The sequence below is a fragment of the Mustela erminea genome, chromosome 2 (genome assembly GCF_009829155.1).
Source record: "Mustela erminea isolate mMusErm1 chromosome 2, mMusErm1.Pri, whole genome shotgun sequence".
NCBI classification, from domain to species: domain Eukaryota; kingdom Metazoa; phylum Chordata; class Mammalia; order Carnivora; family Mustelidae; genus Mustela; species Mustela erminea.
Genome location: NC_045615.1, coordinates 153,997,232 through 154,117,295, shown reverse-complemented (window position 1 = coordinate 154,117,295; position 120,064 = coordinate 153,997,232). Strand labels below are relative to the sequence as shown.

Here is a 120,064-nt window from a genome sequence, read left to right as displayed (position 1 = left end):
GTTCCCCAATTTTTGGCATTAGAATGACTTTATTTTTGCAGTTTGTTTCAATATTTCAAAGTGTAATAGAATTGAAGAGGTGAATGTCTGAGAGAATGTAATAAGAGAATATAAATAATCTTTCCTTCACTGTGTTAAAACACTTTCACTTAACATGTAAACTTAAAGTGCCCATGTTAGGGAAATTTGTGAACTATGTTTACTCTGCTTTCTTTTAAAAAAAAATTATTTGTCAGAGAGAGAGAGATCACAGGAGACCACAAATAGAGTGAGTGGCAGGCAGAGGGAGAAGTAGGCTCCCCATTAAGTAAGGAGCCTGATGCAGGACTTGATCTCAGGACTCTGGGATCATTACCTGAGCTGAAGGCAGATGCTTAACCTACTGAACCCCCTAGGTGTCCCTCTAAATACTTTTTCAATTGCAGGTGACCATGCAGTGAGGAAATATAGATAATTCCCATTAAGCATACTTGCTTTTATTAATTGTATATAGTTTTATATTATACATTTTTGCATTTATTAATTTTATACTGGTTTATTTACCACTTTTATGTATTCATTTCTATTACACCACATGCCAGAACAAATGGCAAATCTAGCTCTGAAGAAGTGTAGCTGTGAGAAATCATCAGTATATTTGAGAAAAAAATGCAAAAAAAAAAAAAGTTTTAAAAGCAATCCTAGAATGGTGAAGAGAGCACCAAACTTGGAATCTGGAGATTTAGGTTTAACTTCTAGTTCTGTCATTTTATTTCTGTGGAACTCTGGTAAATTTATTTGCAAATGCCATTTTCACATCTATAAGATGAGAATCAATCCCGTTCTATTTACCTGCGTGTGTTGCTATTACAATTAAATTAGAATATTCATTTACTTTGTAAGTTCTATAGCACTCTATGACAATATTGATTGTAATCTAACTTATTTGTATATAGAATTTTTATAACTTATTATTTATAGATGTATTTAATATAACTTTAAATCTCTGCATTACTGGATTTGAAATGGCAATTTTTAATTACTTGTTCATTCAACAGATACTTACTGGACATCCGTCTATAGAAGGCATTGTGGATTCAATAGGAAGAAGAGAGACCTAGTTTCTGCCCTGAGGGGCTAGGGACTTACTGGAAAGAAATGTTAACACAAACAAAAAAGAGTGACTTTGATCCATTGATATCTGGTTAATAGAGAAGGCACACTTCCACTTAGCCATTTCTTTTGGACAAATTTTCTTCATTCAGTACCTTTTCTTCAAGAATCTTAGGAAGGTCAGAAGTCAGGGTTTGGCTGCTCTTGAATAGTTGGGCGCCTGCGTGGTAATTGATATCATAATAAGGGCTGTGCAATAACAATGCACAATATTGTCTTTTCTGAGAATTGAGGTAATCACTTTACAGTTAATAAAATTATATATACATAATACTGATACACTGATTTGACTCGTAATAAGGTTGGCTTCCTTCTCTCTTATGTTTGTCATTACTTTGGAACATTAAACATAATACTCTCCTTTATGACGTCAGTATTATAGGTGTTCCAATTTATGGTTATTATTTTGATTGAATATTGGAATATGGTAGAAAGGACATTGGAAGCTAAGAACTTTGGTCTGCCTATTCCCTAAATTTGAGTTCATACTTAATTTTGTAAGGACAGTTCTTATATGGAAATCGCAACAAATAGCATAAACTCTGTGTTTATTTAAAATTATTCATGCCTTCTTCAGGGTGAACTCAAAGATATTCAAGAAGTTTTAGAAAAGTAGACCAAGCTTCTTCCAGTCATGAATAAGATAAATTGCACAGTTATTAACATGTTATTGATATAGAAGAAAAAGATTATTAATTATTTTACATTTAAACACCAATCAAGATTAAATAAATATAAAGTATCTGCAAATATTCTTATGAGGTTCTTGGGTATTAGCATGATCTTAGACATTTTCCTATCAGATTGTCTTGAAAAAGTAGGAGAATAATTACATGTGGTTCATATTCAGTCGTTAGAGAAGGGAGTTTCAGATCAACTCGCCCATCTGATCAAAAATATAATGTTTAAAAAAGATCAAGACAATGTAACCTTTTAGAAATTTTTTTTGTTTGTTTTTTTTTTTTAGATTTTATTTTTATTTATTTGACAGAGAGAGATCACAAGTAGGCAGAGAGGCAGGCAGAGAGAGAGGAGGAAGCAGCCTCCCCACTGAGCAGAGAGCCCGATGCAGGACTCGAGCCTAGGACCCTGAGATCATGACCTGAGCCAAAGGCAGCGGCCCAACCCACTGAGCCACCCAGGCGCCCCACCTTTTAGAAAATTTGAAAGGAAAATAAACATACATGTTTTTGAAGAAAGGATAAAAGTGATTGGATAAATAGAAGCGATAGATTAATTACAAATAGTGGGTAGCCATTGAGAAATAGGTGAAATTTGCAGGTATAGTGTCATTTGAGGAACTAAAGTCTAATAAGTAGAGGTATCTTTATTCTGATATATATATATGTGCATATACATAGTCTACAAAATAGAATTTTTATTTCAGTTAATTTCAGTGTGAAATGTTTATGTTTTGTGTTTGTAATGATCTGATAATGCTCATCATTCTTCGCTTACAGTCATCATCATTCAACTCAGCATTATTACCGTGAACAACCTCAAAATATGACCTTTTCAAGGATTGCTCAAGCATGATTTCACGCCATAGTTTATAATTTAAGGAAGTAAATGTTTGTTGAAGGAATAAGTAAGTCAGAATTTAATATTTTAACACTTGATATGGTACTTGTTCTGTTGAAAAATCATATTTGAAACACCATACTTCAGTTAGAGTTTGGGAACTATTTGGGCTCTTAATTCAACAGTGTTGAAGAAAATTTACTTACAGTAAAGTAAAATTCACTTGTTGTAAAATAAGAAAAATCCATTATCTTGCCCCCAATCCCTAGGACCTTATAATGTATAATGGCTTTATGCTATTTTCTTTTAAGAGAAATTTAGAGTTCATTTTTTGTGTTAATATGGTAATTTGTAATTACAGTTACAATATCATATTTCCCTTGACAGAAGAATTGTGTAGCTGCCCTTGGTTCTATATTAATATGCCCTTCATACCTAAATATTCACCTGTTCTTCCATTCTTATTTCATCTTGAGACTCGTGAGATAATCAGAGAATGTCTTTCTCCTTTCCTTCCATGCTAGTACTTGCGAGTCAGCTGAATCTAGCAAGAAGTACGCAGGTCAGGAGCTTGGTGAGTCTCTTCACACAGGTGAGCCTCCTGGGGCAGAGAGGAGGAGGTGGAGGTGGAGCTGGAAGTAGCGGGAGGAGATTCAGCACAGTCATGAAGTCATGCACGGGCCCTGCAATTTCCAGGTCATTCTGAGATGCGTACCATTCCATGTCACACAGAATGATGGTTTTCCTCCTTTTACTTGAATAAATAGCAGTTTACCAAGAGCCAAAGTGACCATGGGTCCTTTGTTGCTGAGGGGAACCAGCCCTTGCTCTTAACACTTGTTTGGAGAACCCAAACAGGAAATCCTTCGAGTATCCAATAATCAGCCAATCCACAGCTCAGGCAGACAAAAAAACATGGCTGATTTTAAAATAGGAGGAACTTGATATCTAGATGAATTTGAATTAGAAGACACATCTAATTGACATCACAAACAAATTAGGCATTTGGTTTTGATGTTTTCTAAAAATAGGCCCAAGCACATTTCATAAAGAATAATTTTGTAAGGAGTGATGTTTTCTAGAGGTGCTACTTTGTAAATGTATAGAGGAAGGATGGTTAGGTCAACTAAAATTTCATAATTATTTAGGCATATCTCTCTATCCCATCTCAGGCATTAATGAACTGGCTTTCTTGTCCACCCGCCTCTCTGGGACTATGAACTTAAAATTAAACTGCAGACAGTAATGGTTAGTTAAGGTAGTTGCTCTGCATTGTCCATTTTCAGTTGAACTATTGTTCTATACTTCAGTCCAAGCTAGCAGTGTTTTGCTACGATTCTTAAAAACTTGGAGTCTCTCGTCAATCTATCAATTCACTTTTATATAACAGAATCTTCCACAAATTTCTTTAAGATAAGCTGACCCTAGTTTGATTTCCTGCTAAGACTGCTGAAGAACAATACCCTTAAGCTTTCTAGAGGCTTTATGGCTTGATTAGATCTGTAAGGCATACACCTAATCTTTTTTTTTTTTTTTAAATTTAAGTATGGTTGACGCACAATGTTATATTAGTTTCAGGTGTACAACATAGTGATTCAACTTCTCTGTATGTTATGCTGGGCTCACAAGTGTAGCTACCATCTGTCACCATACAATGCTACTATAAGACCATTCATTAGGCTGTGCATTTCATTCCTGTGACTTATTCATTCCCTAGCTAGAAGCCTGTTTCTCTCACTCGCTTTCACCCATTTTGTTCATTCCCCGCACCCCTTCCCTCTGGCAACCATCACTTTGTTCTCTCTATTTGTACGTCTGATTGTTTTTGTTTATTCATTTGTTTTGTTTTTTAGATTCCACATGTGATTGAAATCATATATGTTTGGCTTTCTTAGTCTGATATATTTCACTTAGCATAATACCCTCTAAGTCTATCCATGTTGTGCAAACGGCAGTATGTCACACGCTTAATCTTTTAAAGGTCTCTCTGTGTGACCAAATAGTACTTGGAAGTACATTTTGCTTTCTGAAATTTTAATAAAACTTTGAAAAAATTACATCCTTGGTTCACAACCGTATTTTCCTGACCATGCCTTGGACTTGAACATTGTTGCATTTCTATACATCCTCAACAAAGAGAATATAAAATTTAAAAATGATTACCATTTACAATAATGTAAGAAATGAAATAAATATTAAATCTAATGATATGTTCAAGTTCTACACTGAAAATCATAAAATCTTATTTTATTAGTTTTCCTTTTTGGGGGTGGGGATGAGGGGCCAAAGGAAAGTGAGAGAGAGAATCTTAAATAGGCTCTGTGCTGACAGAGCCCTATGCAGGGCTCGACCTCACAACCTTGGCCTCCCAAAATAATGACCTCCTGAAATCAAGAGTTGGACACTTAACTGACTGAGCCACAAAGGGACCCGCCCAAAACATTAATTTCTTACATAACAGTTCTTAAAATCAGAAATCTGGTACACGTATCACTAGACTACAACCACAATGTTGGTAGGCTACATTCCTTTTTGAAATTCTAGGGGAAAATCCGTTTCCTGCTCATTTTGGTTTGTGACAGAATTTAGTTCCTTGAAATTATAGGATTAGAGGACCATTTTCTTTTGGCTGTGTCTGAGCACCATTGCTAGCTTTTCTGGTCTGATACATTTCTTGGCTCATGACCCCCTCCCTCCGTCCTCAAAGCGATGCAGTCCTTCTGGTGTCATATACCTCTTACCCACTGTTCTTTCTTTTCTACTTGTAGATTTATGTGATTAAATTGGGCTCACCTGGATAATCTGTGATAATCTCACCATTTTAAAGTCCTTAATCATATATGCAGAGTCCCTTTTGCTGTGGAGGGTAATTCATGAGTTCTAGGGATTCAGGGATAGTCATCTTTGGGGCCATTATTCTGCCTATCATAGTTATTAAACAGAATTAAAAATAACCTAATAAAATGAAGCAATCTAACCATATTCATGAATTGGAAGATGATAGTCTAAAAATGTGGGGATCCTTGGTGGTTCAGTTAGTTAATCATCTGCCTTTGGCTCAGGTCATGATCCCAGGGTCCTGGGATTCAGCCCCACATCAGGCTCCCGGCGAAGTGGGGAGTCTGGTGCTCCCTCTTTCTCTGCCCCTCCTCACCGCTTGTGCTCTCTCTCTCTCTTTCTCTCAAATAAATAAATAAATAAAATCTTTAAAAGATTACTCTAAAAATGTGAATTCATTTCTATCGTGAATCAAAGCCTGTGTGAGGCCTAAAATATTGTGGAAAAATTGATAAGAAATGAAGGAAAAGAAGAGAAGAACCTTGGAAAAATGGAGAGTTGTTTGAATGAATTTACACATGTTGTCAAAAGAGAAATCTATAGGAATTGTGAAAACAATGTCATTTTACCAAAAAAAAAGATATGAAACTAGTAAATAATAATTAAGCTGGAAAAGCATAAGAAAGGCATTTGATGAGTCTTCCAAGAGATATTAAAGAAAAAATAGTGCTTTAAATGAAGGGACCCAGTCTCAGAAAAGCAAATAATATTGTTATATAATCTGTGTTTCTGATTAGTCTTGTTTGGGAAACTGGGTACTTGATGTGTGAGTAGAAGGTCTTTATTGGTCTTGGTTTTTAAGAGAGAATCATAGGAGCAATTCACTGAAAGCAAACAAGTCTGAGATATAATCCCTCTCCTGACTTAGTCTTTCGAGGACACTATGTCCGTACATGTGTTCTGGATGGAAGATACGGAAATGGAAGGGAAGTGCAGGCCTTATTAATCTCACAGATTTAATTCCTCCTTACCTGCTGAAGAGAATTTCCCAAATCCTTCTGTGCTTTCTGCCCTGCTTTTCCTTTGAATTCTCTGCTTACTGTCCTCTTCCCCCCCTCCACCCACTTTTAATCCAAACAGGTAGTAACTAAGTGTATTCACTTCCAGTGTACAGAATCTTTACAGAGAAACAAGTGGCAGTGGCCAGAATGAACCTAATCAGTGTTAAAGCTGTCATTTTGTCCTGTTAGCCTATATAGGTTTCTAAGAAAGAGAATTCTAGTTATTATTTCTATATCTCTTATCTAGTTAGTTATTTATGTTCTGATCCCTCTCAGAATTACTTTGTGAGGAAACCCTTCACTTTCTCACTTTCTCACTCTTTGCTCTTTTAGTACTTGTGATGATTCTTCATAATGATTATCAAATTCATACGTGACTGTATGTAATTGTATGTTTAGAAGCTAATTTCTGTCCTAGATTTTAAATTCTACAAGGGCAGAGATTGTGTTTATTTTGGTTAACAATGCATCCCACTCAGTGCTTAGTGCACAGAAAGTCATACATAAATATTTGTGAAATGACACTTGTGATGTTTATCACTGCAGATATGCAGAAGCCCAGTTCTCTTTCCTCAAATTTCATCCATCATGATGCATAACTAAACTTCTTGTGGGTAATATTTTCAACTACCTCATCTCTGTTTCTTTCATGGATTTATATTGCTAGCATTTAAACGTAGATACAAACGTAGGAATCCAAAGGGGCACGTGCACCCGAATGTTTATAGCAGCAATGTCCACAATAGCCAAACTATGGAAAGAACCTAGATGTCCATCAACAGATGAATGGATAAAGAAGATGTGGTATATATACACAATGGAATACTATGCAGCCATCAAAAGAAATGAAATCTTGCCATTTGCGACGACGTGGATGGAACTAGAGTGTATCATGCTTAGCGAAGTAGGTCAAGCGGAGAAAGACAACTATCATGTGGTCTCCCTGATATGAGGAAGTGGTGATGCAACATGGGGGATTGAGTGGGTAGAAGAAGAATCAATGAAACAAAATGGAATTGGGAGGGAGACAAACCATAAGTGACTCTTAATCTCACAAAACAAACTGAGTGTTGCTGGGGGGAGGGGGGTTGGGAGAAGGGGGTGGGATTATGGACATTGGGGAGGGTATGTGCTCTGGTGAGTGCTGTGAAGTGTGTAAACCTGGTGATTCACAGACCTGTACCCCTGGGGATAAAAATATATGTTTATAAAAAATAAAAAATTAAACAAAACAAAACAAAACAAACAAACAAAAAAAACCTTCCCTGTCTCCATCCAACATTCAAGCTCTGTTTACTGTCTTCTCTCTCTCCTTTGCTTCACTGTCAGTCTCCTTAGAAGACATCAGGCAATAATCTCAATTTTAACTTCTTCTTTAACACTCTATAATCTGCTGTATTCCCCACTTCCCTGAAATTGCTTGTCAGGTTTGAAGTTACTTGTCAAATTTGCTTGTGACATTTTTGTTACTAATAACAATGGGTATTTTTTAGTTTATATTGTAGTTAACCATTTTTCAGTAGTTGATACTTTGACAAGATCGTCCCTTCCTTCTTGTCCTCTGTTGAATTACCCCTTCCTGGCTTTTCTCTTAATCCTCAACTTGCTTCTTGTTTCATTCCCCTAGAGACTGGTGCTCTATGAGATCTCACTGCATTTCTCCCACAGTCTCCTGTAGAATTCCTGCACGTAGTCACACATTTCCTTGGTATTAACACCATCTGTATCGGATTCCTTCCAGGTCTCTTGTGAAGGATTCAGTGGCTTAATGAACGGTTTCTGTTGTTTTTATCATCGCTCTTCAGACCCGCTGTGTGCCCCAGTTGACCTCCTAACTTTTCCAGGCCTCTTCTCTTCCCCTGAGGGATTGATTCAGATTTCTTATAAAGAAATCTGAACCAAGAATGTTCTAGAGCTGGGTTTATCTAACTAGAAATGCTGGTAGCTGTGCTCTCCCTGGATCCGGATCCAGAACTGTTCTTTTTCAAACCTAAACCAAATGTCTTAATGCCTTTAGATGATTATAAGGGACTGAGTCATTTTTTCCTTTGATAAAGTAATTCAGTTTTTTTCTCGTCCCTCTAAATTTTCTGGGGTAGGTGGATGGTACTGTTGAGGATAGAGGACAACAGTTCATGTAGATGAGATAGCTCCAGGTTCATCTTGAAACAACAGCAACCATATAAGGAGGCAATTCCCAAAAAGGAGGATTTTTTTCTTTGTATATTCTTTCTCAAAACCATATGAATCCTTGCATTTGTTTAGTATAGAATGTGATAATATTATTTTGTAATTTCTAGACTGTCATTCTTTTTAAAAAAATTTTATCAAGGAAAGACATTTAGTAACATAGTATTAATTATATAGTAATTAATATATATTCCTACAGTTTTAGTACTTCAATCAACTAATTTTGCATATTTTACTTCCATATATTTTTAGTAAAGCTGAATAATCAATGTATGAAAGTATTCAAGGAGAAAACTACAATCAAAATTCTTCCAGTTGCTTAAAATGTGTTGGAATATTTTCTTAAATAATTTTATTTGGAAAAATATAGAGAACATCTTTGTCATCAACATGATAGGATGAGCATATCAGAATTATTTTATTAGTAACTACTTTAGAGTTTTTTGAAAATATTTTTAATTTTATGAAGTTTACTTTGCCTAGGTATTTGTTATTTTATTCTCATTTACCGTTTTTTCACATGTAAATATAAAATCATAAGCCAGGACAGATGGCAAAAAATTCTGTGCCTGAGGAAATGCAGGTGTGAGAATTAATGGGTGTATCTGAAAATTCATTGAAGAAATAACTTGTAGTTCTTGGATGTAAATGAAGCTGTCCTTGGAAGGAGGAATTCTGTATTTTAATCTTGCTGCCACTTAGCAATTTGATGATAGGGAGATCATTTAACTCCATCTGTTAGAAAAGGATGATATTTTCCTAATTCACATTACAAAGTATTCTTAGATTTAAATGAGGATGTTTAGTAATGAATAAAATACATTGTAAAGTTGTTTGTAAATCTGGTTAACAACCCTATCCATTTACATATTGAACTGAATTAGTAGCTGTTCACCTTAATTGACTTGAATGTAAAAATATTGATTATAACTTTAAATCTCATACTTAAAGCATTTTTTATAATAAATCCCATTCATTCATTCAAAAATAGTAAATAACTTTTCTTTTATGCTGTGACTGGTACTGAGAGTACATCAAAGCCATGATTATGGCACTCATGAAAGATCAAGTGGAAGAGAATAGTCTCCTTTTTTCAAAAGGAATCACTTTTGGTAGACCCAGCATATTTCAACTGGGCAATTCCTCTGCTGTTAGAGGAACATGTCTTCTAATTCACCTTTGCTTCAGAAAGCCTCTTGATTTGAAAGTCGGCAGGATAATTAACAATGTAGTAAACATGTTAGTAACAGAACAATACATAATACTCTCTCTTCATGAGACTTGACATCATCAGTTCAAACTAGAAAGGTCACATACGCTTAAGAGTGTTACACTGATTTGACCCGTAATGTGATTTGCTTTTTTTCACTTATTAGTTTTCCATTTGCTCTAGAACACTAGTCACTATATATCCCTTTATGAAGTTCATAATTATAGTTTTGTTATTCAGATATTGTGACATAGCCAAAAGGATTGTTGGGTGAAAAGATTATTGTCAGACATCAGAAACACAAGTTGTTTTGTTTAATAACTTTCTAGAAAAGGTTCTTGATCTTTGCTTTAGCTGTTCCTCTGTGTAGCATGCTTTCTTTAACTTGGGGTCCAGTTGGCTAACAATATTTGCAGTGGGAAAAAATCCCTTGTTAACATTATATGTTTATCTTTGTTTAAATATTTTATTATTTCTTCCTTAATGTTAACACCTTCAGATATTTAATCAAAGATAACATATTTGATTTCTTATTAATAAAAATAATTAAAATGATAACTTAAGAGTTAATTTAGAAACTCCTTAATATTGAAGTGTCCCAGGGCTTGTTGTTTTGATGCTTCCATTTTCTATCTATAATAACTACCTTGCTAATCTCATCTAGTCTCACAGTTGTAAATGCCATTTCTATGGCATCAACTTCTAAATATATAATCTTGCTCTTCCTGACTTCCCTCCTATACGCCACACTTAAATATCCAACTCTGTCCTTGATAATGCTATTTAGATCACTGAGAAACATCTCTAAGTCTGATGCTTTCAAAATGGAACTCGTAATCTTCCTTAAACTATAATCAACACCTGCTATATTTTTAGCTTTCACCATCTTTTCAGCTTTTCAGACCAAAAATTTGGGTCATTGTGACCCTCTCTTTACCTCATACCTCATATCTAGTCAATCAGGAATTCCTTTAAAGATCTAGGATCTTTCTTCTTTTGCCTTCCTCATCCAAGCCACCATCATTGGCTTGGAGAATCTGGTTTATATTAATGGTCTTCTAATTGGTCTGTGCCAGACCAAGTTCTCATAGCAAGGATGTGATAGTTTTAGGTCAAACCATTTCACTGCTTATATTTGCCACTAGTTGTTTATAGCATTCCAAAATCAGAATATAAGATGTTTGTAAAATATCTATGACAAATGTCTTTATATAATGCTGTGTTGCTTTCATTCATTTCATGTCTAGGAATATATCCCATAGAAATGAATTTGGATCCCAGCAATGTGTGTCATACAGCTGTTTGTAAAAGAAAAAAGAGAAAATATATCTACCTAAAAATAAAATTGGTTACATAAATTATGATGCACTAATAATATAAAGCCTTTTATATATGATGCTGTTTAATGACACAGAACTTGTCCTTATATGTAGAGACCATATTTTATAGCAGTGTGAGATATACACGTTTGGATTAGAAGACCATTTTTCCTCCCTCTGGGAAGAAGGGTAATTGTGTTTTGTTTGTTTTTCCTATTTCCTAGAATTTCAAAATAAATGACTTCTCTTCAAATAATATTTAAAATTAAAATATAAATGACATAAAATACTAATTTTAGTTTAATCCAGTTATTTAAAATTCCTTTACTCTGGGATTCCTGGGTGGTTGTCAGTTAAGCATCCGCCTTTGGCTCAGGTCATGATCTCGGGTTTCTGGGATCAAGTTCCACATTAGGCTCTTGCTCAGCTGGGAGCCGCCTTCTGCTGCCTTCCACTCCCCCTGCTTTTGCTCTCTCTCTCTGATGAATAAATAAATAACTACTTTAAAAAATAGATAAAATTTCTTCACTCGAAGATTAACTTGCTTTCAGAAAGTTTTATTGAAGGTAATGAGTACTCTTGAGAAACTTGAAAGTACACTGACAAAATGCAGGGAAAAGTCTTATGGTCCTAAAAATATATCACATTTAAATTGAAGACCAGTGCTGCTGAATCACTGAGAACGTTTATCAATACCTAAAATGATAGGTTGAGCTTGAAGAAAACTTGGAAGAAAATATAGAAAAAAAATCATGCTTCAATAAACTTAGAACTATTTCTTTATGCTTTTCTATTACTTATGTAGGTTCTTTAAAGATTCCAATATTGATTATGATATTTTGTTTCTCCCCTCTTGTTATATAATATTAAGATACTTAGATAAAAATGACAAGATCTTTAAATGCATGTGTTATTATAGTATGTCTATAAATTAGAAGATACTAGTAATATTTCTTAATCTGACATTAATACAGATTTTTTAACTTCCACTCCTGGAAAACTGAACAATTTAGAGTATGCATTTCTTTTTATATCTTTTCGTCCTCACTACTATATCTTCTTCTGTCTCAAACTACAGTGTTTTAATATTACCTCAACATTTTACAGTTTTATTGAATAACTGCAAATTTCTAATGATAATAGATTTTTCTAATGCAGTATCACATCTTTCATTATATTTCCAGTATTAGCTACTGTTTTTATTTTTTTAAAGATATATGCACCCTATGTTTATTGCAACATTATTTATAATTGTCAAGAAATGGAAGTAACCTAAGTGTCCATCAGGAGAAGGATGGACAGAAACAATGAATTCTTGCCATTTGTAATGACCTGGATGTAACTAGAGGGCATTTTGCTAAGCAAAACCAGTCAAACAGAGAAAGATAATCATCACATGATCTCACTTATGTATGGAATTTGAGAAAAAAACAAGATCGTAGGGGAAGAGAGGAAAAAATAGAACAAGATGAAATCAGAAAGGGAGAAAAACCATAAGAGACTCTTGATCATAGGAAAAAAACAGGGTTGCTGGAGGGGAGGGAAGTGGGGGAATGGGGTAACTGCTGATGGACATTAAGGAGGGCATGTGATGCAATGAGCACTGGGTATTACACAAGACTGATGGATCACTGACCTCTAACTCAGAAACTAATAAGACATTATATATTGAATTTAAACTAAAAAAATGAAAAAAAATGAATAGGTAAGGAAAATGTGGTGTGTACATACAAACACACAAATGGAATATTATGCAGTCATAAAAAAGAGATAGTGCCATTTGAGACACCATGGATGGACCTAGAGGGTATTATGCTAAGTGAACTAAGTGAACTAAGTCAAAATGAGAAAGATGAATACCATATGAATCTACTCCATAAGTGGAATCTACCAAAGAAAAAGGAATAAACAAAAAGTACAATCAACAACTGATGGACGCCAGAAGGGAAGGGCGTGGGAGGTTTGGGCAAAATTGGCTACTGTGTTTAATTATTCAGTGTCATAGTTCTCAGAAGCATTCTCTGAGCTTCATAAAGAATCATGGAAAACTCAATTAATTATTTGCCAAGTAAGATAGTTCATGATAAAATTTCACTCAAGTAAAAAAAAAAAAAATATTTACAGATTATAAAATGAAAAGAGTATTGAGCATCTTAACTGACACCAGGAATGAATATTTTAAACTGGACATTCAGGTTGACTGGCTCTTCTGGTCGGTGGACAGGCACGCTGTGGAGCCAGACATACTTGAGTTCCATCCTAGCTGCCCTGTAGCAGTGTGAACTTGCAAAAACAGCTTCCTTCTCCATGTCTTAGTTTTTTCTGTAAAATGGGCATAGTGATAATTCTTATTCCATAGGATTGTTGTAAGGATTAAATGAATTAATATATGTGAAATACTGGGATGTCTGGGTGACTCAGTTGTTAAGCATCTGCCTTCCGTTCAGGTCATGATCCCAGGTTCTGGAATTGAGCCCCACATTGGGCTCCCTGTGCAGTGGGAAGCCTGATTCTCTCTCTCTCACTCCCCCTGCTTGTGTTCCCTCTCTCACTGTGTCTTTCTCTGTCAACTATATAAGATTAAAAAGATTATATATATATATGAAATACTTACTATAGTGCCTAGCCCATAGTAAGCACTGTGGAGGTGTTAGCTATTATTATTATTAGTAGTAGTAGTAGTAGTAACATGGTAGTAATGCAGCAGCAGCGTATGTTCATATGTTCTATTAATTGGGGTTTGGAGAACAACAGAACTTTGGAATAATGGCCCTCAAAATTGAAAAGTGTATTTGCAGATGAGATTGGAAAGCAAAGTAGATTTTATGAGATATTATAAATCAGTATATGCTTCCATATAGTCTTCCATAATTATCTCCCAAGCGATGCATCTGTCACGTATCTTTTTTTAATGGGGTTGCAAGTATTGCTCTGTATGGTAGTAGAAAATTACAGTAAATTATTTTGTGTGTCAGCAAATCAATGGAGGGTTTAAAATGAAAATTTATTAATTAACTGTTACAGTGCTACATATTTGGGTCTCTAGCTTGGTTCTTGATATATACTCTTGAACACACCTTTTTACAAGCTGTGATTATAGCATTATCCACTGCATGTATTATATTAAAATATAATCATCATTGGGTTATCACTATTTGGAGATGCAGCGATTGTTTCTTTTTCAAGAGTGCTGTCAGCTTTGAGGAAAATGTGAAAATCTATATGATCATCATCACCATTAGTGCTGAACCTATTAAAAATTTTTCTTTTAAGTAACTATCTGAGGTGATGGATGTGTTAATTAACTTGATTGTGGTAATTATGTCACAATGTAGGAATGTATCAAATTAACGCATCATAAATTTTAAATATATACAATCGTGTTTGTCGATTATACCCCAGTAAAACTGGAATAAAGATCTTTTTACATTCCCCCTACCCTATTTGGAATTCATTTGCTAAATAACAAGTATACCTTTTTGATAAATCTGATCTTCGAATCATAATAATACAGCATTTTACCTCTTCATATAACTTTGATTACATCCTATTAGCTTGATTATTTCACCTCATTTTTGTTTTTAATTCCTTATTAATATTGCTTAATTACAGTTTTGTCCCTTGGAAGAGTAATTGGACATTTTTGGCTAGACTTAAAATTAATTTTTGGTTTTGTTGTGTTCTAGCAAGAGATCTCCACTTGTAAGATTTCTCTGTTTTTAACATGTGGGGAAGTTATATCTGCGGCCAAATCTGTGCCCTGTGAGTACTTGAAATGATGCCATGCTCTCAGTTTTTAGGACCCAAAGGTGTACAATCTAGCTCAAAGGGTTAGAAGAAAGGAGATATGTGTAGAGTCTATTTCAGAGTAAGTTTTTCCCTGCAGACTGACTCTTCCAGTTTTGGTGTGTGGTGTTACCGTCCAACTAGGCATCCAAGCCAAAAAATGATAAGTTACTTCTTCACCACTATCTCACCAAATATACCAATTACCAAGTTCTACAGGTATTCATTACTTATTATCTCTCGAAGTTGTTCCTTCAGCTTCCCCACTAGGCCTTTAGCAGCTCTCACCCCAGGCCCAAATCACATCTAAGGGAATTCTGCTTCCCTTTTCAAACATTTTACGTGATCTCTCAAGAGCAAGTATTACAAATTTAAATGTCGGTAGGACCTAGTTAATAGTGAATCCGTGAAGCAGGCCTGGTGGAGACTGAAGGAGAGAGAGCCTGCCTCGTTTAGGAAAGCAAGGAAGAGCCATTTCTTACTTCAGTTCACTGATACTCAAAGGACGGGTCAGGGATTAGCTGAAGAGCTTTCATCACAATATATTGCTTTTGTCAGCAAGAAAATCTTACTGCTAAGTAAATGAATGAAAACACGAATAAATCAATTGATATAAAGGAAGCTGAAAAAAAAAACCAAAACTGTGCGCATTAACAACATTGACTTATGTCCTTTACCCTTGACTGGCCTGTAGCAGTTTGTGGATTCGCAGCTGGTTTGCAGACAACTCTGAGTAGCCCTGTTGTGGTTGGCAGTTGTCATGCAAGATTACATGGCCGCAACACCAACCAGATCATTCGTGTTTTGGAGGAAAATCTGGACTTTTACGAGTTCTCCTATTTTTTTTTCTAAATGTTTTACTTATTAGTAACTAATTCAATTGTTAAAAGCTCTCGTGAAATCAGAAAAATTGAGAAAGTGAAACTTCAACCTGTTCTTTAATGTCCAGTTCAAATAGCACCTTTTCCATACACTTTTCCTTTATTTTTTTCCCGTGATTGCTGCCCTGGTCTTCTCAGTGGGTAAGAAATCGCCTCTTCCACTTTGGATTGTGCCATCACTGAGCTCCCTTAGAGCACTGTTACTATTTGGTTTATTTTTTTAATTTTAATTTTTATTTTTTTAAGATTTTATTTATTTATTTGACAGAAACAGAGATCACAAGTAGGCAGAGAGGCAGGCAGAGAGAGGAAGGAAAGCAGGCTCCTTGCTGAGCAGAGAGCCCGATGTGGGGCTCGATTCCAAGACCCTGAGATCATGACCTGAGCTGAAGGCAGAGGCTTTAACCCACTGAGCCACCCAGGCACCCCCCCCACTGTTACTATTTGGAATCTTTTTGTATGTAGTGCTTAGCACAGAGCCTTGCTATTTGTGGATGCTCAAAATATGAGGTTGACTGTGTTAATTTCATATATGCAGTTTTCTGAAATTAACTGTTTACATAGTAAAGCGCCTTGGATAACACTTTAGATGTATAAAAGTTTATAAGTGCCTAAGAATGAGAAGATCACTTAGCAGGCATCTTGTAGATGTATGCATTCATGGAACTCTGGAGCAGAGTCAAATTTAAGCCTGGTCTTAGCAGATCCTTATGATATTTCTCACCTATATACAAATTGTCCTTGAAGTCTGTAAAAAGAAGGGACATCTTATCTACTAATTTGGTTTGCTTTTATAATACCCATCAGATAGCGAAGGTGTTCCCATCCAATATGAGTACACTGATTTAAAATTTGTCTGTGGGGTAGTCTTGAGAAAGGGATGGTTAAGATAAAAATTGATAAACCTAAAATAGATTCAACCTTAGGAGAAAAATAATCTTTTTTTTTTTTTTTCAATTCTAAATTGCTGTTACATATATGTCATGTGACACCACATCGTAGAAAGAAAGAAGGAATTTGTGGTGGGAAATGGAAATAATAAATGTGACTACAACCTTCCAGGCGAGCAGTAGATTGATAGGCCTCTCTCCCCCACCGCCATTTCCTTCTGTCTTTCTCCTCTTCTCTCACACAGGTACAGGCCCTAAGAAGATGATTAAGGGGCGCCTGGATGGCTCTTGGTTAAGCTCCTGCCTTCTGCTCAGTTCATGATCCCGGAGTGCTGGGACCGTGCCCTGCATTGGGCTCCCTGCTCCCCAGGAAGTCTGCTTCTTCCTCTGCCCTTCACCCTACTTGTGCTCTATGTCGCTTGCGCACTCTCTCTTTCAAATAAAATCTTAAAACAAAAAAAAGAAGATCAAGCTCTTACTTGCTTCTCAGAGGATATAGAGGTGGGGGAGGGGCTGGTCCCAAAGACATCAGTGACATTGTCCTTGCAAGACAGCATCTTACTGGATCTAAGAAGCTCTTTCTTGGTCTTCCAGTGCTGCTCCAGTACCATTCCAGCACAGAAATAACTTAGTCTTTTCTATATGAAGATGTATTTACAGACTTCTAGAACCCTCTTGGTATTTACCAGGGCCAACTTCTCATTTGGGGGAAGAAAGCATGTTTATTTTGCAGGTTCTCTGAATAGTATCTCTGCTGCCAGTTTTCTAGTATCCTAGACATTTCATATCCTGCGTAAGGGATTCCTATTATTCTACAGGTAACACCTGTGTTCATTACCTTTCATAAAAGTAAAACTCACCAAGTTAATAAATGATTATTTTGAAGTCCAAGAGACAGATTTTAGAGGGATAATAGAGTGAAAGTCAGTGAATGGGAGATTTCATTGCTTAAGAGGGGAATTAAGAGGATTTAGGGGTTCTTGGGGTGCCTGGCTGGCTCGGTGGGTAAAGCATGTGACTCTTGATCTAGGGGTTGTGAGTTTGGGCCCCATGTTGGGTGTAGAGATTACTTTCAAAAATATTTTTAAACAATGCAGTGACATTTCTTACAGTGTTTCAAATATGTGAAATGATATGTGGGCGATGGACAAAGAAGAAAAAAGTACAATGTAGTATGCTTAAAGAATTACATTGTATTTTCACTGCTCCAATCTTCAGTGTTTCACACCTTTTTAAAATTTAAATACAATTAGCCAACATACAGTACATCATTAGTTTTTGATGTAGTGGTCAGTGATTCATTAGTTGCGTGTAACACCCAGTGCTCATCACAACACGTGCCCTCCTTAATGCTTTGATTATCGATTGGGGTATTAAGTCAGTCTTTAGGGGTTATATGCAGTAGTTACCCTGTATGGGTTCTGGGTAGTGTTATTAGTTGTAGATTCTGAGGCCTTTTATTTAGGAGAAGTGGCTGCTGGAGTTGAAGGAGTAACAGGGCCTGTGGCATTCGATTCTGGAACGGCAGTGGGATCTTCATATTCATATTCATATTCAGAGGCTGAATCATAATCTTCAGTGCCATAGGGATACTCTTCAGTGGTGGGGACGTCTTCAGGCACAGTGTCAGCGGTTGTACTGGTAGCAGTGGTGGCATCGGGGGGAGCAGAGGTGATATCGGTCACAAGCAGAGCAGTGCCAGGGGTGGAGGTGTTCGCTCCTGGAGCAGCCGTGGTGGTTTTCAGAGCCTCTGCAGGGGCCGCAGTGTCAGTTCCAGTGCCACTGGCACTGTTGGTGCTCACTGCAGTGGCTGTGGGGCTGGTCACAGGAGCAGTCACAGCGGTCTCTTCCACGGTGGTACCACTATTGGTGGTGGTGCTGTCAATTGCAGAAGTGGTTGCTGTCGCCATAATGCCAGTCCCAGTGGTAGCTGCGTCCTCTTCAAGGATGGTGGTTTCTCGTCCGGTGGTGGTGGTATCAGCAAGTTGGGTGATGAGCTGAGATGCAGAGATGGCAGTAGAAGGTGAGAGGGTGGTAGTGAGAGCTTCTGCACTCGGTGCAATTTGAGTCGTAAGATCTTTTGCACTCGGTGCAATTTGAGTCGTGCTAGTAGTAATACCGGTAGGACCTCCAGTGGCTGTTGTGGTGATATCCGCAAAGACAGTAGTTGGTGCTATGTGTGATGCAGGAGTTGCCGCTACAGAATTCTCAGATGGCTGCTTTTTGGGTTGATTTTGACAAGGCCTATGAGGTTTAGATAGAGGAGTTTGAGGCTGAGATGGAGGAGGTTTTATTAGACAAGATACGGGTGGATGAGATTTGTGCACAGGGTGCTTGGGAGCACGTAGGACTGCTGGATCCGCTGGAGACCGGTTAACAGATTGCAAGGGTCTCTTCTTCCTTGGTTTGTTTTTGGAAGCTAGACGCTGGCTTCTGGCAGAGCTGCATCCTTGAGACTTGGCTGTGAACTTAGCAATTCTTTTTGAAGTGGACTTGGAGCCTGGTAAATTGTTTGATGGAGACCTCTTAGAAGAAGCTCTCTTTGTTTCACTCTTGGAAACTTTAGATGTTGGCGGTTTAGGCTTAGGAACCAGATGGCTCCTCACTGCACCTTGGGAAGATGACGGCTGTTTAAGCGCAAGTGCGGCAGCTGGAGCCTTTGGTTTTTTTGTCTTTACTGCTGATTTTCGTGTAGTTTTGGCAACTGAAGACTTTTTTCCTGTGGGGCTGGAAAATGATGTCTGCTTGGTAATTTTTGACTGTTCCTGCTTAAGCTTAGTAGTTTTCTTCTTTTTTATAGCAGTTTTGGTGGGAGATGGTTGTTTGGACTTAGACTTGTTAGCTGATAACCGCTTGTGTGCAGGCTTGTGGATTAAGTTCTGTGTTTTTGAAGTTGATTTTGATTGTGGCTGTTTTTGTCCAATCTTATTAGCTAAGAATTGCTTTTTGGTAGAGGGAGACCTTTTTGCGGCATCTTGGGAGGATAATGAATGTTTGGATGTAGACTTGGAAGGTGAAGATTTTTCAAATTTAGATGCTAGGGATTGGTTTGGTAAAACTGATGAAGGTGATTTTGGTTGAGTCTTAGTAAGTGAAGCCCGCCTTGATGGATGCTTTGATGTTTGGGCTTGGGCCTGTCTTAATGCAGCCTCGGCAGGTGAGGACTTGGGTTTTCTGGTTTTGGAAGATGAATTCAGCCTCAGTAGCTTTTGTCTTGACTGGTCATGAGTTTTAAGACTCTCGCTTGTCTGCAAATAAAAAAGTATATGAATTTTTAAAAATGTGTGGCTTTGGTCACAATCAAGTCACATTGATTGAATTTAAAAATATTCACTAGTAAAAATAAAAAAGCAACCATTTTTTTTTTTTTTTTTCAGATTTTATTTTTTAAGTCTACTTTTTGGAGCAGTTTTAGTTTTATAGCAAAATTGGGTAGAAGGTATTGAGAGTTTCTATATACTCCTGCCTCAATATATGCAGCCTCCTCTACTTCCAGGATCTCACATTAGAGCGGTATCTTTGTTACAGTTCATGAACTTACATATGCACATCACTATTTAAAGCCCATAGTTTACATTAGATTTCACTCTTACCGTTACCTTCTGTGGGTTTTGACAATGTGTAATGGCATGTGTTTTATAGAATGCTTTACTACCCTAAAAATTTTTTGTATTATGGTTGGACCTATACAGTATAAAGAAAGATTGGTTTCTTTCACTTAGTAATTTACATTTAAATTTTCTTCATGTTTTTTCATGTTCTGATGGCTCATTTTGTTTTTAAGTACTAAATAATATTATTATTTGGATGTACCACAGTTTATTCACTCATCACTGAAGGATATCTTGGTTGCTTTCAATTTTGGCAATTATGACTAGTACTACTATAAACATCTGTGTTCACATTTTTGTGGGTACATAAGTTTCTGATTATTTTATAATCCCACTACATGAATATATAGAAAGGGATAAAATAATCAGGGCTCATGGTAAATTTTTTAAAGCAATAAAACATGCCTTATCCTGGTTACAAACACAATGATGTTTTACTCTAAGATTTCTTTTTGGCATAAGATTGATATGAACCTCTTTATCTTTTTCTAAATGAGAAAAAAAATTACTTGTTAAAGATCACTAAAAACTTACCAAGAAGAATATAGTAAAGTGCAGGATGATTGTAGACAAGATGAGGATCTTCATCTTTTCTTCATAGACTCTAGCAAAGAAGGAAAGGAAAGGAAAGACAGGAAAATGGAAAGGAAAAAGGAAAGAAAAAAAAAGAGAAAGGAAAGAAAAACAAAGGAAGAAAGGAAAAAGAAATTAAGAATAAAGACAGTCCATATTTAATTGTGTAAATAGTATAAATTACTTTAGTAAATCATGATATTAAGACTTCTTGAGGAGCAATACTATCACTAAATAATCTACTGTTTACCCAAAACCTTTCTGCATCCTTTATAAAGTTCTAATAACATGAGAATAATTCAAGTAATTGGGGTTAACAGCATAGTGCTTCTTTAAATATAAGGAAAAGTTCATTATTCAATTAAAAATTATTTTAAAAAAGTTTTAGTTAAAAACATTGTAATTCATACTTTTAGGATGTTTAAGCCAATACTTCCACAGAGACCTGGAAGGGTTGAAACAAGCATTAAAGTTGGCACCCACTTTTTCAGCAGAATGTCTTAGGCAGAATGAAGCATTCCTACTAAAGCAGTTTTTACTTAACAAAGAGAAACTTCCTTTGTGATTTTTATTCCAATTACATTTTATCAAAGGTTGCTGTTTGGCCACAGAACTGGAGTAATTCATAGGTATAAGCTTTGATTAAACTGCAGATAAAGTGAAACTCTGTCTTTTGATGGTATATGAACAGTTTCCATAGTAATTAGTATAATAATGTTAGAAACAGTTCAGTTTGTCTTAAGTTAGAAGACCATTTCAATGATTAATTTAATTATACATTTGTGTCCAAACTGTGTAAAGCCCAGAGTCTAGTGAAAAATCAATCTCCCAAACTCTTATCCGTGTTAGATACCTTAGAAAATTCCCCTCTGTCTTCTCGTCAGATTTTATCTTCTCTTAACCAAGCTGACTTCTCCAGTAGACGTAGTCTCCAAATGAAAACTAGTAAGTGCCCTTTGAATAAATAAACTTTCCATCCCTGGATGTCCCTCCTACTTATTTCCTGTTGGGGAGAGAGGCTGAGAAAACTTTAATATCATTACTGTTGGCAAGGGTTAACACTGATTAAAAGAAAGTCAAATCTGTTGACAACATCCATTCTTTCGTGGATTCTTTTTGTGGAAATATGTTTCACTGATAAATTTTAGAAAAAATAATTTTAGTCCTTATAAAATTTTTATTATTTTTACTATTTATTTATTATTTTACTATTACTTGAAATTGTTAAGTTTAGGGGCTCCTGGATGGCTCAGAGGTTTAAACCTCTTTCTTCAGCTCGGGTCTTGGTCTCAGAGTCCAGGGATCTAGCCTCATCTGGCTCTCTGCTCAGCAGGGAGCCTACTTCCCCTGCTCTGCCTGCCTCTCTGCCTACTTGTGATCTCTCTCTCTCTCTCTCTCTCTGTGTCAAATAAATAAATAAAAACTTTGAAAAAAATCATTAGTTTAAAATTTATCATTTCTACAGCATGAAATATTTAAAGGCTTTATTCATTAAAGTTCTGTCTTAACATCCCAATGATGGTTGTAGGTGTTTTGTAGTGAATGATTCAAGAGAAAGATTTTTAAATTTGGAAAATAACTATGTTAATGCCAAATACTAATTTTAAAGGAATGTATAAGAGCTTAATCTTGCCTTAAGGAGTTTCTGGGATTTTTCAGTGTATTCCAATAAAATATGCACATAAAAGAATACATTAGATCTTTTTAAATCTGTTTTTGTTCATCAGCCTGACTTTATAATTATGATTTCAATAATATGGGCACTTGGCCACTACTCAAGTGTATTATATTAGGAGGGGAGCATGCCACCATCTCCTTCTTTTAAGTAGTCTGCTAAAGTTAAGATAATATGTAGTGTTGATACAGCAATTTAGTTATCATTCTGTTGACATTCAGCTTTCTTTCCTTGAAAACTGAGAGTAAGTTATAAAAACATTCTCTCTGTATACTTTTATATTGCTGTGATTGGTGATAATGATTTACAGTAATTCTCTTTTGAGTTTAAACTTGGTTTAATAATATATTGCTCACTGGCTTTGGTGTCTGATTCATGATCACTAATAAAGTGCTACGGTCAACATTTATTTTTCTTTTAGATTTTAGCAAGTAAAGTCTAGGTTATTTAATCCTCTTAAATGGGTATTTCAACTTCAGTCATTAACAGTCCACTTATTCCTTTATTTACTTATTTGTTTAACAAATGTTTGCTTAGTTCCTGCACTGTATCAGGCCCTACTTTGGAGAACGTAGTTGGTGGGCAGAATATGGTTCCTATGTTCCTAGGGCTTATAGACCAGCAGGAAAAGTAGACATGCAGGTGAAACAGAGTTTGATGAATACTAAAGGGGAAAGAAATGGCAGGGACAGGATGCTGTGATAGTACCTTAGTGGGTCATTTGATCTTGGAAGTTCAGGAAAGGTTTTCTTAAGAAGGTGATATCCAGTGGGTGGCTGGGTGGCTCAGTCGGTTAGTCATCCAACTCTTAATTTCAGCTCAGGTCCTGATCTCTCAGGATTGTGAGATAGAGCAGTGTGTCAGCCTTTGCACTGGGTGTGGAGCCTTCTTAAGAGTCTCTCTCCCTCTGCCTTTGTCCCTTCACCCTTCTCCCCCTCACCCCTCTTGTTTTCTCTCTCTCTTTAAAAATAAATAAATAAAGCAAAGCTATGTGGATTCAAATCCCAGCCCCACCTGGGGAAAATTACTTCATTTCTCTTGTGTAACAACAGCATCAGCAGCAACAACAATGACATGTAATCCAGGGGCCCATATTAAGTGAGTAAATATGTGTAAACGAATAGAAGATTGACTGGTCTACAATATATATTGTATAACTATTGATTGCACATTATGATTAAATATCATTGTTCTATACCCCACAATAATTCTTATAGTACCTTGTACCTAGTAGGTGATAAATGTTTTTTTTTAATTAATAAATAAATTCTACCTCCAATGACTTAGTTGCAAGTTTAAATGTTCCAGTGTCATCCTGGAGAAGATGTATTTAATCACTGTTTGTGGACCACTTTGAGAACTGGATAACATTATGAACTTTGCCCCCAGATAAACTTGTTTGCTCAAACTCACACTAAATTTGCCTTGAAATATATCCACAGACTCCTCAATTAAGAGATCCCCTTGCATTCAAATGGCTTTATTGTGCAAGAAACAAAAAATTAAATGTGACATGAACGTAAAATGTGAGGGGAGAAGAGAAAGGAGCCAAATCCATCAAAATCACATTCTTTCTTGAATGAAGGAAGATGAATGACCAAAGGAGAGTTTAGAATAATCATTTGGTTTCATCAAGACCTATAAAAAATAAAATAAAATAAAAAATGATGACAATTTAGAGATTTAGTTCATAGTATGTTAACAGTTTTCATGTGCATTTTATTTAAATTATTTGTCTCTTATGTCTGTATCCAAGCCATTTTCTCAAATTAAATATTTAATTTTAAATATTTAAAATTATCTTATAGTAACTGAAAATAATTGACTTCACCTAATATTGACATCAAGAAAATGTCCTTAACATGTTTCTTTATAAGTGATATTATACACTGGTTTTAACTTAGAAATCTGGGTTCATAAATTTTGAATAATTGTAACTATTAAAATAATGATCATTTCATTAAAAGCATAATCATGTAATATTTTAAATCAATGCAATATCTAACTGTTACTTTCTTTCATGTTGTCTCCATTAATTTTCTCATTAAATTTTAATAAGTTCCAAATTTTCCCAACATCTTATCTTTTTTTTCCCCTACCACATATGTCCTATTAAAGAGCAAAGAAATAGTACCCTGACCTAAGGAAAACATAGTGTGTTTTCTGTATATTAGACAGTCCATATAGAAGTAGATAGCATAGTAATTACACTTTATTATCCAAAACCAGACAAGTTTTATTTGGTTCCCAGTTTTGAACTTCTGGGCTGTGGTAATTTACTTAAGATCCATGGGACTACTATTTTTCTTTCGTAAATTGAAGATAGTAACATGATCCATATGGTTGCTATAGAAATATTCTGAGGTAACTATATAAGTTTTTATCATTTAGTAAGGACAGGATACTGTTTAAAAGTAAATTTTGGGGGTCGCCTGGGTGGCTCAGTGGGTTAAGCCGCTGCCTTCGGCTCAGGTCATGATCTCGGGGTCCCGGGATCGAGTCCTGCATTGAGCTCTCTGCTCAGCGGGGAGCCTGCTTCCTCCCCTCTGCCTCTTTGCCTACTTGTGATCTCTGTCTGTCAAATAAATAAATAAAACCTTTAAAAAAAAAGTAAATTTTGGCAATTATTGATTTTATGTTTTTCATACAGTTTGTGGGCTGATTAATTTTTACAGTCATTTCACAATATGCATTGTAGAAACCAAAATTAAGAGAAAATAGAAGTTCAGAAAGAGTAATGACTTACCTATAGTCACAAGATGGAAGAAACAGCCCTCTCTGGTCTAACGCTATTCCCCTGTATCACAGGTCAGTGTGTTGTATTTCAGATTATATAATAATAAAAACAATGTGATGCACTGAAAATATTTATTGCAAAGAAACTCAAAATTTTGTAACTTTCTCCCCAAATTATTGCACACTCCGGTCATTTTCTATTTTATTGAGCTTTCTTTTTAATTTCTTTCTGTAAGTTCAAGTTTTTAGACTTTGCCATTATTCATTGATCCAAATAATAAATGGAAATGTTGGCATCATGTTTAAGGTTCTGAAAGTATTTTTTAAAAAAGATTCTGAAAGTATTCTTTAAGTGTGTATGTGCTTTTTAAATTAAGAATTACAATTCTTCCATGGGCTCATCTTAGAATAGTAATTTTGAGTACTTAAACTTCATGGATCCTTTCAGAAATGATGTCTGAAATAAAGAAATGCATGGGAAACATTTCCTTTTGCTTGATTCAAGGCAAAATTAGAGTGCGAGAACATGGTTAAATGTTTAAAATGTATTTAAAGTCATATTCTATATAGATAGTCTCAGAAAATTTATTTTTGAGATAAGAAAAATCACAAATTTAGCATAGTATTTTACTCTGCTTTCTGTGTGTATGAATAGGAATGAACTAAAACTAGTAGATTCTAGGAGTGTTCCAGTGGTTGAAATAAGATTTGATTAAAAAAACTCTAATTTTTCTGCATTTTGGAAAATAAGATGTTTCATTTCTTATTGGAACAGAATCTAGTATATCAATGCTATGGTACCATCAAATTAAAATTATAATGAACCCATTTTACCTGCTCCTATAATTTATCTATTATACTAGTTCAGATATTATGATTGTACTGATAAGTCCATGAATCTTGTTTGCACTATTTACTTTTGTCTTTTGCTCACTTACCTGTGTTGTCTTCTTTGATGTTTCCTCAGAGTTTTTAGACCGTAGGTGAGGTAACTGGAATTGTGGTAGTCTCAGGTGTGCTTGTGATGGTGAATTCTGAGGAAGCATCTGAAGTGACTACAGTGTTCACTGTTGGTTCAGTGGTAGGAATAAATGTAGGCTCCACAGAAGCAATAGTGTTGATGGTAGGGATGCCTGTCTTATCCTGAATCTTCTTTGGGGTAATGGTATTAAGTGATGGATGTAGGTGTGGGGGACGTACCACAGTGGGGGGGAAGGCATTTGGCAGTACTTGCCATTGAGGAATTTGGGCATGAGGCCTAACTGCAACTGGTTTTGCATAAAATGGATAAGGCACATATTGATGATTAATTGGTACAACTGGTATGTGTGGGTAGTAAGTAGGCTCGTAGCGAGGATAGTTATTCAGCACATAATGAAATGGGATATACTTGGCAATTTTCTGATTGAACAGGCTTTCATCATTCTTGCGGCACTGTAAAAAGAATACATTATGCAGATGGTATTATTGTAGGCTAGAATATAGAGATATCTTAATGTATTTTAGTGTTTGACATTGAGTAACTACAATATTGGAAGTAGTGAACTCAGCAACCATATTATTTTTTTATAAGACACAGATTTGTACACTTCCCTTCTATTTTTTGATTTTCAACAAATACTAAAAATAGTATTAGTTTCAAACAAATTAGATGAGGTAATCCATGAGGTAAAACCTCGTTGCCTAGGTCTTGACATATATGAAAAGTGCTCAGTAAATGTTGGGCATTATAATAAGAACAACAGCTAGAATAATCTCATAGAGATTTTTGACCTATGGTGCACAAAAATAGCACAAAGACAGGAATATATGTGCATATATATATTTTCATATATTTGTGTGTAAGTATATATGTATTCTTACTACATATTTGTAAATATTTGCAAATTTTATTTATCTAGAGACTAGGCTGAGGGCCCATTTATTTTTTTTCTAAACGAATTATAGCAGAATAGTAAAATAATGTGATGTGAGAGGATTCCTGGATTTATGCTTTGGATTCTTTTCAGCTTATGTTATTCATTAAAGATCAGTTAGGGAGGGGCGCCTGGGTGGCTCAGTGGGTTAAGCCGTGGCCTTCGGCTCAGGTCATGATCTCAGGGTCCTGGGATAGAGCCCGGCGTCGGGCTCTCTGCTCAGCAGGGAGCCTGCTTCCCCCGCTCTCTCTGCCTGCCTCTCTGCCTGCTTGTGATCGCCATCTGTCAAATAAATAAATAAATAAAATCTTTAAAAGAAAAAAAAGATCAGTTAGGGAATTTACCATTTTTATTTGTCTCTGTTGGTTGTGTGCATTTATAAAAATATGTCATTAGGTCTTTCCAAAAGTAAAACAAATCAACAAAATTATACTGCAAAGCAAGTACTTCTCATGAAAGGAGACATATGTAAACGTGTTCTTTCAAACATATGTATGGAACAAGATGAGAAAGTAAATGTAAGTGTATGAGAAGTATTCAGAGACGGATCAGAGAGGGATCTTTCCCCAAGTCTTCAGTGAGGAGAGATACTAAACTTGACATTTGTTTTCCTTTATTCCCAATGTTAAACTCTGGGATAGTTTTCTCAGGCTGCAAAATATACATGAAAACCAAAAGCACATGATTTGGGTTAGAAGAATCCAAGATTTTCATATGAATATTGAGGTTGATTCATATGATTGGTTGTTAAAGTGGTATTTTTTTCAATGATTATTAAATTATTTTGTGGTTTTTAGTTTGGTTTATTAGTTTTTAGGCAGAAGGCACTTAAATATCATAGAACTTTGCATAATATTATACTTCAGAGTTCACATCTCTACTAGAAAGAATTAAAATAAACTTACAGTTGGTTGTTCCTGGTTTTGCACCTCTGCACCCTGCTGAGTTCACAGAAATAAGAAATAAGTTAAAAAAAAGCTTTGGGCAGAGTCCAGATTTTTTTTGTAGTTTTAAAAATCTTTTGTACAAAAGACAAAACATGATTTCTTTGTTTTTATTTTGATATTATAAAATATTATAATGCATTCTCCATGGTTATTTAATCTATAAGGCTTGTGAACCACTCAAGCAGTGACAGCAATAAACTAATTAAAATCTTTAAAATCACTACTGCGGAGAAGAAGAATTTAAGTTTGAATATAATATGTTCATCTGACTCCTATGCAAAAAATATACACGACATTTGCCTAAGTGAAAAATATGAACAACATATTTTGTGTTGAATGCACATTGGAATTTTTTTGTTTTTTGAGTATGTATTGTTAAAAAAAAGGTGCGTTGAGTATATTTTTTTCTGCTCTCCTAAGATGACATATGAGGTTTATCTAGATTTTTAAAAATTGCCTTTCACATAACATTAGTGTATAAATATTATATAGATAATAGTGTTTTTAAAATCATCTTTCATTTATTTTTACAATAATTCTGGATCACAACATGTATAGGGAATCGGGAGTGAGAAAACAATTTACGTAAGCATTTATATAAAGCTTTAAAAACTCACAAAGTCTTTGTAAAGTTTTGAGATGAGGTCATAATGATGTGGGAAACAAAAGCAAAAGAAAAATTATTAAATATTCTTACTACTTATAGCCCATTGACAAGTTCCTGAAACAGGCAGAGTGACATGCCTCTAGGGACTCAATTACCTCAATGCTGACACTTTGTTAAGGGCAAAAGGCAATCTTAGCCTAATCCCCAGGATCCTGTAAGTCTACTTTAGCATATAAAAATTCCTTTGGAATTTCTTTTGTCACTACTCCTCCAAGATTCATCCCCCAAGCATATAACCCACTGATATACATCTGTAGGGTCTTATGACTAAGGTTTTATTAGACAGTAATAAATTACCTTTTCCCAGCAATAGCTAGCCCCCTCAAAGTCCTGAAAACTTTGTTTCCAAAATTTCTTAGAGACGTACACTATCCCTAACCCCCTCTCAGCTTGAAAGTATATAATGGGCCACTCCTCATGACCCCCGTGCAGCTCTTTCTGCCAAGTCCTGTCCTGATGCTTTAATAAAACATCTTTTTGTACTAATTTGTCTCAAGAATTCTTTCTTGGCTTTTGACTTCAAACCCTAATGTCTTTACTACATCAATAACATTATTATTAGTTTTTTAAATGATCTAGTTTAGGGCTTTCACACATACTCTTTGGTATGAAAAGACTAGAAACCTTTTAGAAGATGTAGGTACAGAAAATCAGAAGTTTGATAAAATATTAAAATTCAGGGTATGGTGAGATAGAGATTTCTTTACTCCAAATGTATTATATTACTAGTTAAAAATTTAAAAAGTCGGGCACCTGGGTGGCTCAGTTGGTTAAGCCACTGCCTTTGGCCCAGGTCATGATCCCAGGGTCGTGGGATGGAGTCCCGGCATCGGGCTCCTTGCTCAGTGGGGAGTCTGCTTCTCTCTCTGCCTCTGCCTGCCTCTCTGCTTGCTTGTGTTCTCTCTCTTTCGCTCTCTCTCTCTGATAAATAAATACATAAAATCTTTAAAAAATTTTTTTAAAAAGTAATAGAAATATTATAGAAAGTTTGCCTACACTCAAAAATTTTGATAATCTAGACATTCATCTAGTATCAATTTGTACATATGTTCCTGGTATATGATCATTTTAGTGCAATTCAAAGAGCATGATCTCATATTATTGTCAATTTTCCTCCTGTTTTATTATAGTTGAAAAATGATTAATAATTATGTCATGAAATGTTTATTGCTAACCATTAAGCTTCTTTAAAAAAACTGTTCTATTATAAATACATGAATAACATCTTTATACCAGTGTCCTTTTTAATAGTTTTCATAGAGTCCTTAAGATAGTTTTTAAAAAATGTAACTTTAGTGGGGGGCGGTGGACAAAAATTATTTGATTGGGATTATCAGATTGCTCTACCGAAGAGCTGTGCTGACTTATAATGCCTCCCATAAGCTGTAAGGGTATGCAACTCATTCCATAATTGTTAATAATAAATATTGTCCTGACTATATTTAGAGAGAAGGAATAAATTAACACATAAGAGATACTATCACAAAATACACATAAATTTGACTACTCATAAGATTGAATGGCAAAATCTATAAACTTTCACTGTTTTTTTGAATTATGTGTTCATGTCCCTGGGGCTATGTGTTCGGGAGCTAGAGCAGGCTCAAGTTGCTCAGAAAGAAGTTGCCATAGAGCAGGCAGCTGTGGAACATGTGATACAGCGATTTATATTAAGAAATATATATTTGGTCTTTATTCTAGTTTCTAGAAAGTCCCAACCCTGATCCTCCAGGGACAGGAAAGGGACTGGAGGTTGAATGGTTCCCAGTGGTCAGTAAGTCATCTTTATGTAATGAAACCTCCTTAAAAGCCCAAAATGATGAGTTGGGAGAACTTCCAGTTTGGTGAACACATGGACATTCGGGGAGAGTGACTTTCCTGGAGAGGGCACGGGAGCTCTGCACCTCTTCCCACATACCTTACCCTACGCATCTCTCCCATCTGACTGTTCCTGACTTACATCCTTTTATGATAAACTGGTAATCTGGTAAGTAAAATACTTCCAGAGTTCTGTAAGCTACGTGGCTAATTAACCAAACCCATGGAGGAGGTTGTGGGAACTTCCCATCTATAGTCATTCTTCAGAACTACAGGTAACAGGCAGGGCTTGCAACTCATGTCTGAAGTGGGAGATGTCTTAGGTCTGAACCCTTAACCTGTGGAATTTGACAGTACCTCTGGGAAGATAGTGTCAGAATTGAGTTGAATTCTTTAGCACTCATGGTGTCCAAAAATTACTTGGTGTTGTATGAGAATCCACTGTCCCCAATACACATTGGAATTGTGTCCAGGAAAATAATTTTCTTATTTAAATTTTAATTCCTGCCTCTCAAAGAGAAAACCGAAGTTTGAAATGTGCTGGTGGCCACAATAAAATGGAATTTCAAAGAATAAATAAAATAAAATAAATTTGAAAGTCATAATCCAAATTTTTAAAAAGTTTGACTCTAAGAATTTACCTAAAGAATTACTTAATAGATTTTAAAAACAAGTGTAGATTATAGTAATAAATGAATTATGAAACAAGGGCTAGTGCATTTCTTATAATCTAAGAAATGGTCATACAGCTTCTTCTGTTTGTCTTCTTGCTCTTGCTATTGGCAAATAAGTGCCTGGGATCCCTGAATGAACATGAAAATGAAACAGAACAAAAGCCAAAACAACAATGAAAGCAAAAAAAAAAAAAAAAAAAAAAAAGTCCAAAACCTTTTCCTTAGTTTCATAGCTTTAACATACAGCATGTAATTAAAGAAAATACCTGAAAACCATAGAATTTTTTATGGATATTATCCCTGGGGAGGAGTCAGTTGCCGTTCATGGGAAGAATATAACAAAAGACATAATGTTTGAATGGTGAAGGCAGATGTGTCAAGGTCTTTGATATTGGTGGAAAATCTTTAACCAAGCTCCTTAAGTTTTAAGGATTTAGTCCCTAAAGAAAATGGATCTGTGTAAGATAGGAATTTAAAGGAATTTCTGATCCTGAACTATGATTTATATATTGATTCTTTAAGAATTATTTTAGAGCATTTTATAACTTAAAAATATTTCCACTATTTTTCCCCAAAATGTATTTTCTGTATAGTATGAGAATTTTTTTTAAGATTTTATTTATTTATTTGACAGAGAGAAATCACAAGTAGACAGAGAGGCAGACAGAGAGAGAGAGAGAGGGAAGCAGGCTCCCTGCTGAGCAGAGAGCCTGATGCGGAACTCGATCCCAGGACCCTGAGATCATGACCTGAGCTGAAGTCAGCGGCTTAACCCACTGAGCCACCCAGGTGCCCCTAGTATGAGAATTTTAAGGGTTTTTCATACAGAATAAAGTGTTATTTAATTCCTGAGAGCCAAAAGCATATGCAGAAGAATCTGACTTTAATTTTGTAATATAAAATAAATAAAGTTGCTTTGAGAAAAATATAGCTAGAATGCATTTTTTTTGTTCTATGAAGTGTAACTGCACTTATAAATTTGCATAATTAGAATTTTTAAAAAAATATTTGACAGAGAGGAAGAACAAGCAGGGGGTAGAGCAAGTAGAGGAAGAGGAAGAAGCAGGCCCCCGCACAGAGGAAGGAGCCCGATGTGGGGCTCAATGTGGGGCTCAATTCCATGACCATGGGATCAGGACCTGAGCCGAAGGCAGACTCAACAGACTGAGCCACCCCGGCACCCCAATTAGAACTTTTAAATAAAATTTTCTTAAAGTCTTACTACAAATTGATTAGATGAAATTAACTCACCAAAAATGGCACGGCTAATGCAACGATATTCACAACTAGGAAAAAACTCTTCATCATTGCACCTAAAATAAAAATTAAAAAAAAGTTAAATTAAAAAGCTCTTTTATAATTTAAAAGTGAGTTGGGACAATTTTTATTTGTTTATTTGTTTGTTTTTGCTGAAAGGGAAAAAAAAGCTAGATTTATGGGTAGATTTAGCCAATGTGGAAAATCTATTTTATCGTAAGCTTTAGAGAAACCAAACGAGATGATCAGGGATACAAACTTCTTTTTATTTAAGATTGTTTGTTTGACAGAGAGAGAGACAGCGAGAGAGGGAACCCCAGCAGGGGGAGTGGGAGAGGCAGAAGCAGGTTTCTCGCTGAGCAGGGAACCCAATGCAGGGGCTCCAACCCAGGACCCTGGGATCATGACCTGAGCAGAAGGGAGACCCTTAACGACTGGGCCACCCAGGTGCCCCAGGGATACAAGCTTTACCAACGCCTAGCATCAGTTTTAGGAAGAGAGTTACAACGTACACAAATCAGGGCAAGAGGAAAGAAAGTGGAAAATGCCCCAAGTGGTTTTATGCAGATAGACGGTTTCAGTTAAGAGAATCATCAAATTCTCTGTGTAGGAGACGGCATATAGATGGGATTTGTCCCTGGAGAGATAAATAGGGACAAAATGTTCCCAAACAGGGGAGAGGAGAGAGAGGACAGGAAAGAGGGAGAAGAGAGGAGAGAGGAAAGAAGAGGAAGAGGAGAGAGCAGAGGCAGCCTTGGGGATTCCATGGACATTTTGAATGGAGTCGAGTTTTATAAGAAGAGGAGGATAAAGTTGAAAAGAAAGTTTAGGATAGAAAAAGAGAGGCCTTGAATGCCAGGTGAAAGAATTGGGCATGGTTTTTTAAATAATAGAAACTAGTTGAATCATTTTAGATTGGAGTGTTGAAAGTGCACATCCCTTTGGAGGACTGCATTCTAGCCCAGGTCCTATCTGCTTGTTTAACTTTGGCCAAGTAATTTCCCTTGCCTGGACCTTCTCTTTCTCAACTATAAAATGAAAGTTTAAGTTGTTTCTAAAATTCTGTAATTCCTTGATCGATCTAATGGGAACATGTAAGGGGGGGATGGATCCTGAAACTGCGTTCTTTATAATACACTTCTGTCGTAATCATAAATGATGTTATTGATGGTTTTAATAAGAAATGTAAATATGATGATTATGGTAGCTTTGAATAGATATAAAAGAATTAGCCTTGGGGCGCCTGGGTGTCTCAATCGTGAAGTGTCTGCCTTCGGCTTGGGTCATGATCCCAATGTCCTAGGATCAAGGTCCCACATTGGGCTCTCTGCTCAGTGGGGAGCCTGCTTCTCCCTCATCTACTCCCTCTGCTTGTGTTCCCTCTCTCGCTATCTCTCTTTCTGTCAAATAAATAAAAATCTCAAAAAAAAATAGCCTTATCCTTAAAAAGGAATATAGGGTTGTCACACCTGCTTATTTTACCCTTTTTTCAATAAATTATCTTTTTAGAAAGATTTGTGTAATACTTCAAACTTTTAGTATTTAAGCACATACTGTACTTGTGAAGCAAATACTAACTACATCTTGTTACAGCTCCTGTTACTGCCATACTTGTAATAGACTTTAGTCCTGCAAACAGAGTTTTACAAAAGAGGGTCACACAGGCTTGGAAAGGGAAAACACATAAGACTCTATTTGCCTCCATTCCCAGCTAATAATGATTAAGAAGGCTGTCTACTAAGCTGACTTCAAACTGTCAATGGGTATCATGGAACTCATAGAATCAAATCCATACAACCTACAGCAAACTCAAATTTCATTGAGAGGGTTGGGGTTCCTTAGCAATTCTTTACTTGCCAGTTAACTTTTTCATTGAAATATATTTGACATATAACACTATAAATTTAAGTTATACAACATGCTAATTTGATACAATCTAATTTTATACAATCTATATATTGTAATATGATTGCCATTGTAGTGATAGTTAATACCACCATCATGTCCTATAGTTATTCTTTCTTTTTTTTTGGAATGATTAAGACCAAGTCTTAGCAAGTATCATGAATATAGATAGCAATTTTGTATTATAATCACCAGATAACTTTTAAAATTATAGACTGAACAATAAATTTCTATGGCAAGTAGGACTCCTGTCTAGTTCTCCCAAAATTATAACACACACACACACTCACACACACACACACAGAGGCAAATGTGTGTACAAAAAATACTCTGTAAATGATTATAATTCCTTCCTTTTTAGCATAAACAGAAACCAGAGAGGTAAGGCCATACATTACCTATCATCTATTTAAACCAATTAATATTTGAATTTGCCTTCATCACTTGGGGAGGTAGAAATAATTTATGAAATAGTAGACCTATTCAGCTTTCATAAGGATATAAAAGGCATGTTTTAAAACAGTAATTATAGGGGCGCCTGGGTGGCTCAGTGGGTTAAAGCCTCTGCCTTCAGCTCAGGTCATGATCCCAGGGTTCTGGGATCGAGCCCCACATCGGGCTCTCTGCTCAGTGGGGAGCCTGCTTCCTCTTCTCTCTCTCTCTGCCTATTTGTGATCTCTGTCTGTCAAATAAATAAATAAATAAATAATCTTTAAAACAATAATTATAAACAAAATTGTCACCTTTACATATTTGAAATTATGGGATCAACCTGGATTGTTATTACATGTCATTTGCTGAAAAGTTAATCTTCCACATTTGTAGAAATAGGTTCTTTGTCTTAAATACCTTCTTTTTTATTTTTTATTTTCTATGATTTTTTAGAAGTTTTAATCTAAATTCCTGTTAACAAGTAGTGTAATGTTAGTTTCAGGTGTACCATATTCTGACTCAGTATTTCTATACAACACCCCATGCTCATCACAAGTGCACTCCTTAGTCCCCATCGCCTGTTTCACCCATCCCCCTCCCACCTCTCCTCTGGTGACCATCAGTTTGTTCTCTAGAGTTAAGAGTCTGTTTCTTGGTTTGCCGCTCTACCTTCTTCTTTAGAATTTACATTGTCTTTACTAATTTACCAGTATCAAAATTTGACCTTTACCCCAAAGTGAAGTTAAAAGTAAGTTTGATGATAACATCATTCAGAATCTAAGGTTTAGGTTAGAAACTAACGTCAAAATCAAATAAGACATATTCAAACTTAACGATAAAAGCTAAGAGGAAGAAAATGTACTTCTAAAATAACTTTGGTGATACTATTACTGACTTCTGTCTGGGTGTTTCAATATGATTACCTTTCCTTGTGCCTCTCAGGTCTTGCTTGGCAGTAAGTTGAGTTGCCCTCTCAGTTGTAGGGAAGACCCAAGGCAAATAACCGAAGACTTATTAAAGGGTATTAGTGCCTTGCACCACGTGATTTATTTTTCCTCCTATATTTCACCGAATAGGAAGATGACAAAAAAGAAAGCTTTGATGACAGCAGGGTCATTTTTGGGTCAATCTTAGTTAATGAAATTCAGAAGGGGAAATAGAGTTGTCATTCATAAAGGTTGAAAAGAAGACTAGTCACACTTTTTAAAGAATAAATTTTTATGTTTCTTAAAGAGATAAAGAAGAGTTATAAAAAATTAATTGCATTCTTAAGTAATCCAACCTATTTGAATTTAAACTGAACTTAAACCTATTTGAATTTAAGCTGTTTGAATTTAAACTATTTGAATTAAGTAATCCAACCTATTTGAATTTAAATGAAAAGTAGCTAACCACAACACTCCCATATTTTGAAAATTTTTTTCACTTAAGAACTTGTGTATCAAGTGATACTACATATATTATGAACTCTAGTTGGTCTTTACAGAGTTATATCTATTGATTTCTAAAAATTAGGAAAAAAAATGATCTTTTCTTATGCACCCAAGGACAATTTCTAACAAGTCAAATCTACATGTGAAATATTTTAATCAATATAACATATTCATTTGCCTCTGAGCTACAACATATAGTTTTCAGTCAGTTCATGGTATAAACATTCAATATATATTTTTCCATTGCTTAAGCTCTTATGAACCAAATTTTATTTTAGATTTTTAGATTTTAGTAATATAGGTAATACTCTGGATATACAAAAGTAAATTATTGAGTTGAGGATAATTGTTCTGTTTCAGGGATAGCTCATTCTAAAATAGGTAGTAAGTGTCATAAAACCGTGAATATGGGAGACATTTTGATAAAATACAGCTAACCAAATAATTTGCCTCAGAAAAGGGTATTTTCTTTTGTTTGCATTTCTCTGGGGGAAAAATTGTTAATTGTGCTATGAGGTCTTGGCAAGACTGAATCAAGGTAAGACTACCAGAATACAAGAAATAATACTGGCATTGTAGCTCTGCCTGTATTCTTGTCTTTTTCTTAGAACTGTTTCATGTCTTAGAAAGTTAGGAACGGTATTCAGAATCTTTGAATGAGTGCTTATTGAGTTTGTACAGAGTGAGTTGGGATTTTCTATTTCTCAGAATAGTTGGCTTCTGCTGTTTGAAGAAAGATGGCAGAGATTCAGACTGCTCAAACAAGCTGCTAGAATAAGAAGACCGGCCATTCTGTATGGACTGGTCAATCTCCAAATCATGAGAGTGTTCCTTTCTACATGATAATTTCTCAGTCATTGGTTTAGGGCCATAGAATGATACTTTTCAGCTGAGTCTTTAATTTAGAATTACCAGAACTTTATTTATTTAAATTTATTATTATTCAGAAGCGTCAGAGGCTCAGAACACCTTTAATAACATTGTTTTAGTGGGAAAATATATTTCAGTAATTCTGTTTCATCTGGGAATGCTAGGAATCCTTACCCACACCAAGAGAAAACCATTTCTACAGTGGGATTACCAATCCACCTCAAACAGTAATCTGACCTTTTTTTTTTTTATAATTGAAAAACTGGACGTTATTTGTTGAACACTTATATTAGCTCAGGTACTGTTCCAGCCATTAGGGATAAAGTAGTTACCAAAGCAGGCAAAGATCCTTGCCCTTGTAAAGCTCATAGTCTAGCATTTACTCGAATACTAGTGACACTGAACATTCCCCGTGTATGTGTTGACCTTAGGCAGTCTAGAAGAGCTAAAGAGTTTTGAATGACTGATGTAGATGGACTAGGTGAAGTCTATGTTGGAACTGTTCAGACCCCCCGGTGTTTTCCAAAGAAAAACAAAAGGAAGATCAGAACTCCCATTATGTGAAATCTCTCAGGTAGCTGGAATAGTGGTAAACAAGGTCTTAAAACTTAGAGTGTTTGCAGTTTGAAACTAGCCTTGATGTAGTCATATATTCAATTCAACGGTCACAGTCTACTCCTGAAACATGCCTGGTCTGTAGGAGGAGGACCAGGAGGGCTTCTTAATCAAGCTATGGCTTCTTCCTGTTTAGGTCCTAAATCAGTGTCTGTCTGTGTAACTGCATACTGGAGCTGAGTAAGAGGTGATTATGGTTCATAAGTTCACATTCCAAGCACTATGAAATAATCATTTTCTGATAAGTAAGATGGTGATTATTGAAATCTGTGCGTTCTTTTATCCATAACAACTTTTTGTTCTCTTAGCATTTTTCACATCTGGTATGTACTTTCTCTCTCTCTTCTTTTCTTTTGGTGGTATTCACAGCATGTGTTTTTATTTTTTTCTGCCTCATTTTATTTCTCAGCTCCTTTATTAGTACCAGGCTGATGTCAATACTCTATCATGTGCTTGAAGTACAACAATGTATTTTTGACACTAGTTGCAATGTAAATAGCTAACACAACTTCTACATGATTAATTCATAAGGCATCAGAAAATTAATATTTTAATGCAGAAATTTGTATGCTTTGGAAACCTTTGCTATATGTGAAAATTCTGGGAAAGTAATGCAAAATGCTCTTAGACTTTTTTAGCACTAGCAAAATGGAATATTGCTATTTTGCTCTCCTAAAGACAATACATTTAAATAAACTGTACACACATAAACAGTTATTAAAAACAAGGCACTTTGAAGAATGTAGTAGTCAGTCACAGTCTCTGCTTTCAGAGAGCATGTACAGAGATAATTATTTTCTGTTGGACATAAGTAGGAAAACCCTTTTGAGGCTTTAAGAAGACATTTGATACCATCTGGAGCCCAGAATGAGTGTTGGTATGACTTTAGCGTGCACATATAAATTTATGCTTTAGTAAACTTTAGAATTCCAGAGTTTCTGGGTTCACTATAATAACACAGATTAAAAAATAAAAGGTAATAAAGAAAGCTTTCAGTTTTGTAAAGCATTATATATCCAATATGACCCCAGGACTGTCTGTAACTCTGTGCTTTATTTACTCCAATAGGTCTTTTATTCCTTTCATACCATTCAAAATACTTAGCCAGGTCATGACTTCTATGTAGCCAAATCCAGTGCAAATGGATTTGAAAAAAAAAAAAAAAAGGAATGCAAAAAAAAAAAAAAAAAGGCAAAAAAAAAACCAGTGCAATTTTTTTTAATCAGTCTCTGGATCTCTGGATCTCTGGAGCCTTTGGCATCGTGATTGTTATTTCTGACTTGTAATGATTTCTTCTTTTTTTTTTTTTTTTTACCTCTCAAATTACTGGCTGCTTTTAATTTGTCTTTTGCTTCCTCTTATATTTCTCAAACTCTTAAATTTGGGAAAACTTTAATAATTCGTTGAGAGTTTACCTCCCTTCTCCAATTTTTCCCTCTCTCGAGTGTCATTATAGTTAACCTACTCATTCCTGTAGTTTTAAATATGATACACATTCTTTTCATTGAACTTCAGATTCAGGTATCTGGCAGTTGCTTTAACATCTCCATTTACGTTTGAGATGGACAGCCCACATTTATCATGAACAAAACAATGTTTGATTTCCAGACACATCTTTTTTCCATCCAAGTCCTCTACTAGCTTTTTCCTTTTTAGTAAATGACACCATGATACTCCCTGCGGCTGAAGACAAAGTCCTATGAGTCATCTTTTGTCCCCTCCTCAACAACCTGTTTGAAGAGTTATAAACCCTGTTTTAACAATATACCTGGAAACTGCCGGCACTTTCTACAGTCTTACCTTTATTGCCCTAATCAGTCCCAGACACTGGCATCCCACACTTGACCATCTCAGTACATTCTGGTCTCACTACTTTTATTCTTGTCACCTTACAAGCCTTCTTTACACAGTTATAAAAGTGTTATTTTTTGAACATACACCTGATGTGATTATTCTCCTGCTTAAAGTCATTCAGGGGCTTCTAGCACTCAGGTTCAATTCCAAGCATTTTATCAGTGTCTGTTTGTTTCTACATGATTTATTGCCTCTCTATTCCTTTTTTCTCTCACTCTGTGTCAGCCTCAATAACCTTTCTGTTTCTAGAAGGTGCCATATTACTTGTGTTCATAGTCTTTGAAACTTACCCTAATTCTTCTCAAATAGTGTCTCCTTTGTATTAAGTTTCAACTCAGATGTCTTCTCAGAGATATTTCTTGGTACCTTTTCTAGTCCTTTCTTTCCCTTCATCACTCCATTATTTTCTCTTACTTTTTCATAATCTATTACAACATGAAATCATTTTCAAAATTTATATACTTTCATTTGCTATTCTCTGTCTTCTTTCATTAGACCCTAAGCTCCTTACTGCATAGAGTCATGTCTGGCACATTTTAGACACTCAAATGTTTTTTGCACAAATTATTAATTATCTGGATATTTGTTTAAATTGCAAATTTTTATGTCACCACACACTATTGAGTCAGAATTTTTAGAGGAGGAGTGTCACTAGAAATCTGCATTGTACATAAACACCTCAATAGCTTTTAATACACTTGAAAGTTTGGGATTCACTACTTTATTCTGGATGATGTCAGAACCTGGGCATGAAGAGGCTGGACGTAAGCGGGTGTATTATCTGTTTTCCCTGGAATTCTGATTTACTTCACTGAGGAGCCAAAGTATGTGGATAATGCACGGGTGTTCTAGGATTGATTTTCCGGAGAGCATTAGAACTGACTCCCCTCTGATGGTGGAGCTGAGCTCTCACCGAGCTCTCACTTGGAGTGATTGCGGTTAGAGATCAGTGTGGCCCTGGTTGTATTTCATTGCTCTGCTGAAGTCTTGGATAGTTAAGAGAAATGGGATGCATTCTTAAGCTGTTAGAAGGAGGACCCTTTAGTTGCCAGTACCTTACTTTTCACCTTGTTCTATTGCAGCTAATTTCTTTCAACTGTCTTGATTTGTGTGAACTTCAGCCAGAAGTTTAACCAGAAGAAAAACTCTGCTGTGGTATTACTAAATTCATGTGGAATTCTGGAGGAAATACTACCTCCTGGACGTCTTCCCATTTACTAAGGAAAAATCTCATCAGGTGATATTTGTTCTCTATATCCATATGAAAAATAAGCAGAAATGTTATGTACGGAACAAGAATATAGTATTTATTATCTTCTCTTTTTTCCCCTCAGGTCAGAGGGGATTCCGAAGATTAAGAGAAATGAATATTAATTTTTTATTCATTAGAAACAGGTTCTAAATGATTTTATTTTCCATCTTCTATTATCTTTTACTTTGACCAACGAAGACAAATGTCATTAAAAATACTAATTTGAGGGACGCTTGGGTGGCTCTGTTGGTTAAACATCCCCGTCTAGATTTCAGCTCAGGTTATGACCTTAGGGTCCTTGGATTGAGCCCTGCATTGGGTTCTATGCTCAATGCAGACCCTGCTCGAGATTCTCTTCCTCTCCCTCTGCCCCTCCCTCTGCACACACACATGTTCTCTCCCTAAAATAAATGAAGAAATAAAATTAAAAAAGTACTAATCTGAGTAGAGTTTATCCATTCAGTAGACGTCTATTGAACATTTTATTTGTGCTTATATACTTGTCAATTACCTTTTTTTATCCATTACGGTTCAGCTCAAAGTCATCTGTGGGACCTTTCCTAATTTGTGTAGGCAGAACTAGTTTCCCTTCTGCTTTAAAAACAGTCTCTCCTGAAAACAAAACAAACAAACAAAAAAACCCCCCAAAACCACCCCAAACCAAAAAACCCCCAAATAACTCTGTGAGTACTTTATTGGAACACTTACTACATTTACTGTAATTGTATGTATGTTAATCTCTTTAAGATCCTTAAAGGTGGAAAAAAACCCGATCATTTTGTCCAAATCTCTAGCATTTAGCACAATGAATGACACAAAATAAATATTTAGTTGTTTAGTGAATGAATGAAATCTGGAAGATTATGTGGGAAAATATGAGTATTCTCCTCAAAAGAACTAATAGAATAGTGGAGATGAATTTAGATTTGCTTATTTTTCCATAAAGCCTTTTTCAATAATTAGTGAATGTGGTACTTAGTGTCTCTGTAGCTGGTCACATTTTAAAATAATAGGTGTCCAGGGGCACACTAATTTTATTAACTGTTTTAGAAGAGATGGGGATCATTCTGTTGTCAGTTTAGTTTGGGAAGAATAGTTAAGCAAATGATGTTTTAAAGAATCTTCAAGAAACAGACTTTGGGACACAGTGCTTCTGTGGATCTTATCTCCATAAATCAACATGAGATTACAAAAGAAAATGGAGGCTTAAAAAAAAATTAGAAATGAAAAGAAAATGGCTCAGGTCCTGATCCCAGGGTCCTGGGATCCAGTCCCGCATGGGGCTCCTTGCTCAGTGGGGAGCCTGCTTCTCTCTCTGCCTCTATCTGCCACTCTGCCTGCTTGTGCTCTCTCTCTCTCTCTCTCTCTCTGACAAATAAATAAATAAATAAAATCTTAAAAAAAAAAAAGCCCCCATACAAACAAACAAAAAATACAGTAGTTAAAAGTAAATGACAGTTTCTTCTTTTTTTTCACTCAAGGAAATTACAGTGATATAATTTGAGGTGAATAAAATCTGAGAGTTAAGGACGTATATCAAAGACTTAAGCAAACAAAGTGAAGGAAAGACAGTAAATTAGAGATTCGTCCTTCCCAAACTTTAGAGTAGCCAAGCTTTGCCTTAGGCCCCTTTTCAGAGCTTTGATTTCCTACCTTCTTTTCCTCCATCTTGGTTTCCCTTGACTGCCTTTTTCCTCAGTATTTCAGTGGCCTCCAATCTGTCAGCTGTAAGGCTGGGAAATAATTGTTATAAAATTTGTTTACCAAATTATATTAAGTACAGTTTGGTCCTTTTGCTCTCCCTCCCATAGTTTTAACTGGGATCCCTGACTTTAATACTAAAGAATGAATATTTAATGTTTGAGGAACTTCTGACCCTGAAAATGACCAAGGGAGACAGCGGTTTCCCTATTCAAGTTATGCCAAGAGGCTCATTAGGTTGGCCTTGATTTGTAGTCAACTTACAGGTCATGGCAGAGTTTCCTTTATTGATGTTAGGTTTGTTAGCTATGAACAATTTTAACTTGGAGTAGAGAAATGTAATCTTTGTTCTAAGAGAATATTTCTAATTGCCTGACCTGTGGGGACAAAGGTTGCCATTGTGACACAATAAAAGGCTCATTGTGCAAGTAGAATCTTATTGGATGCTTTTTGTCTTTTACTGTAAGAAAGTCTATTTTCATCACCACCTGCTACCTATTCTTCCTTTAGGGGTTTGTTTCTAGAATTTCATCATGAGATTTATGGAAACTGAATGATCAGGACAAGTTGTTCTTCAATGAAGTTTGCGAAATCTTTGCTGTGTTCATTTACTTTATATGAAAGGGGATATATATTTCGTTAAATAATATCTGAACTTGGTTTTTCATGGCAGACAAATGTTAAATCCTGTGAAATTGTGTGTGTGTGTGTATCCTCAAATTGCATGTATAATTATATATATGTATATGTATGTATATGTATATGTATATGTATATATATATGTATACACACACACACATAGTGATTTTTGCATTGTCTTGTGACAAATAATGTTATTCATGACTTTATTTTATTTATTTATTTTTTTAAAAGATTTTATTTATTTATTTGACAGAGAGAGATCACAAGCAGGCAGAGAGGCAGGCAGAGAGAGAGGAGGAAGCAGGCTCCCCACTGAGCAGAGAGCCTGATGCGGGGCTCGATCCCAGGACCCTGAGATCATGACCTGAGCCAAAGGCAGCAGCTTAAAACCCACTGAGCCACCCAGGTGCCCCATGACTTTATATTTTATGGACCCTTAATATTTTATGGACCCTTTATATTTTATGGACCCTATTTCTGTAACAAAGTACGGAGAGATGCAAAGTTACCCAATTTGTTTTGCTAATGCTATAATTAAGAGGAAATGTTACCATTGATATATTGATTTTAATAAATTTTTTTCCACAAAAATTAATCTGCTAATTTCCATGTTGATATAGGTCAGAGTATGAAAAAACTGTTTTGTTTAACATTAGGAATTTGAAAGTTTTCTTAATATATTTTATTTATCAAACATTCACTGTGTACCCTATAGTCAGCTTAAGTACTGGGGGGTAGATATATTATTGTGTTACTGTAAGAACTTACAGTCTTCTTGAGAAGGATACAGAAATGTAAGTGGATGATTTTATTAGAAATTATAGTAAGATTTATAAAAAAAAGAGGAAATAAAACATGGTGGAAGAAGGTCAAAGTGGTGAGTTATTCTGTTTGGAGACATAGCAGAAAGTTTTTCATGAAGGTCACGATATTGGATTTGGATCTTGAAAGATAAATTTAAATAGTGAAACAGAGGAATGGACATTGCATAAGCAAAGCCATAGCAGTGTGAGAATGAAAGCCAGTTGTGGGGAATGGCAGTAATGTCTTATAACATCTGGGGCCATAAGAGAGGCTGGCTGATGCCACGGGAATTCAAAAAGAAGCTCAAGGTTAGTATGTAAGAGGCCTTGAATGCCATGTGGGGGAAATGGATTTAAGGTGCAGGTACGTTGAAGCTTTCCGAGGTATTTGAGTAAGTCAGAAATATAAGTTAGTGTTTCAAAAGGTAATTCTTTTGATGGTGTGGCATCTGGATTAGCAGAGAAGGAAGTGTGTGGCAGTTATATTTATTAGTAGGGGTTTGATTTTTCCTCCTGAAATAAAGTGAAAACAGACGGACTTAACTAGACATTGGTACTGCTGTTGTGGAGTTCTGGACTCAGAATTTATTTTAATATATAGGCTGCTAGCAAAAACATAGGAGTTGGATAAGCTTGGTTTGTATTTCTTTTCTGCCATGTTCTAGGTCTATGTGTAGGTCCACAGGATTCTTGTGATCTTTAGTTTCCTCACATAGGAAATGTGATTACTGAACAGAGATCATGTGATGATTTGGTGATCTAATCATTCAAAAAAGCACCTTGTAGCCTACAGGCACGATATCAATGCTGTTTTTAAGATCTTACTCATAAGTTTTTTGAAGTTAGAGAAAGTACTTGGCTGTTTTTTATATCCTTTGCCAACACATCAAGTTTATATCCTACAGTATATAATTACAGTCTCAACTGAGTAATTGAAGCACAATTAATCAAATTTTTTTAATTAAATTGACCTCTGGCTCTTTTTAATACAATTGGTGCAGTTAATATAGTTGGTGTAATACAAATACCAGCACAAGTTGCTGTATAGAATTTTTTATTCAAGGTACTTCCAGGACTTGATTTTGATCACCTCCATCCCCATATTTTCCATAGACTGGTTAGTCATCAAGCAATGTATATTAGGGGACCCCTGAGTGGCTCAGTTGGCTGGGCGTGCAGTTCTTGATTTCAGCTCAGGTCATGATCTCAGGGTCACGATATTGAGTCTGTCCTTATGATTCTCTCCCTCTCCCCCCTCCATCCAAACTACTGGCTCACACACTCACTCTCTCTCTCTCTCTCTCTCAATAAAAAATAAAAAAAAAAAAAAGAAAGAAAGAAAGAGAGAAATGTGTGTTAAAATCTGTTAGAATTTATTTTGCATTTCTACCAGCAAAGCACATTTAGAAAATAGGAAACCAGGTTCTTCTCTTTTATTTATTGCAGCCCACTAAAGATCATCAGCGAGAGAATACTGTATGCTATTTCAATTACATTTATTTTTATCTTATTAGCAGGAATATTGATTCTTCAAGGAAGTGGCTCACATTCCATTTTACAGTGACCTGAAATAAATGATAAGCATTCAGTTATTAATCCCAATGGGTAATTTGCTTGTGAATTACTTTTTTTTTTTTTTTTTTTTTTTTTGCTTTTTAATAATGACTATCACTTCAAAAGTAAATCTGGTTCAAGGACTGGGAAGTTTTTCACTCAAGAAGACTGAGTAGGTTCAGGAAAGATGGCAGAGACCTTTAGTGGTAGCTATTAGCTGAAAGTTTTTTCTTTCCTAAAACAGCCCTCTGGGTCCTAATGTAATCTGTAGTCTACATTCGTTCAATTCATCTGATTGCTTTGTTCTTGATAGGAGATGACAGGGGCCTCTGTTATATATGAGATAATTCAACTTTTAGGATTAATTAAAATGTGACCATCAGAAGCTAGGTTTGAGGTTTTAATATTAATTAGAAAAACACATGATTTTTTAAGGAATAGGCTGAAGTCTGCCTAGACCTTACGTCCAAAAGTTTATTTATTGTGATATCCTCTTTGGTTGAAATTTTACTTCTTTTAGACCTCTGACTTAGTGCAAATATGCACAAATGTTGATGATAGTAGAAAATATTTTAAGAGTTAGAAATCTTTTAATAAAAAAAGGAAAGGACTTATTTCATAGCAAATGAGGTTTTTAAACTTCTCTGCCCCCTTGATCATGGAAAGACTCAAGTGCCTCTAAATAGAGACCTAACAATGTGTACCAGAGAAAAAGATTGAAACAAATTATAACTTAAAGGGGTAAGTGGGAACATTGTAACATACTTTTTACGTGGAATAATATAATTCACAGACAACTTAAAAAACATGCTTTGTATTGGACATACTTACCACCTATTTCATGTTAAATTGTAGTGGAACTTTTCTTTCTTTACTGTCCATTAGGAGGAGGGCCATTGAAAGGTATTGGGAAAGGAGGACAGTATCTCCACCATGGAAATCTTGGATCCAGGAATGGTGGATATGGGCCAAATGGACCATAAAACGGGGAAGGTGATTCATTGCTTCCACTGGCCTGTTGAAAGAAATTAAAAAGGCTTGTTTTACTCTTTATGACTGAAAGAGGTAAAACAGCCTTTTAACGTGGGTCTTCACTTTTAAGGAGAGGTTTTAGAAATTCTGGGATCATTTACCTTTTCTATACATACAATAAGCAGGGGTTAATTAATTTACATCATTTTAGAAAATTTTAGGAAATTACTTAGAGATACCCATATCTTTGTACTTTTCTACTCATAGCCCAGTTTTATGATAACTGCTTTTAACTTTAAGACCAAGAGGGAGGAGGATTGATGAGGTGACATCATATTTCTCCCTTTGCTTTTATATAAGATCTTTACCCAAACCCTGTGTTAGATACAGTCTCCTCTTCATCTCTTTTCATTCTTTCCTCTTTCCCCCTCTGTCTTCTGTCTATATCCCTATCAGTTTTGGTATCTTTAACACTGTTTATAGTTTTGACTCCAAAATAATGCTTCCTTCCATATAGTAAGATTTCTAGGAGTACAAATGAATCCCTAAACAAGAGCCCCCCTCTTCAAATTTTATTTTCTTTTTCTTAAAAATTTTTGATTAACTGTTTAGACCAAAATAATCCTTTAGTGAATTTGTCCCTGGTGGGATCATCAGAGCTGGTCCACTTCTCCTAATTCTTAAGTTTTAATTATTATTATTATATTTTTACTTTTTCTAGAATGAGTTTTGTAGAGTTAAGCAGAGTGGAGGCATGAACAATTATGAGCCTCTATTGGGTTAAATAATTTTAACAAAAATATAATAACCCTGTTATCGCAGAGTGATTCAAGTTTTAGTGTGGGTCCCACTCTTACCTGAGATGCTGACAAAATTCCCTTTTTACAAACAAAGATCAAATTCTTGAAGTTTATTCTGTGGAGTGCTAATAATACCTAAACTCTTTACGGTTTTCTCTAGAATATGAGAAGGTTGGATAAAGGAATTTAAACCACAGTTATGGATATTTTACATGGAAATCTTACACGGAAAAAGAGAAAATGTAACTTACACTTCGTTCTTCTCTTTCCTGGTTTTCAGAGACCTAAAACTCAAACAGTGAATTTAGTTCGACTCATGTTGATAAAACATGCAAACTGAGAAATAGATGTATTATGTGTGAAGGAAATAATTTATCTACTACCTAATATTATTTTATACTATCCATTTTTAAAATCTAGAATCTGAGTGTCTAGAAAATATAGTAACCATTTTTCTGCAGAGTGTCAGTATATTTTCTAAATGATTAAAATTCACTACTACAAGCTATATAGAATTGAAGTGAGCACAGAACAATATATGATTTACAGTATTTTCTAGAATATCATGTTAAAGGGGCAGACATCAGGCATGTTTATAAAGTAGAAATACAGCATGTGGAGGAAAAAAAATCCCTAAGATTCATGAATTAGAAAAAAATCATAAATACTCTGGAATATAGAAATGGATACTTACCGGGAAACCAGCAGTTACTGCCAAGATGACTGTGATCAGAAGGAGAACTTTCATCTTACTCAGAAACATCCTAGAAGTTGGGAGAAGACCAAATATTAGCGTAAATTTGGAAGATCCAGCTCTAGTACAGATTATGTTCTACCAACTCCTTGGCTTGGGTAAATTCTTTAATCTTAGGGTATCAATCTATTTATTAATGGAGTACATTGTTGTTTGGATAAAATCAAAGGTACTTTGCAACTTTATAACTATGTTACATGAATCTTTTAAAAATAAATTTTGCATGTCATTTCAGAATAATCTCTTTATATGGTAATAGTAGTTTCTGGAATGAAATACAGCCTCAGGGTATACAGAGAATGGTAGCGTGGGGATAGGCAGTTATTTACTGAGCTCAGGAAGTTCAAAACAATGTAATAATGACTATGAAATTAACTTAGGTGACACAAATTTGATTTGGTTCTCAGGCAACTCCCAAAATTCCATGCTGTTTAGAGGGTTCTATTTTTGACATTTGGGAAAGGACATTTCCAAAGCATTTCATTTTATATTTTAAATTTGATTGTAGCCTCTTTATCCTATGATACAAATTGTTATAATGCACTAGTTATAATTGCTAGTAAATTTTTGAGAAAAAATGAGTTAAATTATTTCTACAATTTTAGGTCAACACATTACAAAGTTTTCTGAAGATTATTTAATTTAAACTTTTACATTCAGGAAAATGTCAATTGCCCATGTTATTATTATTATTTGGGGGTGTTTCAAGGTGATTAATGGAGATGCTAGGGGGATTTAATCACCTCCTGATGCTTCCTAAATATATATGAGACAGAAAAACAAAATACAAAAGAAAAATTATAATCAAGTTTTGAACTCTGTCTTTTTTTTTAGTTCATATTAATAAAAAATCAAATTGGGATTTAAAAAAATACCAGATGAATGTTACGATTATAATAAGATAAAGGATTAAAATTCCAGTGAAGCTCAGAATTCTACGGAAAGACTGGCAGAATAGGCAATTTTACACACACACACACACACACACACACACACACACACTCCTCACAGACATAAATAAACACACACAGAGCATATCTTCTCAGGCTGAAGCACTGTACTAGGTACTGTCAGGGGTAAAATATTAAAGCATAATACCCCAAATGGTTATTTAATTACTAAGTTTACAAAATCAAACAACCATTGTGTACAGTTCGAGTAATTTTAATTTTGACATTTTTTTTCATTTTATTTCTTTTCAGTGTTCCAGAATTCATTGTTTATGCACCATACCCAGTGCTCCGTGCAATATGTGCCCTCCTAATACCCACCACCACGCTCTTCCAAGCCACCTCCCTCCCCTCCAAAACCCTCAGTTTGTTTCTCAGAGTCCACAGTCTCTCATGCTTTGTCTCCCCTCCGATTTCCCCCAACTCACTTCTCCTCTCCATCTCCCAATGTCCTCCGTTACAGGACATGTCTGTCTGTCTGTCTGTCTGTCTATCTATCTATCTACCTACCTGTCATCTATCCTAGTTCACAATATTTTAGAGCTCTCTTACCTCTCAGACTTTGCAACCAGTTCCTTCTCTTGGATGTCTTGTAAGAATCAGGCAGTGTCTGGCCCAGGAATATTACAGCTATTATATATACTCAGAAGTGAATGGAATGGAGAAGTTTGTGGCTTGAAGGCCTCTCCCTGGGATCAGTTATTAATCAGTTGAATCATCAGCTATCACAATGTGTTGAAATTGAGAAATAAGCAACATTTACAGTTTCATCGAAACTTTAGATGAGTGACTACCAGATACATCTATCTGTGGTTTCTTTTCAAATTTTATTCATGTATATTCAGAGCTTTTTGTTTCACACGATGTTGCCCCATGCTCTTATTTTTTAAAAACTTAATTTCCATAATTAATATTTTGTAAACATCCTATTGGCATTGATTATGACTTATTGGAAAACATATTTGGTAGTATAATTTTAAGAAAATAAAGAGTATTAAGGAACACCTGGATTGCCTCAGTTAGTTAAGCATCAGACTCTTGATTTCAGCTGAGGCCATGATCTCGGGGTTCGTGGGACCAAGCCCCACACTGGCTATGCTGAGTGTGCAGCCTGCTTAAGATTCTTTCTCCATCTCCTTCTGCCTCTCCCCTGCTCTCTCTCTCTCTCGCAAATAAATAAATCTTTTAAAAAATTAAGTGACTATAAAAAAATTATCTCTGGAACTGGTAATGAAGTGAAATGAAATTTATAAAAGTCATCATGGTGTCTGACTTCACAAATGATGGTTTCACGAACATCAGGGCTGAAGCTTTGAGTAAGTGAGACCTATTCCTGCCACACATCCTCAGGGTTCCATAGATAATTATGTTCCTCAGCTAATGTAAAGGTGTATGAAGACACATTACATAGTAATTGGAACCAGATTAGGGGCTTCCTATGTTAGTTAAGTCTGAATGTAAGTAGTGGAATTTTGAAACTGAGCAGTATCAGGAGGGAATGATTGTTCTTTCTGATCAGTGATCTAATTTCACCCTCCACATCAACCCACCAAGCTCTGAAAAGCTGCAATTCTGGATAAATTCAGGCCATAGAAGCAGTCTTACTTTCATGTGTTAAATCTTACGTTCAAATGACTAGAATCTAATAAACAGAAAACATCTCTGCCTAAAAGAGCAAAAATTATATATACAAAAATTCCCCCTGCAATGTCTTCAGCATGTGGTTGTCTTTCAAAGGGCAAGGTTAACCTAGGGAAGAGCAACTAGGATGTTTTGCTTAGAAAGAGGTTGTGAGTGGCTTTCAGAAGGTGGACAGGTTGGGGGTACCTGAGTGGCTCAGTGGGTTAAAGCCTCTGCCTTCGGCTCAGGTCATGATCCCCTGGGATCTAGCCCAGCATCAGGCTCTCTGCTCTGCAGGGAGCCTGCTTCCTCCTCTCTCTCTGCATGCCTCTCTGCCTACGTGTGATCTCTGTCTGTCAAATAAATAAATAAATAAGTAAATCTTAAAAAAAAAAGTTTAAAAAATTAAAAAAAAAGAAGCTGGACAGGTTATCATATGAAAGGGAGCTTAGGTTTATTTATTTATTTTTGGGGGGTTATCAGTTGGCAGAAGAAAATGAATATATCAAGATATTAATATGAAAATAACCAAAATACCCATTGATGGATGAAACGATTCAGAAGATGTGATTTGTGTGTGTGTACACACACACACACACACACACACACACACACACAAACACACACACAATGGAAACTACTTGGCCACAAAAAAATAATGAACTCTTGTATGGATGGTCCTTGAGGGTATTATGTTGATACAAGTTAGGCAGAGAAAGACAAATACCTGTGATTTCACATATACGTGGAATCTAAAAAACAAGACAACAAACAAAATAAAATCAAACAGAAGCAGAGAACAGCTTGGTGATTGCCAGAGAGGAGTGGCATTGGAGGGTGGGCAAAATGGGAGATGGGGTTCAAGAGGCACAAACCTCTAGGCATAAAATAAATAAGTAATGGGAACGTAATATATAGCATAGTGACTACAGTCAATAATATTGCACGGTATCTTACATAACTTAAAATGGTGATGGGGAAGCTAGGCTTACTGTGGTGATTAGTTTGCAGTATATACACATACTGAATCATTAGATTTTACACCTGAAACTAGTATGTCAATTATGCTTCAAAAAAAAATTAAAAATAATCTGTAAGGAAAAACGTTTTGAAAGTTAAAAAGACCTATCTACCTCCAGGTATTCAAGGAGATGTAGAGTAACTATAGGCTATGGTGTAGGAAGCAGAGATTTTGGAATGGTTAGATGACCTCTCTTGTACCTTTTCAATTATAACACTCAGACTGGGTGGTAAGTGGAGATGAGAATAGCTACGGGAACAGGTTTAGGAGTTAATGCAATAAAAAAAGCCCCTAGGCTTACTCTCATTAAAGGATTACAATTAGTGGTAGGGAAATGCACATTTTACGCCACCCTATGAGAAGACTTATCAATGGATTAACTCAGTAAGAAGCAGAGATACCTACTTCCACATCTTGTGGCTCACAAAGTTTGTAGAAATTCAATACATACACATTCTTTAGGCATTTCTGTTCTCTCTTTTCTTGTCATTGAAAACCATAAGAAATGACTATAAGAAATAACCTTTGATAGACTTGCATACATATTTGGTACTCAAGAGGAATTTTTTATTTGAAAAAAGACTGTGACATTTAACTTCTAAGAGAATGGATGCAGATAAATCTCTGAGTTATCTTAAAAGCCTGTAAGTGATATATATTCAGCTTGAAGTGTCCCTAGTGACTATGATTCCTGCAAAAGAATTAGAATCCTATTGTCAAATGTAGAATCTCAGTGGTTGTCAGTTCCACAATCTGCAATGCACACATAACTTTCAGTTTTGAAAAGGAAGGTGGTCATAGAGTTCTCATGCCTGAAGTCAGTACCAGCAAGTGCCAGAGTCATGGCCAGACAGCCCTGTGACCACCATACTGTTCCTAGGAGTGGGCCTAGCTTACCATGGCACGAATTATACGCTTAAGAAAAACTTATTGAGTGAATAATTTAGGCTCATTAGAAGTTGCTTTGGATACTTCTTTATGCTCTTTTTCAGTCATAACAGCTTGAAACTCAAAAGACCCATAGCTGAAAAGCTCCATTAACTGTCCCCAAACTCATGAGACATGATTTTATCAGCATAATTTGAATTTTATGCCAAATTCTATGGATAATTTGATATTTTTCACATGACTCAAATGATGGAAATTGCCATATTTGAAATATATTACAAAAAGCTTAGGTAGCCATTCTGCCTGCAAAATATGTTACCTTATTTTCCTCAGAATCAAACCAATTTTGGTTAAATACAAAATTTTAAAATGAATGACTTCCTTCTATGAACTATTACATTTTTCCTAAAATGTTTGAATAAAACCTAAATATTTTGATACAAATCATGGTTTACAGTGCTGCTACCCTGTCTGTGTTACACAGAGCTCTGTAGATACTGCCTGTGGTTTCTCCTAATAGACATTTCCCCCTGACACATGCTCTTCATGCAGAGATTAAGAAAGTGGCCTGTAGAATCACGAATCCAGGATTTGAATCATGCCTTTCCAATTACTTGGGCAAATCGGTTAACCTTTTATAACCACCCATTTACTCAGCATTAAAAAAACATTAATAACATTTTTCCTGTTTGTCTCCTAGCTTAACAAATTTAAATAAAAATCATGTTTTCTATGTGGCAGCATATTGAAATCAAAAGTTTTGAATTTGAACCACTTGTTTCCTTCAGGTGTATATCTGATCACCATGTTCATGGTCCAGAGTTTCAAGTTTTTTCCCCTTTATTTTTCTCTCTGAATTATTAAAATATGAGAAGCCTTTTGTATTTAATAGAGGTTCTAATTACACTAAGTTCTAAGGGATATAGTATAAGTATAATTAGAAAATGTTCTATTAGTTTACATTATTTAAGGTAACATTGTCAGAAAATGCTGATGTGTTAGAAGCTGACAAATGCTTTATATAAATACTTTATATTCATCATAGTCCTATAGGATAAACTCTGTAATTATCCCCATTTTACAGATGAGGAAAGTGCAGCTTGGAAAGTTAGATTTCAAAAAAAGAAAGAAAACAAAAAGAAAAAAGAAAGAAAGTCACTTAACGCAAATCTAGGAAACTGTGGAACTGGAATGAAGAGTTGTTTCCTAACCATAACACAAGGAACAAGAAATGAATTAGAGGAAAAATCCCCTTAGTGAATTACAAGGTGGCTATAGAGATTTTAAATAGCTATATAATCTGTAATTAATTAATCAATTAAGTATTTATTTATTTAAAGATTTTGTTTATTTATCAGACAGAGTGAACATTCAGGAAGAGTGGCTTGTGGACGAGAAGCAGGATCCCCGCTGAGTGGGGAGCCCAGTGTGGGACTCAATCCCAGGACCTTGGGTCATGACCTGAGTCAAAGGCAGATGCTTAAATGACTGAGCCACCCAGGTGCCCCTAATCTGTAATTTTAAAAACTGTTTTTATATCAGAAGCGGTTATATGCCAACCCCTTTGGATATTAGGCTACAACATATAACAAAGATGGTCTTTTAATTTTATATACTTAAAAGTATAACTGTATGTTCAAAAAGATAACTTTGATATGGACAAGGGAAGTTTTGAATCAGCCACAAAAATAATTTTTATAACTGGACAACCTGAAGGCAAATGTTAAACTGTTTTTAAGATCTATCAAATATACATAATTCTTAATGGAAATTGATATGATAATCAAAATGTGTTGATGGCATTTTCATGTCTAACTTTTTGAGAAAATAAGTAAACAAGGCTGCTCATCTGCAGGCTTTTGCCATTTAAGGTATGAAATTATCAATGGAGGGAATTAGGTTGTGTTCAAACTAAGTTATAGTCATTAATTTACTAATTTATTAAGCATTTATTTTGCTGTAGCAACAAATCAGGCACTGTGGAAGTCACAGGCACTCTGGTACTCGGTAACAAAGACACTGTTCATGGCTTACTAGAGCTTACAGCTTGTTAGACAAAATACAAGTAAATAGAATTTATAAATGAAATGATTAAGGGAATATGGATATTGTAGAACTACAGAACAGGCACCCCAGGCTAATATAAATGATTTATGAAAGAGTAAACCAGAAAAAGTAAAGACCTAAGTGATACAATATTAGCCAAATGAAGAAAAGGAAGAGTAATATTCCAGGGAGAGGGAACAGAGTGTGAAATTTTAGATATCAAGGGCTCATGGCATATTTTATGAAATGTAAAGGGGTTTATTTTGGTTGGAATATAATGATCAAAGTGTTTATGACTGATATATTAGCAGGACCAAGTAATATGAACCTTTAAGCCAATTAAGAGAGTTTGGTGTTTAAGTAGAGACCGATGGGAAGGTGTTGTGTGGTTTTAAGCAAAGGAGTAACATGATAGAGGTTCCTTTTTTGAATGAACACTCTGTTTTGGTGGAAACTAATATGGAAGTGATAATATATTAATCATCATAAGAGATGATTATGGCCCTCAGGAAGGTAGAGACAGTAAAGATAAAGATATTCAAAGATATTTATGATGGAAAATCTGAAGAATATAAACTTTACCTTCTGTGACAGAAAAGTTTATATTGAACTAAACCTCCTCCTAATACAATTATATAAATTCTGGATATAATACGAAAAACAGTAGTTGGAAGGCATTGGTGAGTGACCAAAGCAGGTAGAAACTTAAGGAAATTAGACTCTTCCAAGAAAGATTGAATATACATTTAAATCACTTTTCCCTCATAGACACTCTTCATCTGCAGGGTGTGTGGTTGGAGGCTTCCTGAGTAAGGAAGTGATAGTCTCTGAGACATCAGAGAAGGGAGTTTGGGGATGCCAAAGTGGGGAAGTCCCATAATGAAGGGAATGTCTGAAGTGGAATCCTCAAAATATGCATATAAAGTCTTCCTCATTTCTTGGCTGACTACTAAAATATGCCTATGCAAAGCAAGACATCAAGGATCCCAGGGAAAAACAATAGCTGGAAAGTTGAAGAGCAGAGTAGAGATTTCAGCAACTTCCTTTTGTGGTGGACTTGAGTTAGGAATTAAAAGTTCCATTACTTAGAGGAGATTGATAAATATCATAAGTTTTCTATTCAAATACTGTAAGGGCAAGCCATAGGTGTAAAAACCATGTTGATAGGACTTAGTTTTGCCCTAGCCCTGAAGATAAAAGTGAAATGAATTTATAAATGTTAAAGAAAAAAAAGCCTCCACTAAACCAGTGTGGATCCTCCACTGTATTAACTATATTAGCACAAAATTCATTCTTCAAGGGAATATAACAAACGGTAGAGCCTCTACTATATATCATTTACAAAGTCAACATATAATGAAAAGATTACTAAGTATGCAGAAAAAATCCAAATTATATTACTCAGATTTTTCCAGAGAAATTGAACCAGTATAATATATCTCTTTTCTGTATCTACAGTAGATCCTTAATCAACATGGGTCCACTTAAATGTGGATTTTTTTAATAGCAAAGTACTGTAAATGTATTTTCTCTTCAATATGGTTTTCTTAATAACATTTTTTTTCTGTTGTTTATTGTAAAAATACAATAAATAATACATATAACATACAAAATATGCCCTACTTAGGTTATCAGTAAGGCTTCTGGTCAACAATAGGCTATTAGTAGTTAAGTTTTTGGGAAGCCAAAATCATATATGAATTTTTTACTGTGGGTGGGGTTGACACCCCAACCCTCATGTTGTTCAGGAATCAACTGTGTATCTAAATCTATATATCTCTAATGAGAATTATTATGAGAAATTGACTCAAGTCCCACAATCTATCATGTGCAAGCTGGAGACCTAGAATTGCAGTGGTGTAATTCAGTTTCGGTCCAAAGGCCTGAGAACCAGGAGAACCCATGTTAGAAGTACCAGTTCAAAAAACAGAAGATGAAATGAGATGTCCCTGTTCAAGGAGTGAGGCAGAAAAAAGAGGGAAATTCCTCTTCATTCTGTCTTTTGTTCTATTCAGGCCCTTAGTGACTTGGATGCTGCCTACTTACATTGGGCAAGGTAATCTACTTCACTGAGTCTACAAATTTAAATGCTAATCTCTTCCAAAAACACCTTCACAGACACACCCAGAAACATTTAATCTTAGTGCTCTGTGGCTAGTTAAAATGACACATAGATTAACCACTACACAAGGAAATGTTACCCATTCTCAAAAGTAAAATCAATCAGTAGACCCACAGATGAGTTGGGAGTTGAAATAAACTGGTAAGGATTTTAAAATAACTAGAATTGAACATGTTGGAGGATTTATGGGAATATGATTAAAATATTGACTGAAAGGTTTAGTAATTTCTGGAGAGGTAAAAAAGAAAATTGCTAAAAAATCAAATAGTAATCCAAGACCTTAAAATTTAAAAAAAACTTAAAATAAAAACTCAATGGCTGATATTAATAGCAAAAGCAGATTGACTGTAATTGATAAAAAGGACCAGTGGTCAATAGAAAATTTCCAAACTGAACAACTGAGAAAACTAAAATTAGCAAAGGCTCACTGATCTGAGGAATAGTATCAAGTAATCTAATATGTATGTTATTGAAGTTCTAGAATGAGAGAAGAGAGAAAATGGAACAGAAAAATAGTCAAAGAAATACTGAGAAGATATTTCCAAATTTTATCAAAAATCAATGCAGATCCAAGAAACTCAGTGCAACAGGAAGGTGGGTTAATACAAAAGTAACTACATTTAAGTCTGCTGCAGTCAGCTGCTAATACCAAAGATAAAAAGAGAATCTTCCAAGCAGCTTAAGGAAAGAAAGACATATTGCATATTAAGGAAACATCATAAATGATAGCTGATTTTTCACCTGAACCAATGGAAGCTAAAAGATAATGTAATAGGCATTGAGTGGCTCAGTCGGTTAAGTGTCTGCCTTCAGCTTCGGTCATGATCCCAGGGATCCAGTCCCACATCATTCCCTCTGCTCAGTGGGGAGTCTGCTTCTACCTCTACCCCTCACTCTTTTTTTTTTTTTTAAGATTATTTATTTATTTATTTGACAGAGAGAGAGATCACAAGTAGGCAGAGAGGCAGGCAGAGAGAGAGAGAAGAGGAAGCAGGCTCCCTGCTGAGCAGAGAGCTCGATCCCAGGACCCTGAGATCATGGCAGAGAGAGAGAGAAGAGGAAGCAGGCTCCCTGCTGAGCAGAGAGCTCGATCCCAGGACCCTGAGATCATGACCTGAGCCGAAGGCAGCGGCTTAACCCACTGAGCCATCCAGACGCCCAACCCCTCACTCTTGTTTGTGATCTCTCTCTCTTAAATAAATAAATAAAATCTTTAAAAAAAATGTAATGTGTTTAAAATGTGAAAAGGAAAAAAAAATATCAATTTAGAATTTGACATCCAGAAAAGATAATCTATAAACATGTGGACATGTAAACATGATATACACATGTATTCCATGATAAAGGAATTTTTAGGTTATAAAAACCGAAGGAATTCACAGTTACCAGACACAAATTGAATAAACTTTAAAGAAGGTTGAAGCTAAAGTGAGAGTACACCAGGTGAAAATTCAGACCTATAGGAAGGAAGTAAGGAAGAGCACTGAAATTACTGTGTACGTAAATATAGGTGTGTCATTTTCCTTTTTAAAATGCTTTAAGAGTTAATAGACATATAACTTAAATGCTTTAAGAGTTAATAGACATATGTGGAGGCAAAATATATGAAAGTATTAGCACAAAAGACAGTAGAATGTAAATAGTATTATATAAATTGTACTATAATTGTGTTACAGGAAAAGAGGTAGTATATGAATTCTACATAGCCCATGATGAGTTAAGGATGTATAATATAATCCTCAAAGAAAACCCTAAATGATATGAAATTTTTAAGCTAAAAACCCAATCAAGGAGATAGAAAGGAAAAATAATAATATGAGTTTAATTTAAAAAACAGAGGGGAAACACCATAAGAGAAAACAAAAAACAAGTGAGTAGACTTAATCCCAGTCATTATCAACAAATTCACTAAATTTGAATGGACTAAATATTCCAACTAAAGGATAAACTTTGAGGCTGGATAATAAAGCAAGAGCCAACTAACTGTGTGTTGTTTATAAGATACATACTTTAAATATAAAGACATAGCTGAAAGTAAAAGGATGGTAGAGCATGTATCATGTAAACACTAAGCATAAGAAGCTGGTATATCTTCATTTAATATTAGACAAAGTAAGGTTCAAAATATGATGTATTATTGGAGATAGTTAGGGTCATGACATAATTAAAAGATCAATCCTTCAAGAAAATATGAGTCCCAGATGTTTATGCATCTAAAATCAGAGGTTCAAAATATGTGAAGCAAAAATCGACAGAAGCAGGGAAGAATAAACAAATCAGCCATCACAGCTGGACATTTTCACATCTGTTTTAATTGTCAAAATATAGGAAATTTGAATGAAACAATCAACCAAATTGATCTACTGGCATTTGTAGAACATGGGACCCAGGAACTGCATTATATATATTATTTTTAAGTGCACAGACAATAGTCATTAAGACAGACCATAGTTTGAGGCAGTGACTGTAACAATAAATTTTAAAGGAGTAAAATGATATAAAATGTCTGGTAGACGGAACAGCCGCTGGGTATGTGTAATGTTCTGTTCTGAGGAGCAGCCAGCAGCATGACAGAGTGGACCAGGCACTGCTTACACTTGAGGTGGACTGTGGAACAAAGATGGAACTTCAAGTCACACGTAGAAGGACATCCTTACTGAGCAACCAAGAGTGTCAGCTGTACCCAAGGTGATCTCAGCAACAGCAAGTACCTGTGGCGGATTTCCAGGTGGAGCTGAGACAGTCATTCTCAGCTGAGACACCAAGAGATGGTTGAAGCAGTGTTGGAGTATCCAGGTAGCTGGTTTCTAAGGGGAAAACCAGGTTAGAGCTGATGCAGTCATGGTCAGTAATAAAGAAGGAACGGGGTGTTTACAGGCAACTTAATTGTTTGGGATATGTTCAAAGAATTTTTTTTCCTTAAAAATTTCACATGATAAACATATTGCAGAAAATTAAAAAAAAATAAAAGAACAGGACCTTGATGTTCTTACCCTGACACTTTTGTCTGTTATTTTGCTGTCATTGTTGTGCATGCTTTTTATGCATACTTAATTTCTGTTGAGTTTCAAATTAACGTTATGTGAATGTACTTCATTATAAATGTCTGCTGAATATCCTGCTAATGAATGTTTTGCAGTTCCCTTTTGTGGGGAGACTTCTTTTGTTTTCTTTTTTTTTTTTTTCTGGTAGTTTGATAAAGTTTCAGTGAATTGCTATGCATAACAGGATCATTTCCTTAGATAAGCAGGTATGAAATAAATTGAATCAAGGAATATAAACTTAAGGTACATTTTATAAATTATATTGCAAAGTACTGTATTAGTCTCTCTGTTGCTTTGAGAAAATGGACTGCTAGTTGCAATACACTTTCATTGCATTAGTTGTTTTAATTATGTATCATTTGTGCCTACTGAGTTATATATAAATACATCACATTCATTATCAAAATGGTGTGAAATACTTTCCCATGCTTATTTACTAACTATTCCTTTTATGTTTAGTCTTTTTCTCACTTCTTTTGTTTTCAACAATGTATTTGAATCAGCTAACAATATAATAAAAATATTTATAGAAAGAATATATTTTCCTGATTTCAATGGGTATATTTTAAAATTAATAATAACATATACTAAAAATACTCAAACATTTAGATACTTAAAACCATTTCTTGATAATGCATGAATTAAAAAAGAAAGGAATGATTAGAATTTTATATCTTTAACATATTTATATAAGAATAAAAGAAATGTTTACAATCAGTGATCTAAGTTAGGGGTTGGCAAATTATAGCCTGAGGGTCAAATATAGCCCACGTTTGCTTTTGTCAATGAAGTTTTATTGAATCACAGCTATACCCAGTCATTGACATTACATCTAAAGCCAATGTAAGAAGAAATAAAAAATTGAGGCAACCTTGTATTTAATAAAATATAATTAAAAACTTTCACTTAAAGAAAGCTCTGGGCCCAAATGGCTTTACTGGTGAATTCTATCGAACATTTAAAGAAGAAAGAATACCAATAACATACAGGCTGACTCAGGAAGAACAGAATTTCCAAACTCTTATTATGAAACCAGCAAAAACTCAATATGTAAACTGCCAAAGATATTATAAGAAAAGAAAATTGCCAATTAATAGCATTCATGGACAGAAAAGTAAAAATCATTCATAGAATATTACTGGGTTAAACCCAGTGATTAGAGAAAAAGCTCTCTAAAGGCCTGATATTTACAGGAATCTATTTTAGATCTCTTTTCAAGTCAGCATGATTATATATAAACTTTGTTTAAACCAAAAGCCTGATTTATGGCCCACCAAACATACAAACATACACTTAATAAATGAGTAGCCTAAAGGAAAACCATCTAGTTCTTAAGATACTGATCAATGCATTCCTTGACATTAAAGAGTTATTCCTACCTATATGTTAATCTATAATCTTTTGAGCATTTATAAGATGTGAGAAGGCATATTATCTTGTAAAACTGTTCATTCTCTGAAGCACTTCCATCCCTGTGAAGAGCATGTTTCCTGGGAAGCTTAAGCTCTTATAATAAAACTCTCTTTCTTACTTTTAGAGATTCTAAACAGTTTGTTCATTTTGTGTTGATACCAGCAATATTTTAAAAATTTGTTGTATTACAACAAATTCTTTCTTTTTTTTAGGAATGTAAGGTTGATTTAACATTAAAAATTAAACTTTGTAATTCACCATATAACTAACTCAAAGGTAAAATTAATATTATTTCAGTAAATGCAGAGAAATCATTTGACAAAAGTGTCAGCTAAACATAATAAAAATTCTCACCAATCGAGAAATAAAAGGGTTTCTACAATCTGATAAAGGTAATTTATGGGAAATGCACAACAGACTTAATTGTGAAATAATAATTGCTTTCTCCCTAATGTAAGGGACAGTGGAAACATGTCCACTTTTATTTCTCTGCTCACCACTACAGTGGATACCCTAGTCAGTATAACAAGGTAAGAAGAATAATTGCAAACATATAAATTATATAGACACAAGTAAAATTACTTTTATTTCCAGAAAAATATATAATTTTTTTGATAGAAAAGGATATGGAACTCACAATGTATTTACAGAAACTAATAAATGTATTTAGTACAATCATATCATACAAGTGAAATGTATAAAAATCAACTGCCTTTCTACATACTGAGAAAGGAAAATGAAATTTAGGAACGTAAAATATTCAGAAATAAATTTAACAAATGTTACAAAGATTCCACATTGAGAGACACAGTACACTTCAGAGATACACTTAAAAAGACCTAAGTAAATAAATATATACCATGTTCATGAATTGAAACAGTCAATATTGTCAAGATATCAAGTCTGTACTAATTGATTTGGAAATTCAGCACAATCCCACTAAAACTCTAGCATGGTAGATATTGGTAAAATTATTCTAAAATTCACATGGAAATGCAAAAGGTGTAAAGTTATAGTAATCAATACCATGTAGTATTGATGCAAAAACAGAAAAAGCATTAAATGTAATAGAGTCCAAAACAGACACAGATAAAGTCAATTGATTTCAGTAAAGATTCCAAGGCAACTCAATTAGAAAATGGTAGTCTTTTTTTTTTTTTTTAAGATTTATTTATTTATTTATTTGGCACAGAGAGAGACATCACAAGTAGTCAGAGCAGCAGGCAGCGAGAGAGCGGGAAGCAGGCTCCCTGTTGAGCAGAGAGCCGGTTGTGAGGCTCAATCCCAGGGCTCTGAGATCATGACTGGGGCCGAAGGCAGAGGCTCAACCCCCTGAGCCACCCAGGTGCCCCAAAAATGGTAGTCTTTTAAAATGATTCTGTATAACATCAGCTAGGTCTCTGTGTGAAAAATATATATATATATATTCTTGGCCCAATATTCATACTCTACACAAAAAATGATAGCTACAGACCTAAATAATATAAAAGCTATAGGATTTAAAATTCTGTAAGAGAACATAGGAACATATATTCATTACTTTGGAGTAGGTACAGATTTCTTTAATAGGACATAAGAGACACTAATCTTTGAAAACTTGACAAATGAACTGATCAAATTAAAAGATGTGTTTTTTAAAAACCCCATTAAGAAATGAAAAGATAAGCTACACAATGGGAAGTATTCAAAATACATTTATTTGTCAAAATATGTTCATCCATAATATATTAAAAACTCATAAAATTCAATCATAAAAAGTCAACAAAAGAATATAATTTTTGGAAATGAAGATACACAAATGGTCTGCAAGCACAGAAACACTATATTGGTCATGAGGCAAATGCAAGTTAAAACCATGAGATGCTTCTTCATACTTGTTAAAATAGCTAACATTAAAATGACAGACAATTTTGAACTATTTACAATTTTAGATTAGCTGTAGACTTTGCTATTTAATAGATTAGACTGAGATATAGATGTAGGAGTCAGTGGTCTTTTATAAATACTTTTAAAAGTAAAAATAATATTCATGACAATGTTCATGCAACAACTTTTGAGAGGAAGCGATGGAAGTCATACTGCATGAAGATTAACCTCTGAAATGATGTGTGACCAAAGAGCAATTCACAAAGATGATTTTCTTTTTTTAAGATTTTATTTATTTATTTGACAGACAGAGATCACCAGTAGGCAGAGAGGCAGGCGGAGAGAGAGGGGGAAGCAGGCTCCCCACCAAGCAGAGAGCCCGATGTGGGGCTCGACCCCAGGACCCTGAGATCAGGACTTGAGTTGAAGGCAGAGGCTTAACTCACTGAGCCACCCACGCGGCCCTGAAGATGATTTTTTTAAAAAAAGATGATTGTAAGTGTTGGCCAGAAGGTGGAGAAACTGGAATTATGACACAATGCTTAATCAGAGTATAAAATGGTACACCCATATTGGAAAATGCTTACCAGTTATTTATAACATACACTTACTCTATGATTTTCCTCTCCTTCTTGGTATTTATTCAAGAGAAATGAAAATACACATTTATGAAAGGAATTGTATAAGAACAGTCACAGCAGCTTTATTTGTAATGTTCAGTAATTAGGAAAAACCCAAATGTTCTTTTATAAGAGAATGAATAAAGAAACTGGTACTTCTGTGCAATGTGATATCCAACTGAAATAGTAAATGGATGAATCACAAAAGCATTATATTGAATAACAGGTGCCAGGTACAAAAGAATATATAGTGTATGATTTAATTTGTATAAAGTTCCAGAACAGGCAAAATTAATGTATATTGGCAGAAAAAAATTTTTTTTAAAGTAGTAGCCTGGCATGACAATAGGAGATGAGACTGACTGGAAAACAGCAAGAAGGACTTTCTAGGGGTGATAGAAATGTTCTGTACTTGATGGGATGGTGGCTACAAGGTATACATATTTGTGTGTGTGTGTGTGTGTGTGTGTGCGCGTGCACGCGCGCCTGTAAATAAAACTCATCAAACCACATACTTTGAAAATCTGTGCATTATAGTGATGCTAGATTATGATGATAGATTGGATATGGATATAATGAAGATGAAGTCATGCATGGATTCTATATTTTAGTCTTGAACTAATGCTGTTCTAATAAAATTTACATAGGAAACAACCAGTGGAAAAAGTCTGTAAGGGAAAGTTTTGAGGAGCATTGCAACTCATTCTGCATGAATTTGTGGCATGATAAGTGTGAAAAATATAAAAGGCCTCAAGACTGTAAAAATATTTTCCTTAATTAAATAGATGTGTGATGTCTCCTCCCCTAAGAAACATTTAAAGCAAAACAAAGCTTTATGGATTATAAAATCTACATAGGACTGATTTTAAAGAAATTATTCTATGTAGATTTATTCTGTTCAAATCAGTACAAAGTGCATTGGTTAAGCTTTTTCTCCTTCACTTTTTTCCCCCCACTGGCCTGGGATGGAGAGATTGGAATGTTAGGGTTAAGACAAATAAAACATAGTTTTTTGCTTGTATTTTGGTGATATTTCCATTTAGTGTACCTCCTTGTCTTTCTAATTTTGCTAACAAAAATGGTAGATTCAAAGTTCTTTTATAAAGTACTTTGAAAATGTAGAATATTACATTGATAGCAATTGTAGTACTCAGGTTTTCAAGCATAGTTGTTGCTTACAAATACCTTAACATGACTTAACATCTTCCTGAAAAAGGTTGGATCCTGAACAGTCAGAGATTAGAGAATTTATTTTTTAAGTTAAGACACTAAATTGGATCTGTTAAAGCTATCCAGAGTAATACGGTCCTGTTAATATTGTCTAGAATAAAGAAATAATTTCAACATACTTAGCTTAATATGAATGTTTTTGTCAAAATATTTGTTCTCAGAGTAATAACGCTTAACGTTGCATTAATTTTATGTGCTATTTCTTCATTTTATGCTTTTACCTATTACTGCTGTATTTATGTCATCCTCATATTTTTCACAGTATTTTTTTTTAAACATGGCATATTTTTTTAAAAGATTTTATTTATTTGTCAGAGAGAGAGAGTACACACAGCAGACAGAGTGGCAGGCAGAGGCAGCGAGAGAAGCAGGCTCCCCGCCTAGCAAGGAGCCCGATGCGGGACTCGATCCCAGGACCCCGGGATCATGACCTGAGCTGAAGGCAGAGGCTTAACCAACTGAGCCACCTAGGCGTCCCTCACAGTATTTTTTATTGTCACCCCTGATATTGCCACACTCTTGATTGCATTTTAGTTTGATGCTTAAGAGTTTTGCAGTTTTCCCCGACTTCTACTTCTGTTCACCGTCATGCTCATGTCTCCTCTTCAGTCTCTGACCATCCCCTTTCTCCTCCTCTTTGAAGAGAAGTTAAGTGTGTGCTGTGTTTCAGAATGCTTTCTAAACACTCAGCATGAAATATCTCATGTAATTTTTTTCAGTGACCTTGTGAACTCTTGGAATTTGGGGACACAATGTTCCTAAGTGTTGAATACTTGCTTTCATCAGACAATTGATGTACGAATCTCTATGTCATGTCCAATATTAAGAGGCCATTCAGTTACCCAGAATTACACTCATTTAACTCACCAATTTAGGGGGAAAGGAGAAAAATACAAGATGAAAATAGAATATGGGATCATTGGGTTGCTCTTCCACAGGGTAAGTAACAGTTTTCAGAATAATATTACTAAATTATGAAAAGGTAGGATTCCAGGAATTTTGATCAACTTTAAAGCCTACAATACTAACCAAATATGTTTGAAACCACTTAACACATTCATGTATTCCCTCATTTATACATTCATCTTTCTTTCTGTATACATGCACTAACACACATCAACATACACTCACATAGTTATATGAAGCATATTAAATGTCAGTTTTCCTGTTTTCTCAGAATTTTAGCTTTAGCTCCAAAGCTGAGACAGTAAATAAGACGTTTCCATAGTCACAGGTGAAAGGGGGGAAATTAACATTTACTGAGTACTTTGTATGGCCAGGTATCTTATATGTGTTATTTCATGTAGTCCTTTCAAAAGTTCTAAAAGGTATTATTATGTCTGTTTTACATCCGAGACTCAGGTTAAGTGACTTGCTGAAGGCTCAAAACCACATTGAAAGCCAGATATGATGAAATCTGAAATCTGTGCCCTATTCTCAACCGAATGCTGCCTCCTCAAACCAGCCCACGTGTTCGTAGGGATCTAATCTTTTTGGTGAGGACAGCCATCTCTCTGCGGAGCTGTGTTTTACTGGGAGCATGCACTTCATGATCTCTGCCACCAAATGTTTTGACTCTGAAAGGAACGGCAACAGAAGGAGTCTAGCTAAATGAGCCTGGGGGTAATAATGAGATGATATGTTAAAGGTATGTACTTTAGTTCATTAGTCACAATCACCACACTCATAAATTCAATGACAGTGTACCCTTATTCTCATTTTCCAAAGCTACTCTTAATAAATAATAAATGCAATGATTAGTTGATCCAGTGATATTAGCTTTATTCTTGTTGATAGTTTCTAGATTATATAATGATAGGATATTTGAAAAGAAACATAATTTTGTAAAGATAGGACTTACATGATTATATTATATACTGTGACTTATTTAAAAATGTAATATTATTGAGAAGTAAAAAGAAATTCAAGAGAAGAGTATTTTGTATATTTCAAAGAACTGCTATTGGCACTGAGGAAGCAGATAGCCTAAAATGATATCCGGGGCACCGCCATAGCTTTTTCTCTGAAAAATAAGATAAGAATGCATTTTAATACCATTAGACTGTTTTGTGGAACATTTCTGAGATATTTTCTAAAATACTTAAAAGAAACTAGGGAACTTTACTTCTGGCACTGTCACATAAAAGGAAGGTCATGCTATACCGAAATCCCTTAGTATTTCTGATTGAATAACTTGAGTTGACTTTCATTGTACAATATGTCACATTATAAAAGAGACTTTAAAGAAATCTAGGCTAAACTATTCACTGTGGTTGTATTTTATAGAGTTTTTGTTGTTGTTGTTTTGTTTCTTAACTGAAGAGTGGATTCATTTTCATAAGAGGAGAAATCAGAAAAGATCATAGGCAGTAGGAAGGAGAGTTAAAAAAACAAAAACAAAACAAAAACCCTTGCCTTTTACTTTTCCCTTCAGACCAGTTGTTTGCTTTTTAGTGTGTAGTTTTTACTTCTTGTGCTGCCCACCTGTCAATCACCCACAAGCCTCATAGCCAACCAAGCCCAATAGGACAGGTAATTGATTAATTAATTATGTTTGATATGAAGGTCATGGCATTTTAAATTTCCATATGATTTTTCAATTTTAAAAAATCACTTTGAGAGTTTATTTCATTCCAGTCTAATACAGATGTATTGACATTGTTACAACTTCTGGCTTGCAAAGTGCTGATTTAGAAGAACTAACTCTGTACTGTGTTTGTAGAATGTCTTTTATATGGACCTAGTGTATTTACTACTCGTGTTTTCAGAGTCTATACCAAATTTATGGTATAGGCAGACATGATTCGCAAACATTTGTTTTTATTTTTAAAAAGTGGCTAAAGTCCCACAATTATTATTATCTATATTATTTATAGAACTATATAAGTACTTTTTGTTTGTTTGATTTTGGTAAGACCTATTCATTAATTCCCTGATGGTTTTTATTTTTCCCTCTTTTAATTTAGGATGTATCATGGTACTTAATGCATGCCTTTTGGCAAATACCTACCAAAAACTCTGAATGGTTAGGAAACATCTTACGGTTCCTTTAAGGAATCGGTCTTGGCCTAGCGAGAAAAGGATATTCATAAGAAGTGCTTATTGAATCAAAATTAAATTATTGGCCTCTCTGTTTAAGGTAAAGACAATGTGTTTTACTATATCATTAACTCTCACATCATTTCTATGACTTAATCTTATAAATTAAACATGAACTTTATATTTTCCATTAGGTAACCATTTTTCCATAAAATAAATCTTTGATTCTCTACCTTCTTTTCCATCAGCTCTGGGGTAATAGTTGGGTCGACGGCAGGAGCAAAAGAATTTGTAGTACTGGGTTTTTGTGAAGTTGCAGGAATAAAAATTCCTCCACTGGCATGTTTAAAGTCTATCCCTTCTTTTTGTAAATATGGTATCACTCCTTCTGCTGGCTATATCGAATTAGAAAGAACACAAAGTGGTTACAGATTCAAATACAAGATCAAAATTGGGAAGAATATAAAGCCACAGGATTGAGATGTAAGGCAAAGAATTTATTTAGGAAGTAAATGACTTTATTAGTTTTTTAGATTATAATCTATCATAGAATGATTATATACCGGCAAATTTGGATGTTTCTTAATACCTGATTTTAAATGAGTGTCCCTAGGAGTGTATCTGACATAGAGTAGTAAATCTACGATGGACTGAGTAAATTGGACCTTGACTGGTCAAAGATTACAGGTGGAAGGAAGAATAATTCTTTATGAAAAATAACAGTGAAGTCCATTAAAATGAACAATAGTGCAGGAACCTTAGGCTGCCAGTTGCTGACTCCTGGTGGCTAGCACAGGGTCATAAGAGGATCTTACCATCACAGCAGTGTCAGGAGCTGTGCCTTGGAGGGGGTCTAAGGCTAGTTGCTGCTGTCCTCCTGGCATAACCTGTAACGTTATAAAGTTGAAAAAAGTCTAAATTTTTCCTCTTTAAAATATGTAGTTTTGCATGCAAGGCAGTTGCATCCTTCCCAACTTGTTCAATTTTAGTTACTTAAAACCAAAAATAATCATTTAGATTTGAGAAAGAGAAAAGTGGCCTCGGACACAGGACACACAAGTCTGCTTGTGTTGTTAGGAGCTTACTGGATATTCTCTGCTAGGCCCTGGTGTTCTGTTGAACATGAACAATCCTACAGAACACCGGCATCAAGCAAGGTCATGTCTGAACACGATGAAATGCAACAAAAACAAGACGGCTGTGTAATCTTGTCTAAAGCAAGGTTGCCACGCAAGCCACAATAATGCCAGACATCCTCATATCCTGGATAATTTGAGTAAGTCTTCCTTCTTTAACAATCAGAGCCTTTGCCTTGCTCTTCTTTGCTTTTATCCTCTAGGAAGGAACTAATTACTAATCACAGACTTGCCCATCACTTCTTGAGAACACCCGATTCAGAGTGAATCATTGCTCCTTGAATTCTCTGCAAAATCGCCTGACAGAAGCCCAGACCCTTTGAACAATCAGTCACCTTCCTATTAAGACACCCACAGGTCCCCATATGGCTCTTCCCTTGTTGAAATGAGTAGGTAAATCCAATTTTGTTCAACTATGGGTTTGTTCCTAATGGATTTTTGGCTGAAGGGTGCTCATAGATTTAATATGTTATGAAGCAAATCATTTCAAAAGTTAGTGTTTTTTTTTTTTAAATGAAAAGTATGCAATACTTACAGGTTCTGCTTGTACTGGAATATATCCAAATTGAGTATAAAATGGCATCTGTCAGATTTTTGGAAAATGTGTTAGATTTGCTGTGATGATTTTGTCATAATTTTGTAATAAACGATTATTTAAAATTATATATATATTTATATTACATTAAATGCTTTTTTGAAAGTTCATATATTCTAGGTGGTAAAAATTATTGTTAATTTACCAAGCATCCTTTTAATACCATACGACTTTGAGGTTAAATTTCTAACACAACTTAATTAGAATTACTACTACCAGTCACTTAAAGCACAATTTTCAGTTTTCTCTAATTTGGTTTTAGAGTGGTGATAAACTGTTATTTTTTCATCCATTATACCTAAAAGAAATCTAGTTATGTATGGGCCACTTGAAGTTACATTATAATTCTAAAAATGTGCTGTAGGTCCACAAAACTCAATAGTAATGTTATCTAATTGTATCTAGTGATCATAAGTGCCTTCCATCATGGAAGCTATTTTTTTTTTTTTCTTACAATAACCACATGTAAACATGACAAGAAGGATCCTGGTAGATTTTTGAAAGTTAGAAAAAAAATTTTGCCAAGATGATTCATCTTTTGGCCTCCAATTTTGTTGAAGTCCCCTCACAGAATTTGTTCTTTTAAAATCCAGCCTTTGAACATTTCAAAGTTAGTGATATGTTAGGATAACACACTGTATCTTTTTGTGATCACCAGTTCAGGCTGTTGAGCTTTTGCAGTAAATACACTCAAATAGTCTCTCCTTTGAAAATTTACTGTCTCTCTAGTCTCAGATGGAACTAGTCAGACTAAAATCAAACAGTAGTACCTGCTCCTCAAATTGCTGCTGTCCCATTTGTGGAGGTGACTGTGTGGCCGTTTGTTGAGATTGTTCCCAGGGTAGGAGCATGTAGACTGGATAGTACTGCAGCATCTACTTGTAAAAGAAAGGTATGTAAGAGCTTCCTTGACATCAGCAGAGGCCTTTTAAAAGTTTATATCTAATAATTTTATATCTAATAATTTTTATATATCTAATAATTTTATTAGATATTAGATATTTTATTATTTTATTAGATATTTTATTATTATATATTTATATCTAATAATTTTATATATATAATGATTTTATGATCAAAATAATGCATAAGACAGCCCTTCTCAGACTTTAGAAATAACTCATATTGTATATGACATTGGACTTTGTTTCAAGGTTGCTTGGCCAAATGCATGAAAGAAGTAGCAAAATAATAGGCTTAAATTTTAAGAAAGGGCACCATGGACTTTGTGTACAAACTCTGTGTGTGTGTGTGTGTGTGTGTATAAGCTGTTATATATATATTCTTTATATACAAACTTAATGTACAGTTTACTTTGTGAATATCTAAGAAGTCGTGGCTGACTTGCTGGACATTTCCCTATATATTTTGAGAATCATTATTCTACAAGAATGTTAAAAGTGCTATGATAATGAATGAATTCTCAAGAATGTGTTGCCTTTAATAAGTGCCACTTTATTAAGATAATACATAAGACTTTTTAGAATATTTGGAAAATCCAGAAATAGACAAGGAAGAAATAAATCACCTGCAACTTTACTATCCACATTATCATGTACTGGCTTCCATTTATGTCTGTGTGTGTCTATACATGCATATGTGTTTATAGAAAATGGGGATCTTAGTACATACATAGAGTTTAGTATGTTTTGTGTCCTTGCCTAATTAAGTAAGAGACTGTATTAAACACAAGAGTTTAAAAAAAAAAAAACAAAACAGCTATAGTTTGAGAAGTAAATTTTATGCAATGGTTCTTATTTCTGGCTAAGAATTAAAATCACCTCTTGAGCATTTTAGTAGATAATTGTATGTGGGATCTACTCATCATGTTTTGATTCATTAGGTGTGGGTAGGGTCTAGGCATTTGTAATTTTCAAAATTACTAGCAGAGTTTCTGATGCAAAGCTAGGGTGGAGAACCACTGGTTTAGTGGTTGAGGAAGGATGAAGAATTATATTCCAACTCAGCTACTTACTTTGATTAGGGTTGGGGATTCAATCTCATTAAGACTTAGTTCCCTGATCCTTAAAATGACGTAATCCCACTTACCATGTATCTAACTCTCTAAATGCTCTGGCATAGAATGAGATAATGTCTAGAAGTAAGTTTTATTTTATAATGAGTGTGGGACAAAAATTACATAATTATGATTACAGGAGAGTCAAGTGGTGTAACTTTTAATGAAATGGTCAGTACTCTGCTGGTGAATAATTTATCCATGTCCATATTTCTTTGAACCTAGTCTATTGTAAAGTTAATTAGGTGAAACTAATCTGGAAAGAGTTTTCCATATTACTCTAATGAGTATACTAATTGGCATACATTTTTTAAGGTTTCTTATTTAATGGAAATCCCCCCATTTGGTTGTAATATAGAATTAATTGAAAATATACAAGAACCTGTAATATTTTGAACAGAATGCTCTAAGTGCCAAATAATGTGGCAAGTGTTTCTTATCTCTACATCATACCATATTTTATCAGTTTAATGCATCTCCCTCTGAAACAAAATTTAGGGTTGAGCAAAGTCAGCCCATGGTATTTCTCATGAGTTTCCAAATGCCAGTACAAACACCATGCAGAGGGACCAGGACTTATGGTTTATTGAGCTCCTTTATTGCCAATAGAGTAATGCCCTGGAAACTCAGGGGTTCTGGGGACTCTCCTTAGCATTATTAAGTGAGCCTGACATGATCAAACTGATGGCAGCTCAGCAATAGTGGTACTAAACAGTGATAATTATATTAGTTTTCATAGCCCTGCTCTAGGAGTCAGAGCTACAAATACAAAAGAAAGCATTAGATAGAGAGTACAGTTAGCCATCTGTCTGTAGGAGTGGTGGTATTCCACTCATTTACCTGAGCTTGCTCTTGAGGCATTTTGAAGGAGAGCACATAGGGCATAACCTGCCAAAAGAGGCATAAAAAAGTTATATTTGACTCTTTTTTTTTTTTTTTTTTTAGAGGGAGAGAGAGCTAGTGCACATAGCGGGGAGGGGCAGAGAAAGAGGGGGAGAGAGAATCTTAAGTTGGCTCCACGCCCAGCACAGAGCTCCACATGGGGCTCAATCTCACGACTCTGAGATCATGACCTGAGCTGAAATCAAGAATTGGATGCTTAACCAGCTGAACCACCCAGACACCCCAGTTGTACTTGTCTTCTTAATGTAAAATTCCAGAGCTGTTTTTCTTAGACCCAGTCATATACATTCACAATTTGTATTAAAGACTTCTGTGACAACAAAAGGTCATGTTATATGTATATCCTTAATGCAAATTGTTTCTTCTTTAAAGAGGAAATTTCCCTAATTATCTTTTCTCAGATATGTTTTTAACACTCTTGATTTGTGGCTGTGATAGAATAGCTGATTTAAATGGTATTTTTTTTCATGTTAGAAATCAGAAAAGGAAGTACTTCCAGTGATGGTACAGCAAATAATGAGAAAAATGTCTTTCTCAGTAACTCCTGTCTTAATTTAAAGATGATTCCTACTCATTTTCACATTCAACGTGTGTTCTATCTCCTCAGAACAGGATGGGAGAGGCCCGACTTACATGATTAGGGCCCTGATGGCTCTGCGGTGGTGTTTGAGGCTGTGAAGGGTCCAGCTGTCCCACCTGGGTTCCTTGGGCAAAATTGACCCATCCTGGGAAAGGCATTTGATTTGGGAACCGTCCAGCAAACCGGTTAAGAGCTGATAAGGAGAATTGAGAGAGCCCTGGAACTTGAGCTTGCTGCTGCTGTTGCAGAATCCCAGAGAAAGGAGGGATCCACGAATTAAACAGGCCCTGGAAGGACACAGAAGAAAGAAAGGAAGTATTTCTCTTTCATTTTGCAAAGAATTTTAAATCATTTCTGAGCAAGAAAAAAGGAAAAAGGAGACAATTTCTATAATATCATCACTGCATTATAAAAAAAGGACAGCATCTTAGCACATTATGAGCTGTGCAAGTAGCTTGAACAATGTCAACTTTCCAGTGCTCATAAAAAAATTTGGGACAGAGATGGATAAAAAGTATGGTTTCTACAGTTGCCAGACTGGTTTTAAGTCTTTATTTTTCATAGTTGAGTATGACTGTGTTTAAATAGTCAATTTAACTATCTCACAGTTGTGAGAATTTGTGCCCAACACTTACCAAGTTTTCAATAAATGTCAGATTACAGCTTTTACTTTTGTCTTCAAACACATGGTCGTTAGAATATGTGGGACAAATTCATAATCTTAAAAATTGAGACTTCAGAAATGAAATCAGTGAACATTTTGTTCTCTACAAAGTACTGTAAGAAATAAACAGTCGAAAAGCATTCTTAAAATAATTATCGAGGTACCTGAAGCTGTAGTGGTTGAAGTTGAGCATTATTAAGACTCAGAAGGAACTAGAAAAGGAAAGATAATGTGAAAACAAGATGAATACACATGATGAAACTATTGAGAACAAGGTTTACTACGAACATAGAACAAGGCAGGGCTGACTGATCAGTTTCCTGCTAGGGGTGTTTTCTCACTAAGCCTGTACTAAATTACAGTGATTAGAGATTGGGATTTAACGACCTCTCCTCCACTGGGTCTGAGATTGTGCAACTTTAGCCCATTCCTGTGGTTTAGTCAGTCATTTTTATGCTCTTAAACACCTATATACACCCATATTGGGAGCTATTAGAATAAAAAGATATAAGAGATACTGTCTCTGCTTTTAAAGATTTTATACTCAGATGGGGAGCAAATAATATTGTAGAAAAAAACATGGTATACCAAATAAACATGAATGTTGGAAATGCATTCGATATAAGAGCTACTGGATAGGAATTAGGAGAAATTAATTAAGGCTTTAAAAATACTTATTTATTTTAGAGAAAGAGAGAGAGAGAGAGCAAGCATAGTAGGGGGATAGGGAGAGGGAGAGAGAGTACCAGGTAGCCTCCCTGCTGAGTGCTGAGCCCAGGGAGAGAATCTCAAGACCCTGAAATTGTGACCTGAGCCAAAATCAAGAGTAAGAAGCTTTACTGACTGTGCCACCCAGGTGCCTGCCTCTCCCCTCCCTTTTTTTTTTTAATATATATATATATAATTTTTTATTTTTCTCTCCCCTCCTTTTTAAAGATTTGTCTATTTGAGAAAAAGCAAGCTGGAGAACGAAGGTTTTAATCCTTCTCCACTGAGTTTCCTTAAAAAACAAAAACGAAAACAAAATGGAGAGCTGCTTATAAGTATTTCAACTAACCTCATTGCTGTTGCTTGCAGACATCAGGCGCTGTGGGATAATCTAAAAAATGAGAAACAGAAATGGTCAAAGAAGGATTTGTTACAGGTTTCACACAATGATTTTGGATGTGCTGTGGAATCACTTACTGGGGCTGACATTGTGGCTCCCAGCAGCCCAAGAAGAATTACAGTCTTCATTTTCAGATGAAATATCTAGAAAATAAATTGTGAAATTGAGCTTTAAATGGACCCTCTATGTAAAAATCATGATAACAATAAGTGGTGGTATTGTTTGATCAGAAGTGTAGTTGGGTGAGTTCTGTAGTATTTACTTATATGTTAGGATTTAAAATAAAAAAGGTAAACTTATAAATATCTATAACAGAACCTATTCTTTTTCTCAGAGCAGTTGTTTTAAAAAAACCAGAATTGTTTGCTTGTCCTTTTAGCTGGACCAGATGATTCCTTTGGTGGCATGGGATGTAGCTGAACAAGTTAATGAACAAGATGGCCTCACTGCTTGCACTGTTCTGTACATCAGGAAGTGGGTCCTTCTGATCATGGGAGGTCCATGACTGGGGTCAATAAACTAGGTCTTTATTGTGAAAACAGTTTTAATGTCTATTTAACATAGTAATAAAAATACTACAATAAAGATCTGACAATAGTCCTATAACAGATACAAATCTTTTAAAAAGATTAATAACATGAAATACATTAAAACTGAGCAACTGAATCAATATTTCTCTAATTTAAGGAAAGAGATTATAAAATCTGTAATATAAAATATGAAAGCTGTAATATTAATTTATAATGCAACCTATGGAAGCATCTTATCTCTTGTCCTCCAGGTGTAAAAACTCCTGGTCTAATTCAAATTACTGATCTATGTAAGCATTGCGGGGGACCCTGGTAGGTTATCCTTCTGAGTTGACTGATTAGGGTTCTTAAAATTATGAAAGCAAAGATTTTGATATCTTACCTCAATCCTTTGCCTAAGAAGAGAAATCTAAACCCATGCAAGATCTGTGTTCTTTTTATCTTTCACTTCAGCTGCTTGAAGCTTCTCTTAAATTTAAAAACCCATCTTTAGAAAAGAATGACCAATCATTTTACAAAGGGACCAGTGACTCAGTGGGTTTCAGACAATGGCTTAGCTAATAACCCCTTTCCTAATCATCTAGGCGGGATAGGGATTCCCACACTTTTAGTGATCATTCCTGGCTTCTGCTTTAGTTATGATGAAGTCTTCTAGAATAATTTTATTCTGCTCCTTTTATCATCCTCGATATGAATACAGTAGTAGAATAACTTTTAAGCCTTTGTTCAAAGATTAATGGGTGATTATTTTTTATTTCAAGAGTCAAATACAGAATTATTAGATGTAAGACATAGATCTAAAAGATAAAAATTCAAAATCTAGTCTGGGCAGTTAAGATTCTTTGGTTCATCAGTGTTGGACTGAGTAAATATGAACTACTTTCATTTAAGTTCAACCTTGAAAATATCCATGTATCTCTATTTACCTGTGGAATGGATTCCTAAAACAAATTGCTAAATTTCTATGTATCTGTAACATCTGTGTCCCTATATGATCATGTTTCTTGGAAAACTAATTTAATAAGTATGAAGCATGATGGCCTACATTTTAAAAAAAGAGTGGTGAATGTTTTGTGTTTTAAAGTCTCTTTTGCTAAATATGATTTTAGCATTCAAAATATATACTGTTATGATTTTTACCTTGTTGTTACTTAAATTTTCTTTGTAGTGTATTTTGCATTTGTCTTGTTTTTCTTTGCTGTTAGTATTGACCTCATTCTAGTAGGTAGTCCATGATCACAGTCGTGCCATAAGGTATGATAAGTTGATTTCCATTGGAAGAGTTCTTTGGCTAATTTCATCTTGAACAACTAGTGGTAGCTATCATACAGGAAAACAAATTATTGCCTTTCGGTGAATACATCTTTCTTAGTAGGATGAGACACTTCTTAAACTTTCATGGCTCATTAATATTAAAATGAATATACCTTTTGTTATATAACAACAACAACAAAAAGCCGGGAGGGAAAGATACAGTAAAGATGACAAGATGCATTTCTTTACTAAATCCTGTAGCCACTAGGATTTTGTATCTGTTAGAAAGGAACTTTACCAAGATTTCTGAAAGTTTCTTTTTAAATTAGCCAAAGAGTTAGACTGCCTCAAATGTTGATGCAGATTTAACTAAACTTGGTAGTTAATGTGACCAACTGTTACTTGGAAAATCCGGTAAATTGGTTGGGTGGATGAACTAGATACCCGGCTCTAAATTGCTTGATGGTATGTATTTCCAGTTAATGACCTTGGTATCTTCTGCATGTCAAATTAAATTTAATACACCATTAAGGTTTCAGACTTGGAGATTTTCTGTTGCATTGTGTGGGGTCTTAAGCAGCTAATTCCACTACTGAGCCAGAAAATTATCAGGACCAAACACTGAAGTTAGGATCTGTATTATAAAGCCAAAATATAGTCAATGTAAACATTATCTTGATGATGAGTAGTTTCACTTAGCTACATTCCTCAGATCTGAAGGTAGTTGGAAGGAGATTTCTTTTATTGTTTTCTTTTTGTTTGTATTTTCCATTACTTGAGTATTCTCAAGAAAAGCAGTCAAAACTCTCTAGTTATACACCATATTGAAATGGAAAAGAGCAGGCCCTGCTTTCCTACCTGATAGCTCCCTAAGTCATTGGCAGCAAAGTTACCTCTGGGAAGAAGGGGAAGTAGCAAGGAGCTCTCATTTAATTCTTACCACCTCTTAGTGTGGATCTAGTCTGTGTCTCTTTCTCCCATTCTGCTATATTGACTTAACTCATATTGTGTTCAATGTCATTCACCCAGTAAGTACACCATTGACTTCTGTGAAATAAGTACTTTCTTTATTCAGAGGAGAAAAAGGCGATACACATCCAGAGCAATGTCAGTCTGTATGGATTAAGGTGCAGGGACATTAAATTGAGGAACCTTACAATGAGGAAATCCTGAACCAGATGTTGTGACTGTGACTTCATTACTTTGTTTTAGTTCGATTACCAGAACACCAGATACCCCTCTATTCAAATAAAAGTAGGAAAACACACATCTGTGCCAAGTACATATGATTGTTGGGTTATGTACCATTAAAAATTATCCTTAACTTTGCTCTGTTCCAGTAAGACAGATGATGAAGCACAAATAACAATGGCTTCTATATTAGTCCTTTCAAAATGTTATCTCTGCTTTTTTTCCTCTTCAACTAACCTGAAAAATCAGTTAAGAAGCTTACAGAGAGCCATTGTGAAGTAGATCAATTCTTCTAAGAGAATAGGGTTTGAATTTTAGCACTGCTTAGAATAAAAACAATTTTCTTACGTATGAGGTATAATTTTCCAGGAACTTCTAATGACATGTAAAGTAGGTAGTATACTTATATCATTGCCATGTTTCAGTGAGAAAGCTGAGGTACAGAAGACTCAGCAACTTCATTCATTCGTATAAGAAATACTTCTTGTGGGACACCTGGGTGGCTCAGTGGGTTAAGCCTCTGCCTTCCGCTCAGGTTATGATCTCAGGGTCCTGGGATGGAGCCCCACATCAGGCTCTCTGCTCAGCAGGGAGCCTGCTTCCCCCTCTCTCTCTGCTTGCCTCTCTGCCTACTTGTGATCTCTCTCTGTGTGTCAACTAAATAAATAAAATCTTTAAAAAAATCTTTAAAAAAGAAATACTTATTTTATAACTTCTTTATCCATGTCCTTACTGGGTTTTGAGAACTTAGTATTAATAAAATAGATATGATTCTGCTTCATGGAAATTGCTCCCTCCCCCCACTGTCAATAAAGTACCAGAATTCTGGCTAGTATTTAGGTCTTTTGAGTATTAATCAAGTAGTCTTTCCAAATCTCCAAGCTGCCTAACCAGAGAGAAGAGAGACATAGCACGATTCCAAAGATAATTAACAGATAAAAATAATAAGAGATAAAAGTGAGTATTTTCATATACTGCCAGAGTTGAATAATAAATCTCAGCTCAATCAAGGTAGTAGGTGACTCTAACAATTATTTCATTATTAAATTGTTCCATAAATATGGAAGATAAGCAAGCTGTCAATCATATCTTTTCTATTACACACGGTGCTTACTATTAATCTCTATGAGACTTTACTAAAATGGCCCCTTCTGTTTAATAATGTGCATTATTGGATATTAATCACCACCTCTCCACTGTAACAATCCATTCTAGCTTAATGGCTTGGGCTTGATTATATGAGACTAACTTCATTGTATTTCAGATTTGTAGGTATATGCTTGTGAATTATGACCAGAAAGTATAATTTCCAGGGGGCACCTGGGTGGCTCAGTCCATTAAGCTTTTGACTCTTGGTTTCAGCTCAGATCATGATCTCAGGGTTGTGAAATAGAGCCCCACGTTGGGCTCTGTGCTCAGCCTGGAATCGGCTTGAAGTTCTCCCTCTCCCTCTACTCCTCCTGCTCATGTGCCCATGCTCTCTCTCTCTCAAATAAAAAAATAAATAAATAATAAATAAATAAATCTTTAAAAAATAAATAAAGTATAATTTCCAGGAGTAACTTGTTCAGGAATAGAGATATTAAGAAAAATAAGGGAATATATACTTCCTCTTTCACAAAAGGACCCATGAGTTTCAGAGTAACTGAGAGGCCAGACACAACTAAGGCTGGGCTGCAAACATGTGCCTGTGATTCCATAGAGTGTAGTCTGTAGAACATTCAGTGGGAGGCACGTTCTCTCAAACACAACCCATCCCGGTTTGGGCATAATCAATACTCAGCCTCTCTAAGAAACAATTCTTTTGTCCTCTAACCTGAAATAGTTTCTTTTTCTACTGAACCTCTATCGTATTGATTTGTGTCCTTCACTCGTTCTAAATTTCAGACCTTTCCTTTCATGACCCCTGTGTCTGTTTCTTCTCATTGGGCCTATACTCAGAGTTTGGCACTAACCTAGTTTCTGTACTATAACCTCCCAGAAACAAACCCCATCTTAATAAAAATCTTGTAGTTCTAATAACTTGATTTAAGATTAGTGTCTCGCCATAATTTCCAGCTTTCTCCCCCTGACATCTAGCCAAGCCCATGCTGTAGTCATGGGACTTCTTGTGACTGTCCCAGTCTAGGCCAGTAGTACCCCAGCTCAGTCTGATTTAATTCTCCCTCAGAATTCTGTTGTCTTTTTTTCTACTTTGTTACATTAAGAGTTTATCTCCTCCGTAAGATTTTATGCTTTCTGACAGCAGTGGTATTTTATGGCTCCAAAAAGCCTGCTGTCTTGTCTTCCTTTCTTCTTCCCCTCTTCCTCTCTCCTTAACTTCTTCCATTTATTTACTTTTTCTTTTTTTGTTTCCTACTCCATTTATTTCCTTCTTCTCCCACCTCTTCCGGTTTATGAAATGGCAGTGATCTAACCCTTGCTTTGTTCTCTCACGTCACTGCTTCTCACTTCCATCCTTGTTCACAAAGCTCCAGCCACGCTAGTTTTCTTTCTGACTTTTGAACATGTTAAATTTATCCCTGCCTTGAGGCTTTTTACATTTGTTATTTATGCCTAGAATGCTCTCTCTTTCATCACTGAGGAGCCAAAGACTTCTTGTCATTCAGTTTAGGACTCACTCCACAGAAGGATGTTTCCAGACTACCCAGTCTAGAGCAGTCCTCTCTATCAGATCACCCTATTCAAATTCTCTGCAAAGCCTGTGTCTACTCTGTTTACTGTATTTGTTTGCTTATTTTGTTGTTTATTTTTTAGTAGTTTTTAAAAAAATTTTTTTTTATTTTTTAATTTTTTATTTTTTATAAACATATATTTTTATCCCCAGGGGTACAGGTCTGTGAATCACCAGGTTTACACACTTCACAGCACTCACCAAAGCACATACCCTCCCCAATGTCCATAATCCCATCCCCTTCTCCCAAACCCCCTCCCCCCAGCAACCCTCAGTTTGTTTTGTGAGATTGAGTCACTTATGGTTTGTCTCCCTCCCAATCCCATCTTGTTTCATTGATTCTTCTCCTACCCACTTAAGCCCCCATGTTGCATCCACACTTCCTCATATCAGGGAGATCATATGATAGTTGTCTTTCTCTGCTTGACTTATTTCACTAAGCATGATACGCTCTAGTTCCATCCACGTTGTCGCAAATGGCAAGATTTCATTTCTTTTGATGGCTGCATAGTATTCCATTGTGTATATATACCACATCTTCTTGATCCATTCATCTGTTGATGGACATCTAGGTTCTTTCCATAGTTTGGCTATTGTGGACATTGCTGCTATAAACATTCGGGTGCATGTGCCCCTTTGGATCACTACATTTGTATCTTTAGGGTAAATACCCAATAGTGCAATTGCTGGGTCATAGGGCAGTTCTATTTTCAACATTTTGAGGAACCGCCATGCTGTTTTCCAGAGTGGCTGCACCAGCTTGCATTCCCACCAACAGTGTAGGAGGGTTCCCCTTTCTCCGCATCCTCGCCAGCATCTGTCATTTCCTGACTTGTTGATTTTAGCCATTCTGACTGGTGTGAGGTGATATCTCATTGTGGTTTTGATTTGTATTTCCCTGATGCCGAGTGATATGGAGCACTTTTTCATGTGTCTGTTGGCCATCTGGATGTCTTCTTTGCAGAAATGTCTGTTCATGTCCTCTGCCCATTTCTTGATTGGATTATTTGTTCTTTGGGTGTTGAGTTTGCTAAGTTCTTTATAGATTCTGGACACTAGTCCTTTATCTGATATGTCGTTTGCAAATATCTTCTCCCATTCTGTCAGTTGTCTTTTGATTTTGTTAACTGTTTCCTTTGTTGTGCAAAAGCTTTTGATCTTGATGAAATCCCAATAGTTCATTTTTGCCCTTGCTTCCCTTGCCTTTGGCGATGTTCCTAGGAAGATGTTGCTGCGGCTGAGGTCGAAGAGGTTGCTGCCTGTGTTCTCCTCCAGGATTTTGATGGATTCCTTTCGCACATTGAGGTCCTTCATCTATTTTGAGTCTATTTTTGTGTGTGGTGTAAGGAAATGGTCCAATTTCATTTTTCTGCATGTGGCTGTCCAATTTTCCCAGCACCATTTATTGAAGAGGCTGTCTTTTTTCCATTGGACATTCTTTTTTTAGTAGTTTTTAAGTAATATTCATAATTACTTGTTTTATTTTTTATCTTCCATTACTAGGATAAAATTACATTAGGATAGTTTTTTTTTTTCTTTTTTATCCAAGTGCTTAGAACAGTGACTGACCCATAATACCATAATAAATACTCAAGTATATGTTGAACATTTGCATGGTAATTCCTATAACTTGGAAATTCCAAGATACACTTTTAGAGAGTTACATCAAATGCTACTTATAGCACTGACAGATACTGAAAGTCATTGAAGTATTTGTTGATGAGCCATTATATTGTTTAATAAATTACTCTTCCTTCTAGAAAGTCGTTCTGTTGTATAGGCATATTATAATACAACAAAATTACTAATTCATTGTCTTTCTTATTCCAAGCAAAAATGATACCTCTGGCTTGATTTAAATACTTTTTGATAATAGAATCTGTTACCCATTTCTGGTGAACTTGCGTGAAGAGTATGGTAGAAAGGAGTGGTTATTTGTAATTATGTGTTTGTCTATTTGTAATGTCTTAATCCACACCCTAGCAATTTTATAAATGTCTGCTTTTATTTTTTTTTTTTTCCTTCCCTGCTTGCTGTTTGAACACTAAAGGGAGAACTGGTATTTGTTGCTTGGAAAATAAGGACCTAGTGTCAAGTCAAGAGTTAAGGCAAGAAATGGGAGATAAATTGGTAGAAGGATCAGAAGTAGGAAAGCAGTCAGTATAAAGTTTATGAGAAGTAATGCTGTAAGTGAGAACTGTGTGCTGGAGGTCACTCCACGTAGTAAACTCCGATTATGAAGACATGTAGATAAAAGTGCTGTGAGATATTATTCTGTCATCCTGCTCCAGCTTGGGAATAATTCTCTCTGCATTACTGGTGTTGGTCAGTTGGTCACCCATATTCACCAAAGGACAGATCTTTGGAATTATTGATGAAAAAAACCTTCTTTAGTTTCCAACTCTTCTTTTTCAGCATTCTATATGTCTCTGTCATGGATGCTGTGATACCCCAACCAGAGCCCCATTCAGGAATGAAGGACCTGCTGCCCTAACAGCTGGGAGTGCTAACAGCCTCTTCAGCATTTGCCTCACCTGCCTCCCTCAGCGGACTTCTCTCTGCCCAGGCCAAGAATCACCATCTAACTAATTCACTAAAGGCCAGGCCACTGGCCACCCTGGCTCCACAATTCCCCATGGGATTGACTAAAGCGTTTGTTGACTACATAGCAGCTAATTTCTTCCTTTATCTGATCCTGCTTGCTTTCCCTCCACTCCGTGGTTGTTAATTCCAAGGGCCCTTAATACATTTCCTGCCTGTTAATCCCCACTTCAGTCTACTTCCTGAGACAGTCCCCAAGTTTTTCGTTATGAAAATATTACTTTTTGAGTGACATGTAATAAAAATATGATCATAGTTCATCAAGTGTTAATAATTTCTCATCAGGTTAGCCAGTTCTGAATCACTATAGAGATTGGATTACTTCTGAGAAATAACCTCACGTGTGCTACTCACATTTATCATGTTTTGAATTGTGAATGTTATTATTTCTGTGCCTTAGGCTGTGGTCTAATATACAGAACTAAACTTTTCATTAAATTTGTTACTGTCATGTATTTTAGTAATTAGATGTATCTTGAATAAGAACCAATATTATCTGATATAATGGGCATAAAAATGGTTAAACAGGAAAGCTCTAAGGTCCTAGATATAGAGCCTGTGATGGGAAATTATTGAAGGTTATTCTTTTTTATAATGGTTTATAAAAATTGCACCCCCTCCCCCTTTGCAAAGCGTTACTGACCAAGCCTCAGGAAGAAAGAGAGACAGAAACAGAGATCTCACTAGGGCAGGAAGCACCTGGCAGTTTTGCATTGCATACACTGGAAGTTTAGCACTGCATCTGTGGAGTACAAAGTCAGGACTAGATAAACCAGGGCTGTGGAAATTTAATTTCCAAAAACTTTTATTTATTTATTTTTTTTTTAAAGTAAGCTCCATGCCCAGCATGGAGCCCAATGCGGTCTTGACTTATGACCCTGAGGTCAAAACCTGAGCTGAAATCAAAGGTCAAATGCTGAACAGACTGAGCCACCCAGATGCCCCAATAATTTCTAAAAACTCTTAACAAAACTTGGCCGTTCATTCCATTTATTTGTTACCAATTTTCAACTGCTCTCCATCTCAAAGAGCCTCAAATAAAGCTCAAGAACATGCACTTTGGAGCCATTTTGCCTGGCTCCAATGCTAACTGCCAGCTGCAGACAGTTGAGCTGTGGGCAAATTTTAAATGTCCCTGAAACTGTTTACCTTTCTGTAAAATGGGGGTAATCTTATTGGGTTGTTAAGATAATGAAAGCTCTGTTCTTACAAAAAGTACCTGATGTTAGTTATACTAGACATTAGACTGCAGATATCTTGAGTATCCCCAGGGCCTGGTACAAGATTTATTTCTTAAATGTATGAAAGAATGAAGCATGTTACAGAAATACCTTTTTTTATGAGACAAGGATGAGAAATTGAGTAGCACTTGGTGTAGAAGAACAGAAGTGAAAAGGAAAGAGCCAATGTGATATTAGAAATCGAAGATCCACAGAGCGGTGAAAAGGTAGGTTCCTGAACCAAAACTAAGATGTACATTATCAACCAATTAGTCCGTGAATTAAAAATATTCTTGAAAAAATTTCTGAAATACTAATTTCAACATTTTATTAAGGAAAAGTCACTTGGTTCTACCCACTCTTGTTTTTCTGGAATTCTGTCCTTTCATCTAGTCAGTGATGTCCCCGTAAACTGGATCTCTGACAACAAACAGACAAACAGAAGACCTCTTTTTTGTTACATCTTCTGATTTCCACAAGGGCCTGTTTCAGTTTACCAATTGTTTGACAATTGACTCTTAAAATTTCTTTTTTCTTTTTTTTTTTTTTTAATTTATTTGACAGACAGAGAGATCACAAGTAGGCAGAGACGCAGAAAGAGAGAGAGGGGGGATGCCGGCTCCCCGCTGAGCAGAGAGCCCGAAGCGGGACTCGATCCCAGGACCCTGAGATCATGACCTGAGCCGAAGGCAGTGGCTTAACCCACTGAGCCACCCAGGTGCCCCGACTCTTAAAATTTCTAATATTAAAGACTGAATCTCAAGATGCAATAAAAGTCAACTCCAGCAAAGTAATGCCTTCACATAATGGTTAGTGCTTGAATCGGCCAAATAATGTAGTTTTATTGCCCTGGTCAGAAGTATTTGACGCTGTGTATCTCACACCGCTGTCAATTTATACTGAGGTTGTAGGTATTTAGAGATATGTGAAACTAACATTTATTTAGTGCCTTATATCAGGTTCTCAGCTATGTTTTCTGAATACAATTTTTCAACTGATCCTCCTAAGAATCAGCTAAGTATTTTCATTATCATTTTACTTATGAGCAAACTGAGACTCAGCAAAGTCATTTGCCCAAGGTGGCTTACTTGTTTAGTGATAAAACTGATTTGAACCCAGGTTCTTTACCAAGGGAAATGCTTATTTCTACACCATTCTCTAAGTGTTTATATAGAACAAAGATACTGGATAATTTTTCCTGTGTACTTTTGAGATATATTAAATAAACATCCCAGTTTTCTTGCTTAATTTTTTTTTTCTGATTATTTGTTGAAGATTCCCCACATGTCTTGAATAATACAATCTCTGACATATTTTCTGCTAGAGTCATTATCTCCCAATTTCTGGATTTTCAGAGGCTTGCCTTAGATTTTTTTTGGAGTTTTTTAAGACAGATACTAAGCCAGACATTTTACTTCTCTTTTTTCAACGGTCTAAAAAAACTCATACTGATGATATGAGGAAGTATGTCCAGGATTATTGTTCCAAAATCTACAGTTTAAGTGCCCTCAGCTGAGATTAGCAACCATGAAGGTCACTGAAGAACAGTGCTTATTGTTCTGGGAACATATCAATGAAAGAAGCTTAATTTTCTTTATTCCTTTTCCAAGAAGGTTTTCCATCTGCAGAAACAATCACGTAAAACAGCAGAAGCCAAGAGCTAATAAATCAGTGCCATAGCAACTTTCCTCATAGGGACTGCTTCCAGAAGTTTAGAAACTCTGGAGATTCCAATATTGTGTCTCCCTAAAGTATCTGCTTAATTGGATATTTTAGATTCAGCAGTCAGAAACATTTTAAATTACTAGTCTATTTCTGTTTTTGTCAAATAAAAATTGCATGTGACTTCTGATAAATGGTAATATTACTTACAAAGAGTTCTACCTTCTTTCTGAAATTAAATTCATGACTATAATTGGGTGCCTCATCAAATTTCTAAATGTAGTGCTGTTACGTTCCATGCCTTCTTGCTCTTGATTTCTTTCTTTTTACATATATAGATGTGTACACCAAACATGCATTTACTTGCATACTTCTCTAAAGCATCACATTCAGCACCTGTTTCTAAATGATGAAGTAATGAGAACAAATATATTGCTTATTAACATATAGATTATGCCAGGTATTATCCCAAGTACTTTATTTATATAAATCAACTCAATTGTATTAATCCTCTCACAACCTTAAGTTTTAGATATTGATATTCTCATTTTATAGGTGAATAGTATAGGAATCACTGAGATTGAGAAATCTTCTGAAGGGTATGAGAATAATGATCCAGGGGCAGGATCTGAACTGAAGTCTGTACAAGTCCAAAATCATCTTCTTAACAACCATATATACCAAAACACATAATTCATTAAAGACCTAGTACATAAACTTTAATGTTTGCATTTTCATATATGTGCACATTTAAAAAGATCACGTGTTTTCCTTTTAAAATTAATTAATTAATTAAAGAGAGAGAGCAGGCAGGGAGAGGGGCAGATGGAGAGGGAGAGAGAAAAAGAGAATCCTCAAGCAGATTCCCTGCTGGGTGTGGAGCCTGATGTGGGGCTCAATCCCCTGATCCGTGAGATCATGACCTGAACCAAGATCAGAAGTCGGATGCTTAACTGACTGAGTCAACCAGGTGCCCCTTAAAAAAAAAAACTTTGTTAATTGATTGTGTTTTAGCATGGGTCTGATGTGTATGAACCTACATTTCTACAAATGTATCTGTCTTCTTTTTTATCCTGTTGTAACATCCATACATGAGAATTTAAGACATTTATCGTTTTTTGTATTTTTGGTATTTGGATAATTTATTATTTTGTGAGATTAGAATAATGATATTTATTATTAAGATGTTCCTTTATGACATCCACTTTACATTATTGTGGAAAATGTAATTTCCTTATGCTGTCATTTACCAGGCAAAACTGAAAAAAAATAGTGTCTTGGGGAAAAATTAATTTAAAAAGCTACAAAATAAGTTCTAGCCCTGAAGGAATGAATGAATGAAAAGAATATCACTGAGAAAGAATCATGAAATTAATCTCTATAAAGGAGACCGAGATAGTCCGTGAATAAACACTGTGTAATAATTTGCGGAATGTCTGAGGGTGGGTTATCTGTCTGAGCCTGGACTTTGAGTAAGTGTTAGGTTGGGTTGAAATGACTCTCATAAGAAACGTCAATGAAATGATTTGTGGGAAATCATTCTGAGGGAGCATGGGCTGTTTGCTTGCCAGTACAGCAGAACTACTTGGGCACTCTTTCTTCAGTAATTACTCATCCTGATTTCTCTGGAAGGTAAAATTTACTGAATAGTCATGTTAATTATGTGCCCCAATGAAATATGTTCATTGGGTTTTCTTATTGCTGAAACGAGCAACTTTCTTTTGTTAGGGCTTTCAGACAAATTCTAAGTACAGAAAAATCACTGAAAGCTGGAATTAACAAGTAAAATCTCTATCCAAGAAGACTTTTTGAAGACACTTTTATTTATTTATTTATTTTAAATAAAATAAAATAAAATAAAATAAAATAAAATAAAATAAGGTTCCCAGCTGAGCAGAGAGCCCGAGGCGGGGCTCGATCCCAGGACCCTGGGATCATGACCTGAGCTGAAGGCAGAAACCTTATCCCACTGAGCCACCCAGGCGCCCCTGAAGACACTTTTAATATTTCCCCATAAAAATACGTCTGTAAAGGACTATAAAAATCAGTTTATGTTGGATGGTGGAATGAAGTTCCTGGTTGTATGCTTCACAGGGACTTTGGAGAACTGACTTAGATTCAGAGATTAGATGAGCCTTCAGATAAAAATTCTTTTGGCACAGGTGGTTACAGTTAGAGTCTTGAAAGGAGTACTTGTGAAGACCTGGCCTAGGGCCAATTATGTGTACTTTGGAGAATGTGTTTTAGAATTCGTTGGCAGTTCCACTGTGATATTAGGAAATTCTTGGTAGGAGAAGTTCCTAGAAAACAAATGCATAGCTTTTTTTCCCTTTAAATGTCAAAAGTACCAAAGAAGTCAAGGACATATTCTACCCAATGATATGTGCCGTCGGAGTAGGTGGGATGGTCTTCAGATTTCCGCATGTGTAACCACCATGTAGCACCAGGCCCAACATAGGCCCTAAATCTGCAAGAAAACTATAGCTGTTTGTCAAGTACGATTTCATAAAAATTTGAGTCCCAAACTATTACAAGTTTATAATTTGTCAATGCTCTTTGAATAAAAACAGTGTAAAGAGAAGATCCTTAGTTAAACATAGGGTAGGATAATTTATTAAAATAAACACAGGTGTATGATAAATTTATTTACTACATTTATTGCATAAATGACATTGTTGATAGCATAGCTTCATCATCAAAAAGTTTTGAGTTTGAATCCCACTTCATGCATTTACCAGCGATGTAATTTTGTGCAAGTTAACTACCTCCTCTGACCCTGTTCTCTTCTCCATAAAAGGGGGCAAACTAAATGCTTATCTCCAGGGTATCTATGGAAAGTAAATGCTGCTAAATATGTAAATGCATTGCTCACCATAGTAATAATTCTCAATAAACCAATTTAGGGAAAACTTGACATATTTCATTTTTCAGAAAGAAGTCTCTAAGAGGTAAAAGTAGTTTAAAAATAACTTCCCAATCTGATTCACATTTATGTGATCCTCTAATTTAAAAAGACCAGGTTACATTTAAAAGAATAAAAGGAAAGTTTCCTTTGCAATGTTAGCTTTATCAGTGAGGAATGAAAAGCTACTGCCTGCATGACTAACCCCTGCTGTCCTACATTTTTTTTTCCCCTCAAAATTTTCCTGGTTTATTGATGAAAGTTTAATATTCTCTTTGCTAAATCTTGGTGTCCCCTATTAAAATACAGATGACTTTATTCCTTCAACCAAACATTATTTATTACTAACAATGATCTAGAGATAATTGTGTTCAGAACACTTACAGTCTAACGGAATGAGAATTAGGTATAAACAAATACTGTTTGATAAGAATGGAATAGAATACAATGCCATGGTACGTATGGATTAGGGATGGATTGGGTTGTTTATAGGGCAGAGAAACCCTGAGCTGAAGGAGTAGGAATTCACCAGGCATTCCTAAGAGTAGGAATTCATAGGTGGAATGAAAAATTCAAGCAAAATATACATCATGTGCAAAATCCTGGGGCAGAACATAGCTTGATACTTATGGAGGCATAACTCTTCAAGATAACTGGAATAGAGATTCCCAGGGGAAATTGTTGGAATGAGATTTGGAAGATAGAGGCTACATCACAGAGGGTGTTCTGAAACAACTAAATGTGCTTAGATTTCACTGTTGGCATCTATCAAGTAAGCCATGGCTACTGTGTTAGTCGTTAGTCATGTCTACCAAATATTTTTATTCCTCCTCCTGGTCTCCAGTAGAATATCACATTCTACTGTTTGACCCTTGAAGTTTAGTGACTTGGTTTGGCCTATTAAATAGGAGCAAGATGTGGTATGTGTCACTCTGGGTGGAAGTTTTGAGATAATTCACCACTCTCTCTTTCTCTTATGGCCACTGGCAATGTTCCAGATATTACCTTTTCTATCAACATGAATTCCTTCAATCTGGATCCCCCAGTGAGAGGGATATGTGAGAACAATATGGAGCAAAACTTTAATCAATCCGCAGTAACTATGTAGTATAAAGGAGAAATAAATCTTGTAGCTTCAAGCTGCTGAGATTTGGAGGTTGTTACCACAGCATTAATGAACTTGTATTGATTATTCCACTGCAACCCTAATATCTTGCCATAACCGTTCCTTATACTTCATCTGAATGAATTTTCCCCATAAACCTACTTATGCTTTTTCCTACAATTTTCTCATCCATTTTTCTAGTAGTGTTAGTGAACTACACTGGCATCAGATCATTCTAGATCTGTGGTATAGTACCTGCCTGACTTCAAGTGAACTACCCAGCCTTTCCAGGCACTAGTTTTCTGTTCTGTAAGATAAGACTAATTGTATCTGCCTGTGGGTCTACTGTGTTGGAGAAGATCATGTGCAGGACATGACTGCTGACTAAGAGCTGGGCCAGGGCAATTGGAGGCTTTTCACCTCCTGTCCTGTCCTTGGAAGGTATATTCTCTCTATATATTTTTTTCCAATAATTTTACTTTAGGATGCACAATTCTTTGTTTCCATGAACTATTCATAGAGTCAGTCAGAGTTACAAATTGTATGACTCTATTTGTGTATAGATGAGGGTAGATAATAGAATACATATCATTAGATAGCCTTGCTAAGAGTAAGATACAGACAGCGGGCCAAGAGGTCCCAAAGTGAAACGATGTTCCAGGCACAGTGTGGGGTGTGTGTGTGTGTGTCTGTGTGTGTGTGTGTGACAGATTGAGGGGTGAGAGAGATATGGCTATATGGTTGGTGATGTAATTTTGTTGGAGGATTAAGATTCTTTTCCTGTCTGCTTTTGGATAGTCAAATAATTAACATAGGACTATTAAAATGTAAAGAAAATTACTGAATGAAATGTGAAATCAGACTTTAACACATGAGTCTGACTAGTTCCTGGTGAATTTGATGATCTTTGGATGGTTTACCTAAATGATTCTGTAGCTAAAGAAACTAAAATTTTATCTTACGTGCCAGTCACGATTGTATATAGCTATTTAGAATGTCCTACTGAGATTTTAAGCCTAAATCCACTAGTAATGACTGCAATGGGCACAGGATGGGCACCATGACCGGATAAAATCATGTGTCAACCATAAAGGCTGGTAGGCATTTACCTACGTGGGCAGAATATATTTGGGGAGTACCACATGGGGGCGCTCTCCCCATTAGGTACACATTTATTTAGTGTTTTTTTGTCTTCACTGTAATTCTTTTTTTCCTAACAGAAAATATAACTGTAATTTATTATGATACATTTTACATTTTCCTCCATGGCATGTAGATTCCAAATAACTGCAGATAACTCAAGCTTCATTTTAGCCAACTCAGTATGTGGAAGACTATGAAAGGCTTCAGATGCTAAGGCTAAGGGACAGTTTATACTGAATAGATTTGTGGTTATGGCACTCAGTTTTACATAAATGTGGATGAATATCTGGTGTTTTTCTGGAAGTAAAATATGGAGGTTTAAAATTCTGAAAAATCCAGACTGCTGTCAGAAAATCTCCATATCTGTTCAAATCTAGTATATGAGAGCCAAGTGCCATTTGTATGGCTTTTAATGTCTAACCAATAATGCCGATACATAAAACCATTTGAAAATAAGATATGATAATGGTATCCTTTGCAGTGAGAATCAGTTAGAATCTAGACGTGATTTTTTTCTTAATGTGACCGACTTTTAGAATGTTAAATGCTAGAAGGAATTCAGTGCCAAATCAGAAGCTTACAGAATGATTCCTTAATCCCTGTGACAACATTAGGAGGTTTGTCCAGCTTCTGTAGGAATCCCACTAAGGAGAGCATAGACTAAGGTCATTTATGGCAACAAAGGACAAATTCACTCAAAGTATATACCAGGGATTAGAGTTTAGTACAAGGAAAATAAATGTGACAACACAATCAATAAAGACATTCACAAACAAGAACAGAGACACATTGTTTGCCAACTAGAGAGAAGCCAAAGGAAACAAAGACATGAGGAAAAGTCAAGAGATCTAAATTCACCCCAAATAAACCCATTGGCTTATTCAAAGTGTCTCAGGGACAATGGTGATATTTGATTTACTAAATCTTCAAAGGAAAGACCAGAGTCTGGTCACCTGTGTACGTACCCAGAGGCATGGTTGAACAGTATTTCTGCCAGTTGTCTTTGTGGCTTGGCAAGTTCAAGGGCCAGATTTTTTTTTTCCATCCATTTCATTCATCTGCTTATCACTTGCTCACTGATGTCAGAGTTTTCCCTAAAATGGTGTGCTTTCATCTTTTTAAACTCTGCTCAAATGTAGTCTTTAATGTTAGAGTTCTAAGCTCTGCTTAAGGGGTAACTTTTCATTTATCTAAATGAGTAAGTACTAAGAACTTAGACTCTCAGGAGATTGGAAATGGAAGTGCAAGCAGCTCCCAGAAAGAAGTAGTTGGAAAAGGTCACTTACACCGTTAAGGTATCTCGAGAGACTGAGTTTAGATGGGAATAGAATAGAAAGACAGTGAGCATATACTGGGGCAGAAGGGAACAGGTTTATGAGCCTGGGGGGGGCACTAAAGACTTTGGGCCATTTTATAATTACTCCTGGAGATAGTATCTTTGAAAACTGTCCTTTATGTATTGTCATTTTCTTGACCTTCAGATTGCTGGGGCTGAAGAATAGCTCTCCTGAGATGAATGAAATTTCATTCTAAATTAACCAAATAAATGTCAAGTATTTATAGTATTGTTAGATTTGTGATATTTGAGGGATTTATAGGGAATTTGAACGATTAATAGGGAATTCCAGAAAGATAATTGAGATAATTAAAAGTCTAGAAATTGACTTCTGCATGTAGGGTAAAAGACTGCAATCTTTTGGTCAGTATCAACTAGGACTATCAAGTATCATAAGTATTTGAAACCATATTGCATGAAATTAATAAGTGGTGTCTTGGACTTCTTTCTCATATTACCCTCCTGCCTGGGCTTAAAGTATGAATGTTACTTTTAAGATTTTTCTGGAGTCAACATTGGATACTTTGTTTTCTTTCCTCAGGAGAAATTTGTGATAGAAATAGAACTTACAATGAATCTGTGGGGACTGATATTAGACAATACAAAGAAATATATTTCACATTTTTAATGTGAAAATTCCTTTGTATACGTATCTTTTTAAATAACATGATTGGAGAGAGATGAATGGTGTTTACAATATCGTACTTGAGTCCTTTCTTCATGTGTATCATCCTGCTTTTCCATTACATTTGTCAGAGTGAATCAACTCCTTGCTGTAATTATTTGGTGGTTTTAGCCACAGTTCTAACCTACTAATCAGTTTCCCCTTGTGCTTTGCTATCAGGCATTACTCATTTACTTGCAGAAAGGCTTTCACTTAATTTTACTGCAAATTCCACCCCCCCAGCTTTAATGAGGTAAGATTGACAAATAAAAATTATATATATTTAAGATATATCAGGTAGTGATTTGATATACATTGCAAAATGATTACCACAGACAAGATAGTTAGCATAACATCATCTCACATTTTGTGTGTGTAGTGAGAAAACTTGAGATCTCCTCTCCTAGCAGATTTCCAGTATACAATACATTGCTATAATATACAATACATTGCTATTAACTATAGTCAATCACCATGCTATACATCTCCAGAATTTATTCATCTTTTAAAAAACTTTTATTTATTTGACAAAGAGCAAGAGCACAAGTAGGGGGAGCAGCAGAGGGGGAGGTAGAAACAGACTCCCCGCTGAGCAGGGAGCCTGATGCAGGGCTCAATCCCAGGAGCCTTGGATCATGACCTGAGTCGAAGGCAGATGCTTAACCCAGGCGCCCCCAGAATTTATTTGTCTTATAACTGAAAGCTGGAACCCTTTGATCAACATCTCCCTGTTTTCCCCACTCCCAGCCACTGGTAACCACCATTCTACTCTCTGCAAATATGAGTTTGACTTTGTAAGATTCTACATATACGTGAGATCATGAAGTACTTGCCTTTCTGTGGCTGGTTTATTTCACGTTATGCAATGTCCTCCAGGTTCATCCATGGTGTCACAAATGGCATGATTTCCTCTTTTTTGAAGGTTAAATGGACAATGGGTATATCGATATCACTAATTATCAGGGAAATATAAACCAGAATATAATGGCTAGAACCTCACACCTGTTTAGAATGCCTGTTATCAAAAAACCAAAGATGACAAGTGTTGGCTTGGATGTGGAGAAAAGAAACTCTTGTGCACAGTTAGGGGGAATGTAAATTAGTATAGACAGATGGAAAACAGTATGAAAGTTCCTAAAAGTAGAACTGCCATATGATTCAGCAATTTCACTTCTGGCTATATATTCAAAGAAAACAAAATTGGTATCTCAAAGAGATACCTGTACTCCCGTCTTTATGGAAGCGTTATTCACAGTAGTCAGGATATAGAATGGATAATTTTAGTGTGGTTTAGAAATTGACTGGCCTCAGATTTTCATGAGAAACTATGATCTTTCAGGCCTTAATTCTTTTCATTGTGACAAAGTGGTTATTTTCACTATCCTTGGTCTTTGGTTCGAGAAAGTTGAGGTACAATCAACCATAACTATACAAAAGGCAAAATTCTTGAAGTAAATATAGTCAATTGTGTGTATTTGCATACACACATGCAAGTGTGTTAGTAAATCAAATAGAAATAGGCCTTTTTCCAGAGATCATTTTGTAGGCAGTTCTGCCTTATGTGGATCCCAGAGACTGGAACAAGAGGACCACACTGAATTTTGTCTGCTCTGTTTAAGAAATTAAGAGATTAATCCAAGAGGAACTGTAAATAGAAGCTAGTTTTTCTTTCTTCTTCCCTAAGTATATTATCCAATTTCAAATAAACAACTAATAAATTTTTAATAGACATAAGTCCCAAATATTGCATGGGACATACTTACTAAAAAAACACATTGTTTACTTGGAATTCAAATTAAACTGGATATCTTGTTTTTCATTTATTTATTTTTGCTGAATCTAACAACCTTACATACGAGGAAATATCCAGAGGAGGTGAGGATGCAAACCATGTGGAAAATGAGCATTCCAGGCAAAGGGAACAGACGGTAGGTGCAAAAGCCATGAATGGAGAGTATGTCCATGGTATTCAGAGACCAATATAATTGAATAGAGGAAGCCAAGAGAAGGTACAATCAGAGGGTTAAGGGGAACCAACGTTTGAAGAGACTTTGGCTTTTATTTGGAAATGGGAAGTTCTTAGAAAGCTTTGGCAGAGTGACAGGCTATAGCTAGTATTCTGGAAGGATCACTGCTGTAACTAAGTTGAGAATAGGTTCTAAAGAAAAAGGATGAGCAAGCCGTCCAGTTCTGGGGCTACTGTGAAACTCAGGTGAGAAATGATAGTGGTTGAGACCAGAGGCCTTGCAGTGTAAATTATTACAAGTGACTGGATCTGGATATTGTGAAGATAGTGCAATTAAAAAAAAATTAAAAGATTTTGTTCATTTATTTGTCAGAGAGAGAGCGGGAGAAAGAGAGAGAAATAAAGAGCGAGCACAAGCAAGGGGAGTGGCAGGCAGAGGGAGAAGCAGGCTCTCTGCTGAGTGAAGAGCCCGATGCAGGACACGATCCTAGGACCTGGAATCATGACCTGAGCCAAAGGCAGACACTTAACTGACTGAGCTACCCAGGCATCTTGGAGATAGTCCTTTTATGATTCACTAATGATCTCACATGTGGCATATGACAAAGAGGAGTAAAGGAGGACTAGAATAATACTGTTCTTACCTACTGAGGTATAGAAGGTAATGGATAGAGCAGCTTTGTGTGTCTTTGTGAGATCCGAGGGGAACAGTTCAGATTTTATTCTAAAGATAAAATTTCTTTGTAATAATACACTGAACTTCAAAATTAAAAGTTGTATACTTTTTTGGTATGGATGTAACATGCCAACAAAATATTTTAAAATAAATAAACACAAAACCACAATAAGAAAAAACTCAGTACTGAAATCTGTAAGTACTGTAACATCTGAGACTTTATTCAATATTGAACAATTAAGTATGAATGCTTATAAATCAGCAACAGAATTGAATGCAAATTCAGAAAAAAATTACATGACAGTGCTTTAAAATATCCATTTTATGTCTCTAGATTCAATTAATAGTAGTTGGGAAGTGGGAAGAAAAGGTAAGACTTGGTGACTCGTGGGATAAAGGAGAAAGAGAATGTGAAGTCAAACTCCTGCAAATAAAGCTTTGCTGTTTTCCCACAATGAATAATTTTAAGTAAATGTGAACTGACTGTGGAGGGATGAAAAACAAGGACATATCACAATGGCTGCGTTTCCTCTATCCTTGTTAATCACCTTGCTGCCCAAGTGTGGTCTCTGGGCCAGCAGCATCAGCATCCCCTGAGATCCTGTTATAAATGTGGAAACTCACATTCCACCGCAGACCCACTGAATCAGAACTTAGAGTCTAAGAGGATCCCCGTGATTTCTATGCCCAACTAGAGAAGCACTGGAGAGGGAAAGGCAGAAGGAGGGAAAGAGAAAGAAGAGAAAGATGGGTTTGGGATAGGGATTGGGGAGGGATTTGGGGAGAGGAGAAGGGAAGAGGGAGTGACTGTAGATGTTTGAGGCCTGTGATGTTTCCATATATATTTTAAAACTGTGGTTCTGAGACAGGGGCCAGTATGAGGGGGAGGTATGGGTTTTCTTTGTTGTTGTTGTTGTTGTTTTTTACTATGTACTTTCCAAGAATACATTTATTCAAACCTAAGTGTATCCAACTACACATGCCACACATTTTCCTATAATATACACTTAAATTAAGATTATGTGAGTGGAAGTAAATACAGTAGATCATTCATTCAATTTCTGATTTCTTCCCATAGCGGAAAATCAGAACCTGCTCATTCTCCTCCCCCTTTTTCTTAGTAGTTTAAATTAACTCTTTGCAAAGTGGGAAAGGAAGAAATAAAGTATAAAACTGTATTTTTATAAATATCATTCTCATTTTAAGAAGACACATATTGGTCTGTTGCACAACCAATATCTCCTAAAATGTCATTTTCCAGTAAAACAATAAAATCTTTCTTAGAAAGGATCTTTTTTGTCTTCTTTTAGTTCTTTGTCTCAGAAAGCAGTGACAGGAAGAAATGGCCCCAAAGCAATTTGAACCCTCTTTCCTTTAAGGTTATTTCTCTTGCTGTTCTGTTGCTGGTTTTTATTCTTTCCAAAATGTGTTATTTTGTAGCTAGACAGGGTATTGGCAAAATTATACCACTGTCATGATAGGCTTTCTGAATGTTCATTCCAGTCAGATTCTCTGGTCGAATTTCATCAATGACCTTTTTCTTCTGAGAAAACATCAACAGGTATAGCTGAAATTTGGCACTTCAGGTTATAAATTTAGGGCATAACTGGAAAGTTTAGTTGTGTTTGGAGGTATTGGGTTTTTATAATGTATGTAACCTCAATATGGTTACTCTTCTTTTAAGTTGATAACTAATATTTTAAAATATTATATTAAGGGGATCCTGAGTGGCTCATTGGCTGAGCATCTGACTCTTGGTTTCGGCTCAGGTCATGATCTCAGGGTTCTGAGATAAACCTCCAAAGGGGGCTCCATGCTCAGCAGAGAATATACTTGAGTCTTTCTGCCTTTCCCTCTACCCCTCCCTTGCTTTTGTGGGTAGCTGTCTCTCAAATAAATAGATACATCTTTTAAAAAATGAAAGATTCTATTAATGATTTACTTGGATTAATTTAAAGAACCAAGATGCCCTTCAATGGACGAATGGATAAGGAAGATGTGGTCCATATACACTATGGAGTATTATGCCTCCATCAGAAAGGATGAATACCCAACTTTTGTAGCAACATGGACGGGACTGGAAGAGATTATGCTGAGTGAAATCAGTCAAGCAGAGAGAGTCAATTATCATATAGTTTCATTTATTTGTGGAGCATAACAAATAGCATGGAGGACATGGGGAGTTAGAGAGAAGAAGGGAGTTGAGGGAAATTGGAAGGGGAGGTGAACCGTGAGAGACTATGGACTCTGAAAAACAATCTGAGGGTTTTGAAGGGGCGGGGGGTGGGAGGTTGGGGGAACCAGGTGGTGGGTATTAGAGAGGGCACGGATTGCATGGAGCACTGGGTGTGGTGCAAAAACAATGTGAAAATAAATTTAAAAAATTAAAAAAAAGAATAACTTTAATTTTTCAAATGTATATTTGTCTTTCCAGATGTAATAGATTAAAAATTTCTTCGACATGACCCCATAATCACTTCCATAGTATACTTCCCTCACATACTTTTCTTTTTTCCTTTAAAAGGACTTCCTTTTCCTAAGAAGGAGTCAGTAATGACTGACCCTGTGGTCTTTTTTGAATCTGAGACTTCCTCTTTTAAACTTTGCTTTTTAATCCTATTACCACGTATGATTTATGGAAATGCCATGGTATAATCTTTTATAGATACTTTCTAAACTTCTGTGACCCAAAGAAGAGCTTTTATAGTGAGAAAATTGTAGTTGATTTATAGTCTTGAGTAAAGGAGTTTCAACCAGTCAACTCTTCCGTAGCATATTTTTGAGTTCTGTGATATTTTCGTATTTCCCATCAAGGATAAATATAGCTTGCCAGCAGATGTATCTTCTTAAAATAGAGATACCCTCATAACATTACACTTTGTGAAAGTCCTTCATGACTTCGTTTTTCCTGCAGGAAACATTTTGAAGTATGTGGTGGTCATTGTGGTCCTCTCTATTCTGGCTCTGATCAGACTCAGACCCTTCCCTCTCTGTGTTCCTGTCAACCACCTGCACTGCTAAACCACAGCCCTGAGCAGAAAGCTTGTGCTTTGAGTCAAATCAAGTCACCCAAGAAGTGAATCATTGAAAAAATGAGTAGGAAGGTAGCAGGCATACAGGATGAGGAAGTGCTCCCTAGGCAAGTAGACATGAACGAAGGCCAACAACAAGAGAGAAAGATGCACTGTTTCTGTGGAGTGTTTATTGTCCTGCACCTGATTGTGAGGTCCTCAAGGCCAGAACCATGTCTCATTCATCTTCTTAGTCTAGTCACCCCCTTTTCAGAAACAAGTTGAAACAAAATGTGTTGAGTGATACATTTTGAGGGAAAAAATGAAAAGCTCCGACTTCAAAGTTGCTTATCATGCTTTGGAAACGTAGATAACTACATGAGCAATGTTTCTTGAGACCCAAGAGTTCTGAGTTTCCTCTTTGTAAACCTGTTAGAAAAGAGCAGGGATATAAGGTTGGGCTAAGAATTTTTCAGGAAAATTCAGACATTTTTAGTGTTTCACACATGAGTAGGATTTATTCTAGTCGTAATTTGCTAGATTTCACTGCAGGCCCATTCTGCTTTTATGCCAGGAAACTAGCATTTTTATTATTTGCAATATCTAGATATTTGATCAAGTACTTTGAAATTTTTGTCTTTAAAATTACATCAGCTACTTGTTTCATTGATTCAATGAAACAAGATGGGATTGGGAGGGAGACAAACCATAAGTGACTCTTAATCTCACAAAACAGAGGGTTTCTGGGGGGAGGGGGTTTGGGAGAAGGGGATGGGATTATGGACATTGGGGAGGGTATGTGCTTTGGTGAGTGCTGTGAAGTGTGTAAACCTGGTGATTCACAGACCTGTACCCCTGGGGATAAAAATATATGTTTATAAAAAAAAAAAAAAATTACATCAGCTATGCTTCAGTTTTTCAACAATATGTTTATATTAGTGCAAATCCTGTTTTTAAAGTTATTATCTACTATTGTAACAAATAATTTTAATTTATTATGGATTTCCCACTTTGGAATATTTATTTTATTTATAACAGTAAACAGGGTTTTTGGTATAAGGTGATGATGTTGCTTATATTTTATTCAGTTTCTCAAGAAACAAAACGTTGTTTGTATAGATGAATGTACTGGTAAATGTTTAAGCTGGCAATGAAATGAGATTCTGTAGCCAACGTTTGCAGAGTCTTGAGGAAAAGATGAAAATCAGTGACAGTTCTAAGTATTTTCCATCCCGAGTATTTGAGCATCTAAGTGAGAGTTCTAAGTATTTTCAAATGCAGCCACAGAAAGAAAATGAACATTTTAGTATTATTTTCTTAGATCATTCAAGTTTACATAATTGCACTGAAGAATTTGGATTATTTTTTGTTACAAAATTATATTTTGAAAAGCCAGAGACTAAAAAAGTCTTAAAAGTCTCAGTGTCTTAAAAGTGCATGTTACCTCTTCACTTGAAGAGAGAAACTTGGAAAGCAACACATTTTAAATTTATTGAAAACATTTCTGATCTCTGCTTACACTCAGAATGAATGACAGAACTGTTAAAAGAAAACTGAACACATTCTATATTTGATAATAAAAGAATTCTTGGTTTGGTCTCATTTAAAAGACATTTGGCAGAAGGGTTCCCCAGCCAGGATGCTGGTGTGTGGCCTGTGTGTAACCGAAGTAGAGGGATACCAACTGGGGTACAGAACAAGACCATGCTGCTTTGAAACGATACATTACCAGTATGTGGATTCTGTCTTTTCTTAGAAATCTCAAAATTATTTCAATCTTTTTTTGTCAGAATAGCTAGGACTATAGCCCTATTAATTTAAATGTTAACAGTTTTGTCTCACATCTAGAATTCATAAATAATTTTAAAGAAAGCATAGTATAGCAAAAATACAAAAATATAAATATTATTAAAGTACATTTTATACAGCATGTGATATAATAAAGTTTTCCATTACAGTGTTTCCATTATTGCATCATACACAATCTGTTGACATATATTATATTTAAAATACTTTGGTAATCTAATTCAAGTCTTCAATAAGTGCCTTAGGCAAAGACTGATCATTTTCAAGGACCAGATTTAGTGCAAGGTAGTACCAGAAAATCATTCTATATTATGATGTAGTCAAATAATTTTAAATAATCATAATATTATGATGTAGTCAAATAATTTTTAAAATAAACATGAAGCCCCAATACCTGGTATACATATCAGTTTCTCAATAAACACTTGTTAATTGATAAACATAGCCTCTCACTGGTTTTAATCTGTTAATTTTTTTTTGAAGTTTAAGTTCCAGAAAAATACTGACTTTATAGCCAATGAAAGGGAAAGAAAGAGAAGAGGAATTATTCTTTTCCAGGCATTTCAAAAGGGCTAAAATTCTAGCTTTTTTTTGAGTATACTATATGGAAGTTTTAAGTTTTCTCAAATGAATTTTTTGTCTTTAAAAATATGTTGGCAAGCTGTTAATAATTTCTCAGCTAGTGAAACATGATAACATATGGCAATGTAGTTAATAAAAAATAATTGGGAATTACTTCAATCAGAGAAATATAGCAAAAGTTATAATAATTGATATTTAAAGGAATATGCAATTTTTTATTTTTTATTATTTTAAGAAGATTCTATTTATTTATTTGACAGAGAGAGAGAGAGATTACAAGTAGACAGAGAGGCAGGCAGAGAGAAAAGGGGAAGCAGGCTCCCTGCTGAGCAGAGAGCCCGATGTGGGCCTCGATCCCAGGACCCTGAGATCATGACCTGAGTCAAAGGCAGAGACTTAACCCACTGAGCCACCCACGCACCCCAAGTTTTTTATTTTTAAGAATGTATTCAGATTACTATATTAGTATACTATTTTAACAAGTGCTCCCTGCTCTCTCATGAAAGGCGAATATAAGGCTTTATAACACCAATTTGTTTTAAACAAAATTTCCAGATATTTCCAGATCCCATGTACCCATAAGAGCATAAAGTTCCGTTATTAATTTGGAAAATTGTTTACATTATCTACTAAAAGTGAACAGTACATAATCTATAACCAAGCAATTTTATCTCCAATATAAATGCATAGGTATGTTCAGCAAAAGACATGTACAAAGATGTTCATAGACACATTACTCATACAAGTGTGAAAGTGGAAACCATCGATGCGGATACATAATTTGTGATATGTTTGTACAATGGAATATTACATAGGAATGAGAATAAATGATCACTAAATACAAAAGTGTGCGTGAATCATATTGAACAGAGGAACCAGATGTACAATTGTATTTACAGTATTGTTCTACTAATATATCACTTATAAAATTAATTAGATGTCAGAATAATATTTATTTTGTTTTTTATTAAAAAACTAACAGATTTTCTATAAAAGCATCAAAGGTAATTCCTGGAAAACAGTAGACAAGTGACACATTTTTAAATGGAAGGGCAGAAGAATAATTTGATGCTCAACTGTTTCTGCAATTGTTCTCTACTCTATTGTAGATAAGTGAAAAGGTTAGGCTAGAAATGAATATTTTTGTTTTTTCCTACTCAGTTGTTTGATTTTATTTACTCATCAAAGAAGTTTTTTGGAGGCTAAATGACACAGCATTAATGAGTTTAGTGAATGTGTACTACATTAAGATATATTGCATAATTTCATGTGATACACACAACACTATTGGGTAAAATCAACACCAGAGAAGTTTAATAATTTGCCTTGAGCTACATTATTTGTAATTACTGAACCTGGGATTTGATCATGATTCCAGCATCTATACTATATAACCATTAAACCAGTGTACTGTACAGAAATATTTACACATATTTAAGCAGTTTACTAAATATTTAAAAGCAAAACAGTTCAGAGCTAATTTGTTACAGTCAGAAGTAAATCATAAGTTACCTTGTATCTGTTAATGGTGTGCCTAAATCCCAGGTACATAAATTACCAGAAAATCAGGGAGAGTCTGTTTGATTATTACTTTGATCCTGTTTATTTAAGTACTAAGGAAAAAGTAGAAATATAATGTCTATGCTGATGAGTATAATAACATTCTTCCAGGTGGTTTGCTGATTTTAATTCTGGATCCTCAAATACATTCTGTCTTTGCTCATTTTATGGTGTTGGTACTAGTGCCCTCTGCTATGAAGGCTGAAGGTTTACCATATCAACCCTTAAGAAATTTGTTGTGGATAATGGGCGGGTAGGATTAAAAACTCCCACCAGAACTTTCTTTTCTTTTTTTTTTTTTTTTAAAGATTTTATTTATTTATTTGACAGAGAGATTTTACAAGTAGGCAGAGAGTTAGGCAGAGAGAGAAGGGGAAGCAGGCTCTCCGCTGAGCAGAGAGCCCGATGCGGGGCTCAATCCCAGGACACTGAGATCATGACCTGAGCCGAAGGCAGCGGTTTAATCCACTGAGCCACCCAGGCGCCCCCCACCTGAACTTTCTTAAGAGTAGACTATTAATGATGATGTGGGTGAAGTAGTTTACTATAGAGAAGAAAGGCCCATTGGGAAATCTTCTGATACCCCAAACAATATCACAAGTGACTTTCATGATATTGAGTAGGTCATATGATATCAAACTGACATGTTTATAGAAATGTCCTCAGAACAATGAATTTTCTTTTAGAGATGAAAGCACTTATTAATCATCCTTGAAAACAAAATGCAGTGTTTCCATGGATATACTTTGAAAAGCATGTCAGCCAAAACCATAAAATACCTAAGAATAAACCTAACCAAAGAGGCAAAGAATCTATACTCAGAAAACTATAAAGTACTCATGAAAGAAATTGAGGAGGACACAAAGGAAAATGTTCCATGCTCCTGGATTGGAAGAACAAATATTGTGAAAATGTCTATGCTACCTAAAGCAATCTACACATTCAATGCAATCCCTATCAAAATCCCATCCATTTTTTTCAAAGAAATGGAACAAATAATCCTAAAATTTATATGGAACCAGAAAAGACCTCAAATAGCCAAAGGAATATTGATAAAGAAAGCCAAAGTTGGTGGCATCACAATTCCAGACTTCAAGCTCTATTACAAAGCTGTCATCATCAGCTACTGGCACAGAATGCACAGAATGCTACTGGCACAAAAACAGACACATAGATCAATGGAACAGAATAGAGAGTCCAGAAATAGACCCTCAACTCTAGGGTCAACTAATCTTTGACAAAGCAGGAAAGAAAGTCCAATGGAAAAAAGACAGTCTCTTCAACAAATGATGTTAGGAAAATTGGACAGCCACATGGAGGAAAATGAAATTGCACCATTTCCTTACACCACACATGAAAATAGACTCAAAAGGGACGAAGGATCTCAATGTGAGAAAGAAATCCATCCAAATTCTTGAGGAGAACACAGGCAGCAACCTCTTTGACCTCAGCCACAGCAACATCTTCCTAGGAACATCGCCAAAGGCAAGGGAAGCAAGGGCAAGAATGAACTATTGGGATTTCATCAAGATCAAAAGCTTTTGCACAGCAAAGGAAACAGTTAACAAAACCAAAAGACAACTGACAGAATGGGAGAAGATATTTGCAAACGACATATCAGATAAAGGACTAGTGTCCAAAATCTATAAAGAGCTTATCAAACTCAACACCCAAAGAACAAATAATCTAATCAAGAAATGGGCAGAGGACATGAACAGACATTTCTACAAAGAAGACATCCAGATGGCCAACAGATACATGAAAAAGTGCTCAACACACTTGGCATCAGGGAAATACAAATCAAACCCACAATGAGATTCCACCTCACACCAGTCAGAATGGCTAAAATCAACAAATCAGGAAATGACAGATGCTGGTGAGGATGCGGAGAAAGGGAACCCTCCTACGTTGTTGATGGGAATGTAAGCTGGTGCAACCACTCTGGAAAACAGCACGGAGGTTCCTCAAAAAGTTGAAAATAGAGCTACGCTGTAACCCAGCAATTGCACTACTGAGTATTTACCCTAAGGATACAAACGTAGTGATCCGAAGGAGCACATGCACCCAAATGTTTGTAGCAGCAATGTCCACAATAGCCAAACTATGGAAAGAACCTAGATGTCCATCAACAGATGAATGGATAAAGAAGAGGTGGTATATATATTCAATGGAATACTATGCAACCATCAAAAGAAATGAAATCTTGCCATTTGTGACAATGTGGATGGAACTAGAGGTATTATGCTTAGCGAAATAAGTCAATCCGAGAAAGACAATTATCATATGATTTCCCTGATATGAGGAAGTGGAGATGCAACGTGGGGGGTTTGAGGGGCAGGAAAAGAATAAATGAAATAAGATGGGATTGGGAGCGAGACAAACCAACCATAAGACACTCTTAATGTCACAAAACAAACTGAGGGTGGCCAGGGAGTCGGGGAGTAGGGAGAGGGTGGTCGGGTTATGGACACTGGGGAGAGTATGTGCTATGGTGAGTGCTGTGAAGTGTGTAAACCTGGCGATTCACAGACCTGTACCACTGGGGCTAACAATACATTATATGTTTATAAAAAAATAAAATTATGAAAAAAAAAGAAAAGCATATCAGACTACTGCATCCCTTTTGTGTTATTACAATGACTCTATATTCTCATCTAAGCTTTTTATTTTGGGCAAAATATGAATCATTATTTTTGGTGTAGGACTATACTTCCTTGTCTAGGTTGGTGAAGATGATGTAACAGCAGAAGATATACTCCCTATAGGATCTCCACCACAAAGTTGAAGAAATTCAGCATGAAAACTTTAATGTATTTATAAGCAGAATGACTGTTAGGGATCAGAGCCATAGTTGAGTTGTAAAAATATGGAGGTTGACTCAAAAATCAAGGAAAAGAATCAAAAACATTTTTTATACTGTGTATTTATTTGAGATTTTTCCAGGCATTATGATTAAAAACATTTGAGGAAGTACATATAATATTTAAATATACTTTATTATTCATTTTTCTCAGATAAAAAATCTTTTGTGGGGCAGTTGCACTCTTCAATTATGCGCAAATGCTGCAAACTCAAATGTCTAGGGGACCCACGTGGAGAAGTGAAGATTATGATTTGCCTCATCAAAAAGTAGTTCTAGCCAGAATTTTTAGTAGCATAAGATAAATCGACCATGCATACAACTTGTGATTGTGACCTTCACCATGTTTTATCAAAGGAACCCGTTCATGAAGGTCGATCTCAGAGAGTGCAAACCATATACATTTTCCCCAGCTTCTGCTTTCCAGTGCTGTTAGAACTGTAAAGTGGTTAAGAATGTACAGTTCAAATTGACATACATGTTTAAAGAAAGTTCTTTAATAATGACATTTCTTTTCATATGCCCATTTTCCTGTAAGTTAAAAGAAATGAAATTCCAATTATATTTTAAAGTGACAACAGTAAAACATTATAAGAAATAAAAAATAGCCAATGCATTTATAAAATATTAAATTCAACAGTGAATGTCAGTTGAGTGTTAATGAAATGCTAATAGAAATATTCCAAGAGAAATACTTTATAAAGTCATTATCACAGTCAAAAGAATTAGCTACCTAGAGATGATAACACAATTCAGTTATTCAATTAACGTAATTCACTCAGTAATTTTCTTAATTCATTATCTATTACTCTTTTATTTTGACTCCTTTTCCAAATTCTATTATAATCATAGGGTTTTGATTATATCACATTTACATAAAATAACTAGTATGAAGCTGTTGAAACTCAGTGGCAGACATTAAATCATATATGAAGACTACTCCTTTGTTCATAAATTGCAAATGACCTTCAGGGGTGCCTGCATGCCTTAGTTGGTTAAGCATCTGCTCAGGTCATGATCCTGGGGTCCTGGAATCAAGCCCTCCTTTGGGCTCCTTGCTCAGTTGGGAGTCTACTCCTCCTTCTCCCTCTGTCTCTCCCCCATTTGTGCTCACTCACTCTCTCTCCCTCTCTCTTTCTCTTAAATAAATAAAAAATCTTAAAAAAGAAAATGACCTTTAATCACATTTTAAGTCTTGGGATTGAGTCCAGCATAAGGCTCCCTGCTCAGTGGGGAGTCTGCCTCTCCCTCTGCATTGCTGCTCCCCTGCCCGTGCTCTCTCTCTCTGACAAATAAATAAATAAAATCTTTAAAAAAGAGAAAGAAAGTGAGAGAGTTGGGATTAAAACCCTTATGAAGAAAAATCCACAACCTCCAATAGTTTTGATTTTTGTTTCTTTCTTTCTTTCTTTTTTTTTTTTTTGTAAAAGTAGTCTCCATGCCCGGTGTCTGGTTTGAACTCATGACCCTGATATCAAGACCTGAGATCTAGACTGAGCCACACAGGTGCCCCCCACAACCTGCAATAGTAATATTTACTTATTTTTTATTTAAAAAATATTTTATTTATTCATTTTAGAGAGACAGAGTGGGGGGAGGGGCAGAAGGAGATAGAGAGAGAGAGTCTCAAGCTTATGCCGTGCTCTGCATGGAGCCCAGTGCGGAGCTTGATCTCATGACCCTGATATCATGACCTAAGCCAAAATCAAGAATCAGACTCTTAACCAGGTGCCCCTAATTGTAATGTTTATAATTAAATATTTATTTGGTTCTCCTATTTGGATTAAGAGTACTTAATTCTATCTCATCCTTGATGTAAGATAGAGGTTAATTTCCCATAAATTATGTGTCACTATTTTTCTTATATCTAAAGAAAATTGATAAACCACACTTGAGTTATTCATGCTGCGGGTAAGAAGAGTTGAAATCATTAATAATTCCTTAGACAGCATCCTTGTTTAATCTTTGTTTTACCTTTTATTCTCTTTCATAATTTTTGCACAGATGCTATATATTTTTGATGCACACTCTTCACATTTAAATACCTTTCAAATCAGGAGTTATAACAGATGGCTTCTTACTGTATTCAATTTAACATTTAAATGTATTTTAAGAGATGACATAAAACTTGGCATTGAAGGAAACCATATGTAAATAGAAAGGCACAGGAAAAGAGAGGCAGGATTTAATTTTGATCTTAGTGAGGAATATATTTGTTGTTTTAGTAATGAAAGCAGTGCTATCTTTTTTTTTGCAATGGGAAAACTGTACAAATCTATGAACAGAATCATTGTTTTGTCCCTGAGATGCATCTGAATGTGAAGAAAAGGTGTAAAATGTTTTGGAAAAAAAGAAATTTCACTAACAACATAATGTGTGACTCAACTGTGTATGGCCTAGAGTTAATAGCAATACTTGAAAAAGTTGTTTTCTATCTTAGTGCTACCTAAAATAATCCAAGATTAGGAAAAGAGTAATTTATACCACTATTTCTTCACGAAGGTTCAAATCCCGACTTTCTTAACTTTTAAAAGATACTTAAAGATTATTTTCATTTCTCCATTTGTTCTAAAACAGTTATTTCAAACTTCTTAATGTCTGGTGGATATATGGAATATCTTACATTAAATGTTTCTTGCAGGAGTGCCTGGGTGACTCAGTGGGTTAAAGCCTCTGCCTTCAGCTGAGGTCATGGTCTCAGGGTTTTGGGATTAGGCCCCACATTGGGCTCTCTGCTTATCGGGGAGTCTGCTTCCCCTTCTCTTTCTGCCAGCCTCTCTGCCTACTTGTGATCTCTGTCAAAATAAATAAAAAATAAAAAATAAATAAATACTTCTTGCAATAATGATGAAATAAAATACCAGGATAAATGCTAAAGTAATTTACCAGGGAAAAATTAAATTCTGGATTGCATTATTGTAAGAGATTATCTTCACATGGAAAGTTAACAATCTTTTCCCATTTTATAAAAATAGTATGAGTATATATAATAGCTATTATGGCATTATAGAGGAAAGAGAGAAAATGTCAGATTTTTACTAAATACTTTTTCTTGCCAAATATTACACTAGATTTAATAAAGGGGAATAATAGTAATAAACTGACAATACAATGATAATTCTCACAGGCTTTTGAGCTCTAAATTACTCTTTGAAATATGGTAAGTCTTAGTTAATATTTAATATTTGCAATTTTAATGTAAAATACTTATGCTATGTATCATTTCTAAATCTCTTTCACCTACTTATCACTTCAGAAATCATTGCTTTTTGACTAGTTTATGCTCCATTTAAGATATTATTGGTTTAATTTTCCACAAATAATTTAATTAATATTTTTCTTCTACTCTGACATGTACTAAAGAGAACAGAGTAAAGTTATTGCTAACGGAATTACCTTATTTCCAAGATTAATGGTAAGCAAAGAATTCTTTTGAAAGGATCTAATGCCTAGTCTTAGAGCTATATAAACCTTTTTTAAAAATTCATGGCCTGGTGTTATCTCAACCATGTCAGTCTTCTCATTCAAACATCAGTAGAAATTTATATGATTAGTCAAAGAATTTAGTGGCTTCCATACTCTTTATCATTCCAAGAAATTTTTTAATCTCCTATTATGAAGAGGAATCACAGCATGACATAGTTAAAATGCACTTTTTCTACTCTGTTTCTTTATCTAATTTTAAAAAGGGCTATTATGGACTACCAAAGTGAAAGTTTTCCTTTGTAGAATAGTGGAATTGTTTATCTACTTTCACTGCGAAAATAAATATTAATTATATGGTTCATTTATTTAGATCTTTTATTCCCTTGTTTTAAATTTGGGCAGAGACACAGTGGCTCCCTTACAGAATTTCAAAAGGACAAACAGGACTTTGACATGATCCCCTTGACTACTGTGTAGAAAATACACTATAGGGATGGGCAGGAGGTTAGCAAAGAGAGAAGGTAGAAGGTGGTTGCAATAATTTATTAACAAGACTGTGTTGGCTTGGATGGTATAACATCAGGTGAGGAGTAGTGAGAAATAATGGAATTCAAGCTGTATTGTAACGTTGGCACTTTCAGAATATAATGTCATATTAGATGTAAGAGTTTAGAGAAAGAGTAAAATCAGGGATGATTTTGACTGTTTTGTTTTACAGCTGGAGGATAGGATTTTTGGGTTTCTGAGAGAAGAAAGATGACAGCAGGCAGAGATTGGATCTGGAGATGATCAGTGCCTGAGTATTAGACAAGTGTTATATTTGAGATGTTTACTGGACAGTTGAATGAAATATAGCAATATTTCAATATTTAACATTTTGAGGAATGGACAAACTGTTTTCCAAAGTGCATTTACCATTATACATTCCCACTAGAATGTATGAGTGTTCTGATTTCTCCATACCCTTATCAACATTTATCTGACTTTTTTATTCTAGTTATCTTAGTGGGTGTGAGGTGGTACTTCACTGGTTTTGATTTCCATTTCTATAGTGACTAATGAGATTGAACATCCTTGGGCTTATTGATGATTTATGTGACATACAAGGAGAAAAATCTGTTCAAATCGTTAGCCCAGTTTTTAAATTGTGTTATTTATGTTCTCATTGAGTGGTGAGAGTTCTTTATATATTCTGCATATAAGTCCCTTATCAGACATATGATTTGCAAATATTTCCTTCCATTGTTTGTGGATTGTCTTTTCAGTTTCTTAATGGTGTCCTTTAATGCACAAGAGTTTCAAATTGTGATGAAGTCCAGTTTATTTATTTTTTCTTTTGTTGTCTGTGCTTTTGACGTCATATGTGAGAAACTACTGCCAACTCGTGGTCATGAAGTTCTAATTCTATGTTTTGTTCTAAGAATTTCAGCTCTTTAACAGTTGCGTATTGGTCTATGATTGATTCCTAATTAATTTTTTATATAGTGTGGGGTAGAGGTTCAACTTAATTATTTACATGTGGATATGCAGTTATCCCAACATCATTTGTTGAAAGACTGTTCTTTTCCCCACTGAACGTTCTGGGCAGCTTTATTGAAAACCAGCTGACTATCAATGTTAAGGCCTTATTTCTGGATTCTCAATGCTAGTCCTTTGGTCTGTCTGTGTATCTTGATGTCAGTACCATGCTGTATTGATTAGTTTTATAGTTACATTTGAAGTTGGGAAGTGTCAGCTCCCTAACTTTGTTCTTCCTTTACAAGATTGTTTTGGCTACTTTAGATCCTTTACAGATGAATTTTAGAATCAGCTTGTCAATTTTTCCAGAAAGGGCAATTTTTCTGGAATTGTGAGAATAATTTCACTTAATCTATAAATCAATTTCGGGAGTACTACCATCTTAAACTATTGTCATCTGATCCATGAACGTGAAATATCTTTTCACTTATTTAGGTCTTTAAAATTTTATTTCAATGATGTTATCCTTAGTAATGATAAACTTGAATCCATGTTTCAGTCAGATTAAGAGACAAAGTGAAATGCAGAGAAGAGATTTAGAATATGGTGGATTTGCAAGTGACTGACTCTGAGTTTCATAAGGCATAATGGAAGGGTGTCAGGAAAGGGTATCAGATGGTTCAGAAAATAAAATACATGAGGCCATATAGGGATTAAGTTTTAAGAGAAAAGTAGATATTTCTGTGGTAAATAAGGATGTTAATTAACTTTTCATAGGTTTTGTTGTCTATGTAGATATATTGTTTTGAGAAATGGCAGTTTACATATTTTGCCTATTTTATTGGTCTGTTTGTTATTTTCTTTTAGCTTTATGACCATAGCATGTATATATACTAGAAATAAGGCCTTTGTTTTATATACATATATGTGTATATGTGTGTATTATCTATTTATGTGACTATAGATTTATATAAATTTATATTTATAAATATTGATTTATATGTACTAATATAAATATTCATGTATTTTTTCTTTCTAATGTGTGGTTTAATCTTTTATGTTCCTAATGATGATATTTGATAAAGAGGCTTTTTTTCCCCTTTAAATGAAGCCCAGTGTGTTAACATTTTTGTTTGTTTGTTTGTTTGTTTGTGCTTTATTCATTCTGTCCAAGAAATCTTTACCTTACCCAAGGTAAAGAATAACTTGTGTTTTCTTCCAGAAGCTTTATCTTTTAGCCTGATCTTAAGTTTATGATATAATGCAAATTAATATTTGTGTATTGTGAAGTAGAGGACAATGTTTCTTTTTCTCAGGCAGATATCCATTCCTGTCAGCATCATCTATGAAAACATCCATCTTTTCTCGTGAAAATGAACACTTGGTCAAAAACTAGTGACCAGATACATGTGGGCCTATTTTTGGACTCTACTATTATGATCTCTTCGTATATTCACATATTGCCTTCAATGATATCATGTTAATGATATCATGTTAATGTAAGTTCCCTATTTTGTTTTTCTTATTCAGACTTGTCTCAGCTACTTCATGCTGTGTATTTCCAGTAAAACTTAAAAATAAGTAAGTTGATCAATTTCTACCCGAAGAACCCCAATGGGATTTTCTTTTTTTTTTTTTTTTTTTTTTTTTCCCTGATTCTTGCTCAGCATTTATTCAGACCTCGTCCACTTCCAAAAAGATCAGTGATGACACTGCTGCGAGAGTCACTCAGAATTCAATGGCAGAAAGTCTGGCTGCACATCCCTACTTCCCTTACCCACAAGTCGTTTCTTTTTTTTTTTTTTTTTTTTTTTTTTTTATTTCCAGCATAACAGTATTCATTATTTTTGCACCACACCCCGTGCTCCATGCAATCCGTGCCCTCTATAATACCCACCACCTGGTACCCCAACCTCCCACCCCCCGTCCCTTCAAAACCCTCAGATTGTTTTTCAGAGTCCATAGTCTCTCATGGTTCACCTCCCCTTCCAATTTCCCCCAACTCCCTTCTCCACTCTAAGTCCCCATGTCCTCCATGCTATTTGTTATGCTCCACAAATAAGTGAAACCATATGATAGTTGACTCTCTCTGCTTGACTTATTTCACTCAGCATAATCTCTTCCAGTCCCGTCCATGTTGCTACAAAAGTTGGGTATTCATTTTTTCTGATGGAGGCATAATACTCTATCCCCAGGGGTACAGGTCTGTGAATCACCAGGTTTACACACTTCACAGCACTCACCAAAGCACATACCCTCCCCAATGTCCATAATCCCACCCCCTTCTCCCAAACCCCCTCCCCCCACCAACCCTCAGTTTGTTTTGTGAGATTAAAAGTCACTTATGGTTTGTCTCCCTCCCAATCCCATCTTGTGGGATTTTCATTATGACTTCATTGAAAGTAAGGATCAGTTTGAAGAGAATTAGATCGTCAAATGTAAAGGAGAGAATAAGGAAGATCATAAATGATGAGCCTAAGAATGCAGTCAAGAGTTCCTGCAAAAATCTGAATGCAAAAATTGCTAACGTGTCTAAGTTTTTATTAGAAAGATCACCTTCCCATCAATGGAGAGTATATTAAAGAGAGAGGGGTTGTTCTGGAGAGATGAAGTAGGATTAGAAGATGTGTGTGAAGAGGTGGGAGAACTACAAAGAGGTCCCTTTCAGTGAGAGGAATGGAGGCAGGATCAGTGGAGATGGACTGGAGAGAGATGGAGACATATGGAACCTATAGAAGAGAAAAGATTCTGTTATTGATAATACTTGCTACTTTTGACCTTGCTCAGTCATTACTAGGAGATGTGGATGAAGTTTAGGTTAAAAGTTTCTTATGGAAATACAATGTCTGTGAATTCAAATTTGGGAAGCAGTTATGTTAATTTTCATTCTAGATGTATCCTTCTTATTTCTGTATGGAACTGTAACAGAGTTCACGAAAAGGTGGTTTGAGAAGTACCAAGCTAGATTATAGGCCTAATACACTTTTACTTGAACAGCATTTGTCACTGTTCTTTCCTAAGAACCACACACATACCTACGTATCTAGCTATATATTCCACATCTCTTACTTGAGGGTCTACCAGCATCACCTATTTCTTATGATCCAAATGGGTTTTGAGTTCTTCTTCTCCCAAGTCCAATCCATTAGTTAATCTTTCTCTGCCTTCTTCTTTTCACCATCTCCATTTTTACCATCTCAACTGCTACCATCCTAGGGCAAGCCATCATAATCTTCCATTAGCCCATGAAACTTGTCTTTGTACTACCTTTATTCCCCTAGTAGAGTATCTAATATCTACTCATCAGCCAGAGTAATTTTTAAAGTGAACATCAAATCATGATGCCAATCTGCTAAAAACATGTTGCCTTCTGATTGTAAGTCAGAATAAAATGAAAAATTCCTTACCAGTGTGCATCAACTATATACCTCTTTGTCATGTCATCTTTTGCTTTTCTTTCTCTTGTTCACTCACTCTAGCCACACTAGTGTTCTGGTCTTTTTTCTGTGTTCGGCTAGATGTTTCTTCAGAGCATTTTAACTTCAGTTCCCTCTTGCTGGAGTATTCTTGTGCTAGAGCTTTGTATGACTTCCTTTCTTCCTCCATTCTGCTCTCTGCACAACCCTCAGTTGCTTAAAGGAGCTTCCTTTGACTTCCAAAATTAGACAAGCTCTCTGCCAGCTTAACTTGTTTCATGTTTTTTGTTCACAGGTTTCTTTAGTGCTTTTATTTTATTGCAAATTACTTGTTTGTTGCCTGAGTGCCCCTCCAGAATATAAGGTGCATAAGGAGAGGAAATTTGTCTTACTGTTACGGATGATTATCTCCAGCACTTCTATTATATACATGACATGTAATAGAGACTCAAAAATATTCATTGAATAAATAAATAAGGAATGAAGTGAAAGTAATTTTTGGGCAAATGGATAAAAATTTTGGAGATTTACTGTATTTTGCATATTGAATGACCCACAAGACTTTAACATTTTTTAACATACATCATAGATGAGAAAGAAAATCTGGAGAAGTATCCAATTAAAGACTTCTCTCTAATTCACTGAGAAGAGCCAGATAATGTGCTCCTACACCAAGGTATATTATTAACAAAGCTTAATTTTTTTTAATCAAATATATTGAAATCCTCCAAAACTCCCTATCATAGAACTATGTTCTAGTTTTCCAGCATCTTTTTTATCCTAATGTCCTTAAGTGAAATACTTTATTTATTTGTTTGTTTATTTGCTGCTTTGCTCCAGTGAAATGTAATTTCAGTAAGAGTTGGCTCCTTGCTATGTTAGGTCACATCTATGTTCCTAGGATCTCGAATAGCTCCTGGCACAAAGGAGACTGAAAAACTATTTGTTGAATGAGTATCTTTGGGGCAGAGCTAGGGAATGTCAGGGTGAGATCTTATTCCTTTAACATATATTAACTAGTCTATGATTTGCTATTGTTGAGTCTTTTGTTTTGCAGAAGAGCTTAGCTATGTTTAGATGAGCGGTAACAGATGTGACACCTGTGATACATGTATGGTGCAAACAAATGGAGACAAAAAAATGGAAGTCAAGCAAATAATAATAGACCTAATTGCTGTAGGCAAAGTTCGGGAAATGAAATAATACAACAATAAATTATATGCTTGCATGAGAGATTTATTAGTGGAAGTAAAGATATTCAAATTCCAAAGCTGCTATTATCCATTCCCTTTGGTAGATGTGATATAATTCACAGATGCCATCATAGTAGAACCAATTTTATGTGTCAAGAACATAGAATAAGATTTTGATTTGTTTGAAGTAGTATATAAATCGGTGTACTTGAAGGGAAATGTTTCAGAGACCCATATCTGAAGATCAAAAATTATTTGGTGTTAGTAACTCAAAATTTAAACTAAAAGCTGCATTAATTTCATTTGATTGTCCTCCAAATTCTCCTCTCCCCCATACTCACACTACTACCATGAGATAGTGTCTCCTTGCAGGAAGGATGGAAATACATGTCTAGATTCGAGCAGTGGATTCTGAGAAGGTCCATGTGCCCTCCTGGTTTTGGTAATTAAGAATTGGTGTGCCCCCTCTATTCTGTCTTACTTTGATGTCTGGGCTTTGGAGGCCATGTGTTCTGGAGGTGGCATTGAAAGTCATGTATCCCACCTGAGGAAGAAATAATCTTCTATTATGTAACACACTAACATTTTCTAGAGTTGTTACCATACCACGATGAGTCTATTACAAATAATACAGTGATTTGATTTATATCTAAATAATGTTATATTAAATATACACACATATAAACCAAGAGTAATAATCATGATATCCCTTTTAGTTTCTTTAGTATCAGAGCATTTTTATGAAATAGAACTTTACTTATTTGTTGCAAATATAATATCTTCATTTTTATTCCACAATATTAGTGAACAGGGGAGGAATTTGGGTCTATCAAGAACAAACAGAAACAGAAATTGCAGGAAATTAATACTAGCTTTGAAGAGTTTTTATCTGCTGAAAGGGAGAACAGTAATTTAGTATTAAGATACATCTGGAATTATGATGGAACTGGAATTTGGTATTTATGGATTAGATTAAAAAGCTAGGGCAGAAGTCAAAATATTCCAGACTTACTGATCTTTTTATGGCTTCATTTTTTTAAAGATAGATTTATTTATTTATTTATCTATCTATCTATCTATCTATCTATTTATTTATTTATATTCTGGTGTTCCAGGATTCATTGTTTATGTACCAAACCAAGTGCTCCATGCAATACATGTCCTCCTTAATACCCATCACTAAGCTAAGCTATTCCCCCCTTCCAAAACCCTCATTTTGTTTCTCAGAGTCCATAGTCTCTCATGCTTCATCTCCCCCTCTAATTTTCCCCAATTCACTTTTCCTTTCCTTTTCCTAATGTCCTCCATGTTATTCTTTTTTTTATTTTTTAATTTTTAATTTTTTAAAGATTTTATTTATCTGACAGACAGAGATCACAGGTAGGCAGAGAGGCAGGCAGAGAGAGAGGGGGAAGCAGGCTCCCTGCTGAGGAGAGAGCCCAATGTGGGGCTCGATCCCAGGACCTGGAGATCACCACCTGAGCTGAAGGCAGAGGCCTTAACCCACTGAGCCACCCAGGTGCCCCCCATGTTATTCTTTTATTTTTATTTTTTACTTTTTTATAAACATATAGTGTATTATTAGCCCCAGGGGTACAGGTCTGTGAATCGCCAGGTTTACACACTTCACAGCACTCACCATATCACATACTCTCCCCAATGTCCATAACCCCACCACCCTCTTCCTACTCCCCTCCCCCCAGTCACCCTCAGTTTGTTTTGTGACAGTAAGAGTTTCTTATGATTTGTCTCCCTCCTGATTCCATCTCCATGTTATTCTTTATGATCCATAAGTAAACGAAACCATATGATAATTGACTTTCTCTGCTTGACTTATTTCACTCAGCATCATCTCCTCCAGGCCCATCCATGCTGATGAAAAATTTGTGTATTCATCCTTTCTGATGGCTGAGTAATATTCCATTGTATATATGGACCATATCTTTATCCATTCGAGGGTTGAAGGGCATCTCAGCTCTTTCCATAGTTTGGCTATTGTGGACATTGCTGCTATGAACATTGGGGTACAGATGGCCCTTCTTTTCATTATGTCTGTATCTTTGGGGTAAATACCCAATAGTGCAATTGCAGGGTCTTAGGGAAGCTCTGTTTTTAATTTCTTAAGGAATCTCTACACTGTTCTCCAAGAGGCTGTACCAACTTGCATTCCCATCAACAGTGTAAGAGGCTTCCCCTTTCTCCACATCCTCTCTAACACTTGTTGTTTCCTGTCCTGATAATTTTGGCCATTCTAATTGGTGTAAGGTGGTATCTCAATGAGGTTTTGATTTTAATTTCCCTGATGGCTAATGATGGTGAACATTTTTTCATGTTTCTGTTAGCCATTTGTATGTCTTCTTTGGAGAAATGTCTGTTCATGTCTTCTGCCCGTTTTTTTATGTGATTGTCTGTTTTTTGGGTGTTGAGTTTGAGGAGCACTTTATAGATCTGGGATATCAGCCCTTTGTTTCTAGTGATTTCTTTATTTCAGAGAAAGAGAGAATGTGTGCAAGTGTGAGTAGGGGAGGGGCAGAGGAAGAAAGAGAGAGAGAGATCCTTAAGTAGATTTGCTGAGAATGGAGTCTGACGTGATAGGGGCAGCGAGCTCGATTTCATACCCCTGAGATCATGACCTTAGCAGAAATCAAAAGTTGGATGCTTAACCAACTGAAACACCCAGGCACCCCTTTTATGGCTTTGTTTGTGTAGCAAAGGGATTATTGCAGGGAAAATTGCTTCCTTAAGAAAAACCTGAACAGTATTATTTATACTAATAACTTGATTACTAAGTATTACTTCATCTTCATATGCTGCTCATAACTTTGTGGGTCAATACCAGTATCATTATCATTTTATAGATGAGGAAAACAGGCACACAAAAAGTCAGTATTTTGCTTGGACTTTCCTCTTATGAAGTGTTGTTCCTGGATATGGACCAACTTGGTCAGACTCTGGCATTGTAGCATCCGTATTTCGTATCTACAAATTCTATTTCTATCACAAGTATTTGAGTTTATTGCAAAAACACTTTAAGAGATATAAAATGATACAGACATTGCAAAGCAAGCATATCACCTCAGAGGAGATCCGTTACTTTCACATCTGAATGTGAAGTTACCTTGTATTCTCTAATTGCCTGAAAAACATAGAAATTCATCATCATCCAGAGGATAAAGGAAATCTCTTTCTGGAAACCAGTGTTCAAAATGATCATCATTAAAATCAATATCACTTAAATATTGAAGGTAAAAAAACGCAAAGGATAAAGAAAATGTTTCTGGTAGTGATGAGACCAACATTCTGACTCAAGGCTTATTTTGGTTTTGTGACAGAGTTTTGAATATATTCTTTCAATGCTTATCAGAAGTGTTGCTACCAGTTCTTTCTGACATGAAGACATGCTCACATTCCTATGTAAGTTTTGCTATCATACTCAGATGCCTTTACATATTCTGTTGGGCAAGTGGCAGGTAGAATAAAAACTCCCACTCTGTACTTTTCCAGAAGTTGGAAAATGATAAAGACAGTAGATAAAGAAGAAATCCCTATGGGGAGAGAAATCTTCACCCCAGAAAATTTTTGGACTCTTCTGATACCTCTCCAGAATGTTCCATAGCTCCGGGTTATATTATATCATAATGGTATGATTACAAAAATATCCCTGGAATAGAAATTTCTTTATAAAATGAGAACATTCACTAATAACCCCTATAATAAAGAGGAAGAGTGTCCATATGCTTGCTTTGCAATGTCTGTATCATTTTATATCTCTTAAAGTGTTTTTGCAATAACTTCATAGTTTCAATTTAGGTTAAATAATCATTTTTATAAGTGAAAATATTTCCTGGTCCAGATTTGAATAAAGATGGTGTGCCAAAGATGTCCCATCACAGAGCAACACAGCAGTGCTGAAGTTCAGCATTTTGTAATTAATATACTTCCAAACAAGATGTAACATTGCTCCATTACCCAATTATAAAACTAGGTAGGTTGATACTTCAATCTAGGATAAAACCATTAAATCACACAGGTAGTATTATTTTCTCTGTCTAGAATGTCCTCAACAGCTTAGATACCATACCACTAATAATATATATGGTCATTTTTCTGCTTATCAAATTGTGTTATGATTGTTTATTTATATTTCTCTAAAACGAGACAATGAATTCCGAGAGGTGATGCCTTGTTAGTCTCTGTATATCATAAATTTGAGGGATAATGACTGTTCAAACACCATTTGATAAATAATTGATAAAGTAGGATGTTTGACTCTCTTATGCCTGGGCCCTTATTATTATCCAAAATCACACTTGAAGCACAAGTTTTTGTTCTTGTTTCCAACTCTTTTATTTCCATGAACTCAAGTGTTAAATGTAAAGTGACCTGGCCTATGGGGGATGCTTAATAGATCTTAAATAAAAATCTGTCATATCTTTACCTCCAGTGTTCAATTCTTACATTAATTTGTGTTCTGCATATTTTTTTCTATCTTGCATTTCTGATTGGGTGTTCTTCTATCACTTTCAGCATCTTAAAATCGATATAAGTTGTCTTCTTTGATTATTTTCCCCATCTTAAAACAATAAAGCAGAACTATTCATAGCAAACAAAAATTGATCATCTTCTCCTTTATGATTTGCCTCTTCTCTTCTCACTTCCATTTGGTAAAATGATCCAGAATCCCTGGATTCCTCTTTTATTTTTTCATTTGGTCCTT

General features: G+C 35.4%; 3 protein-coding genes and 1 long non-coding RNA gene across 11 annotated transcripts; 1 reads left to right on the top strand and 3 right to left on the bottom strand.

Annotated features, from left to right (window-relative positions):
- Positions 1-24,149: 24,149 nt before the first annotated feature.
- Positions 24,150-43,061, bottom strand: CSN3 (casein kappa). 5 transcript variants are annotated; one of them, XM_032334502.1, is made up of 7 exons: positions 42,989-43,061; positions 42,677-42,756; positions 35,923-36,057; positions 32,657-32,718; positions 28,205-28,240; positions 26,322-26,817; positions 24,150-24,285 (listed from the first exon to the last, which is right to left on the bottom strand). In XM_032334502.1, the coding sequence occupies exons 4-6, from the start codon at positions 32,711-32,713 to the stop codon at positions 26,356-26,358; spliced, it is 555 nt and encodes a 184-aa protein (XP_032190393.1). In that variant the 5' UTR covers positions 32,714-32,718; positions 35,923-36,057; positions 42,677-42,756; positions 42,989-43,061; the 3' UTR covers positions 24,150-24,285; positions 26,322-26,355. The 5 variants fall into 5 exon arrangements, with proteins under 5 accessions (XP_032190393.1, XP_032190396.1, XP_032190394.1 ...); XM_032334505.1 differs by having other exon boundaries at positions 28,205-28,237; XM_032334503.1 differs by lacking the exon at positions 35,923-36,057.
- Positions 43,062-46,589: 3,528 nt separating this feature from the next.
- Positions 46,590-49,792, bottom strand: FDCSP (follicular dendritic cell secreted protein). Its single transcript, XM_032334507.1, has 4 exons — positions 49,752-49,792; positions 48,190-48,259; positions 47,747-47,779; positions 46,590-46,738 (listed from the first exon to the last, which is right to left on the bottom strand). The coding sequence occupies exons 2-4, from the start codon at positions 48,256-48,258 to the stop codon at positions 46,595-46,597; spliced, it is 246 nt and encodes an 81-aa protein (XP_032190398.1). The 5' UTR covers position 48,259; positions 49,752-49,792; the 3' UTR covers positions 46,590-46,594.
- A 17,163-nt stretch (positions 49,793-66,955) lies between these two features.
- ODAM (odontogenic, ameloblast associated) lies at positions 66,956-76,098 on the bottom strand. 3 transcript variants are annotated; one of them, XM_032334492.1, is made up of 12 exons: positions 76,024-76,098; positions 75,189-75,254; positions 75,061-75,102; positions 74,168-74,215; positions 73,393-73,626; positions 72,697-72,744; positions 70,610-70,714; positions 69,780-69,827; positions 68,924-68,995; positions 68,342-68,503; positions 68,080-68,137; positions 66,956-67,092 (listed from the first exon to the last, which is right to left on the bottom strand). In XM_032334492.1, exons 2-11 carry the CDS (start codon positions 75,237-75,239, stop codon positions 68,108-68,110), a joined length of 840 nt encoding a protein of 279 aa, XP_032190383.1. In that variant the 5' UTR covers positions 75,240-75,254; positions 76,024-76,098; the 3' UTR covers positions 66,956-67,092; positions 68,080-68,107. The 3 variants fall into 3 exon arrangements, with proteins under 3 accessions (XP_032190383.1, XP_032190386.1, XP_032190384.1); XM_032334495.1 differs by lacking the exon at positions 72,697-72,744; XM_032334493.1 differs by lacking the exon at positions 76,024-76,098 and having other exon boundaries at positions 75,189-75,273.
- On the top strand, positions 69,418-86,395 carry LOC116585166. Of its 2 annotated transcripts, XR_004283486.1 has the most exons (4): positions 69,418-69,637; positions 73,367-73,853; positions 83,176-84,105; positions 85,396-86,395. It is a non-coding gene; the product is annotated as an uncharacterized LOC116585166 (long non-coding RNA). The 2 variants fall into 2 exon arrangements; XR_004283485.1 differs by lacking the exons at positions 83,176-84,105; positions 85,396-86,395 and having other exon boundaries at positions 73,367-74,256.
- The last annotated feature ends 33,669 nt before the right edge of the window (positions 86,396-120,064 follow it).

What these genes read in the sequence shown, in the direction of transcription:
- FDCSP (XM_032334507.1), bottom strand. Translation starts at nt 48,258, where the DNA reads ATGTTTCTGAGTAAGATGAAAGTTCTCCTTCTGATCACAGTCATCTTG. An exon ending in CAGTAACTGCTGGTTTCCCG is followed by an intron (nt 47,780 to 48,189) that starts GTAAGTATCCAT and finishes TTTGAGTTTTAG; the next exon opens with GTCTCTGAAAACCAGGAAAG. An exon ending in AGGAAAGAGAAGAACGAAGT is followed by an intron (nt 46,739 to 47,746) that starts GTAAGTTACATT and finishes TTCTTTCAACAG; the next exon opens with GCCAGTGGAAGCAATGAATC.
- ODAM (XM_032334492.1), bottom strand. Translation starts at nt 75,239, where the DNA reads ATGAAGACTGTAATTCTTCTTGGGCTGCTGGGAGCCACAATGTCAGCC. An exon ending in TTCAACCACTACAGCTTCAG is followed by an intron (nt 73,627 to 74,167) that starts GTACCTCGATAA and finishes GTGTCCTTCCAG; the next exon opens with GGCCTGTTTAATTCGTGGAT. An exon ending in CTCCTGACACTGCTGTGATG is followed by an intron (nt 68,504 to 68,923) that starts GTAAGATCCTCT and finishes AATTCGATATAG; the next exon opens with CCAGCAGAAGGAGTGATACC.
- CSN3 (XM_032334502.1), bottom strand. Translation starts at nt 32,713, where the DNA reads ATGATGAAGAGTTTTTTCCTAGTTGTGAATATCGTTGCATTAGCCGTG. An exon ending in CATTAGCCGTGCCATTTTTG is followed by an intron (nt 28,241 to 32,656) that starts GTGAGTTAATTT and finishes CTGTGAACTCAG; the next exon opens with CAGGGTGCAGAGGTGCAAAA. An exon ending in AAAACCAGGAACAACCAACT is followed by an intron (nt 26,818 to 28,204) that starts GTAAGTTTATTT and finishes TTCTTTTTACAG; the next exon opens with TGCCGCAAGAATGATGAAAG.